This window comes from Zalophus californianus, chromosome 1 (assembly GCF_009762305.2).
Source record: "Zalophus californianus isolate mZalCal1 chromosome 1, mZalCal1.pri.v2, whole genome shotgun sequence".
In the NCBI taxonomy this organism is placed as follows: Eukaryota; Metazoa; Chordata; class Mammalia; order Carnivora; family Otariidae; genus Zalophus; species Zalophus californianus.
The window spans coordinates 181,378,311-181,522,489 of NC_045595.1; the positions used below are offsets into that span (position 1 = coordinate 181,378,311).

At 36.2% G+C, this 144,179-nt stretch overlaps 1 pseudogene; it reads left to right on the plus strand.

The window, feature by feature from the left end:
* The first annotated feature begins 25,771 nt into the window (after positions 1-25,771).
* Positions 25,772-78,110, plus strand: LOC113915872 (annotated as a pseudogene).
* Positions 78,111-144,179: the final 66,069 nt, after the last annotated feature.

Below are 144,179 nucleotides of genomic sequence, written 5' to 3' on the forward strand. Positions count from 1 at the left end.
AAGTCATAATAAGATATCATTATATACTCATAAGAATGACTAAAATTAAAAAGACCAACATTATCAAGTGCTAGAGAGGATGAGAAGCAACTGGACTCTCAGACATTGTAGTCAAATTCAAAACAGTACGACCACTCTTGAAACATTTGCCAGCATCTTATAATTTAAACATACTTATGATACACCCTAGAAATCATACTTCTAAGTATCTGCCTAAGAGAGAGAATATTAGTTCTCATGGACTTGTATACAAATGTTTATAACAGAATTATTCATATAAACAAAACATGAGAAGCACTCAAAGCATCAACTGATGAACAGATAAACAAATTGTGATATATCCACACTGTGGAATACCATTCAGTAATACAACTATTGTTACATGCAACAATATGGATGAATCTAAATTGCATTATACTAAGTGAAAAAGTCAAACACAATAGCCTACATGCTGTAGGATTCTCCTTGTGTCTAATTCTGGTAAGGCAAAACTAAAGTGAAAAAATGTAGATTAGTAATTCCCTGGGACCAGAGGTCAGGGGGAAGCTGTTACCGCAACGAGGATGAAGGAACATTTGAGGATGAAAAAAATGCTATCTTGAACTTAAAATGGAGAAATTTTCTTTTTTTTTTTTTAAGATTTATTTTTTTTTTTTTTGAGAGAGAGAGTATATAAGAGCGGGGAGGGTCAGAGGGAGAAGCAGACTCCTTGCTGAGCAAGGAGCCCGATGCAGGACTCGATTCCGGGACTCCAGGATCATGACCCGAGCCAAAGGCAGCCGCTTAACCAACTGAGCCACCCAGGAGCCCGGAGAAATTTTCTTGTACTTATATTTTACCTCAATAAATGTGAGGAAAAATTATTCCTGAGCTTCCCCTTTTTCTTTCCACTCTCCTCCTTCTCCAAAAGTTTAGTCCTAAAAAACTAAAATGTGGTACTGAGATTGAAATGATAGGTCAGTGTCAACACATAATTTTTGATAGAGGTGTGTGTGTGTGTGTGTGTGTGTGTGTTCCCTATCTCTGCTCACTGAGAGATTCTAAAAGTAATGTTATCCTAAGAGCAACAAACTCACTTAACATTCAGATATTGGTTTCTAATTATCATTTCTAATAAAATAAACTAGTACTTGTTGGAGAAATGATGGATATGACAGCACAGCTAGAAAACACAAGGTGCTCGAAGCACAATGGGGTCGTGAAAACACTGCACCTAGTTTAAAGGCATTTCCACTGGCTTACTCAGAGACAAGGTGAGCTTCAAAATAAATAGAGTAACAGACTGTAACCCATTAAATTAAATAGTAATTAACTCTACCATTATATCCTTACTGATATAAAGACACTAATAAATTGAAAGTCTGATGAGGAATGGAGGATTTATATAGTCCCAAAATGCCTCCACATAGAATGCTTATTAATACCAAAAGGAAAAGGAGTAACTCTAAAATATAGAATTCTAGCAGACATCACTTTAATCAAGTGATCAAAGTGAATATTATCAGCAATGTGACTAATTAAAATAAATTGTTACCTGATAGGATGCAAAATGAAAATATCCTCATAAAGATTTATAGGCAAAGCCAACTGAGGAACACATTTCAAAGTAACTAGACTCAGTCTTCAAAATTGTCAAGGACATGAAAATTAAGGAAAGACTGAGGAACTCTCCCAGATGAAAAAACTAAAGAAATGTGACAACTAAATGCAATGCATGATTCAAGATTTATTATTTTGCTCTAAAGGGTGTTATTGGGTAGGACAACTGATAAAAATTAAGAAGGATCCAGAGATTAGAAACTGGTCCCTTAAAGATGTACACATCTAATCCCCAGAACCCATGACTATGCTACTTTGCATGGCAAAAGGAATTTTGCTGATGTGATTAAGTTAAGGATATTACCCCAGATTATTCAAGTAGGCCCAATGTAATACTTGAAATTGAAAAAGGGACACAGGAGAATCAGAGTCAAAGAAAGATTAAAAGATGCTATGTTCCTGTCTTCAAGGATGGAGGAAGGGAACCATGAGTCAAGGAATGTAGGCCAACTCTACAGCCAGAAAATCAAGGAATAAGATTGTTCTCTAGAGCCTCCAGAAGAAATGCAGCCTTACCATTACCTTCATTTTGGCCCAGTGAGATCCATTTGGCTTTCCAATCTCCAGAACTCTTACATAATGAATGTGTGAAATTCATTTAGTAACTATAGCAAACTAATATGAGTGGTGTTAATGCACTGATGTTGATTTCTTGATCTTGATAGTTGTATTGATTCTATGAAGGAGAATGTTGTTTTTATGAATTATATGCTATAGATTTAGAGCATAATTGTGCATTGTCAACAACTTGATCTCATATGGTTCAGAAGAAAAAAATATTTGAACTGTACTTCAAACTCTGTAAGTTTGAGATAAATTTGGTCCAAATTCTCAAATATCCCTAACTAAATTAGTTATTATGGACAAAGGGATGGCCTCTCAGATTAATCCCCAAATTAATCATAACATTAATACCCATGAATAGAAAAGTGTTGCCTTATTTCTACAAAAAGTACTGAGTATCTTGAAGTATGTTTGGAATAGAAAAAAAAGGAAGGTAGGCAGAGAAACTATAAACAAAAATTTAACAAGGAGTTAAAATGAAGAAAAATGATTAGAATAGCATTTCACCAGAAGATTCAACTGACTTATGAAGAAAGAGAAAGGAGCATTGAAGCATAATTTCCTGGTTTTCAAGCTGGGATAATTTATTTTTATGCCATTCATTGAAATAGGAGAAAAATCAAATAAATAAAAGTAGATGATAAACTCATTTTTGCATGGTGAGTTTGAGATGCTAGAGATCCACTTGGAATTATCAATCAGGTAATTAGAAATATTAGCCCAAATATAAGAAGAATGGGGAAAAGCTGAAATTCAGGTTAGATATTAGTTGATATAGAATAAATGAGAGAGCCAGGAACAGATAAATGTAAATGTAAATTTTAAAAATTGATAATTGGAAACAATGACCATTAGATAGACATATAAGAGGAGCTACTGAATAGGAGACAGATGAACATGAGCATAAGAAACAAACTGTCACCAATTACAGTAAAGCAGAAAACTTAAACAGGATAAAAAATGAAGAAAGATCATTAATTTTTATATATGAGGAAACATCCATGGCTTTTATGAGAAAGATTTTAGTGATGTCCTTGAATGTGAAAGGGTAGAATTAAAGGGTTAGTATATATGGAGGAAATAAAGCCATCAAATAAAAAAAAAATTATCTTGGGTATGAAAGAAAGAAAAAAGATGGAGGAATATCAAAAGGTACAAGAAGTGTCAACTATAGCATTTTTGTTTTATTTTGTGTTTAAGATAAAAGAATCTTATTTTAAAGGACATAGCCAATATAGAGAAAATCATAGAAGAGAAAGATTGGTAAAATCAAGTCCTAGAAAAATAAGGAGGAAACAGATGAGGACAAAGCCTGTAAAGGAAAAGAGGTCTAAACAGATAGCAGAAGAAGAAAATACTGTGAAAAAATGAGGCAAGTTTTAAGTTGAATAAGTATGAATTATTAGTGGTGTCTACCAATATTCAAAGTTCTTTTTCAGAGCACTTTCCTGCCCCTACCGTTAGACATGACCATAATTTCCTTTAGCAAATTAAATAAAAGCAAAGCATTAAGAGCCATTTTGTCGTTAACCTGCCTTGCTTTTTCTGTCCATGACATCTGCCATAACCATGGTTGGGCAGATGATGGCTAGTGTAACAGATAGCTCCTGGAATGAGGAATTTTCTGTTACTGCAGCATAATTTAGCTATCCTGACTGATAAGAATTGTGAATGCAACTAAGAACAGTCAAGAGATGCAGAAGAACATCCAGTGAAACTATTATTTGGAGGCCTTTGATTCTCTTAGTTGAAGAAAGGGATAGTTGACAGGTGTAATGGAGATTTCCAAAATCATCTTGTTACAGAAGTATAGGCCTCAGTTAAGTAGAAAATCCTTGACTATTAATAGAATTGAATATTTTTATATATTTATTGGCTATGTACTCACTTTTTCAAAGTGTCTACACAAATATTTTCCACATTTTTATTGTTTCATATTATATTTTAATTCTTTTTGATCCATTTCACCTGGGCTTAACTTTATTAGACTTGTAAAATGAACCACATTTTTCACTTGTTTATATTCCTTTTTGTATGTTTGCTATTTTATTTATATTTCATTTCTTGTGCTCTAATTTAATTCCTTCTATTTTGCATTCTTTAATACGGAATGGATTATTATATTATCAATTTTTAGCTTTTGCTATTTTCTAATATATGCATTTAAAGCTATATATTTTATTTTCAATGAAGCTTTAGTTAATGTCACATGTTTTAATTTGTATCATCATTGAGTTCAAATATTTCTGTAATTTTATTGTTATTTCTTGATCCATACCTTATTTAAAAGTACATTGTTTAATTTCTAATCATATGAAAATTTTCTAGTTATATTTCATTGTACATTTCCAGCTTAATTAAACTACAGTCAGAAAGTATACGCTGCAGGATTGCAATCCTTTAAAGATAATTTTTCTTTTTATTTTAGCTATCTTAATATTTTTGTATGTCTTTGGTTTTCATTTGTTTGCTCTTATATGACTAGATATAGTTTTGTGTTCATCCTTATTTGATGTGCATGATTATCTATCAGTCTTGGAAATTTTTCAGTGGTTATTTCTTCAAATATTGCTTCAGCACAAATGATAATATCCCCTATGGGGGGGTCGTTAAAAAAATATGTCACAGCTTCTCAATTTATCCCCTATATATCTCATCTCTTCCTCTGTAGTTCTCAAATATTTCTTTTCTCCTTTTCATTCTTCATTGTTGATATTTTCTAATTGTTTCTCAAAATGTTCAACCTTGACATTTATCTCTCTGAACACATTAAACGAGGTTTCTTTAAGTCCTTGGATTTTATCTGAATCCCTTCTACTGTCAATTTTTCTCTTGGTTTTCTCTTTGTTTGTTTTTGATCAAGTGTGTTTGTTGTCTGTTTTGCTTGTTTGGTTGGTTATTTTAAACTAAATGCTGGCTATTATATGTAAAAAAAGTTATAAAAATTATTTGAGTCCTGGCATGATGGTGTACTCTCCAAAGAGAATTTAAATTTAAGCTGAATTTCATTTTCTACCAGGAAAATTGCTATAGTGTAGCCTGTCAAAGTCCCATCCCACGGCATGGGGCAATTATGGAGGTTTTTTTTTCCCCTGGGGGGCCCTGGATATTCATTTTTGTCTATCCCCACAAAGCTGTCAAAAATACATCTCAGAATATTGGATTCTCCATATCCTTCCTGGAATTATAAGATAACAAGGAAAGGGCAAATCCAAATGTCAATTTAATCATTTTGTATTTCCTTCTTTCCCCGAAACTTAGCCCTATAATTCTCTATTGTTCTGTGGTATATTTCTATGCCAGGTGAATAATGGTCACAATACTTTACAGCTCCTCTAATCAAGAGATAGAATCTCAAAATCTATGTCTTTACCTCTTAAATCTTGTCTGGCTTTTTGGCTTAGGCTAATCAAATAGCATTGGAGAAATGGTGCTGTATGAGCTCAATGCCCAAGACTCAGTTGTTCTTTGCAATAACCCTTGCTGCTCATGGGGGCCTTATAATGAATATAGGAGCAAGCTCAGACTATCCTGCTGAAGAATGAAAAACTATGGAAAGTGACTCATCACCCCACCCATTCCAGATCAGGTAAATAAGCCAAGAAGCTTCAAGTAACACATTACTTGAAAGACATGAGTTTCACCATGATCAGCTAAAACTGGCTCATACCAGAATGACACTCTAAATTCCAAACCCACAGAATCATGAGTTAAATAATTTGTAGCCGCTTTAAGATATTAGATTTGGGGTTAGTTTGCTATACAACAAAATGTAAATAGTATGTCTGCAAATAAATTATTTTAATAAACATTTTGTCCAATTTTTATTGGTCCCCATGGGGAATTGGTTCTAGTTACCTCATTCTCTATCACCAGAAGAAGAAATCACTGAAAAACATTACTATTTTAAAATTTTAAACTTTCAACTTTAAAATATCTTCAAGTGGGAAGTTTTTTAAGGTTACAAAATAAAGTTAGAATAACTATGTGCAGCATATTACAACAACTCACAACAAATTTTACCAATCTCCATAAATTCTTAAACATGAATGACTGTTCATTTCAAATCCTCCCAATCATTAAATAAAAATATCTTGCATACATATTATACATAAGTACAATTACAAAGTACTAATTATGTGATTTCTTTTTGAGTTTTAAGGTTGCCAAAGTACTGAAAAGTATTTTTTTTACTTTTAAAAAGTTTAGAAAGTGGGAAAAAAATCATACAATAAAATAGGCATTAACAAAACCCACAATGGTCATATTATACAACAAATAACCTAAGGAGCCATAGATCACTCGGCATAAGGAAAAATAAATGATAAAAACACAAAAAGAATTTATAAAAACTAGATAATTTTGATAGTATATTGTCAGAAGTAGGTTAGATGGAAAATAATTGTTGTTGAGTTTGAGGACAGACAAAAATAGGTACAATAGCACAAAATCAATCATAATAAACTGAAAAAAATAGTTTTTAAATAAAAGAACTGGTGAGAAATTTTCTTCACTTTTTCACAGGAGAATGATAAATGTCCAGAAAAGCAATAACGTGGCTTTCTTATTTTGAACTAAGAAATAACCTCATAAAAAAGGATACAGAGAAGAATCTACTGGAAAAGAAAATTAAAATAAGCCGTTGTAGGAATGCAAAAATAATTATGCCAAATGACCTATGCCTTTTATTTTATGATGTCGCCTGTGAAATACTCTAATACTGCCTGTTCGGTCTGACACTAACAATCCCAGACTTTAAATAAAATAATTAGGGACAAAGAACACTAAGAATTAACAATATAGCTAGCTTGCCCACAGGAAGTAAAATAAACTCTGACTTATTTCAACTCTAATTTTTAAAAATGGCTAGTGTATTTATAGACTAATGTATTTTACAAATTTGAATCTCATCACCACTGGATAACCTGTTATTGGTGTAAGATACATCTAAAGCCCATTTTGAACACCATATCAAATACAGTAATTCACTGACTACCCATATCATTTACAAGCTCTAATTTAGGTTGTAAGAACAACTGCTCTTGTTGTAATTAATTCTGGCCAGGGAATTAATCAGGCATTCATCTTTATTGGTTCACTACATGATTAATATGATCTTGTTTGTTAGGGTGGAAAAAAACAAGATTCCTGATTTGGACAGGTCAGATCCTGTGGCTCTTTCAAGCTTTAAAGCAAACGAATAAAAAGGTTTGCTTTATTTTATGTGAAAATCTATGGGGAAAATACTTCTGAAAAGTGTATGAAAGGAAGGGAGACAAATCGGAAAAAGCCATTTCAGATTTCAAGTGTAGATTGAGAAGAAAGAACTTAAGTTAGATATCTTCCACAAATTATATGATGAAAGGAAAGTGACATTGGTGTGTAGATAAGAATGAATCTATTGAATTGCAATATCTGAAAACATATTCCTGTTTGTAGAAATAATTAGGGCTAAAATTTGGAAGTTAGGTGGGAGGGGGTAAAAGCACTATAATGGATCCTAATAGTTTTTAATGTTTGAAGGATGCCAACAGAGTAATGTTGAAAGGTGAATTATTCCATTTATCCTGCTAGCTAACTCACATGTGGGCTTCACTAAGGAATATTGCTGAATATATCTAGAAGTTTTCAAATGAAATCAAAGCAAATTAATTCTCACAGGGTGGTAATTTTTCTTTGCATTCATTTTCTCCAGCATAACACTCTTCCCATCAAACACTTTGGAGGAATGTCTTTTGAGGGCTGTGATGTATTCTCACATCACAAGACAGTTAGTGCATGTAGATAGATATGAGTTCATAGAGATCATATATTTATTTCACTAATGATCTGTCAACTACTCTTCCTATTGTAATAAATGGCTAACTGGTTACCTAAGCAACAGACTAAAGATTTTTCTGGAAAGGCGTGACTACTTTTGTCTATTTTAAAGAAATCTGGAAGGAAATATATTATTCCAGGTTTAATATAATCCTAATAACAGATCAATTAACAAGTGATTACCTGCTTTACATAGCTCTCATTGCCTCATTAATTTTTTGAAAAATGCTTGGGGATATATTATCTTTTTCCATTTGTAACTGTTGTAAAAGTAGTCAATTAACTTTTAAATCACTCATTAGAAATAATTTAATGTTATCATCTGGGGTTGTATTAAAGTTGTTAGTATTTTCAATGTATTAATCAAGGTTTATATATAATCTCAGGAATATTTATATTTATTTGGATTTATGCTGCATCCAACAAATGTCAACAATGTACAAGTGAATCATAATTGTCTTAAAATATTCTTTACCAGATCAATTACTAGGAATATGTGTCTGGTTAATATGCAATATAGGATCAAAAGAATTTTGTCATCATTTCAACTCCAGCTGATTTGATAAACATCAACTATGAATGACAGTTTAATAACTCTTGAGGAAATGAAAGTAGTCATGTCCAGAGAAACTTCAAAAGGGCCATATGACTAAGGGGCACTTATAGGTAATCTTAAGTAACAGAATTAATATATATCAGAATTTCAGATTTATAAATACAACTGATAGTTGAAAGGTAATAAGGAATTGGACAAAATCAAACAAACAAATTATTTTACCAGCCTAGCTAATCCAAGACTATATTAGATTCTCACTATTTTTCTACCATTTTAAATTGCTCTTAATCCTGGAGGACCTTTTATATTTTATCCCAGTTTAGTTACGTCTACTGCCTACCAAGAACTTAATTTACACTATGCTACTCCTTGATCTAGTTAATATTCCATGCAAAATTCAAATGGTGACACATTGTCCTCATGAAATAAATTCACATCATGTCAAGCTATGGATAATATGTTAAAAAATAACTTCATCCTGTGAGGAAATTATATCTCTATCCCCTATATTAGAATATTTGCTATTTAGTATGGTAAATGAGCTGCAGTAGTGAATCATTACCAACAAATCAAGTTGCTTCCCAACTAGCCCTAGCTCAAATTAATACCATAAGTCCTCCAGGCTACAGCAGCCAAGAACACATATCAATTATACTGTAAGACAGTTTTATTTTTTTAGTCTGTTTTCAGATATATTGAACTATTGGACAAGAAAAACAAAATAGAGTTTGTCTGTTAAACCAGTAGGAATAGAGTATACTTTTTGTATAATTGTCTTTTATAAAAATAGAAACATAATATGTAAATCTCAAATAAAAATTACTTTTAGTTACAGATGTCAGGCCTCAATTGAACTATTTCCCTGGTGGCAGAACATTTTCCAGGGATTTAAGTGTAAAATCAAGCTTAGAAATGGCTGTAAGATGTTCTTTTGCTTGATATTATGGTATATTGAGACTATTAAAATAATAAAGTAAAATCTTTTTAAAAAGAATAAGAAAATTAATGTAATTAGCAATACTCTTGAATAATATACAAAGTAAAATTATTTTATACTTGGAATTGGGAGAAATGTAAGGGGGTCGTTATTTAAAAAAACATTTTTTCATTATATTCACAGTCAGATTGTACAAATTGACAGAAACCACGATTAAACTGCCACTTAAAATAATTTTAAAAAGTGGGTTTTGTTCCATTCTTCACAGTGTATATTAAATGTTATATTTGAGAATAGTCAAAAATATTTTATGAATTGACATGTGAAGAATCTCTTCCTTTGCAATAAATAACTAGATTATAAAAATGTATTTAATAAGCACTTTAATAATGCTATTATATCATTCTAGAGTTAAGGACCATTGATACAAATTGTTCTGCTGTTATTTGCTAAAACGTAAAAAGCATGTTATAGGACAAATCATTTCCTATTTAATCTATTTTCTTTTGTTATACAGAAGGTCACCTTGTATATGTGAGGCTCAGAAGTTGCATCTATCTTGATGGAGACATTAAATGACAGAGAAATAATCATCACAAAGAGAATTGATAATGGATTTGTAAATACATGGAAGAACAAAAAAGTAACCTAGTTCCATGTTCAAACTCAAAGAAAAGGATGGACCTATAATAGCAAAATTTCATGGATTCTTTCAATCATGAAATATCCTGTTCTCATAAAAGAGGGCACAAAGAATTCCATTATATCGTATGCACATCTTTAACTTTTCCATTTTCAAAGTAGGCTTAGAAAGAACAAAGGACTTGGAACTGTTCAATGACATTATGCTAGGGGAAGTACTGTACTTGGGGTTCCATTCTGCCATCTCAAAGGGATTTTTTTTTTTTTTTTTTTTTTTAGCTGTCAGAGTGCTTTTTAGCCTGTAGGTAGTATATGAGCAGGGAGAATTCTGTTTGTTCTTTTAAAAATAGTCCAAAACATTTCAGTCTTTGTGAAAATTTCTTGAAGCTTAAATAGGAAATAAATTCAAAGTCAAATTCCCTATTAAGCCATCCATGTTACTTGTTTCTTATTCCACTGAGAACAGTATATCATAGTTCTACTGAGAATAAAATAAACTCAATATAAAAATGGGAATAAACTATAGAAAAGTCTTTGATTTTACCTGAAAGTCAAACAGATCTTGAAGTTATACAAGGACACTTCTAGTTTGTTCTTTTATTTTTAAGGTTAAAAAAAGTTACAGTTGCCTATTTTAGTGGTCATGTCTTATTTAAAATCACCTGGCAGGGAAAAAATTAACAAGTACATATACATATTTGTCTGTGTATGTATGTGTGTGTGCATGAATAAATTTGAAGACCTATGGAAAATATAGACAAATAAAAAATCCCTGCTATTCATTTTTAAAGCATTTCATTGAAATATCATTTTTAATTGTAAAAATGGGTGGAAAAATAGAGTTGCTGAATCAATGGAGTTGACTTCAAGTAACAAAAATGCTATTTTGACCATTCTGACATATCAAAGACTCAATTTTAATATTTAGTGTGGTCCAATATCTAAGGTACTGTGTGTGATACTGAATTTTTAGAATTTTGAGGGATCTCATTATCTTATACTACATATAGAAAATAAAACTAAAATAAAGAGATTAATTTGATACAGATTTCATATATCATTTCTGGTCATGCCAGAGTTCACTCTAGTAATTTCATTCTAGTAACTACTCAACAGCAATAACATCAAGGTTTATGGCATCTACTTCTGAACAGCATTGAACATTCTTATGTAAAAGGGAAGCAAATTAATGTATTTTCCATAAACTATCTGACACAATAAAGAAATTTGGGGATATAATACTTTTTCAGGTCCTGGATGAAGATCATTATATTTATCTCCAAGGAAGGAGTATTAGTATTTAATGCTGAGCTGGAAAGGGCCCAATGAATCGTCAAGTTTTAGGTATAGGAAAGTGAACATTATCTCTTTATTATTATTAACATTAATTTATTATTTTATTGTATAAATATTTTCTCTTAGAAAGGTGGTATTGGAATATTTTAACGGTATTATTTATGCCTCATTATATTTTGTTGATTTCTTGTACTTTTTCATTTTTTTGCTCTCCCCTTCTCCTCCTCCTCCCCCCACCACCCCAACATATATGCACATGCACACACTGATAGCTGGAGTCAGTATTTTGATATTTTCCCAAAAACAAAGTTTGTCTCTTTTTCTATTTAAATATTTAAAACAATTTAAACTTGGGCGCCTGTGTGGCTCAGTTGGTTAAGCGACTGCCTTCAGCTCAGGTCATGCTCCTTGAGTTCCGGGATCGAGTCCTACGTCGGGCTCCCTGCTCACTGGGGAGTCTGCTTCTCCCTCTGACCCTCCCCCCTCTCATGGTCTCTCTCTCTCTCAAATAAATAAATAAATAAAATCGTTAAAAAAAACAATTTAAACTTTTTTATTATTTCCCTTCATTACTTTTTAATCACATAACATTTAAAACATTCGTAAAACATTCAAAAGAGTATAAGTAATATATGAAGTACAATAACAAAATGAACATTTGTCAATCATCACCCAACACAAGAATGAGAACATTACCATGAACTTCCATTACTTATGTATTCTTTCCCTATTCCAGACCCCTGATCCTCCACCTAGGAGGAAATCCACTGCACATCTTTCCAAGATAATTTCAAGCTGATTTGCAAAGCTGTTGAACTAGTTTGCACTTACAAAGAAAATGAAATGAGTTCTTCTTTATCCACCACTATGTTAGCACTTGCTATTTACAGATATTTATATTTTTCCAGTATATTAGATAGGCAAAAAACATCTAAGTGTGGTATTGATTTGCATTTTTCTAATGATTAATGAGATCAAGTATATTTCTCTTGTCCATATGTCTTTCAAGTTCCTTGAAGTACATGTTGTATTAGCAATCTATTGCTGTGTAACAACTTACCACAAACTCATTAGTTTAAAAAATAAAAAACAAAAACAAAAACAAAAAACACTATGTCAGAATTTCCATGAATCAGGACTCCAAGCATAGCTTAGCTGGGTCCTTTGCTTTGAGTCTCACAAGACTACAATCAAGGCTATGAATAGACTTCATTTTCACCTGGGACATTCAAAATTGGGGAAGAATCAATTTTTAAGCTCATGCACGTTGTTGGCTGACTTGATTTGTTTGACTGTAGGACTAAGGATTTGGGCTTCTTGATAACTCACAGCTGGAAGCTACCCTCAATTCCTACAAGGTACCCCCAGTTCCTAAATGCTGCCAATAGTCCGTTGCCATAAGGACTTGCTGATAATGGTAGCTTACTGTATTAAACATGTAAGAGGAGTCTTTATCACAAGTCTGCTAGCAAAACAGTCTCATGTAATAGAACATAATCCTGGGAGTGACAGTCCATCACCTTTGCCAAATTCTATTGGTTAAAATTACTGGTCCCACCTACCAGGGACACAAATGCTTAAATATCAGGAGGTGGGAATTCTGGTGGGGCACTACATCTGTCTACCACACCTATTTATATCATTAGCCTATTATTCTATTAGTTATTTTTCTTCTTAGAAATTGGCATGTTTTTATGTTGTCAGTTATTCATGTTGCATACATTTTCTATTTCACAACTTGTCTTTTCATTTCTTTATAATGAGGAAACATTATTAATTTTAATGGAATCAAATTCATAATTTATGTTTCTATGGTTATTGCTCTTTATAACTTATTTAAAAAGAAAGTTTCCTAATTCTAAAATTTTTAGGTTTTGCACTTCAATTTCCATTGAGTTGGTATGTTCTGGGCCCTATAATCTGTTTTATTGGTCAATATATCTGTCCTTTGTACCTAATGTTACTCTCTATTAGTTCTATAAGAAGTCTTGCTATCAGATAAGGCAAGCTCTCCCTTCTTATTCTTAACAATCCAAGAGTACTCTTTTAACATTTTAATTGAGTTTCATCAACTCTAGAGGTCAAAACAGGAAGATATAAAAATTTTGTTATTGAGTCTTCTTTCCACGAACATGAGATAGCATTTGTTATTAAAGTCTCCTTTAACATCTTTTAGTGTAATTATATATATTTTTTGGTCTTACACATGTTTTTTTTAGTTTATTTTTAAGATAAAATTTTTGTCACCATTATAAATTGTGGTTTTCGTTTAATTATGTTCCCTAATTTTTGTTTGTTTCTTTTGGTTGTTGCTAGAGGGTAGAAATGTAATAATGTATTTGTATGCACTGATGTACTGATATTATAGCCAACAATTTGTCTAAATTCCCTTATTATGTCTAACAACTTGTTTATAAATTACTGCATTTTGTAAATTATTTGGTCATCTCTATGGAGAGTCATATCATTCCTAAATAATAACAGATTTGTTCTCTCCAATCCTTAAGCTATTGATTTAATTTTTCATCTTATTGTAACATCTAGTATAGTGTTAGGTAATAATGCAGATATTTGGAACCTTGTTTGCCTGATTGTTCAGGGAATGCTGTTGGTAATTCTTCCATTTCTTTCCTTTTCCTCCTTGGTAAGACAGAACAAAGTACATGTCCTCTCAAGTGGGTGAAGGGTGGGGAAGTTGGCCCAGCAGGCCAAAATGACTGCCAGAGTTCTACCCTAGTGAGAAGGGGATCCACACTAGGTAATCCTGGCATTGGGTTTCAGAGCCCAATAAGGGTGAGTAGAGCACCTTCACAAAGGGGTAAACCCCTGCAGGGTGTTGAAACCCATGTGGAGGTGAGGAAGCTATCCATATAGAACAGCCAGGTGTGGGATATCACAACCAAGTAAGGTGAGAGTAGCATACATGTGTGAGGGGGTCAAGATGCTGACTTTTGGTATCCTTTTAGAGCCCTCCTCTGCAATGAATAGGGACACTTTATGTTACCAATATGATATTGTAGAAGTGATGGAGTGTGATATCTGAAGCTGGATCATAAAAGGCATTGAAGCTTCTGTCTTGTTATTTTGGATTACTTGCTCTAGGGCAAACCAACATCAATACTGTGAAGACACGGGGTGCCTGGGTGGCTCAGTCGTTAACCATCTGCCTTCAGCTCAGGTCATGATCCCAGGGTCCTGGGATCCAGCCCCACAATGGGCTCTCTGTTCAACGGGAAGCCTGCTTCTCCCTCTCCCACTCCCCCTGCTCGTGTTCCCTCTCTCGCTGTCTCTCTCTCTCTGTCAAATAAATAAATGAAATCTTAAAAAAAAAAAAAAATACTGTGAGGACACTTAAACCAGCCGATGGAGAAACCCACATTGAGAGAAACTAAGGCTTCCCACAAAGAGCCAGCATAGAACACTACCTGCCAACAGTCATGTGAATGAGCCATCTTGAGACTGAATCCTTTAGAAAACTATAAACCCAGGAAACATCTTGACTATAACTTCTTGATCCAGAACAACCCAGCTAAGCTACCTCTGAATTCCCTACCCAAAGAAACACTGAGCTCATAAATGTGTGTTGCTTTAAGCTGCTAAATTTGGGGGTAATTTGTTATATGCTTTTCAAGTAGGTTAATAGAAAAAGAAAAAGATAATTTAAAAAGTATATAAAATATTAATCACCCTCATTCTAGAAAATCCAAATTTACACAATTGACAAAATTTTTGTCTATGACATTGCACACTGGAATATGTGAAAGTGTAGATACATAGGCAGCTTCATACATTGTTGATGGGAATATAAACCATAAAATCCTCTGAAGGCCAAACCTTAATACGTGTATCCTGACTTCTGGCTCAACTGGGAGTTTGAATCCATGTGTTAAACTCTCTTCCCTTTGTCACCAAAATGCTACTTAGAAAGGAAGGCACACAGTATTCTAACTAACTTCAGTCTGCTGCAACAAAAATGGAAAAGAAAATTTTCAGAACAGCAATGAATATCCCTTCCAGGGAGACACATAAAACTAAAGCTCCTTCCTTGCTTCCCTCAGGCAAATAGACCTATAGTGCAGCAAATTAAGATCCAGCAAATCTTAACTTTCCCTTCTCTTTTCCTCATAGACACATTGGAATGAGAACTCACAGTCTTGGAGCCAACTTGTTTTGGCTCCACTTCTGAAGAGAGGCCTCCCCTATCCCATTAAATACAAGCAAACAGAGATAGACTCAGACACATGAGCAGGGCCAATCTGAGAATCAAAACAAATGTTTCCCTGTGAAATATTTCCGTATTACTTCAAGAAACAGAAGGAAACTTCAGAAAGTCTATAACATGTTCTCAGTGATTTCAGAGACTTTGGCATCTTTTAGCAATCAAGAAATGAAATTAAAACTGCCATGTCATAGCCATTCACATTGTTAAATAATTATAACTGCTATTGTCCTGTGTGAAGACAAGAGAAATAGAAACTCTTAGGCAATGTTAATTGGAGAATAAATTGGTATGTCCATTCTGAAAGAAAATTTAAAATATGTGGTAAAACCTTTCTATAGAGAGCAAACTGATAGTTACCAGAGGAGAGGTGGGTGGATGGGTTAAATAGGAGATAGCATTAAGAAGTATACTTGTGATATATGGAAATTGTTGTATGGGAGTGTTGAATCACTATTATTATACACCTGAAACTAATATTATAATGTTTGTTAACTGGAATTAAAATAAAAACTTCAAAATAATTTTTTTAATTTATAAAAGAACTTTCAAATAATCAGATTTTTTGATCCTGTAATTGTACTTCTAGAAATTTATCATTATAAATAGGTGAGACACACTAAAATGCATACGTATAAGGTATTTATTGTAGACTAATTAAAATAGAAAAATAATCTAAAATGTCTAACATTAGAAAATAAATGATAGTATTAGGATGCCATACAATTTTTATTTGACTAAAACTGAAAGTAACTCAGCTCATAAGTGTGCATTTCAGTTGGAAGCAAAGAAAAAGATAATTCAAATTAAGATGGACAATAACTTATTTCAGTATATTTCTGTTCAATTTATTATTTCAACTGAGTTAAATCAAGATTCTCTTTCTCTTCATTCTCTATTTTTCTCTTCCAGAATGGTCTAAATTCCCAGCTGGCATTCTTGATGTCCCTGATTCAATAGATAATCCTATGTTTTACACACAGTCCTCTGTCTTACTTACTTGCCTGGCCTGATCTTTGGTGTGCCTAGTATTCACTCTATTCATTGCATCTACTACTTATATCCATGGTTCCATCATGACTTCTTTCCTTAAAACCCTTGTTCTCTGAGACTGCCTCGTCACAACGCCAGTTCTCTACTGGTTGGCTGACCTTCTTGCCATTTTCTAATCCCTTCCTAACCTGAGAGTCAGGGAGCCTCAGTCACCTGTACCATGTTGAATATTCAAGATTTTCTACATAGACCCCTCTCTTGCCATGGCTCATACTGCACTTAAGTACTGGGTCCTATGTGAAAACTCCCATAGCCCTGCAGTTTCCACCATTCAACCCTGGAAAGCCTGTTCAGAGCCCCATCCCTTTCACATCCAGAGTTCTAAGATCAGAAGGGGGCCGCAACAATTGTTTGCTCTATTGTCATGCTCTTTGATATCCCCTCCCCTGTCAGTTAGTTGCATTTACATGATTTTGGATGGGAAAGAGCTCTTCAGGAAATTACTCTGGAGTCAATGTTATAAATTTTCACTTTAATTCTTCCAAGTTTTGGCTTCTTGGAAACTAGGAATCTGGTCCTGTCTCATGAAAGCCTGATACTTGCAAATAAAAGCTTTGTTCTCAAGATTTTAATACACTTCAAAATCCCCTTTTTCATTTAAGTTAACATAGTATTTTTGGACTGTGATATAACCTCATATTTAGTGCAGCATGCATTTAAAGTAACTGCTGTCTGAATGGTGGTATGGGGTAACGTGATAAGGAAGGATAGGGAGAAGCAATTTTTTTTTTATTATCCCATTCATGAGCACACGCACAGAAATGAGAATGAAAGAAAAAATGCTAAAACATTTAAGTGGTTATCTGTGTGTCTATATTCTATTTTTCTTTTTTGGTTTTCTATAGTGATATTTCTGTAATGAATATGTTGCTTATATAATCTATTAAGTTATTATCAAAGATACTAGCTGGTTTGGGGATATTTTTTGTTTTGGGGGGGTTTGTTTGTTGTATAACAGTTTTGAGAAATCTCTTAGCCTCCCTCTTTTTGATATTATTGTTAATACATTAGAATCTCTGGATCCTTTTTTAAGATTATTTCTCCCTCTTTCCCTCATCATTTGAATCTATGTTCTTTTGGATCAGGAATAAAGTTTTCTAATTTTCCTCTGCAGCATATACTCAATAATTCCTTGTCAAGCAAAATAAATTATAAAACTTCTAGTATCTGATTGACTTTGGACCTGGATCCCACCTGATGTACTCTTACTGAGAACTCTGTTTCCAGTCAAGATTTTCCCCCATAAACCCTCTGAAATTGTCCTATTTTTCAAGAATCAAATAGAATGTCCAATGTTCCTGTGATTTTATCATTTGAAGGCTTTGCAGCCAAGATCCACCATGAAAAGATACAGGCTGTTAAAATCCCTACTCCCTAGTTCAACAGAGGAAAGACATAAAAACATTCAGGAAGAAATTCAATACCTCTTTCTTTGAAGTATGTTTTTGTTTCTCTTAAAATACTCTATTTCCCTGGGTCCCTCGAGTCTCTTGGACAATACCCAAGAGAGAATTTTTAAGTACCCAGTGTGTTTCTTATTTGTTGACTGCTGTTGGAGTTTTCCTCTTTAAATTCAATGTGGCTAAGAACAACTTTCTTCAAGACAACAGGGAATTTGCTTTATTTGAAAGGAGCTACCGAATTTTAGTATATGATTTCAATGGAAAAACTAAAGTAAGGAAACTAATACATACTGAAAATAGGATGTTTAGGATCTGCTACATTGCAAAAGAATGATATCTCTTCCCACGGAGGCTGACGTTGGCTACCTTATTTCTATCCCTCTGAAATAATGTAGTTTGAGTAAATCATTTAAATAAATTAAAATGTTTTCAAATTATTGCGTGAAACTTGTACTGTAAATTTTTAAGTGAGACATAATAAGTAGGGTATCATGGAAACATTTGTCCCTCTGCCACACTGCAAATATATCTTATTTACCAAAGAATCTTTTAGAAGATATTTTATTTCTATTTCTTTAAAAAAAATGTTATTGTTAAGGAAGCCTTGGTAAATAAATGGAAGAGGATTTTTAGAGATGTCAGTGCTGTTTTTCCCATAAAATTATCTCAATCTCCTCATTAAAATTTAGTGAAAGATAGAACCAGAGAAGCATCCTGATATTTGGGTTCGTTGTACAGAAGTGGATCTCTGGAAACTGCCAAGACCATTTATGTTACACAGACTCTTCTTCTTCTTCCTTTTTTTTTTTTTTTTTAATGGGCAGTGAAGCTTTTTATTCCCCCCATTCCATGTTTTATAGCTGAGTCACATTTTTTATTTACAAGACACCTGCCTCCCCTGTCACACATCTCTGGAGCAAAAATCAGGGAATAAGAAAGTCCAATTTTAAATTCAATCAGCACACAAGCCATTTCATGCAATGGATTCCATTCTGGCCACTGTCTCAGCCTATGTGTCTCACGTGGTTAAAAAATAAATAAAAATAAATTTATTTTCTTCTCGAGAACTGATCATGTACACAAGATGGCTAACCTCCAATTTCAGTCTGCCCAGGTGCAGGATTATTGGCAGTAGTCCTAGTCCTAGTCTCAGTGATTGACTTTAACCCCTCAGAGCCTCTTCTGTGTTCCCAAGAAATGCTGAGGTGTAGTATTTTAACTTCCCTGAGCTCCAAATTTTAGACACCAAAGTGCTTTACAGAAGAAAATTTTACACAATTGCAAATACATAACATGTCAGCATGGCTCTTGGAAATTAGAGTATCCTGTGAGTTTTACATGAAAATATAATTGTATAGCAATCTCTGGAGTGAAGAGGGTAAGAAAAGAGGACAAATGAAACAGCCATGTTCCAAAGGGCAGAATAAAGTTGATTAATGTTTAGGTATAGGATTGCTTCTAAAATCAGTTAGAGTTGATTTCTTGAGTTTGTCATTCTTCTAACTCTGAGCCTAACTGGAATGTGTTACATCATAGTCACAATCTAAAAAGGCTTCTTTTTTTTTTTCCCTTCTAAATTGACTTTTTAAAGGAGATACAGGTCTGGAGACCTATTGTTGGCACATAAACTGACATTCTATGTTCTATTCAAAAATCAGAAGGCCAGATTTTCTCACTAAGAAAGTACCTGATTAGAGAAATTCCACAAAGTGAATAGAAATGACAACTCATTATGCTCCCTTTCCACAGGTGGAAGACTGTAATTACTATGGAAATGCCATTCCCCATTGCTCACCGAGGAGCCTGAGCAGAACTTCATCCTATCCTCCAACTCAATCCCTAACCGATGTCTGCACCTGTCCTTCTGTTTCCAAATACTTCTGAAGTCAGTTCCAAGAGCAGCTCAATAGAATGCAACTTGGGATGAAATAAAACCAAGGCTCTTTCAGTGATCCAGCTGGGTTATGACTTAAATTTAAAGGAACATCAAATCAAACACTGTGACCCTTGATTTTCTAATGCTCAGTGTCAATCTAGAAACTTATTTGAATAACAACAAAGGGAAAAAAATTCACCTGGTTATATTCAGAGAGGCAGAGTGTTGGGGTAAATGTCTTACCAAGTAGTTTGGTACAATGAATAAGAGGTACCGTTTTCCCTACATATACATATTAGCAAGATAATTTTATAAAATAGATTAATAATTATAGAGATCTGAAATTTTTCATTTGTCATAATTTTATAAAAGTTAATAAAATTCGCCTTTTAATAACTATGATCCAGTAATGAATTAGTTTATATTAGAGTAATAGTTGAGACCTCAAATCATAAAAACATCTACAATAAAAGGTTGACTTTTAATCAAGAAGCTAAGAGAGGGAGTCAGTATCCTCCAGTGTAGAATTAGCATTTAGCCACCCACAATAGAATTATTCCCAATAGTCCTTTTTATTTTTTTCTTCTCATATTTTTCAACATGGTACTAGAATGGCAAATTTGGGAAGAAGAGAGGAAAGACTTTATTGAAGCATGTGAGAAAGAACAACTAATTTTACCCGAACTTGACATGGTACACAGTAGAAGCAAACAAATCATCATATCCCCCCTTTCTTGCCTCATAAATTTATAGTTTAAATAACTAATGAAAAAGGAGGATGAGGTGGAACAGAGTTGTATGTACTTAACCTTCAACCAACCACGGTTTAAATAATAGCTGTCTTATACTTGTATGCTAGAGATTTTAAACACTTGATTCTTTTTTAGTTATTTGGGGTTCAATACAAGCCTTTTAAATACAAAAACATGACAGCAATCGGTGATGCATACTGGTCCTAGAGAAAAGAGATCAATTTTTTGTCAGCCAATAGATTAGAGAGAGGGAGGGAGGGAGGCAGAAAGAAAGAGATAATGACTGACTAGACTTTGGGGAAAGAATGCCAGGAATTTTCATTTTAAGAGGCATTATTCAAGCAGTTTCCTTCTTGTGAAAACTAAACTAGGGAGAATATAAGTGCTAAAGATATTCAATTTCAACCTGTATATGCCCAGTTCAAAAACTTTAAAAAGAGATAGAGAAGGATTTTTAAATTTGATTCTTAACTCTTTATCTTCGCCAAGACACTGACATTTTGAATTGTGGTTTTGCCAACCAGAGAACTTGTCAGGGATGAAAGCAACCCCCCCGGTTTAGCAAGGGTGAACTGTATGGGTCCTGACCCTTACTGGCAGTTACACACATTTTTTTTCTGACATATCATATGTGTACCTATCCAACTTCCTGTTATCATACTCTGAACACCAAACACTTTCAACTTTAAGCCATCTCTTCGCTATGGTAAATTGATCCCCTTGTTTTATCTAGTGCTTATAAACCCATTTCCCAAAATTTTCACTTTGTAGGGAAGTAATGAAATTTTACAGGAATGGTAAAATTAGTACTCAATATACTGGAGTATTAGAATAAGCAATGCTGCTTATCAACACTTGATCATCTTGTTTTATACAAAATAATATTAAAAATATTTTGACGTCTATTAGGATAATTACATCAGAGCAGACACCAGTTCCATCACCCATGAACAACAGGCTCCTGCACCAGGGCCTGGCTACTAAATATGAATCTGATGTTAAATACTAAATTATATATACATACACACATGTAATTATATGTACATACACGCAAAGATTCACACATATCTTCATAAATTGTACAATGATTCTTGCAGCATCATGTAACCACGACCCTCCTCTTTTTCATGTGTTATTACAAACGAGAAGCCAATCAAGAAGGATCATTAAATTATGAAAGTATCCATTAACATCCTTCTAAGAAATTGACAAATACCTTTATTTGAAAAACAATGTGTTGTGCACACATAGAGGATTATTGTTTCATTCTTAAGAAGACTTTTTAGATATTTTGCAAATGCTTAATTGAATGATGTAGTTAATAATATGTTATGCAGATCTTTAAACACTTGGAAGATATTTACAGCCACATATTTTTTGTAAGTTTAAGAAATTACTTTAGATTTATGTGAGCAGACCAACATTATCACCTGTATGTTTTCCTTTTAAAATTAATTCAAAGCCATAATTCATTCTTTGAGATTTCATGAGATATTGATGCTACACCAGTTATAAAACAATAATCTTACTGATCAGAAACATATAAAACAGAATATTTCTATACAATAATTTGTCAGAGTCTACTGACTTACTAGGAAGCCCCTTCTAATCAGTCCACTGGTAACATATCGTAGGCTACCCAAGTTTTTTCTTCACAGTTATATGCTGTACAAGGCAGGCTTGCCCCCAGATATCTTTGCAGAGCATCATTCATGGTTTAGAATTATAACTTCATCCCATGCATATGATCCTTGCAAGTCCCATAATTGCTTGAAGGAAGGTTTTGCTTCTTAAAAAGTGGCATTGCCTTGGCCAGTTTGCAATTGATTAAAACTGGGCTCTAATTAAGTGAATTTGTTAAAGTTTTCTATTTAAAATAATTGAGATATGGCCCTGTAAGCAGTGGGCCATATCATCTATGTCATATTATAAATGGAATGGAGCTCATGTCACGGTTGCTTTTGGATAATTTGTGCAATTGTCTGTGAAGTGCTGCTAGACAATTTCTGTGAGTGACTGTTTTGTCTTTTCATTCAAAAAAGCTTCATAATGGGCTACTAAGCTTGTTTTCTGCAGATATACATCGATAATTTAAACAGCAGTTTAGTCAAAACTGGCCCATCACTTGTTCTTAGCAATACATATTTCTAGAAATTTATTTTTTTAAATAAATTCACAGGATGAGATCAGCAAAACATAGAAATGTCCATCCATCCATAATCTCTGTCCCAGAAAAACTGAAGCACCGTTAGTGATACGGGAAGGGGGGAGACTGAAAATGAAAGGGTAGCTAACAAAAGATAGAGCACAAGTTATAGCACACAGAAGGGGGGAAAATACTTTTGGACAAAAAAGTTTTTAAAGGTCCTTCAAATTTGATATAATTGGGCTTTCACCATGCTCTGATCTTCACTGCTGATATTTGAAATTCTCACATTTTTCTTATCCCCCACTGAGAACTGCACTGTCCTGTTTTTAGTCAGAGGTAATTTTATGTTGAGGCTATGAAACCTCTTAAAATAGCTTTTCATTATTTATGATCCACAGATGCGTATCAGAGGCATTGTTCTGTTCAGTGCAGCACACTGACACCTCACATACGGATGCCTCGGAGTACCCTGAGATTATCAATGCTCTCCCAAGAGCTGGCTTCAAATCATTCTGGAAGTATCCTCAGTAAATATTTCACTATCGACCTAACTGTGTTTGAAGAGATTGCTATTATTGAACAGGGTAAAGTTGAAGTTTGAATTGCCCCCCAAATAATGAGGTACCCTTGATCGCCTTTGCCCAGCTCCATTTTTTTTTTTTTTTTTTTTTGGCATGATCTTCAGCCATAAGTGAACAAATCAGGTTTTTAAAACAGGGATGTGGACAAGTTGTCTTCTTTTTCATGAAGACAATTTCTGTTTCGACAGAATGAGCACTCTCAGAAGTGAATTGATAGCCTCAGCAAACTCTGGGTTTTAACCTGGAGTTGTGCCTACCACGGTGTTATGTCAGACAGATTTTCTGAGTTACGTCAGACAGACTTTGCTGAGTTACATCCAGAGACACAGAAGCCACCAAGCGGAAGCGTTGGAGGCAGACAGCTGGAGACACAACACCACAGAGGCTGTCACAGGACATAGCTATCATTTTACTACAAGCGTTACTGTGCAAAACTTTAAAGCTCTCTAAGATGGGGTTGGTTTCAGTTCACAGAGGTTTAAGACAAGCTGTGTTTGTACCACACATGAACCTTTTAATGTGAATTTGGGGTTCTAATACATTTAAACCCTCAAAATAAAATTTGGCAGCCACATGTATGATTGGAAAAATCTCTCCACTGGCTTTAATACAATCTAGCCTCGAACATGTACATCAGATAAATGATGTGGCTATTATTTTCAAGACCATCAATGCATTTTAATTATGTCAGTGATACTCCCTAAAATGGTTCTTTTGGAAGTCTCATATACTCAATAATTAGAGTCCACACAGCCTAAGTTGATTATCAAAAGATGACTTCCTTTTTTAATGAGTAAAAGTATTTCTCTCTCTCTCCCTTTAATGTAAAGCAAAGGTCATTTTTGAGGGAGGAGGGGATAAAACTAAAATTTTTGCTACTTTTAAAATGTTATTTTGTTTTAGGTGATAACTCAGTAAACAGACATTGGGGTCTCTTAACATAACTGTCTACATGATCATTTGAAGAAATTACACTAGTTAAATGTCATGCCAGGAAATGTGGAACAAATTCAGATGAAAATTAGTCTGTAAATAACCTCGTATGCTCTCAAAGGAAGCAATTACCACCCAGAACACACTTTCAGTGACTACTGGGGTGAACACAGTCTTGATCAGTGTGTTGACAGACCCTGATTCATTACACACTCGCCTTCCTGAGAAAGTGATCACAAGATTCTGTGGTGAATTGCTAGTATTACAAAAGGATTTGGGTTTCTTATGCAGATAGTTGCCCAGCATGTGGCCCTAAAGCAAATTGCCCCTTCCAGAAGGGAAACTGCCCTGAAATACATTGCCCATTTATTCACCCAGTCTCTAAACTGCTGTGCACGAATTGAAAATTCCGGGGCATGACTTTTCCTGGAGCTGTCCTCTATCTTAATTTTAGCCGTCCAGAAAAAGACAGGGCATCCAAGGTTTCCCACCCCCTCCTCTGCAGTCCCAGAGAAACTGCTGTCATTTTGTTACTTTCTGCTGGCCAGGCAGGTATGAGGCTTCCACTGAGGTGGATGTTAAAACAGCCACATGGGTCAGCAGGCAGATGGAGAAAAGGACTGGGGATAGCGAAACAGAGCACGCTTCTTAAAAGACAGCATACCATGGGGTCACACATGTGGTGCTGGGTGATCTGACACTGCAGTACTGACAGTCGTGGGCTAGAATTTTAAAGCTGGATGTTTTTCTAAAATTATTTTGTCTGGCTCAATGCTTCTAGATTATTTTATAGGGTATTCTGGCATATTGTTTGAACATCTTAACTAAAACTTTCTTTGGAGATCTGACAAAGATATAGAGATTTTATAATAAGCCAATCAATCCCATTTTTATCAGAATAATTTATCAGAATTGTGAGATCCATGCTGAATCATTTAAATGAGATGAACAAGAATCAGGAGGTCAGGAAGAAAAATAGGAAGAGAAAGAGTTGAAAATACAAGGAAATTATAGGGTAAATAGTTTCCTATTCCATTCAGTAATGTGATCTTTCAACTCTAAGGAAATAGAGCCTCAGAGGCTCTGCAAAGTACAACTCTCCTTGGCAATGGCTAGATTTGTGATTAGACCAGCAACCCTTCAGTAGAGCCTCATTTATGCTATTTTCCAACACCAGAACTAGAAATCCAATTTCCAGTACCCAGCACTTTTCCATACCCCAGGGCTTCTATCCGAAAGATAACATGCTTTTAGGAACACAGCTATATAACACCAATGGAAGTAATTATTCATGAGGAAGACCTGCCCTTCATCCTCCACAGTTTTTCCAATAAGTGGGTTCAATTGTATTCTCTCAGTCGGGGTGACTCTGGGGTTGCTTTTATGCGTAGATGGAGGAGCAATCAACCAACATCAAGGATCTAAAGCCCAAGAGAGCTGACATCGATAGTGACTCAGATTCCCACATTTTCAGCACTTCAGAGGAAAGCATTGAAACCAAGGCTACCACAGTGAAAATCCCCAGGAGGTGGCATTTACAGCATAATATATATGAATGGTGCCACTGAGAATTATACAGAGCATAACCTGCAAGGCCAACGTTTGAATCCACTTGAAGGCATTTAAGAAGCAAATTTTCCCCCCACAAGAAAACAATGTATTACTTCAGTTTTACCCATCAACTCCTTTTTCCCTGTATCAGTCTGGTTTCAACCAGAGAAACAGAAACCAGCAGGAGCTATATATTGAGATATTTGTTGCAAGAAATTGGTTTACCTGACTGTGGCAGCTGGTTAGGCGACTCTGAAATCCAGAGGGCAGGCCATCAGGAAGGACAGGCTGGAAACTCTCAGGCATGGGCAGAAGCTGTCACCTGGTGGAATTTCTTCTTCTTCAGGGAAGCCTCAGCTCTTCTCTTAAAACCTTTCCCCTGATTGACTCAGGCCTCAGTTCTGCGTTTAAGACCTTTCATCTGATTAAATCAGGCTGATCCAGACTACCTGTGAGACTCTCCCTTATTTAAAGTCAACTAATTATGGGCATTAATCACAAAATCTACAAAATACTTTTACAGCGATATCTTCGTTAGTATTTGATTAAATAACTACCGACTAGATTGTAGCCTAGTCAAGGTGACATGTAAAACTAACCCTCAAAGTCTTCTCCAAAAGAAGAAAAAAATTACTGGTCTAGATTTCCCACATTAATAGTAAAGAACAAAGCTACCTGCCAGGAGAAAAGATTCAGTCACCTTGTGATGGATACTTCTGTGTCAACTTGACTGGGCCACAGGGATGTCCAGATAGTTGGTAAAACATTATTTCTAGGTATGTCTGTGAGAGTGTTTCTGGAAGATATCAGCATTTGAATTAGGTAAAGCACATGGAGTGTGGGCAGGCATCATCCAATCCATTGAGGTCCTGAAAAGAACAAAAAGTCAAAGGAAAATTTGAATTCATTCTGTGCCTTACTATTGAGCTGAGACTTCAGTCTTCCCTACTCTCAGTGTTCGTAGTTCTTAGTGCTGGAATTACAGAACCACACCACCAAATTTCCTGGTCTCCACCTTCAGACTGTGGGACTTCTCAGCTCTCATGATCATGTGGGTCAATATCTTATAATAAATCTCTTCCTAGATCAGTAAGTAAATAGATAAGGGAGTATGTTTATCTATCAGTCCATCTATCTCTCTCTCTCTTTCTGGTTCTGTTTCTCTGGAGAACTCTGACTAATACACACTAACTTCGTCTGAGTGAGCTAGGTCGCTGTCTAGAAAGAGTGGATAGACATAAAAATAAGTGAGGATGTAGCCAAAAGAAGAAAAGACTCAAAATTTAAAGTGGACTTACCACTGTATTTGAGGAGTAAAACAGTATTTTAATATATTGGTATGTTTTTGTAACCCGTGATTTTCATTTATTTTAACTCCCTTATATCCCATAGCCCTTCCCTCAACCAGACTCAACCCAGACATCCACTGCCTCCAGGAAAGGTTGTGAAATCACAGGCATGTGAATATCAGAAGCCAAGACATAAACAAGGAATTTAGAAGAAAAACGATCTGTCTGATTCAGTTTCCTCCCATCCACGGTCCAAATTCCCAAATTAGTTAAAATTTGCTTTAAGGATAAAAAGGAAAGGGCAGAAGAGGGAGAGAAAAAGGAGTGAAATAGGCAGGACCTTGGTAGGACAATGGCCAATACTCTGAACCCATGCCACTGAGTTCTAAGACAAAGAGGGGAGGAATGATAAATAGTTCAGAGGATCTAAAAGTAGAAAGACTTGCATTTCCCACCTCATCAGATCTATCCACAGATCTGTGAAAGAGGAAATAGAATTTTTCTGCATTTTATATAGGAAGGATCAGAAGAAACACCTGAATTACAGGACTGAGATCACCTCATCGTATGATGTAAAGGAGCAGAGCATTGTCAATGATGAGGAGATTACAACTGGTTAAATTAATGATGCTTATGAGAAATAGCTTTGCCTTGTGAGTGCTTTGACACTTGTTGCCCTGGAACCAATTTAACCTCAAAATTTGTTAGACTGGTGTCTCTGCTACCAACCATTCCCATTTATGGCTGATGTCTTCACCACTTCATTCCATAACTTAACAAATATGTGCGTTGTACAATACCCAGATCATATGAACATTTGGTCCTGAGACTTCTAATTAGATGCCGTAATCACTCCATTCTGTATTTCCATGGTTTAAGCATCACAGAATGGCTTTATTATGGGATGGTATTCATGCCACAGTTTTATTCCAACATCTGCAAGAAGTATTAGATTCCATGTGCTGTCAGTAAGATGCCCGTCTCAGAGTCATAAAGGCCTGACAACACATAGGACTTGGGAGTTTGAACTATAATTTGATGACATGTTTCTGCCATACCTTACCTGTTCATTTCCTAGCTGATGCACTGACTTTTAACAAGAACTGTTATATCCTGGTCCAAGTTTGCATCACTAGGAACTCACTACCAATGAAACCCAACCTTGTTGAAACTCTCAGTTGCTCACCATTAATGGCAGATTTGGATTGCCTGTGGGGTTGCAGCTGATGTGTAACTTCTGCCTCACTCAAGCATATTGTTAGTCCATAGCCCTGAGTGCAGAAATAATTGACAACCTGCTCCATCTCCTTCTGTATAAGCCTGCAGGGCATAGTCATCCGCGTTAAACAACTGCTAGGTGACTGCTTCAAATATTGCAGGCTTCTACTGAATCCTGCTCAAGGGCAAGAACTTTCTGGAAGAGGAAAAGGAAATCTTTATACCAGTGTTCAAGTTTCTGATTACATCACTAATCAGGACTACAGAAAAGATGCGATACTCTATAATCTGGAGGCAAACCCATCTGAATCCACTGGACGTGGACAAGAGATAAAGTGGGGCTATGCACATTGCATAGTCACACGTGTTTGGCAGCTTTTCACCCTGGCAGCAGTAGATAAATGGTATATTTTTCCTTTGAATGAATTTGCATATAAAAAGAACTAGATTATTGACAGAAAATTGACCTTTCCAATTTGAATAAGTTAATTTTTTTTCCTTTTCAAATTTTTTCAAAGTTGTGGAAACATTTTCCGCTGATATAACACTATCTTATTCATTATTGGTCACTATTCTGGTTATCTATTAGTACATAACAAACCATTTCAATACTTAGCTGATAAAAAAGATTAATCAGTGAGGACAAACCTTCCCAGAAGCCTCTAGGGAACATATTCTTATACTTCAGAGGCCAAAACTAGGACACGTGCCACCCAAAACCAGGGCTAGATTCCATTTTTATTCAATTCAAGAAGGCTCTACTTGATATACTTTCTTCAATGAAATTTTGTTAGCAATGAAAAATGAGAGACTGACTTTTATAGAGCGTAAACAGTATCTACACAATGAGTTTTCTGCATATTTGTATTAGAGAATAACGCTTTTTATTGTTGCTTATGGTGAAGGCAGTGGTCTTCCATGCAAGCCCCTACATGACCTAGTCCCACCTACGTTTGTCTTGTGTCTGATTCCTCTTGATTTTACTGAGTGAGAAGTTGCCAATTTTCTTTTACAGGGGGAATTTATTTGGCAAACTTTCATAACCTACTTATGTATAATTTTTTAGAGGGCTTTAGTTTATTTTTTCTCCCATGGCAGGTGTAAGGCAGAAAATAGAGGTACTCTACCAATACAATACCCACAGTACTCCAGAATGACAAACCCTTGGCCTGTATGTCCTTAGAAATTCTATTGTTGCTGTCCCCTCCCCCTAAAATATGAAAAGGGGATCCAAATTCCCTGGTTTGTGAGGAACCTGTGAGAAAAGCTCTAATATGTCATAATTACCGCTGGCCTGAACAATTACACATTTAATTTACAAAATCATGTGATGTCCATCCAATATCAATCCTCACATCTGTGAGTTAGTTCTGATGAGACAACAAGGCAGGAAGCTAAAAAAAGATCTGGGCTACTTTTGAAATATGATTTATTTAGGAAAGTCTAAGTATAGCTTTGGTAAATGTACCTAAATCTCATCTCCTAGGCCACTGATTCAGTAGGACGGTCAAAGTTGGTTGAAAACCTAAGATTTTTATAACGGGCTTCAATGCTCAACTAGAATTTTCAAACTCTCTACTATTTTAGGTTTCCTGGAAAATAATTGTTATTCTTTCTCTTTGGTGAGTTCTATATTAAGAGACCTGATATCTCTACCCTCTTCTCTTGACTTGAATTATGGAGAAGATTTGAGTGTCCTGTTCATTCATCTCCCATTTTTCACCTGGAAAGCATGTGCTAACCATCAACTATGTACAGAGAACTTGCTTAGCATCTGGACGGATAGGGTTTCTCATCTCACAGACTAGATAATCAAATCCAGTTTGAATAATGTAAAACAAAAACAGAAACAAAACCCTTTGAGGGGAAAAAGAGTTAGTTAAAAAAATTAAAATATTATCAAGCTATATAGTCAATGCAAAAAGTTTGAGAATGTTAAGTAAATGCTTATATGGGGATTGAATGGCTATGAAACATCAAGGTCTTTAGACGAAGAGCCATTTGTTTTAAAAAATGCTGCTATAATTATTGGAGGTCAAAACGGTAGTGAGATGATTAGATAAAAAAAGAAAAACTCAAAAGATCAACACCTGCATTTAAGGAGTTAGTGGAATAGATGTGACTCATTTTAAAATAATTAATAGATTAAGAGCAAGAGGAAAAAGTATATAGGTATGAGTATTTTAACAGAAATACTAAAATGAATTTGAACAAAGTAAATTGCACTTTGCATTTTAGGAAACATGTTTAAATTGGTAAAAGCCAGCTTACAGACAGTTCTGAAAATCCATAAACTATTTCGCAGAAAATTGATCAGATGGGGGAGAGGGGACCTTCGTTGTCAAAGTATTAAACTCTTTAAATTGATCTGAGTTTCCCTCCTTTCTCTCTCCTTACTTCTGATCCTAAGAGCCATGGCCTTATTCACATAAAACTTCAAGCAGTACAAAGGTTTAAGAAAGTAGACGTTTGACAAGTAGTTAATGAAGCCAAACCCTACCTTAGAGATATTCTCAGATTTTTTATTGCCAAGCCCTGAGCATCTGCCTCTTTGCTTTACTTGGAGGTTTGAAGAGGCCTTGCACAGGATCTGTTGACCAGGAGGCTGACAGAATGCTAAACATGCAGAGAGAACACAATTCATTTTTCTTCTTCAATTTCTACCTGGCTTGCTTAATCCCCAATTCTCCTCCCTGCCGCCATGTGCCGAAGAGGCTGATAATTCATGCCTGCAATCCGCTAGACACAGTGCTGCCCTAGATACCCCAAGGCAACACCACGTGCACTTTGCAAAGCTTAGCAACCGTCTTGGGCAGCCTAAGAAGGAAATGCAGAATGAGGGGATGGCTTCAAACACTACAGGGACCATCTAGCCTCAAGACCTCCACAGATGACATTTGAACAGTTGTGACTGATTATGTTCCAGGGAAATTGCAGCCATCCTGAATGGAGCACAGGTGTTTCTTCTTGGGTGAAAGGAAGGGAATGAAATGGGGAACACACAGCACACTGATAATGCATTATCATTGCTAAATTGGCATCTTTAATGATAAGTATGTAATCTCCAATGTTAAAAAGCCTGCATAATAAATATAACTGTCTATGCCTTATCTTTAAGCGAATTACATAAATCAATTACTTGGTTTAGGCTAAATCTTATCATAGAAGAAATTATTTTGGTCCACAAATGAAAGGAAATTTTACAAAGACATGAATGACAAGTAGCTAAGCATATTTAAAAAAAAAAGAAATTGATTCAGTGAATTCTGTTACCAATCTATCCAAAAAATTTGTAAGTAATTTAGCCATTTGGTATATAAATATATGTAGAGTTTTAAACTTCCTTTAAAGCAACATTTGTGGGTTTTATAGCTTATAAAAGAACCTGATAAATGTTATATATAAGTATTAGCAGCTGTTCCTGTAGAAAACAGCTGCTGGAAGGCAAGACAAAAGTTTTCAATGACCAAAAAATTCAGAAAATTGTTCATTTATAATAAAGTATCATACTTGGATTTGCTGATTTATGTGTGTGGCCAAACTGTAAGAAAATCTGTTTCCTTTGGGTATAAGAATTGTTAATATGTTAACATATTAACATATGTTAAAATGTTATGGAGTAACTGCATGATCATTTGGTGATTTTAAACACACATACACACACACACAAATGACAATAAGAGCAAAATTTAAATGTGTGAAAATATCATTTACCATAAAACGTTCACAAATATTAGAACTGACCAGAAAAAAAGTATAATTTAGGTATTCTTTAAAAATAATTTTTGATATAGTTTAAAGCAGATAATTTAAGTGTGCAGCTACTGAACACTCTTGAAAACTAATTTACCAATGCTGTATCTCCTGTGGACAAAAATGTGACTATTAGTAGCAAATTATTACCTGAAAATTTAGAGGCAAATGTTCTTTCCTAGCAAATAAACATCAGAAGTGTCTAATTAAATGAACTCTGACCTGGTATCCATGATACAACAGTTCTACTTCTGGCATTTCTAGCTATTTGGTGATCCAGGAAAAATCAATTAACCTTTGTGAACTTAGTTTCTTCATTGGTTTTTTAAAAGAAGGAAAATAGATTAAATAGTCTCTTATATCCAGTCACTGTGGCAAGAACTTTCCATTTAATAGTCACAACAAATCTATCCGGTACTATTCCTACCCCCCAGTGTACAGGTGAAAAAACTAAAGCTTAGAAAAGTTTAATAAATTTTTCATGATGACAAAATTCAAAATCACACAGTTCAAATGACCTTTCAGTTCTCTTTTAACTCTACTATTAAAATTGTAGAATATCATTTAAATATAAATTGAATTAAAATACTGAGTTTAAATGCTTATTTTAAATTTTGAACTTCCAATTTGAATTAAAATAGGGTTATTTAATCCCCATGCATACAGACACTGTTTCCATAACAAAGCGTGCTTTTCAGAATCCATGCTGTGAAACTCATGGTTTCCATAATGTTCAAGATAGACCCATATTATCCCAAAGGCCACACCGAATAGGTGCCTATTAGAGCTATGTCAACCATGAACCGATTTTCTGTTTTGGGTTTCTCAGTTGAAGTAACTTGAAGTATCATTTATTTTCTAGTTAAAATTTAGCCCTAACTACAAAGTCCTCAAAGATCACCAAGACACGGTGTTCCCAAAATACATATCACTTTGATGCCCCAAGAACACGAGGAAAATAAAACAATAAAATTCATTTGAAGAGTCAAAGAGGCATATTTTAGAGGCAGCACAAAGTGTGTGGAATGAGAAGGTGGAGGCCAGGGTGACAGAGCAAACATTTATACATTGGTGGTTATGTTCTGCCAAAGATTCTCAAGTGCTTGAAGGAAACTGAGGTTCACAGCAGCTTTATCAAATTGCTGATGAATGGACAGGATGGGAACTCTTCCCAGCGTTCTAACAATCACAACAAAAAATAATGGCAGACCTGAACTTTCAGGTTCTTGTCCAGTATTAGATGCAGTTCTTTTTATATAATGTTCTTACCAAAGACAATTCCATCTATTTAGCTTTGGCTTTAATTCCATTTCTAGGTGACAGGAATGCTAGAAAACACTACCAATACAAATGATATTTTTAATATAAAAAAAACAAGAAAATCTAGTTTTCTGAACATTTGGTATGCAATATTCTATACATTATTGTTTAACTGTCATTTTTTTTCTCATAAAAGATTAAAATATGTTTTGGGAATGGTAATGATACATAATACATATTTAAGTGTTTAATAATTTACATTTTGTTAATTATTTTGACTGATTTGGGGTAAAGATTGTTTCAACACATAAGCAGACCATCTGTTGCTGTTAGAATTATTAATAAATGCTCCCTGAACTAAGTATTTTAATTAAAAATAAAATGCTGCATTCATTAAGGCCCATCTTAAGTGGCATGCTCCAAAAGGAATTAATAGAGTATCCAGATGCCAATCTCTAAATAGTTTGAAAATATTACAAACTTTTATTCATGAGAAACTGCATGGATTTGGATGATTAGGGAACAATCTGTTGAGTCCTCCAATGCCTTCCGCTGTGTGGGATCCAAGAGTACATGAATCAATGAAAATGACAATCCCCGTTCTATATACCGTTCCACAAAATTACCAGGGAGTCAGACTAGTGCACATGCTTTCTTAATTATGTCTTTTTGGTTCTTAATCTCAGGAAAGCACTAATCATCAGACAAATCAATTACCTTGGAGATGATGAATTTACTTCATGGTAGTATACTGTGAAAGCAGTCTCTACAGTCAGATGGCCTCTGTTTAAATCTGACCTCTGTATGTTTTAGCTGCGTGACCCTGAGAAATTTACTCCACATTTCTGTGCTTAAATGTCCTCATCAATAAAATGAGGATAATAGTTGGGGCGCCTGGGTGGCTCAGTCGTCAGGCGTCTGCCTTCGGCTCAGGTCATGATCCCAGGGTCCTGGGATCGAGCCCCGCATCGGGCTCCCTGCTCTGCGGGAAGCCTGCTTCTTCCTCTCCCACCCCTTCTGCTTGTGTTCCCTCTCTCGCTGTGTCTCTCTCTGTCAAATAATGTCAAAACAATGGGCTTTTAAAAATCTTTTAAAAAATGAGGATAATAGGGTATTTCCTTTATTAGGTGATTATAAGATTTAAGAGTTAATAGATATCGAGAAGCCAGAAGAATGCTTACTACAGAGGAAGTGCTTAGTTAATGATGACTCTTAGAATTATTACTTAAGTATTGTTGTCATTAGTCAGTGCACCTTTGCAACTTTTCTTGGAAGATTGCCCTCAAAAGATAAGTCACATTCTTTCACATTTTCTTAAGGATGTTACATCTTCAATTTTTGAAACTTGAGCTGATTTTCCTTTGAAACCTAATGTTGATTAAAACAAAGGGCTGTGAATGAGGGAAGTAAGAAAACTTGGTAATTCCATTTTTAATCAAAAAGGACACATGACAAGTAAGGAAATATGTATGTACAGTTTCTAAATTTCAAAGTAAAAAGTGCTACACACATGCATGAGGAACAATCCCCCCTCAAACACAAGTTCAAGTGGAGGGAGGGAGAAAATGATAAGGAAAAGCAAGAAGCGAAAAGCAGAGAAATCAAGAAAAGAATAAACATACAGGATACTTAAAAAGATTGTTCAGAAGTCTAGAATTCTGAATAAAATCTCTGAAAGGATAAAGCCTCTTACCTCCATTTATGTCAGTCCCTTTGCCATGAAAATCAGGGACTGAAAGTTGAAGGTATACCTTTGATAGTGTTGTTAACATATATGGGCTCTGACCCTTCACATACTTTAGCAAGTCCCTGCTCATAGTGACAAGACTTCACTAGAACATTGTGCTCATTTTTCATTCTTTTCATTCATTTTCCTAGAAATAACCAGGGCTCGGGAGCGATTGAACTTGAGAGTTTCAAGCACCAACTTGAGGCCACATAGTTTCTGCTGCCAGAGCTCCCTGAAGCACGTAGGGTGACAGTGAGAATTGGAGAGGTCCTCTCTGAATGAAATGTTAACCTACTCTCTTACATTAGTCAAATCCTTAAACTGTACAAGGCACATCCACTTAAACCTACTGATTAGGTAATCAGAACCACTCTTTAAAATTGCTATTGCATCCCAGTGTTATAGGATTAGAAAACTGAGCCTCGAGAAGCTTAAATGGCTTTCTTCAGGTCACAGGACCAGAAAGTGCAAGAATCAAGAGTCAACATGAAATTCAAAGCTAATTGCTTTTTATGGTCAACCCCAGTGGTTTTCAGACTGAAATATAGAATACTGTGGTTCTATTTTGGACTCTTTAAGGAGTAGCACAAAGGTAAAGAGGTACCCGAGCAGATCACCCCAGCCCCTCTGCACTCACCCCTTCCTCTGCTTCCACGGACAGCCCTAATGATAAGTTTTGAACATCAAAGTTCCAATTGAAACTTTTTTAAAAAACAAAATCATTTTACTGTTAAGAATTTTGTTTTTCAAAATTAATCAAGAAATGTCTTCATTACGAAGAGTCCCTAAGTCCAAATCTTTAGATAATACATATCTGTAGATATCTAGTTAATTCCCTATTATCAATTATTTATGTTTTAAATTCTCTAAAGTAATTCAAATCAAAATCTATCTGTGTTTCCTATGATGTGCACCATGCACTGATCTGATTATATTACAGAATAATCACCAGCAGAGAGGTGTTTAAGGGACATCAGTGGTGTTTAAACTGCTTAAACAATGCTCATTAAAATGAGTCTGATAAGGAGCCTGTGCCAGAATGCAAACCAACACATTGCTTCCTTTACATGGAGAAAGTCTTGTTATGAGACGAAAAACAAAAGTTAGCTGAACTAAACAATGGGCTTAGTTGGTTTACATTTTGTAACAGCTGTTTATGTTGTCACTATCCAGAAACAATTTCTTTAGGGGCACTTTGAGTAGCACTGTCCTAGATTCCAGAAGTTCTTTGACTTTGGAAACTTGCTTCCCACCTCTACAGTTACATCCAAAATTTTCTCAGTGGTCTACCACTGTGACTATCCCTTGTCTGTCTCATTTGTCTGTTGTGTGCTCTGGACTCTAAATACTGGAGTTTTCTGAGACCCTGTTCTTCAGCTGTATCAATTCTTGTTTTCTCTGCTCATCTTGAATGAATTTTCTGTATCCATGACCTCAAAGACCTTATATTTTTTTCTCTTTTGTCTCTGACCCTGAATTTTCTTCTGAACCCAGGCTCTTTACTTGTAATTGCCCACTAAGCATCTCTATCAGATTTTAGTGCAGGTAACTTGAAGTTACATTTCTAATGAAAACAAAAAAATATCTGCCCCTATACTCCCTCCTCAGCTATATAGTCAAGAATTTTATATTGTTAGAATAAGACAAAAAGAAAACAAAATTATAATTTCGAGAAGAGGAAGGGAGGGGAGGGGAGAAGAGGGGAGGGAAAGGGATGGGAAGGGAAATGTTTTGGCTGTGTTTCAGAAAATTCCAAGGATTCATCAGCTTTGGGAATGATTGCATTAAAGAACTCAGAAAAAAAATGTCATTCTAATATGCTTTTTCCATCTCAGAGTTCAGCTGTCCTCAGTTCTGGCTCCATTCTTTAGGGTGATCATCAGCTTTAGATTTACATCATGTCTTCTCAGCAGCTTCCAACCCAAAGAGAGAGTCTCTCTTACAATATTTCCATTAGTATGAGAAAGAATATCCCATACTATGATTGGTCATCTCTAGTACTGGCAGTGGAGTCAGCTATATTTAAAACATGGACTATAAGAAGGAGGGAGGATCCTTCTCCAAAAAATGCATGGAATTGTTTCAGATAAAAAATAATGGATGTTGGGGAGGCAAAAAAAGAGAGCCCAAAATACCCAGCCTAAATATGTGCTGCCTCCTGTATTTGACTAATCATCTTAACATTAAGACATTCACTCGGACTTCTAATCTGGAAAATATAAACCTCAACTACTTCTTTCTAACTGTCCATATTCAAGTGCATATCCATATCCAAGAACAAATCTTATTGATTCTACCTCTGAATTGTCTATAAAACCTCACTTCTCTTTTCCATCCCAATTACCATTATCTTTCTCTTCTCTTATTTAAATTATTGCTATGGATTATTCCAGCACATTTTCCTGCCATTTTTCTCCTTCCATTCTATTTTTCTGATTAAAATCCTATGTTTTTTCATACAGAATAAAATCCAAACACCTGAGATTAGCTTATGCATTTTTCTATCAAGGATTCTGATCACTACACTTGGAATGCCTATAGAAGAGATAGCCAATCCCCATGAAATCTACCAGAATCAATTTTCCAAGGGATTTCTGGGTGCAACTACTCTGAAATCCTTGAAATCAACTAATTCCATATTGGCTCACAAACACTCCTCTCCTTTTCCATCTGCCCCCAACCTTGCACTCCCCTCCATACTGTACTTTAGATCCTTTCCTGCAGCCAACTGCTCTTTTCTTCTAAATATTTTTATACCAAGAGGAATACCACTCACCTTCAATATCTTCTCATTTTATTCCTGATTAACAGAAACTTTTCCCGAGAATACCATTTCCCATGTAGCCCTCTCAACTGGAAGACACTCATTTTCACAGATTTCACTCATTCCATAGTTGTTCAATGAGAAGATCTTCAGTCTTGCTTTTCAACAGCGTTTCCAAGCCAATACTCAGTTACAATCATGTCAAAATCACTGATACATGAAGACTGATCACATCTGGCAATAAAGCTGTTTTTTTGTCTCCTCGCCTAACAATCCCTGTTCCCCTTTTCAATCACTAGGAACCCTTAGGACCAGGAACACTCATTTTCCTTCCCCTCCATGTTGTGCCATGGTCCTGAATTACTTCAATGTCTATAAGACCCAACGGTATCCCAATTTTTCAATTACTTTTCCTTATTTCTAGTGACCTCCATCTCAACTCCTCTGAAATCCCCCACTCCTGTGGCAATGCCTTAGACTAGTGACCCAACCATAATTTGCATTCAAATAACCCTACCCTCCAGCACATCTTCCTGTCTCTTCTGCTTTCTCTGTAACTCCCACTGTAACTTTTTTTGTTCTTACAGGGATTTCCAGTTCCCTGGCTCCTCTGTTTTATTCCTATCAGCACTTTCTTCTGTTCACTTCCTTGACTAAGTAGTTTAGATTCCATCAAAATTACACTTTTCTCAATATCTTCACCTGTTTTTTCCCTATTGTGCTATAATTTTATTGTTCTAGAAAATTGTAAACTGAATGAATCCATCTCAATCTTTTCCAGGCCTCCATCCAGTTTTCTGAGAATTGTCATTAGGCTTTCCTCCAAATTTCAGTCTAGCTCACATGTCACCATTAACACCAAACACTAGACTATTAGATGTTTATTGCACAGAAATAGCATATCACCAATATTGTGTTTGGTCTGTTTAAATACCTTTCTCCCTTTCTAGAAATGTTGAGAGCAGAAAACATGTCTTAGCTACCTTTTTTATTCCTGTATTTAACACATTGTAGTTATTGAATAAAAGTTAAATAAATATGTATGATGACATCTTCATCCTTCATGCAGTGGATTAGGTTTCATATTTAAATGAAAGTTGTTAAATTTGAACTTACAGTAATTTCACTAGGTTATATTATTTTTACTAAGGAAAAACCATAATGTTTTTGCTCCTTGTTAAATGACCTCAGTTACTCAAATTATTTTAATGAAAAATGCGTTGGTTTATTAAGACACTAATTTTGGTACAAAAATAAATAAACCTAATAGAAGGCTCAGAAACAGACAGTCACCAGGTTCAAGGCAAAGTTGACACTGTGTTTCAAGGAGACATAACTCTCTCCTTAATAATGATGCATGGTAAACTGGATATCCCTCCCATAAAACACAAAAATTAATTCCAGATAGTTTATAGTTCTAAATTCGGAAAGTACAAAATAAAGCGTTTAAGGAAAATAGAACATATTCAAAGTTTTCTTAAACAGGATACATAATAAAGCTAATTGTAAGAGAAAAAAGTGTTAATTGGACTATATTAAATTGAAGAACTTCTAGTCATTAAAAAGATACTATTAAGAGCATAAAAAGAACCGAAAGAGTAGGAAAAGATATTCACAATACATACATCCAACAAAACATTGATATTTAGGATAAATTTTTTAAAACTCTACAAATTAAGGATTCCTACAAATTAATTTTTAAAATACTGATAACCCTCCTTAATAATTACATTTCTTATATTCATATGGGCAAGTTACTTGAACACACGAACACACTTCACAAAAGAGGTTAACCAAATGGCCAATAAACGTATGGAATGGTGCTTAGTCATCAGAGCTACATATGGACAAAATGACCAAAATTAAAGAGGCAAAAATAACAAGCTTACAAGGATGTAGAGAGCCACTAGAATTCTAATACATCACTGGTGGAAGTCTTAATTGGCACAGCCACTTGGAAAACTGCTAGTCAGTACCCATTAAGTTAAACATACCTATATCCTACGACTCAGCAGTTGCGCTGCTAGAATCATATCCTAATGTTTACCAAAAGACATATATGAGAATGTTTACAGTTCTGCTATTTATAAAATCCCCAAGCTAGAAACAACCTACCTGCCTAATAAAAATAGAATTGATAAATAAGTTGTGGAATGGTTGCACAGTGGAATGACCAATGAGAATAAGTGATAGAGCAATGAGAATAAGTGATATCACAACATACAACAATGTGGATGGATCTCAAAAACATAAATTTCAGCAAAAGAAGCCACACACAAAAAGCCTATACTGTCTGACTCCATTTATATAAAATATACAAATTAGGAACTTTAATATATATTGCTAAAAGTCAGGAGAATGGTTATCCTTGGAGGATAGAGGAATGGATTAGTCACTAGATGGCATGAGGATGATTTCCAAGGTGTTATACACAAAAATGTGTTCAGAAATTCACCAAGATATGTACTTATGCAATTTATATTTATTATGCCTCAACCAAAAAAAAATCTTTAAGATGAGATATCATAAGAAAAAATAATAAAAGTAAATAGGAGTCCAGGAAAAAATAAGGAAAGGACCAAAGTTTAGAAAGATTGTACTCTTATAAACTGAAAATGAAGGTCTGTAAGCTTAGCAATTCATATAAGCAATATATACTATTCAAAATTGAGTCACAGATTTACTTACATCCAGCTGCATGGCCTCCTTCCACATGGGTTGACATTATTTGTGTACTAACTGACTTTTTAAAATACATATTTTCTCAGTGAATTCCAAGAGCCTTACACAATAGAATAAACATATTTTGTAATTGACTATATTCTATTGTCTTTATCACAACTGAATAAACTGTTCTGTGGTGTCCTGGATGATCATTTAACAGTTCTTTTCACTTATAATTATCTTTATACACAAGCTTTTCTAGAATACTGTTGGTGCCTATAAACAAAATTTGGATGTCAGAAACAGCATCTCATTTTAAAAAGCATGTTTGCTTCCTAATTGAAAAATTATATTGCTTTTGGCACAAACTGAAATTAAAGCCATCAAATGAGATGTAGGTAGTGTTAAATGACTAAAGATTATAAAAAGCTTTTATAACCTGGAATCCCAAGTTACACACTAGCTAAGACACAATCAAGGAATGTGGCACTTTATGGCAAAGTATGAGAAAAGGGTATTATATTAAAACAATTTATTTTCATTTTTTTTGTTCTGCACTCATCTGTGATAAATGCAGCAAGACAATAGACTACAGACGGCAGATGGTTATTTAATAAGCAGAAAAGTCAAAGCTAAACTATCCACTTCTGCAAAAATACCTTTAGGTAAAAGAGAAGGGCTTATTATCATTGAGAGCAGCATTAAACTCATTAATAATTACCTTAAGAATGTTCTTTAGCCATTACAGAATCTAACTACAATAACTGTTAGTTTTTCTAATATTTTACAAGACAGATTGCATAAAATAGCAAAGATAAAATCTGATATCACATCCATTTTTAACTCAGATAACAGATATACAAAGCCAAGTCACTTTAGTTTCTTCTCCAAGTTTATAATCTAGGATAATAATAAGTTGTTATATAAGCATTTTTCCAAGCTAGGTATCCTGCTAACTAATATGAATTATCTCCCTTAGTAATTATTTTAAAACTTCAAGGTCAGGTGGTAGAGAATCTCCAAAGATGGCTGCTATCAGTTGTTTGTCTCCCTGGACAGGCATGCCAATCTTCACATCAAGAGACGGAGTCTAATTTTTCTTCCCTTGAACCTGGGTTGATTTTATGATGACCCTTTGACAAATAGAAATGTGATCAATGAAGTTATAGGAAGCCTTCCAAGTTCTATCTGGGTCTTTCATGATGCATGCTCTTGGGATCTTCTTCTTAGAACTCACCCATTATATGCTGAGAAGCCCAAGTCCAGGGCTAGATTTATGAGCATGAAGCTTCTGCTGTCACTGTCTTGAAACTCTTAATAATTTTTTACTAGGAAGACCCATGCTTTCATTTTGCACTGGGTCCTGAAAATTATGTAGCTTATCTTGTCCAAACCACATAGACAGGCTGAGCTCCCACACCACAGCCAGCATTACCTCTCAGCCATGTGGGTGAGTCACCTTGGATAGTCAGCCCAGCTGGGCATTTGAATGGTGGCAGTCCCTGAATAGAACTGCATGAGAGACCCCACATGAGAACTGCCCAGCTAAGCCCAGTCAACCCCTGGAACAATGAGAAATAATAAATAGTTTTTTAAGCCATTAAGTTTTGGTGTGCCTTGTTAACCAGTAATAGAGAAGTGACACCAGTAGGTACTATTATTAACTCATTTATTTCTTATATTAGGCCTATGAAATAATTACTAATATTATAATCACCTTTGAGGCAAGGATAAGCAATTTCACTAACATCACTGAGTTAAGACATGGAGAGCAATAAATCAAACTCCAGTGTTCTCAAAACACAGAGCCCAAGCTCTAGATTGCTGTTCTTTATAATAAGTGTTTAACACACAAAAATATTAGTTTGATTTTTCTATTTTTTTTATCTTTAAGATTTTATTTATTTATTTGACAGAGAGAGACACAGCAAGAGAGGGAACACAAGCAGGGGGAGCGGGAGAGGGAGAAGCAGGCTTCCTGCTGAGCAGGGAGCCCGATGTGTGACTCGATCCCAGGACCCCGGGATCATGACCTGAGCCAAAGGCAGACGCCTAACGACTGAGCCACCCAGGCGCCCCTGATTTTTCTATTTTTAACGTCATTTTTTTTCTTTGTTTCGCTAAAGTATTTTTCCAGGTTCCAATTCTAACAATTTAATTTATATATGCTTCCAAATTATCACCGATGAGATTTCAAGAGTAATGTCTGAGTTGTACCTTCCAGTACCTCCTCGTTTTCTCAAGAAGCTTCCAAACCATATAAATTGTAGATACCTCCATTTTAATGCTAGCCAATTATGCTAATAGGAGTGCATTACTCATTCTTACTGATGTATATTCAACTTTTATGATTATGTCCTCTACTATCCCCTGAAAGGTCATCATTAATTCCTAATTGCTCAAAATTATTTTCCCACACACACACACACCCATGAGGCTTTTGTGATGGGAATTCATTTCTCAAAAGGGAATTTAAGACTAAATCTCAGATGTTCAAAACCTGATGAACCGGGTAGTTGACCTGAATCAGCTAATTAAGCCATAGGAAGTCACCAGGGAAGAAAAGGCACATCATTAGGTTCACTTTGCTAAAAAGTAACGATTTCAGGGTTCCTGAAAAGCAGAGATACCTTAAACATAATTTCTTGAAATTTTGTTCTGTTTTGGCTATGATTCAACTTTTCTGTCTCTGGTATTAACCTAAAGCACTTGAGTGAGACATTCAATGAACCACTTCTTTACTGAAATTGTTAATTAACTATTAGCCTAAAAGGGAACTCTGAATTATTCTTTTGTTTGGGTTTAAATTGTTTTAAATTAATTTGGTTGAGTGTTAAGAAAAAAAAAGAAAAGAAAATTTTTAGGAAATAATTTCACTTCTAACCAAGACTCTTTTCAGCTAATATACTTCATGCTTGAAATGTATCTGTATTAAAATACACAGCACAATCCCCAAGACAAATGTATATATAGCTTTCTAAAGAACAGCCAGAAATCCATATTAGTAATTTATATAATGATTTTAATTAAGAGGTAAATATTGACTACCTATTTGTAAGACCAAATTAATTATTATAAAATTTATTACTGACTGACCACCGTATTCTAGCTTCTTTAATATTCTTTATCCAATTATCCTTTTCCATGAAGTAAAATATCGACCCCCAAAATACTTCTAATCTATCTTATTTTCCCTCAAATAAACATACATTTTAAAATAAAAAGACATAATATCTCATTTCTGATATAGTTTGATTCTGTGATCTCATTAAATGCTAAAACTTTTTAAATTACTTTGTATGTTTGTAACTGAAATTTAATTATTTTCTCTCCTACCTTTAGAAAATAGAGTATAATAAACATATTTGAAACTTCTTTTGATGAAAAGAAACTAAGTAGAATCATTCTTACACCCTATAATATATTTAAGGATATGGAAATATGTTGATAACATTTGATAAATGCTTCTGGAATGAATGAATATGAATAAATGAATGAATTGACACCTAATTATAACTACACAATTTCTCTGAAAAACAAAGGAATTTTGTAATCACTATTCACTTTCTTTCTCTTAGTACCACTGAGAAAGCAGTGATGGTTCCACTCATCAGAACCAGTGGAATTGAGAGGCAACTGTACACTAACATAAAACTAAAGAAAAAATATTTTGTGTGTGTTATAAAAAAGATAAAAATATAAATAAATGACCTCGTTTAATTTTAATTGAACATTGAAATCTGTTGTTGTATGGATGTGAACTTCATGCAAGAAGCTGTAGCATTTGCTACTTTATCTCTAATACCTGACATAGGGGCTAGAACATAGTATGTGCTCAACTAATATTTCCTCATTAGATAAAGAAATGATGACTTGCATTTTATTGTTGTATGCCTTTTTTTGTAATAGTCTAAAATACTATTTCAACTACCAAATTCTGGGAAGGAGTTTTCAGAATGTCATTGTATCTCTATTCCATTCTCAGTTCACCACTGGTAACTGTTAGCCACGGTATAGAGTAACTAACCATTCTTAATTATCATCTTAGAGGAAATCATTATAGATTATTTAAAACATGACTTTTGGAATAATAGGCAGCCATCAAAAAATGAAATCTTGCCTTTTGCAATGACGTGTGTGGAACTAGAGGGTATTATGCTAAATGAAATAAGTCAATCAGAGAAAAACAATTATCATATGATCTCACCGATATGTGAAATTTGAGAAACAAGGCAGAAGATCATAGGGGAAGGGAAAGAAAAATGAAACAAGATGAAACCAGAGAAGGAGACAAACCAGAAGAGACTCTTAATCTCAGGAAAAACTGAGGGTTGCTGGAGTGGAGGGGGGTGGGAGGGATGGGGTGGCTGGGTGATGGACATTGGGGAGGGTATGTATTATGGTGAGCGCTGTGAATTGTGTAAGACTGATGAATCACAGACCTGTACCTCTGAAACAAATAATACATTATATGTTAATTTTTAAAAAGTTGAGAATAAAGGGGAAAAAAACAGGACTTTTGGGAAAAGCAGCAACTGGAAATGTTGATCTCTTTTTTGTCTATTTGATATATATCACTTTATCCAATTGTATTAATTATCTATTGCTAGATAACCCAAATGTAGTGACTTAAAATTATAATAACTATGTGTTATCTTTAACAGTTTATGTGGGTCAGAAATTCAGAAAGGTATCAGAGTCCCTGAGGTTGCAGTCTGCAGAAGTCCAGTTGGGACTATAGTCATCTGATGGCTTGTCTGGGACTGGCTGATCCATTTCCAAGGTTTTTTAACCTCAATACTGCCAAGTTAGTTTCTTGCCGCATGGGCTGCTCTGGTGTTCTCAGGGTAGCCGGCTGGTCCCAGAGGGAGCAATGCAAGAGAACAAGAAAGAAACAATGCCTCTAAACCCAGCCTTAAAAGTCATATGTGGTCACTTCTGCAGTGTTCTATTGGTAATTCAAATCAGCCCTGATTCCACGGGTATAAATAGATAGGCAAAGATCTTGAGGGCATATCTTGGAGACAGGCCACCATACCAATCATATATGTAAAAAATATGATATTATAAAACCACATAAGTGTTTAAATTGTTTGGCTTAGAACCAGAAAGCATTTGCCATTAATTCTAGTGAAAGCTTTTTTTAATCTCTATTCTCACCTACTTGACACTTTTGGCTCTAAGTTAAATAGTCTTAAAAGATTTGCCATGAACTTTCAGTTTCATAGGATTGGAATAACAATTTAATCATAGTTAATGCGTTATTTGCCGTTTCTTTATTTTCATTTCTTCTCTCATTGATTTGATTCCAGTAAATCTACATTTGACATATACAAAATAATAAAAACAGAGACTTTTTCATCAAAATTATTTGAGTATGAATAAGGTCATTTCTCTTTAAAGTGCATTACTCAAATTGTTTCCACTTAACCTTTGGAATGGAGCAGGGACAGGCTAAGCTCATGAACTGATTTCACAGAAAGAAAAGGCAAATCCAACAGAAGGAGAAGGAAGGAATACAGAAATGAGACCTGAGGAAAAGTCTACATTATGGGAGGCTAGAGTTCATGAAGCAGCAACGGAAGGGAAACTGGGATGTATGGGAAGATTAGTGTGGCTTTAGTACTTGGATGCAGGAGCTTCTCTGAAAGGTTTCTGACCTATCACCTGCCTCCACAGGCCCAGAGGCAGCATTGCAGCCCAGTCTCTGAGAGTCATGGCTACCTTTGGGAACTTGCCATTTCAATAATACATTGCAATGAAGATACTACAGTTACCTACTGTTCCTTTCTGGTCAACATCACTAAATAAAGTATATTATTCTATGTCATTTGAGATGCTAATGTACTCCACCTTATTCCAAAGACATGGACCAGTATTTTCTAAAACAATTACATTTTGCTTTGGGGAATAGTTGTCAAAAGGCTTTAGGGCTTCAAAAACTTAATTGAATGAAGAATGTGACATTACCTATGTTTTAGGAAAAATTTGTTTTTTCTTGGAGAGTTTTTGTATTATAGTAGGAACGACTCAGACTTTGAGAAGGCATTTGGATGTCATTTCCCTACTCATCTATACTGCCAAGGGCTGGCTACTTATGCTTTCTTTGCCTCATACACCAAATGGGAATAATACCTACCTCACAGAATTCTTATAAAGATTCAGTATGATAACAGTTATAAAGTGCCTCTTATAGTAAATACCTATTAAATGTTTGTTCCCCTCTCTCTTTTGCCTTTTATGTGTTCCCAATATAAACACTATTTTCTGATAATATCAAATCAATTTGCTGGCAGCCAATATTTAATCCTTCAGTGAAATCTTTTCCAAGTCTACATCCTGAGGACTGCATATTTTGCTCATAACCTTTCTTTGTATGAAGGAACAAGGCCAATAGCACTTGCTCATCTATCTTATGTCTAATTCTTTCAATGAAATATTTTTTATTTTTTCATTATCAACATTCTTCAAGTAATCCTTAATATAAATTTTAACAACTTTTCAAAAAATGTTTGTCCTGTTAATTATTTATTGATCATCTTTGGGGGGATGTTTGTTTATTTTGCATGAAGCAACACTGGAATCATCTGGTAAAATTGCCATTAATACTTTCATTTTCAACTTCTCTAGTTTTCTCCCTTATGTAAAAAAAAAAAAAAAAATCAATATAGTGTGAGTGCAATGTAGTACAGTAAAAAAAAAATCTATTCATTTAGATTCTTTAATCTCTTTGCACTTGCTACTCCCATTTCTGAAATTATTTCTCAATGATTCCATTATTCATTGTTTGCATGTCCTAATAAATATCTAAAACATAATTACTCCCTCCTTGTTCTATAAACTTTCCAAATTCAAAAGTGAGACTTTTTTTCCCCCTGATTTACCATTAGACCCCTAGGTGTTAAATATCTTTATAAATTTATTTTTCCAATTTCCGGTTACTGTTTTCCTCCTCCAGTTTTCATCGATGGAATTTTAATGTGAAAAATGTGGATATTAATGAACAATGCCACTACATTATTTTCTATGTATGTAAGAAGGTGATGAAGTATTGTCCACCCATTCTTTCCTAATGTGTCATATTAGATATAAATGTGTTTCTCATGGTAAAGCAACTCACAAGATTAATTCTCTGAAAGTGCAAGTTGTTATTGAAAATTCCCATACTCATTTCAGATCTAATATTTTCCTCTATCATAGTGTTTTTTTCTTTTTCATTTCTACCAAATAACATTTAAAAATCCTATAGAAATATTCCAGTTTACTGATATGTAAATAATGGATCACAAATTAAATTTATGTTGTTTCTTGATAGGAGAAAATAAAATGAGTTTATTAATTTTCTTCACTACTTCTCTATTTAAAAATATCTTGCACTGGTTATTAATTCTAGGTGGACGATCTAATATAGAAAATAAAGCCCATGTTAATAAAACCATGCACTAATTTTGGTTAGTGACAATGCTGTTTATTTACTAAAATTCAGCCTTCCCAGTGAAACTTTAGAAATATTAGTATTTTACAATAATTGCAGAAGTAATTTTGAAGGGTTGAATTCTGTTCCCCCCAAAAAAGATATGTTGAAGTCCCAACGTCTAGTACCACAGAATGTGAACTTATTTGGAGATAGAGCCTTTGTAGATGTAATCAAGTTAAAATGACTTGCTTAGAATGGGCCCTAATAAGTTATGACAGGTGTCCTTATTAAAAAAGAAGGGGGTGGATTTGGACACTTATATGTACAGAGGGAAGACAGTGCAAGGAGACATAGGGAGAATGTCAAATGAAGATTGGACTTGTGCTTCCACAAGCCAAGGAAAGTCTGGGGCAAAAGCTGAAAGAGGCAAAGAAGTTTCCTTCCCCTACAGGTTTCAGAGGGAACGTGGCCCTGACAACGCTGATTTAAAAATTTCAGCTTCCAGAACAGTGAGAGAATTCATTTTTTTGTTGTTCTAAGCCACCTACTTTTGTGGTACTTTGTTATGGCAGCCCTAGGAAAACAATACAAATGTAAAGCTAATAGCTACCTTAATTCACAGGATATATATTACATGGACTGTGACTACATAAACACAGCTTTGAATAATTTATTTTAAAAATGAATCATTACTGAGGTGTCTGGGCGGCTCAGCTGGTTAAGCATCCCACTCTTGATTTTGGCTCAGGGCATGATCTCAGGATTGTGAGCTCGAGCCCCACACTGGGCTCCATGCTGGGCGTGGAGCTTGCTTAAGATTCTCTCTCCCTCTCCCTCTGCCCCTCCCCCTTCCCTCTCTCTCCCTCTCTTAAAAAAAAATTATTAATTTAACACCATGGATCTTTATCACCATGGGCTATTTTGATAACATAATAAAGGATACTTCTATGTGTCTAGTACCATAATAAGTGCTTTACCTGTATCAATTAATTTAATCCTCACAACTATACTTCAAGATGGTTATTACCATTATAATGCCTTTTAGGGCACAAAGAAGTGAAGCAATTTTCCCTGATCCTATCCCTAGTATGTGAGGCCACCAATGCAAACCCACGAAGTCTGCCCACGGAGCCCATGTTCTCGGTCACTATATGAGATAGCCTTCATCCAGTCTATCCCCCCGATTTCACCTGCACCAATCGATGCCTCACCTGGTCGACCTTCTAAAACATAGTTATTATAGCTATATTCAAATACCCCAAATACATTTTGTTTCATCATTATCTATAAGAAGACTGACAGATCTTCGGTGTGGCATATAGCATTCATAGGGCCCCGTAACCTGGCAGAAATCTGCATTCCAAAACACATCTCTAGTCACATTATGTATAGAGACATCAAAGGAGAGGAAATTGCATAAGTGGTGTTGGAGAATAATAAAGGAATGTAGAAATGTCAGGATTTAGATCCAGTGCAGGAAATACCACTGACAATGAGTCCTTTTTATAAGACATCAGGTCAGGATAAGACACACAAGCACACAAATTTTGACTTTGCCCCTACTTACCTGTCTAATCTTTTCTCCTCCTACACTCGCTTTTTCATGGCACACTCACTCGGCATATACTTCTGAAATTTTAGAGTGATCATGTTCTCTCTTACCTTCTGACATTCATATTTGCTGCTCTCCTTTCTTGTGCTCTTTTTATCCCTAACGTAAGTCTGCTCCACCTTCCCATTGCACCACTTTTGTGGGTAGCTTCTACTAGAATTCTATGAAGCAGCTTGTTTATCTCTTGTCCTGAGAAGCTTTCTCTGATTTGTTTCCCATCCACTGGCCAGCCCAGAATCCGTGCTTCACCTGTGTGCTCCTTAGTCTTTAGCATTCATCGCACACCTTTGCAATAGTCCGTTGGCTTGTCTGCATCTCCATTCTAAACTCCTTCACATTAGTCTTTGGCTGCCCATACAACACACAATGACTAGAATGAAGTAGTAACTCAATAAACGTTTGACAAATGAATAAGTGAATGTTGAAACCTAGAAAAACCTGGGAGTGTATGCTGAAAAACAGAGAAAAAGTGCCAGGCCTATGGAAAGACCCTAAAGCCATAGATGTATGTGGTGCTGAAGCTCTGGCATCAATAAACACTGGTACACACTGAGATGTGCCTGATTGGCAGGCACAAGATCACGTGGTGAGGAGAAAGAACTGGACACATTGCATAGGCCAAAGCAGATTTTTATCCAAACTGACCAGTTTGGAGGGAAGATCAGAAAGACAGTTGAGAAGAGTTGATCATAGTAGGGTCAGAATCTATGTAGACAGAAAGAAAGAAGGGAAATGCAGGCAGTAAAGATCAGGTGGTACAAATGGTAATTTCATAGGCAGATGAATTAGAAATAGAAAATTGCCACATTAAAAGATTATCTGATCTTTGCTCCATGAAGTGTTCAGGCCAGAGAATCAACAGATAGGAAAGCAGATGCAGCCACACTTTCATAAAACATTGATGACTACAGTAGATGTGTGATTTAGACCCTAAAATTTTATGGAATTCCTACTAAAGAAGAAATCAGTTTCTACGTGAGTAGCAAAGGCCATAAGTTCCATGAGAGCAGGCCTATATCTGCATGACTCACTGCTGTATCTTCAGTCTAACACCTCATATTCACAGAACAGGTATTTAGATATGATGGATCTTTCAGTTACATGATATACCAATCACTCTTCACTCCCCCTCCTTTGTCACCAGTCATCCATTTGCCCAAGGAAGAAACCATGCATCATCACAGACTTCTCCTTCACTTACTCTCCCAACATACTTATCAATAAGCAACTTGTTAACTCTAATACCAGAATTGAATTTAGTGACTCTATGTCCCTATTTTCCCATTAACACAATGCTTGTTTAGGCCACCATTCTTGTTAATTTGCGCTCCTGCTAAATTCTGTAAGGATCCCTTCTGCTTCTAACTATTCCCCTAGAATCAACTCCCAAAATTGCTACCATACTAACGAATATTGTGGATTGAATTATGTTCCCAAAAAAGATATGTTTAAATGCTAACATCCAATACCAGTGACCGTGACCTTATACGAAAATAAGTTAATATGAGGGCATACGAGATTAGGACGGGCCCTAATTCAATGACCAGTGTCCTCATAAGAAGTGGGAAATTTAGACACAGGAAAAAAAAAACAAAAACAAAACAAAACAAAAAACAAGAAGAATACTATCAGTTAATAGAGAGATGACAGAGGCAGAGATTGGATGCATCTACAAGCCAAGGGACACCAAGAATTTCCAGGAACCACCAGAAGATAGAAGGAGGGGCACGTGGGATGCTCAATTGGTTGAGCATCAGGACTTTTGGTTTCTGCTCAGGTTGTGATCTCCACTGGTGATCTCAAGCCCCGTGTAAGGCTCTATGCACATTGTGGGGTCTCTTTCAGATTCTTTCTCCCTCTCCCTCCCCTTCTGCTCCTCCCCGCTCATATGCTCATGCACACTCATGCTCTCTCTTTCTCTCAAATTAAGAAATAATAATAATAATAATAATAAAATGATCCTTCTCTAGAGCCTTCAGAGAGACCATGGCCCTGCCTGCTGACATCTTAATTTCAGACCTTTAGCCTCCAGAACTGTAAGAATACATTTCTGTTGTCTTAAGTCAACCAGTTGGTAGTTATCTGTTACAGCAACCCTAGGAAACTAATAAAATCGGCAAAAACAAAAATCTAATCAAACCACTCTATTGCTCAATATCTTTCTTTAACAATCCTTTTGGATAGAATACAAATTTTTTTATAAGTCCTAAGAACCCCGTGTGATCTGAATCATATCGAACTCTCTGGATTAATATCCGGACACTTTTACTTTCTGGGTTTGCCACACATCACAGATGCAGGACTTGTTTATTTTCCTCCAATATGCCTTAATTTCCAGGACTTCATACATGTGCTCCTTCTGCCTGAGCAACCTATTTCACTGCACTCCCCTCCTGTAATTAACATAACTAACTCTGATATTTTCCTATCTCACAGCCTCATTCCATCAGGGAAGCTTCTCAAGATGGCGAAACTAGTTTAGGCTCACCTGCTATGTAACAGTATGGTACAGACTTTATTCTAAGTATTGGATTATTTTTTTTTTCCTGTAGATTCCCTAAAAGGAAGAGCAATATCTTTCCTGTGTTTTCTTCTGTATTTCCCGCATCTAGCAAAATGTTTTGTGCATTACTACGAATACCTTGCTATTACTGTTGGTCACAATTACCACTACTACTAATAGTAATAAGCTAACAATTATTGAACACTCATTTGTACCAGGAATTTTGCAAATGATAAAAAATGTCACACTTGATATTCTTCTCTAATAGTGACTTACATAATAATCACCATTATTTCTAAGCTATAACTATAGCTGAGAAAAGTGAATTTTAGAGTGGTTAAATTACTAATGCAAGGTCACACTTCTCTGAAGTGATAGAATGAGAGCTCACTCTAGTTGTTTCTGACTTCAAAAGACCATATTCTTAAAGATTTTGCTCAATAAATATTTGTTGACATTCCAACAGGGAGAGTAACACAAATAAAGGCGAGGTGTTGAAATTAACACAACTGTGTTTGAGGAAAATGAGACAGAGATTTAACTTTTAGTGATAAAATGAAAATGATGGCTTATTGCATGTAAAGACCAGATAAAGAAGCAAATTTGAAGAAGATAATTGAGACCCTATGATTCAATGCAAAACGGTTTTGAGGAAGGTAGTATAGGGAGAAGCAAAATGTATTAATTGTTAGGTCAAATAGAATAGTGTCCTCTCTGAAGATACCAGGCAACAAAAAGATCACTGGATCAACAAAATGTAAATTGATTCAGGCTCCTCAAATATACAGCATCCTATGGAAATTAAAAGAAAAATACTCCCAATTTTGGGGGGAAAGCACAAGGATGGGGTAGAGTGTTGTGACATATATGTTTTGAAATGTTATGATGCAGCTGCTTAAATTTGTTGATCACCATTGACTAAATTTCTGAAAACAAATAATGTAGGATGTACCAGGAGTGAAGAATTCATTTTATTATCTAGATTTTAAATCCTTTAGTAAGATTTCACAGGAGAAAATTGGAGTAATATTGTCCTCTTTTTCCACAATATTAATGCTGCTTCGGGCAATGACAGATCATTAATAGATAAATCTCATTCTGCATATACTTTTTTAATAATAGAAAATGAGTTGTGGGGTACCTGGGTGGCTCAGCTGGTTAAGCATCTGACTTGGGCTCAGGTCATGGTCTCAGGGTTCTAGGATGGAACCCTGTGTTGGGCTCCCCACTCAGTGAGGAGGCTGCTTGTCCCTCTGTCCCTCTCCCTACTCATGCTCCCCCCTCAAATGAATAAATAAAATCTTAAAAAAGTGAAAATGAGTTTCAACCCAATAGACATTGACAATATGTTTAAAGAGTATTTATTTTTTAAAAGATTTTATTTATTTATTTGACAGAGAGAGAGACAACGAGAGAGGGAACACAAGCAGGGAGAGTGGGAGAGGGAGAAGCAGGCTTCCCTCAGAGCAGGGAGCCCGATGCAGCGTTCGATCCCACTGGGATCATGCCCTGAGCCAAAGAAAGACGCTTAATGACTGAGCCACCCAGGTGCCCCATTTAAAGAATATTTATTGGAAGAAACTGAGGGAATGCATATGACCCAGTTAAGCTTTGGAGGAAGGAATCTTTAACTTCTGATAATGCTTGAGGTGAGGACACAAAGTCACAATGACTTCAGATTTGAATCTGAGATGTGGTGATTGAGAGTTGATTTTATAGTTTAAAAAAATCACTTTGTACTCATATTATTAAAAAGACATCCTGGAAAGAGATGAAATATTTTCAGAAGGAAAGATGATAAAAAATTGGTGAAAGCTGGAAGGGTTTTAAATAGATTAGAGGGGTCCATATTCATCATTTGATTAAGAAATTTACTAAAAGTCATATATCTTTGATGCCTTGCAGAAAAAGGCATCTGGGTGCTTTAACTGAAGAAAAATTAGAATATTGGTGTTTAAACATCAATGTGCATGAGACTCTCCCAGGATTCATGTTAAAAATGTGGATTCTGGGCCCAACCAAAGATCTTTTGATTGAGTAGATAGGGGTACCCAAGAATATTCATTTTTAAAGGCACCCAAAGTAATTTATCTCCCAGGTGTTAGAGGTAGTCTCCTTCCCACATTTTGAAAATATTAGTGGTAGTGGATAGTCCAGGAAACATTTTAAAATAATAATAAAATATTTATTTTAAAAGATGGAAATTGATTCTAGTGAGAAAGAATAAAGAAGTTAACTTCAGTTTGTAGCAAAGAAAGCAGAAGGATGATTTAATAACCATCTCCAAGTATATTAAGTGTATATATGAGGATGGCTGGGCAATTTTTCTCCATTTCCATTGTTATCTATACAAGAGGAAATTAACTTGGATTAAAGTAAGAACTCATTTACAAGAAAAGATTTCTTGACTTAAATAATGATTATAGGCTAGAACTGTCATGAAGGACGTTTTGGAGAATCCATATTCCTGTTTTGTTTTGTTTTGTTTTGCTTAAATATTTTAATCACCATCATCATCATCTATCAGTCCTGGCTATTTCAGGGGGTGTCCCTTCACCAATATTGGAGATAGGGTCATTGACCATAGGATATTTTAAGGTCTTTCCCCGTTCTATGCTAGGGACATTTAATAAGGATATATTGCTCTTTGAGTAGGCTATGCAGGAGTCATTAACTGTGACTAATATGCTATCCTCAAGATGTGCCAGAGCAGCCTCATTAATCACATCAAATTGCTGCTGAACACATTTTGTATATGAATTTGCATATGAGCGTGTGCATGAGTGTGTGTTTTTGTGTGTGGTCATTTATTAAACTCTTTTGTTGGAGTTACAAAATAAAGATAATGACTTAATTGAAAGGCATACCCTTTTTTTTTTAACCTTTTCTCTCTTTTCCCCTAACTCTTAAGGACTAGACCTGCCACAGGCTGCTGTTCTCCTCAGCCAGCGTTTGTAAATGCTAAGTGGTACAGAGTTGCTCAAGCAAACAGAGGGTGGAATTCCACCTGGTTCTCTCTCCCTGCTACTGCTTGGTTTCTGCAGCCCTCTCATGCTGTGATAAGCCATAAAAAAGACTGGCTAAAGTGACTACAGATGTTGTGTGAAATAGCCAGTATGTTTTCCACCTGTCTATATTTGCCTAAGGGGTCAGGGACAATCAAATTAAAGCAGTATGCAAGATGTGACAGATGTTTGTCCTATTGAGATAAATCTGAGCAAATTACAGAAAGGTAGAATAAATGTAATACACAAAACAAAACACAGAAATCACTTTAGAAGGTGTCCTGAGAATAACAACATTTCTAAATAAAGACCCATTACTTTATGCCCTTCCCTTCTAATTAGACCCATAATTGGACACTTTATAGTACCTAGCGGAAGCATAATTAGTTATTCCTTTTATAGCACTGTAATTTGTTGGGAGTTAGATTGTTAAGTGGAAGAAGGGTCATTTTGGAGACTTTTTTATCTCTTTTTCAGGCAACAGGTAATAACATGGTGTATTGCCCATTTTGTTGGAAGAACTTGGATGAATGTTTCTCCATCAAATTAATGTCCTCCGATCTATCTCATGTTCCTCCTAAAATATAGGATGCTGCTCTGTATCTCTGAGGCTACAACAGGTAATGAAATAGCCTTTTGATAACTTATTGACTGGAACATTGCTAACATGTCAGGATCAGGCAAAAGGGAGTTAGATGTGACATTATGATTATATATGTCTTGAAACAATACACTAATATGGAGCATTTTTCTTTCATGTCACACTGGCTAGATGTCTCTGGTCAAATAGACAATATATGTTCCTTGGCAAAGTTCTTTTCTGGTCTTTATCTTTCTTTTCCTATCTCAAATATTTTATGCTATGAAATTTCAGCAACTTCTCCTGAAAATTATTAGACTTAAAAATATGAGTTGGCCAGCAAAAGCATAAAACCAACCAACCATTGGACATTAACTCTTCTGAAGGTTGTAAAACCATACAAGACATGATGAAATAGTATTCATTGCATTTTGTAGAAGGAATAATCTGTTCCAATTCAAGTCATTTGTAAATACTTTCAGGGACATAATAGAGGGTTGTGTGTTCTTTAAGGCAAAAGACTGTTATGATTACAGGTATATATTGTTCCCTAATTTCATTGTCCTAATGTGATACATGGATCTGAATACAGGCCATCCACTTCTGATCCCAGCTGCTGCCAACTGCAGGTTGATTTAGATGACAACCTATGTGGCTGTAGTGAAGGCCAGTGGAAATTACATAAACCATTTTTCTTTCTGTATGGAGCTTTCCAAATTCTCAATCACAAGGCAAGTCAAGCACAGAAGCCTAATTGAGATTCGGATGCCTACTGCTTATTGCAGCATCACTCCTTACTAATACAGAAGGAGTATTTACTGTGGACTTTGGCCTTTTTGTTAAAAAGTCATCCAATGTCAGGTAGTGTTTAAGCATTTAGGTTTTGAAAAGGTCTTCTTCAAGAGAACACCAGTATTTTCAAATTGACCTAATTGATCTGTGATTTAGCAACGTCTTTGTTGAGTACTTATTTGTCAGACACTGTGCTACACCTAAGCTTTCTCCTCCCCAAATTCTGTCTGTTGCAGAGACTGTAATACTGGAATCACTTGATCAATGGTGATTTAGAACACACATCATTCCATACCCTCTCTCATCCAACCCTTCCAGGAACAGGGTGTGTAAATCATCACTACTCTCATGAGAAAAGGGAATGTACTCAGAGGGTTCCAAGCTTCTCCTGGCATTATTAGTGAACATCATGAGAATGTTGGGAAGCCAGGGTAGGTAGCCAAAAAAAAGGGAAAAAAGCACCAGGATGGGAAATGAGGATGCCTGAGGTTAAAGAGATGCTAAGAGAAGTGATTGCTCATTGTTCCATAAACCAACTCTGTCAATCACATGGCACATAGGAAAATGTGCCTGCCAACATGAAGGAAATGGATGGACTAATTTAACTAGCACTAATCAACTAACTCAGGTGGAAACTTCAGTTTGATTGCACTGATGTGTATATGTTGACAATAGGTTAATTTCTAGGGCAGTTCAGGCATTAGGAAATTCCTTGGCTAATAAAATTGACTGATTTGTGTGTTTGTGTGTTCTTCACATTTGAAAGAACACCATAGCCTCAAAACCCATTTTAAAAGAATTGAAAAATGATAATTAGTCCTCAAAAAAAAAAAAAAGACTATTGAGATTTCTGGTATCGTTTAATTTATAGTAAATGGACCATTCACCAAAGTTTTTTTTTTTAATGTATGTAATTTTGAGTATTTTTAGTGTACCTGTGGCCACTTATTTACATTACTTTACTTACATATATGCCATTTATTTGCACTATTAATAGGAAGAATTGTTATAATTAAATTCTTTTTTTTTTTGAGAAAGAGAGAGAGAACAGAGAGAGAGAAAGTGCACGCACAAGTGGGGGGAGGGGCGCCCAACGTGGGACCTAATCTCACAATTCTGAGATCATGACCTGAGCTAAAATCAAGAGTCCTACACTTAACCAACTGGGCCATCCAGGAACCCTGTTATGATTAAATTTTTATGATTATATAGTAGACTTTGGAAAATCTGTGTGAAAACGTTTATAGCCTACTAGAAGTCAATTTGCATACTATAAAATGTAAACAGTTTATACATATCATGAAATTATAGAATTTTATACCTCAAAGAGATCTTAAAGATTATTTGCAAAAATGTAATATATGCTCAATAAAAATTGTGAAATAAAGAGATTCAAAGTTATGAAACTGAAGATGTTAGAAATCTATATGACCATATGGAATACAGAATTAAATTTAAATACAATTGTTCTTGAATGCAAAGGTAATAGCATATTTTCCTATACATAATTAGTTTTACTTGTATTACCAACACTTGTTTGCCTATCAGAACTTACCATACATATGCTTTCAAAGAAAATGTAGAAGCACATAAAAATATTCTTGAATGGGAAGTTTAGGATTTTTTTAAACTTAACAGTGTTTTTTTTTTAATCATGGAAGAAATTATCTTTTTATTTATTCATGGGAAAGAGAAGAAAGATAATAGATTTAGAACAAAGTCCAAGCAAAATACATGAAAAATTAATACATTTTTGTAGGTTATAAATGAAGGTGACTGCAAGGTGTTCCCCATAAACATGGAAATTATATTGAAAAGTTGCACCCTGATAGTTTTACTTTACAAATCAGAGATATGTATTATCAATTTAAATAAATTCTGAAAGGCTGTGAGTTCCTAGCCATGACTATAACCTGATAAATACTATTTTAATATCTAGAGAAATAATGTGTTTACTTTTATTCTCTTTTGGTTGGCTTCCAAAGACCAAAGAGAAAGGAAACAAGAAAGAAAGAAGAGAGAAAGAAAGAAGAAAGAAGGAAAGAAAGAAAGAAAGAAAGAAAGAAAGAAAGAAAGAAAGAAAGAAAGAAAGAAAGAAAGAAAGAAAAAAGAAAGTGTTGTCAAGGCCCTATATGTAGTGTTCATGAGAGAAAAATACCCTAACAGGTTGATCCTTACATCTACTGTGCTAGATCAGTACTTCACAAATGAATGAATAAGTTCTGGAGATAAATGTACAGCATGGTAACTACAGTTAATTAAGGAGGAGACCTTAAACATTCTAACCATGTATACAAAATTACAGTAATTATGTCAGATGATGGATTTGTTAAGTGGATTGTGGTAATCATTTCATAATTTATATGTATATCAAATCTAATCACATTGTACACTTTATATGTATTTATATTTTATATAGATTTATTCATATTTATATCTTATAAATGTATACATATATACACATTTTTATTTGTCATATGTTTTTAAAAAAGCAATTAAGAAGCAGAATGCTTAAGACCAATGGCTCTAACATTACCAGACCAAGCAATTGCTTTTTGTTACTGTATTTTGTCCTATAACATAACTTAAAATGAAAGTTTTAGATAATATAATTATGTTCTGCATAAAAATTTATATGCATATATGTATGTAATACTCTAACTACAAAATAAAGGGAGAAATTAATGATAAACAATGGTCAGGCATGTTTATATGAGAAGATTTCATGAAACTGACTAGCGCTGGTATCTAAGAAGCCATTTCATACATTAAGGACAAGAAAATGAAAGATCTCAGTATAGTTGAGAATTTACTCTGATGGTTAGAAGCCAAAGTATTAAAAATAACTATAATAATTTGTTAATGGATACACAAAGTGAAAAAATGTAAATTGTGATATTAAAAACAAATGTTGCAAGAAGGGAGAGTAAAAATGTAGAGGATTGGAATGTGTTCAGAGTTAAGTTGTTAACAGCTTAAATCAGATTATTTTAAATGGAAGATATTTTATGTGGTTTCATGTTAACCACAAAGTAAAAATATATAGTAGTTACACAGAAGATAAGATAAAGAATCTAAGCATATCACTGCAGAAAATCATCATATTACAAAAAAAGAGAGCAAGAGATGAAGAAAAAACAGACACTATAAAACATCTAGAAAATAATTAACAAAATGGCAGTAGTAAATCCATACCTATCAACAATCCCTTCAAATGTAAATGGAATAAATTTACCAATCAAAAAACATAGAGTGGCTGAATGGATGAAAGAAAAGAAAAAAGAGAAGAAAAGAAAGGAAGGAAGGAAGGAAGGGAAAGGATGCAAATATGTGCTGCCTATAAGAGACCCACTTTAAACACAGACTGAAAGTGAAGACATGGAAAAGATATTCCAGGCAAACAAACATCAAAAGAAAGCAAGATTGATTAAACTTATATCAGACAAAATAGGCATTAAGGCAAAAACTATCATCAGAGATAAAGAAAGTCTTTATATAATGATAAAGAGGTTAATCCAATAAGAAGATATAACATCTGTATATATTTATGCACATAATATAGGAGCATCTAAATATATAAAGGAAATATTAACAGAACTGAAGGGAGAAATAGACAGCAATACAATAACAGTAAAGGAATTCAGTATTCCACTTTCAACAATAGATAGATCATACAAACAGAAAGTTATTAAGGAAACATGAAACATAAACTACAGATTAGACCAGATGAAATTAACAGCTCTTTATAGAACATCCTCTCCAACAGCAGCAGATACATTCTTCATCAGCACAAATGAAACATTCTCTAGGATAGATCATATGTTAGGCCACAAAACACACCTTAATAAATTTAAGAAGATGAAATCATGTCAAGTGTGATTTTCAGACCACAATAGCATGAAACTAGATATCAATCACAAGAAGAAAACTGAAAAATTCACAAATATGTGGAGATTAAACAACATGCTATTGAACAACTGATGGGTCAAGGAAGAAACCAAAAGAGAAATCAAACAATATCTTCAGACAAATGAAAATGAAATTACAACACACTAAAACCTATGGAATAAAGGAAAAGCAGTTCTAAGAGGGAAGTTTATAGTGATACAAGAAAAGAGAAAGATTTCAAATAAACAATCTAACTTTACACCACAAGGATCTAGAAAAATAATGATAAATTAAACCCAAATTAGAAGAAAAGAAATAAAGAAGATCAGAATGGAAATAAAAGAAATTGAGATTAGAAAGAAAATAGAAAAGATCAATGATACTAAGAGTTGGTCTTTGAAAAGATAAACAAAATAAACAAATCTTTAGCTAGCCTTGCCTAGAAAAAAAGAGAGCTAAAACAGAATAGAAATGAAAGAGGAGAGGGGCACCTGGGTGGCTTAGTTGGTTAAGCATCTGCCTTCAGCTCAGGTCATGATCCCAGGGTCATGGGCTAGAGCCCCATGTAGGGCTCTCTGCTCAGCAGGGAGCCTGCTTCTCCTTCTCCTTCAGCCTGCTGCTCTCCCTGCTTGTGCTCTCTCTCTCTGTCAAATAAATAAATAAAATCTTTAAAAAAAGAAAGGAAAAGAATTGGAAGAGGAGACTTTACAACCAATACCACAGAAATTCAAAGGATGTTGAGACTACTATGAACAGTTATATGCCAACAAATTGGACAATCTAGAAATGGATAAATTCCTACACACATAGAACCTACCAAGACTGAATCATGTAGAAATAGAAAATCTGAACAGATCAATATTGACTAAGGAGATAGAAGCAGTAATCAAAAACCTCCCAACAAAGAGAAGTCCAGTACTGTATGGTTTCACTGGTGAATTCCAACATTTAAAGAACTAATACTAACCCTTCTAAAATTATTCCAAAACATAGGGAAAAAAAAGTCCAAAACTCATTTTATGAGGCCAGCATTAATTACCCTGATAAAGCCAGACAGGGATGCGAGAAATAAAGAAATTGGCCAATTTCCTTGGTAAACATATATGCAAAAAATCATCAGCAAAATATTAGCAAACCAAAGTCAACCATACATTAAAAGGATCAGAAAAAATAATCATATGGAATTTATTCCAGGGATGCAAGGATGGCTTAACATTTTGAATCAATTAATGTAGTATAGCACATTAACAAAATGAAGGATAAGAACCATATGACCATCTCAATCGATACAGAAAAAAACATTTGGCAATTTCCAATATCCATTCATGATAAAAAACACTCTCAACAAACTGAGTATAAATGGAATGTAACTCAGAATAATAAAGAACATATATAACAAGCCCACAGCTAACATTGCACTCAATGATGAAAAGCCGAAAGCTTTTTCTGTAGGATCAGGAAAAAGGATTCCCCATTCACACCATTTTTATAGTACTAGAAGTCCTAGTAAGAGAAATTAGACAAGAAAAAATATCATCCAAATTAGAAAGCAACAAGTAGAATTGTCTGCAGAAGATACGACCTTATATAGAGAAGATCCTAAAGACTCCACCCAAAATCTGTTAGAATAAACGAATTCAGTAAAGTTGTACAATGCAAAATAGATATACAAAAATCAGTGTGTTTCTATTCCAATAACAAACTATCAGAAAAGAAATTAAGAAAATAGTCCCAATTATTACAATTGCATCAAAAATAGTAAAATACCTACAAATAAATTTAACCATGTAGGTGAAAGATCTATACAGTGAAAAGTATAAGGCATTAATCAAAGAAATTGAAGAAAATATAAATAAATGGAGAGATATTCCTTGTTCATGGATTAGAAGAACTGATATTATTAAAATGTCCACACTAAGCAAGGCAATCTACAGATTCAGTGTAATCCCTATCATAATTCAGTGGTATTGATCACAGAAATAGAAAAAAAAATTTTTTTTTAATTTGTATGAAGGGGCCCTTGGTGGCTCAGTCTGTTAAATGTCTGCCTTCAGCTTAGGTCATGATCACAGGGTTCTGGGATCGAGCCCACACTTTGGGCTCCCTGCTCAGTAGGAAGTCAGCTTCTCCTTCACCCTCTGTCCTTCCCCCCTGCTTGTGCTCTCTCTCATTTTCTACCTCTCTCTCTCAAATAAATAAATAAAATCTTAAATAAAATAAAATAAAATATAAAATAAAATTTGTATGGAACCATAAAAGACCCCAAATAGCCAAAGCAATCTTGGGAAAGAACAAAGCTGGAGACATTATACTCCCTGATTTCAAACTTTATTACAAAACTATAGTAATCAAAACCATATGGCATTAGCATAAAAACAGACATATAGAACAATGAAACAGAGTAGAGAGCCCAGAAATAAACCCATGCATATCTGGTCAATTAATTTACAACACAGAAGTGTACATAATAGGGAAAGAATAGTGTCTTCAGTAAATGGTGGTGAGAAAATTGGACAGCCACGTGCAAGAGAATAAAACTGGATCCCTATCTTACAACATACATAAAAATCAATTCAAAATTTATTAAAGATGTAAATTTAAGATCTGAAACCATAAAATTCCTAGAAGAAAATACAGAGGTTAAGCTCCTTGATATCAGTCTTGGCAATGACTTTTGGTTATAACATCAAAAGCAGAGGCAACAAAAGCAAAAATAAGCAAGTGAGACCAAATCAAACTAAAAAACTTCTACACAGCAAAAGAAACCACCAACAAAATAGAAGACCAACTTACTAAATGGGAGAAAATATTTGCAAATCATATAACTGATAAGAAATTAATATCCAAAATATATATTAAAGAAAAACTCATACAACCTAAATAACAAAAAATAAAATTCAATTAAAAAGTGACAGAGGTGGGATGCCTGGGTGGCTCAGTCGGTTAGGCAACTGCCTTCAGCTCAGATCATGATCCCAAGGTCCTGGGATTGAGTCCTGCATCTGGCTCCCTGCTGAGCAGGGAGTCTGCTTCTCCCGCTCCCTCTGCTGCTCCCCCTGCTTGTGCTCTCTCTCTCTCTCTCTGACAAATAAATAAAATCTTAAAAAAAAAAAAGGTGGCAGAGGATCTGAACAGACATTTTTCCAAAGAAGACATACAAACGGTTGATAGTTGAATGAAAAGGTGTTCAACATCACTAATCATCAGGGAAATGTAAATCAAAACCTTCATGAGATATCACTTCACACCCATTGGAAAGGCCATTATGAAAAAGACAAGAGACAACAAGTGTTGGCAAGGATGTGGAGAAAAGGGAAACTTGTACACTGATGATGGGATTGTAAATTGGTTCAGCCACTCTGGAAAACAATATGGAACTTCCTCAAAAAGTTAAAAAGAGAATTACCATGTGATCAAGCAATTCCACTTCTGGGTATATATCCAAAGGAAATGAAAACAAGATATTGAAGAGATATTTGTACTGTCATGTTTGTTGCAGCATTATTCATAATAGCCAAGACATGGAAATAATCTAAGTGTCCACTGATGCATGAATGGATTAAGAAAATTTGATATATCTATGCATACAAACAAGGGAATATTAACCAGCTATGAGAAAGGAGGAAATCCTGCCATTTACTGCAACATGCATCGACCCTGAGGGCATCATGCTAAGTGAAATAACCCGACAGAGAATGACTAATCCTGTATATCACTTATGTCTAGAATCTTAAAAAAAAAAAAAAAATCAAACTCATTGAAATAGTAGAAAAGTGGTTGGTTCCCAGGGACTGGGAGGAGGGGGAGTGAATAGAAAGAGTTTGGTGAAAAGATACAAATTTTCAGCTATAAGATAAATAAAGTGCAAAGACTAATGTAAAACATGGTGGCTATAGTTGGTAACTGCATTATATAATTGAAATTTGCTGAGACTAGAACTTAAATGTTCTCAACTATAGCAACAAAGAAAGATAAATATGCCAGGCGTTAGACATGTTAATGAACTAGATAAGGGAATCTTTTTACAATGTCTATGTATATCAAATCACCACCATATACACTTTAATTATGTTACAACTTTATATATCAATTTTACCTAAATAAAACTGAAATTTAAAAAGCTAAACTTCCAGAAATATTTATAAATAATTATGTATTTTATTTTATTTATTATAATATATATTTTAAATAAACTATTCTATTGATACAATTAGATAAAAGACTGTCCTTGCTAAAATAAAGATAACCGTAAAATTTATATATTATTCATAATTTTATACTTATTTTGGTTTTAAAATTTTAAGCATTTAAAAATGAAAGATTTCTTTAGGGATTTTTTTTTTAACTACAGAAACAGTTTTCAGAGAAGCTGTGAGTAAAATGAGTGAGCACATAGAAATGGCTTTGTTACAGCTTGGGAAATATTTCCCTAAATGGTCAATAGGATGACCCAGATGTCCACCAGTTGTGATGATAAAAATCTTGCTGTTACATTACTTCTAGGAGGTGTGAAAATATATGAGTGCAGATAGAAATAGCAATTAAAAATATGTAAGACCATTAGCCTAACAGACAAAATTGGCAGAGAAAAATCATTTACTGCCACAAAAAAAAATAATTAAATGCTCCAGATTTTAGTGTCAGCCCTCATCTAAGCTATTCAATAGAAAGCACAAGTCTACAAAGCAAAGATGAAAGTGATAGCAAACAGTTGCATATATTGTCAATAACTCAAGGTTATGAACAAAAATAGGTATATCCTGTTTTAATTTCTTTATATTTTGTGCTTTTTTAAACTTCAGCAATTTACAGTTTTTGAGGCTAAAGATTCTGGATGTCTTTATATGAGAAAAATAAGTATCAGAAATTATTTGGAAATTCTTGACAAAGCTTAAGAATCAGAAAAGTTAAATTTAATATTTTTCTAATTATTAAGGGGACAAAAATATTCTTGTAGTTAGAATTTTTTAATTCTTGCAAATTTTTATGAATTTTTATGGTCTCAAAAATAAATAATTCTTACCAGTTACTCTGTTCCAACCAGGCAGTTTGAATGAGTTTGTACATAGAACAGAAACTCAAGAAGAGCAGAAATTTTATCTGCTGTGCTCATGGAAGGCCATTAGTAGGAACTTGCAATATATTTTTTTTAAATTAATAAATAGGGCATGTGAAAACTTGGCAACTAAAAGTCGAGATTTTTTTTTTTTATTTGAGAGAAAGAGAGAGCGTGAAGGGGGTGGAGGGGGTAGGCAGAAGGAATCAGGGACAAGCAGACTCTGCTGAGGGAGGAGCCTGGCACAGAGCTTGATCCCAGGACCCTGAGATTGTGACCTGAGCTGAAGTCAGTAGCTTAACCACTGAGCCACCCAGGTGCCCCAATGTAGTGAATTATTTTAAGGGCTTTCATATTTAAAACAGTCTAGGGAGTCATTATAGTTTAACATTGCAAGCTATTATTTATTTATTCAGGAAAATGGGGAAAAATTCGGTCAGAACTTAGGTCAATTTTTTTTATTAAATTCTGAGTTTGCCTATTCCTATAGTAACACTATGCGTTGATTGATTGAACTTCCCTTTTCATCCGTTTTCCCCCACGCCTTTATTATAAAGGCTGCAAAAGTTTATAAACTCAACTACTCAAACTCCAACTTCCCAAACTTTCTTGCTGTTAGGGGTACCCATCTTCTCACTGTTCCCACTGAAAAATGTAAGTAGATGTCGCTGATTCTGTCTTTTTTTCTAAATGTTTCCTCCTTTTTGCCTATAAATGATGTAAGGCGTAGGTCACATCACATGATGTCACAGCCTCCTTGTGACATAAGGCAATAGGATGTGTATGTAAAGACCTAAGAAAGATCCTGGATCCTGTTGTCATAAGTGAGAAACTGGACCAGCCCTGTATTGAAGATCTCCATTTTTTTTTTTTTTTTTCTGATGTGATCCCAGAAAATATCAGTGGGGAGTGAAGAAGTGAGACAGAGAAGGGAAAGAAATAAGTAAAGGAACATTATCCATAATCAAAGATATGGATAGAACTTTGGAATAGCCTCTTAAAGACCCAGTTAAAGTTCTGTCTAGCTGGCAGCTTCTGAAGGGTGCAATCTATGATGGGATGAGTAAATCCTGTGGTCAAGTTCTTGTTGTCAAAACTCCTGCACCATAAAGTGAAGGCAATGTTATGTGCAATCTCAAATCCTTGGACATTAGTGCTGGTTGAGGCATTGAAGGCAGAAAAGTAAACCCATATCGGAGATACTTTACAATAACAACAAGGATGAATTGCCCTTCCCCCAGTACAAAGAGAGTGTAATACAATCAACTTGCCAACAAGTGACTGATTGGTCTCTAATGAATTGTATCCAAATCTCTGATAGTTAAGTGCAGCTACATGGCCTCAGCAAGTACAAATTAGTGTCATTCGCAATTCCTATCATTAACTTATCTACAGAAGATAGCTCTACTTCTCAACAATAGTGATGTGCCCTTTATTATCACATTCTCTATCAATTTAGAGGAGTACCCTCTGAGCCCTACCAGAGAACACAGTCAACTTGTTGATTCTCTAGTATCACATACTAAAGCCATTCTAACATACCCACATTACTAAGACTTTAATCCCTCCTTTAATATTTGCCATGAAAGTTCTTCCAAGAAAATGCTAGGACCTTAATCTTGAATCTCAGGATTCACCATATCAATAAACTGTCTTTCCTGCCTTAGATTCCACTCCCCACCCTCTACCACAGTCTAGCACTTTTAGCATTCATTGTCAAGCATGCTCTCCCGATTTCTACTGCATATAATATACAGATTCTGTAACTCATTTAGTAAATAATCCCTTTCTTCATAAAGTATCTACCAGGAAACCAGGAAATCCTTATTCCAGTCTCAGTATCCATTCTTGCTCCAGCAGGGTCCTACCATCAGTGTAGGAGCCTTGCCAGGACTATAAATTCAGCTCACTTTGTACTTCTGTCAACAGTGCCCTCCCCACTGTTGGAAGAAAGGGTCTTTGTATCATACCAAACTAAACTATTAGTTGGCTGCTCAAACCTGTCTTTCTTATTTATTTATTTACTTACTTACTTACTTACTTATTTATTTTTATTATGTTCAGTTAGCCAGCATATAGTACATCATTAGTTTCAGATGTAGTGTTCAATGATTCATCAGTGTATAACACCCAATGCTCATCCCAAAACATGCTCTCCTTAATATGCATCACCCGGTTACCCTATCTCCCCACCTCCCTCCCTTCTGTAACCCCCAGTTTTTTCCCAGAATCAACAGTCTCTCATGGTTTGTCTCCCTCTTTATTTCTTCCCATTCAGTTTCCCCTCGGTTCCCCTATGATCCTCTGCACTATTTCTTATATTCCACATATGAGTGAAACCATATGATAATTGTCTTTCTCTGATTGACTAATTTCACTTAGCAAAATACCTCCAGTTCCATCCATTTCAATGCAAATGGTAGATTTTCATCCTTTCTAATGGCTGAGCAATATTCCATTGTATATATGTACCACACCTTCTTTATCCATTCATCTATTGAAGGGCATCTCAGCTCCTTCCACAGTTTGGCTGTTGTGGACATTGCTGCTATGAACATTGGGGTGCATGTGCCCCTTCTTTTTACTACATCTGTATTTTTGGGGTAAACACCTAATAGTGCAATCACTGGGTCATAGGGTAGCTCTATTTTTAATGTCTTGAGGAACCTCCATACTGTTTTTCAGAGTGGTTGTACCCGCTTGCATTCCCACCAACAGTATAAGAGGGTTCCCCTTTCTCCACAACCTTGCCAACACTTGTTTCCTGTTATGTTAATTTTGGCCATTCTAACTGGTATAGGGTGGTATCTCAGGCTTCTATTGCAGTTGTCATATGCCAACCAACACCATATCCTTATAAATTCCATTACCCCATATTTCCCAAGAGCTAAAGTTCTTGCCTGAACTAAGGCATCTCATTTCCCTGTAACCCATTCCAATTCACCACAGGTAAGACTCTTAACATAAGAGATATTTATAATCCTATGGCTTACCACCAGTTATAGGGGCCTTGTTGCCATATGGCTGGTAACTAATCCAGTTCCAGAATCATGTCTTAAGAGGCTTCTCTTATTACCTATTTGGCACCAAATGTCTATTTGGATTCCAGAGCAGCTACTGAGACAAGGGTAAGGAGCTTATTTGAGAGGTGATCCCAGGAAACACCACTAGAGGAGTGGGACAGTATGACAGGCAGGAGAAGGAAACCAGTAAAAGGTGGATTATTGGGCTAGTTATCAATTTGGGCAAGTGGGCTCAATCCTATTAGGGCTGTCGGGAGAGATGATATCATCACAATCAAGGGGTGGAAAAGCTGAGGTATTACACACTGTCTCCCTGTATCATTGCTGGAGCATTTACCTGACCTTTCAGCGGGCCTGTGTGTAAAGCATGCATGCCCCCACAGCTACACTGAAGCAGAGAGTCACGGGTATTTACAGTAAGCAGACTTCAGGGTGTAGATATGTATACAGAAGAGACATAGGAAGGATAGGGGCTATAGATCTTCCCACAGGGAACATCTTCCTTTTCTCAGAAAACTAGGGAGGGTATGATTGTGCCAGGTAGAGAAATCTACTTCTGGTGACATGCCAAAGCAAAAAAGGGAATTATATGTATACAATGTGATGAAAAGTGCCCAAGGACTACTTTCTCTAAATATATTTTATCAACTATCCCCTTGTTCTGGTGCCTGAAATCCCCCCATTTGTTTTTTTTTTTTTTTTTTTAAGATTTTATTTATTTATTTGAGAGAGAGAATGAGATAGAGCACGAGAGGGGAGAGGGTCAGAGGGAGAAGCAGACTCCCCGCTGAGCGGGGAGCCCGATGCGGGACTCGATCCCGGGACTCCAGGATCATGACCTGAGCTGAAGGCAGTCGCTTAACCAACTGAGCCACCCAGGCGCCCTCCCCCCATTTGTTTTTATCCCTTTAGCCTAAGCTCTTGATATCCTTTGTACAAGAGTAAGTTATACCTGGAAGGAATCATGCATTAAACCATTATAATAATAAAATATAATGCAATAAATAGGAAAATGATAGTGTCATTTAACTACCAAACTGAAGGTAGATTCTGGCACTGAGGCACAAAAAATCATAAATGTCTTTTAAAGCTAAACATCTGGAGATGTTGTTAAGTCCATAAATTTAAAAATATGTTGATTTTGTATATAGTTGCCAATCAGTTTGTTAAACTAACTGGCTACATGACTCATCCCAACATAATAGCCTGCACATAAGTAGTTTACAATGTGCTATTTCATTTAATGCTAAATAGTACATGATGGCCATTATTCTGTTCTCTAAGTGCCTTTTCCCTCATCCTACCTTCTAAATACCCATATCTGTACTCAAGTATAAGGTGTTATGAGTGAAAACTTATAATGTAATACTTTGGTATGATCAATTTGTGTCTTCCTTGGGAGTTCAAGGGTAAAAACACTCCTCTCTTCCAAGTGGTAGTTTTTTGTTATTGTTTTTTTTTCCAACTTTTCTCTATTTTACATCACTTTGCTTTGGGATTTCTCGCCTAAGTCCTTTCATGCAACTATTATAGTAAAATAGTCCTGAAATTACCTCTTTTTCTTAAAGGGTTGTCTTTCAGAAAGCAGCAAAGAACCACAGTGGGGAAAACAGAGAGCAGGTATGTGGTGTTCCTTACAGGACAGCTCTGCTCTAGGTCATAGGGAGAAATATCTTGATAGAGGACACTTGCCATTTTTGAGGATACCTATATAATTTGGGGCCCCAGGCAGAAACAGATGGCACATCCAAATGATAATAATTTGAAAAGGATTTAATTAAGGGGCAATTTACAAAAATCAAGGTAGTTCCTAAGGAAGCCACAAGGGATAATGCAGTATCTCATGCCATCAGCACCCATAGGTTTAAAGGATCAAAGACGGCAGTTGTAGAATCCCAGTGACTCAGAAAGCTAGAAAAAGCTGGAAAAGACTCCTACAGAAGCTAATGGTTCTGTCAAATGATATAGCCAGTCCACGAAGACCCTGCTAGAAGAAAGTCAAAGAAATAAATACCTTTATCTCTCTCTCTCTCTCTCTCCCTCTCTCTCTCTGTCTCCTCTCCCATTGGTCTCCTGCCTGGGCTTTCTGCTGGTTACCCCAGCTGAAGCCAAACAGTAAGGGGATGAGTTGATGGAGTCTGCACAAGTCAGCATTTTAAGGCATAGAGCAGGATGCAAAAGGATGGAGAGTAAATCTGAAAAAGCCCTGGAATATTTCCAGCCCATTGCCCTTATTTATATTTGGGGAAATCCACCAGTGTATTAACTTGGTAAAATTTAAGGACCACCTTCTAATAAAGAAGCTTTACAATTATACATTTGTTCTCTATGATTCCTGGAAGCTATGCTTCATCAGTCATGTGCTCATGCCATGGAAATAGAGCAAATTTAGGATTAATTCTGACTGTCTAGGGGAAGTAGTCAGGTGCTGCCAGTAGCAGCCTCCACAGTTGAGGGGCAGCAGAACAAGTGGCAGAATCCAGAATCCAGTGGTGGCAGCCTTGGCCCTATACTCACAGATATTTCCTTAGATGACCTTGCTTAGGCTTCTAGCCATTTAGGTTTTCTTAGTTTTTCTGAGCCTCTCTAGCTTTCCTATTATATTTGTTTAATTTTTTTTTTTTTTCTAAATGAGTTGTTTGGCAGTTCAAATTCACCAGAGACCATTTGTGGTTTCTGGAATAAAGAATTCTGATTAGTGGGGAAAAGAAAAAATGATACCATGAGTAGGTTGCAGAGGTGACATTGGAGGGACTACCATGATACACAGGGGTTCAGGGTTGTACCCCAGTGATCTAACCTTAAACAATCTTGGTAAATAAAGAAGGAATTTAGAATTATTCATCTTGCTTAATTAGGGCTGAAAACAAACAAACCAAAAGTCCATCTAGTATTCTAGGAGAAGAATCTCAACACCCAGCATGACATAGCACACCTATGATTCACATTTTACCTATAGTAATCTGGAGCTCAATGAAGGCTTTGAGAAACTGAGCTACTGCCATAAGAACAGTGCCAGGAAGGAGGCATTCAAGGACTGCAGGGTGAGCAGATGCTTCTAATGGCACTGGATAGTTTAAGAAAAACAATGAGTAACAGCCTAAATCCCCAAAATCTTGGCTCAAGTAAGAGACTGATACCTGGGAAATTTCTACAATTAAGCTAAAGACTATTTTATCTTTTGCAATGGCAGAGCTAAGACTGGGGGTGCCCATTTGAGATTACAGCTACTATGTCAATCTGAAATAACTTCATCAGTGTCTATCCCACATTTCCTAAACTCTTACCCACCTTCTTCCCAGCCCGTACTCTCTCTATGGTAGAAGTCAGACAATGAGGTACATTACTGAAAAACAGTAATGGGGAAAAGCTTTAGTGTGCAGGGTGAGAAGTGCAAGGGAGGGAGGTCTTAGGAAGTGGAAAATGATAGTAGTAGTGACCAGGGTGGGACCAAAAGACAGGTGGAAACTTCTACTGTCAAGGATGATGGGGAGCGCCACTTGTATGCATTCAGAAAACTTATATATGAGTAAGGCATTCCTAAAAGGGAATGAGAAAAGAAATTGGACAAGGGAAAGATAATTTTTTTCTTGCCATTAAGTCTTTTTCCAAATTTATTTAAATAATAGCATAGTATTTCTATAAGCTTCTTGTAATCTTTTAAAATAGCTACTATAGGGGCACCTGGGTGGCTCAGATGGTTAAGCATCTGCCTTTGGCTCAGGTCATGATCCCAGGGTCCTGGGATTGAGCCCCACATCGGGCTCCTGGCTCAGCAAGGAGTCTGCTTCTCCCTCTCCCTCTGCTTCTCTCCCTGATCATGCTCTCTCTCTCTCTCTCTCTCTCTCTCTCTCTGTATCTCTGTGTCTCAAATGAACAAAATCTTTAAAAAAAAAGCTACTATAGACATAAATATTTATTTATGGAGATTTTAGGCAAAAATTATTTCCATTTATTTACCAATTCTCCATAAAATCAAGCTATGTTTTGTTCTTTTTTTAAATTTTTTTATTAACATATAATGTATCATTTATTTCAGGGGTACAGGTCTGTAATTCATCAGTCTTACACAATTCACAGCGCTCACTATAGTACATACTCTCCCCAGTGTCCATCACCCAGCCACCCCATCCCTCCCACCCTGCTTCACTCCAGCAACCCTCAGTTTGTTTCCTGAGATTAAGGCTATGTTTTGTTCTTTAATATAACTCTATCCCAATGATATTCTTCTAAAATTTAGGCAGCCCAGTGATACTGTCCTTCATGGATCCCTCATTTTCTGATGCTTATCTTTACGGATCCCTCATTTTCTGATGCTTTTCTTTTTTTTTTTTTAACATTTTATTTATTTATTTGAGAGAGAGAGAGCACAGGGAGGGGCTGAGGGGCCAAGGGGGAGAGGGAGAGCAATAAGGAAAAGGAGAGAATCTCAAGCAGACTCTATGCTGATCACCCAGCCCCATGTGGGGCTCCATCCCAGGACCCTGAGATCATAACCTGAGCCAAAACCAAGAGTCAGTTGCTTAACTGACTGAGCCACCCACCCAGGTGCCCATCTGATGCTTTTCTTTAAATAAAATACTGGTTTTATAGTATTATAAAAACATTCATGGATTCTATCATAGCCAATTGTCAATAAATAATCATAAAATAGTTGAATCACTAAATTTATTGTGATAAGAAATTATGATATTTATAAAAAAAAGTATCTCTAAAATCAGCATAAGCACAATTTAAATGTAAAATACTTTCATATACAATCTTGATTCCTGTCAAAAAGACATGCGGCAGAGGAGTCAATTCTTAAATAAGAGAAATGTAACAGTTGAATAACCAATATTAATTTTTAAATGTATAATGGTTCTGAAATATCAGCAGTATTTAAGTCAATATAATTAAGATGTTCTAAAACTGAACTTTTTTCAACACAACCCAAGTTTCTGATCTCCCCACTTCATGCAGAAATCTTTATGGAGTCCACTTGAGATTTTCACTCTCTGCCTCTGGTTTGTTTAAAGCAGTTACCATCCTGTTTGACTTCCATCTCAAGGTGTTCACAAGGCTGTCTTAATTGCCTCTTTGGGGCCCTGAACTGCTTGCTCCCAGAAGCTCACTCAGCTCCCTAGGGACCTATAGCTAGGACAGGGCATGAACTATTTATTGCAGAAGAGTCTTTGGTGGCAAGCAGCTGTCAGATCTGGGATGATCATTTCCAGCAGAGAAGAACCCCCCCCCCCCGGGTCTGTTGCTCCCTATGAGAGCACAGTCCCCTCTGCTTCCCACACGTTCAGCTGATGGATTTGCACCACTTACCTTATGGAGACTTCGATGAAATTCTCTGTCTATATTGTATTTTATTACTGGCAAGCACATGACCCTTACTCTCATCCTCCCTGGGTCTACAGGAATTTCTGGATCACTTCCATTCTCCTCTAGTGGAGTGGGAAATCCAGGGGATGATCTGAAACCCTTCCTGTGTCCAGACCTCCTCATCATGTGGCCATATTTCTTGCTCCCCCATCCAAGTTTCATTGTGGTAGGACATATTTGTGGGTTAATACTCTCAAATTCAGTTATAAGATAGAACCCCAGTTTCTTCTAGTTCTAAACGCTGAAACTTCATGAGGAACTCTGGCATATCTACACCTTCCTTTTGAGGAATCACTGGGTGGGGGCAGGATACATATCTCTTGTACTTTCCTCTCCTTCCTCAGAACTCAACACCAAGATTTTTCAACAGCCCCCCTATTAACATTTTGGGCTGCCTAAACCTTCGTTCTATGTGTGGGTGTCCCTAAGCATTATAGGATGCTTAGCAGCATTCTTGACTTTTGCCCACTAGATAATAGTACTTCCCCAGTTGTGACCAAGTGTCTCCAGACATTGCCAAATATCACCCTGAGGGAGGCAAAGCCACCACCACCCTCCACTGAGAACCACTGCTCAACACTGACTATATCCCCTGGTATAAAGGTATTTTGCATATACATAGTATGAGTTGAAGAAGGAAGATAGAAACCTGCTCTATTAAAATCTCTACAATCTGTACTCTCTCATCACTCAATGGTATCATTTGTAACCTAGTGCTTAAAAAGATCTGGGGATTCTCTTTTCTCTGAAGTAGACTCTATCTACATAAATATACCTCCATTTAACCTCACACATTGTAGTTATTTATTTCCTGTTGAGGATTATAATGGCTTTGTTTAATATGTATGTTGTTGCCTTCCTAAAGTATAATCCTTATATTCCTGAGTCTAAAATTACAGCATTAAAATATTAGGTACATCTTACATCCTTTGAACATTTCTTCAAGGAACTCACATCTGACTGCCCTTCTAGCCATCCCTCTTTCTTAATTCACACACCTTTAAAAAGGAGTCTACATTACTGCTTTAACCTCCTTACTTCCTTCCACTCCTTAATCCGTTGCAATATCACTCTTTTCATATCACCCCACTAAAACTGCTGCTATTAAGATCACCACCTACAATATCCAACATATTCTCTCCTGGCCTCATTTTATTTTTTTGTTTCTTCACCTCTCCATATTTTATATTATGATCAGTTTGGCTTTCCATGAGTCGCCTAATATCAGGCAATTCTAGGACAACCCCTATGTCAATTCCCTCTCATTTTCTTGTCACTGCTGATGTTTCCCACTCTTGTTTTATTTGTTTTCCCCTCAGAGACTTTCTTGTCTTGTTTGGCACATTCTGCCTGAGGCCGACAACCCTTGGTGCTTCTGTGATGGATATCTTCTACTGCTTCTTCCAGATTAACTCCTAGCCTTCTCACTTTGCTCTGTGCCCTAGGAAGAAGACCTTTAAGTCCTGTATCAATAAGCTCCAATGCACTATGGTTTCCTTTGACCAGGTTTGGTCAATGGGGATCAACAGTAGAAGTGTAGAGAGAAGGAAGACATTCAGGTCAGCTTATTTATCCCCCTCCTATGATGACTCCTCTCAACCTGGCTATGTCCCTCAACAGATGGGCACTGTTTCTTTCATGGCCACCTGCATTCTTGTGTATCTTTACATCTAGCTTTAGGTGACTTTTACCTTCTCTCATCTGTTCAGGTTTAGAAAATGTAATAGTTTTATTGTTGTTAGTAACATTTTCCTTCAATAATCTTTTGGTTTCCTTTTATCCTGCCCATACTTTTATAATCCATCTCTTTGTAAATATACCCTCCTGGAATTATTCTAATTATTGTTGAGTGTGTCATAAGTTTCCTCTTGGGACCTTGAATGAGATACCCACCAGTATACTATTATGGCCCTGTCCTTTTCTCCAAGGTCACAGCATGTATATGTGATTTTCTACTGAATTTATATAACCTGTGTACTACATGGGAACTCCAAATTCAACATGCCCAAATTGAATCTATTATCCTTTTTCTCCCCAAAGCCACATTCCTAAAAGTTAATTTGAATCTCCCATTTTCACTATATGTATGTATTAATTTAATCATTAAATTGTACTGAAATGGCTTTCAGTCTGTCCTACTTCATCTTTACTACCTCTCTCTTAGGTTAGGGATTATTGAATTTACCATTTAAACTATGAAAATAAAATTTTAAATTTTCTCTCTGTCACCTAGATTACTACTAGTGAATTTTCTTTTACACTAGTAGTGTGAACTAGCCTATCTTGAATAGCTGACCCAGAAACTTTTCTAAGCTATTTTCTCTAAGCAAAAAAAAAAAAAAAAAAAAACTCCAAGTATCTTACAACTTACTACTCATATCCTGATATGGTTGCTCTGAATTTTCATACCCATCCACAAAGTCCTTCCCTCCTTAATTTCTGGAAATGCCAAATTCACATCCTCTGAACACATTACTTTGTTTCTCCACGCTCTTGTACATGTTGTTTTGTATTCATAGTGAAGAGCTCATCATATTTCATTTATTTATATATAAGCGCTGTCTCTGTGGAGGCTTACTGATCTCAAATAAACCTCACTACTCATTCCTCTGTACTATATATGTAGAAGGTAATAAATATGATAATATACTTTAATTACTTACACTTTTATATGTTGCTAAACTTGAACTCCTCAAGGGCAGAGACCATTTTTAAAAACCACCTCATGCTTCACAGAACTGAAAGTACCTTATCAAAAATTATTGATCCATCAGATTGTTTACTCTTCTCACAGAGAACATATTTTTTAAAAATAAAAATTTTACATTGTGTTTTTAAATAAATCATATTTTGTCAGGTTCTCTTACCTCAACTGCCTAAGAGTCTCACTATAAGAAGCAACAACCTCACCTCTTCCTCTCCACTCAGCAGCCACAAAGCAGCAAACATTCTTGACTGCATCTCCATTCATGTTGGCCAGGCTGGTGCCCAGACTGGCAATGCCTTCTGGGAGCTCTATCGCCTGGAACACGGCATCCAACCCAATGATCAAGTGCCAAGTGACAAGACCATTGAGGGAGGAGATGACTCCTTCAACACCTTCTTCAGTGAGATGGGTCCTGGCAAGCATGTGCCAGGGCAGTGTTTGTAGACCTGGAACCCATGGTCATTGATGGAGGTCACATTGGCACCTATTTTTTTCCTGAAAAAGCCTAACACAGGCAAGGAAGATGCTGCCATAACTGTGGCCAAGGGCACTACACCATTGGCAAGAGGATTTTTGACCTCATCTTGGACTGAATTTGGAAACTGTCTGACCAGTGCACAGGTGTTCAGGGTTCTTGGTTTTCCACAGCTTTGGAGGGAGAACTGGTTCCAGGTTCACCTCCTTGCTGATAGAATGACCCTCTGTGGATTATGGCAAGAAGTCCAAGCTGGATTCTCCATTTACTTAGCCCCTGAGGCTTCCACAGCTGTATTTGAGCCCTACAATTCCATCCTCACTGCCCATACCACCCTGGAGCACTCTGATTGTGCCTTCATTGTAGACAACGAGGCCATTTGTAGTAGAAACATCAATATTGAACCTTCAACCTACAGTAACCTTAACCAATTATTAGCCAGATTGTGTCTTCCATCACTGCTTCCCTCAGATTTAATGGATCCCTGAATGTTGATCTGAAAGGTTTCCAGACTAATCTGGTGCCCTATCCCCACATCCACTCCCCTCTGGCCACATATGCTCCTGTCATCTCTGCTGAGAAAGCCTACCATCTGTACCTTCTGTAACAGTGATCAGCAATGCATGCTTTGAGCCAGCCAACCAGATTGTGAAACATGCTCCTCGCCATGGTAAATACATGGCTTGCTGCCTGTTGTTCCATGGTGACATGGATCCCAAAGATGTCAATGCTGCCATTGCCACCATCAAGACCAAGTGTATAATCCAGTTTGTGGACTGGTGCCTCACTGGCATCAAAGTTGGCATTAATCACCAGCCTCCCACTGTGGTACCTGGTGGATAACTGGACAAAGTACAGTGAGCTGTGTGCATGTTGAGCAACACCACAAACAGCGCTGAGGCCTGGGCTCACCTGCACCACAAATATGACCTGATATATGCCAAGTGTGCTTTTGTTTACTGGTATGTAGATGAGGGCTTGGAGGAAGGAGAGTTTTCTGAGGCCCATGAGAATATGGCTGCCCTTAAGAAGGATTATGAGGAGGCTGGTGTGGATTCTGTTGAAGGAGGGTAAAGAAGAAAGAGAGGGTAAAACAGAAGGAGAGGAAGACAAAAGTCAAAAATGTCACAAAGGTGCTGCTTTTACTGGGAAGCTTATTCTGTCTTAAACATTGAAAATTTGTGATCTGATCAGTTCCTTTGTATGTAGCAGTGTATACTCTCAGATACAATTACTGACCTGTGCTTGAAAATAAATATTTTATTTCATACCCAAGCTGTCCATTTAGCTTATGGGTTTGAATAAAGTATTCTCTGTCTTAAATGAAAAATCAAAAGACAAAAAACAAAAAAACTAAAAATTAAAAAAAAATCAGTCAGTCGTATTTTGGGATACTGTCTTTAAGCAAATCTCCAGTCTAAGTAATTGTAATCAAAATAACAATTTTATTTTCCTATTGGAAAAGACAAATTTTGGGCCACACGTCAGAGGAAAAAAGTCTGTATTAAGCATGATGATTTCTTAAATTATTTTTGTCTCTCTTTTCTGACTGGTTTCCTACACCTTTACTATAAAATGTTACATGTAAATGTAATCCTAATTCACTTTCCTAGGGACATCCAGTTCCATAATTTAAGAATTAAAGTTCTATATATTCAAGTTCTTACTTAAAATTAGAACAAAAATTAGTGCTATTTAGATATATGCTTTGTTTGCTTTTAGTTACTAGGTTAAGCTTAATTTCCATTCATCTTTGGCTATCAAGAAATGAAAGCTTTTTGTGGTTTTCAGGTATGCCTGAATTTCATAAATCTTGCAAACTTTGTTATTTCTTTCCCAGAGATATGCTGCTAATCAAGATATTAAGTATAATTGATTCAAACTAGTATTTGGTTTTCATCATTAAAGTATAAACAAGATAATTGTGAGTAGAAAGACACATTACACAGATTAATGTAATTATTTGCAACTAAAATACAATACTTTTCTCTAATGTGGTGAATAGCATTAATTAGAATGTAATTCTGTGTGATATAGATATTTACAGCTTCTTTAAAATTATCCTTTATTGGGGTGCCTGGGTGGCTCAGTTGGTTAAGCAACTGCCTTCAGCTCAGGTCATGATCCTGGAGTCCCAGGATTGAATCCCGCATCGGGCTCTCTGCTCAGCAGGGAGTCTGCTTCTCCCTCTGACCTTCCCTCTCATGCTCTCTCTCTACCATATTCTCTGTCTCAATAAATAAAAATCTTTAATAAATAAAAAAAGGATTTAAAATTATCCTTTATTAATTTTATAGAAGGTATATTTCAATGACTCTACACTTGATTCAAAATTTGAAGTTTTGGAGTCCATTTATAAGTTTTCTTCAGAGGAGATTCATGATTCCTCATGACAAGTATTTAATTATAAATCATCAACTGAAAAAAACTATAAAACCTTAAGAAAGCCTTATACAAAGCTATTCTGTTATCATAAAACCTTAATTAATAACTGCATAAAATTGTTAATATCATAGCAAATTTTAAAATTAATCATGCAAATGTTGAAGAAAGAGCATTAGATTTTTTATTTAATTTTGCAAACAAAGCAGCAAAAGTCTTGGCTAGGAATTATATAGTGAAAAGCACCATCAAACAAGCAAATTAAAAATTGCTCAAAGCTCTTTCAAAGTTATTTCCTAATATCCTTGAAAGGAGACACTTGAAAATTGTCATATCTTCAGAAATTGACCATCTGTGTTATACTATTAACCTACTAAATAGGTGAAAACATTTGCACAGAAAGTATTTTAAAATATTATATCAAAATAAATGTATATATTATGGAGCTGGATTCAACATTTTCTTGGTTTAAAAAATAACAATAGTAAAACAAGAGACTTCCAAAAAATTGAACACCCAGGATTAAGTCTCTAAAGGCAGGATACACAGTGGTTTAGAAAGAGGGCCTGCAGTCATACTCCTGAGTCCCAGTTCCACCACCTACTAACTCATTAATTGTGAGCCTCACTTCCTTTTCTCATGCAATGAGACTCATGGACTCTCCAAGAGTTATTTTGGCAATAAACTGAGGCAGTGAATGTAAAGCATAGAGCCAAGTCAATTCCAAACATTGATACATGTTTGTTACTATGTGGCATTGGAAGATGTGTTGGTGGTGGTGGTGGCGGCGGTGGCGGTGGTGGTGGTAGTGGTGGTGGTGGTGATGGTGTTCCATTCCCTAGGGGCAGATGTTTCCCTGTGCCCTGAGGAGTCTTTTGTTTGGAAAAGTTTAAGACTCACTGAAACACATAGGACTTAGATATCTCTCAGACTAGTTTATGTACTTTTCAGTGGCCATATGACACACTTTCATCTCTGATATCCACCACTTAAGGTATATCCACCACCTTAGCCTTTGAAACCCTACACACCTTACAGTTATGTTCTCTCTTTTTCTTGGTTTCTTCTCTGAATAGACTAGATAAAAGCAATTTCTCCTTCCTGTACTGCAGGCATTACATTTCATTTATATTTTTTGAGTGCTTATGATTATCTAGAAATATGTACTGTCTCATTTTCTTCTACAAACAGCCTAATAGTGAATATTATTATTAGTCTCGCTACTTTCAGATGAAGAAACTGAAGGTTATATACATAGTAATTATTGCCCAAATCACCAGTGAGGAAGTAGCTAAAAAATGGCTGAGACAGGTCTACCAGGCTCCCATACCACTTTCCAAAATGACTTTTTCCTACTGCTTTAGTCTCAGTTATGCCACTGATAGACTACCTCAAGTTGCCAGTATATGTATCCATGGCTTATTTCCCTTACTAAATTATGAGCTCCTAGAATTTCACAATTCTTCCACTGGTTGTTATCTAAAACAAAAAGGCCAACCAGACACCAGAGAAAGGAGGGGCGGGGAATTGCTTTTCATGTGACCTTGCTGAACTCAAGAAATACTAACATTCTCATGGGAAACGTACATGGAAAGATTTCAAGACTATAAAGATTCAGAGAATTGTCTTAACCTGCAGAAGCTATGCCAAAGAAATCTGAATCTCTGGCATATCACTATTAATGACACATGTCAACTTTCATAGGGTCATGAGATAAATAGTAACCTGGACCACTTGCTTCCAAAGCTTTTGTTTCCTCTGAAGGCTGACATGGTGTTGTATGAAGTCACAGTCCCATTACACCTGCTGCAATCAATACTGCAATTAAAGGAGACTAGCACCTGAAGGAATTGATCAAACAGATCCAAACCTATTTTCTCCACTTTATATGAATTCAAAACAATAAAATAACAAATTAAATATATTGCACATACACGCAAAAACTGACACTTCTGGAGAGCAGTAGGTTGTAAAGATACAAATCAAAAAATAAACAAGGTTTTATACAAATTTCAAATGTTTAAGTAGCCATGTGCAGGAAAAAAAAAATAAACATTACTCCTAGTCAACAGTGTCTACTTCTTTTATATTTTACACATTCAGTAGTTCAACACAGAACTGACATAATGCTTTGAGCTTTTACAGTTTTGTCAGTAAGATTAAGATATCAATGGCAAGCTAACGTAAGGGTTAAGATCAGCATTTCTAACTGCATAAAAGGAGGTCTTTGATTTGCCTGTACAAATTCAATAACAACACATTAGATGTAACTATGACTTATTACTTTGTTTCTTCAAAGGTAATGCCTCAATATTTTGCCCTATGAAACAAAGCAAATGATTTCATATAATCTTAGATTTGAAGTGCATCCTAAATATCATCATAGAAAGTGCTTGAGTGGCTAGAGTAAAAAATTCCCAAAATATGAAGACAAAGTCAAATAAAGGTTACCCTCTGAAACTGAAAATTATAAAGATCATAACATTTTAGATCAGATTTAATAAAATATGTTGGACACATATTTAAGTGTGTAAGTTACATGGACCATGTTACTTACATGTGTCTTCATATTATTTGTCCTCATTAATGAATTCTATTATTATTTAGTGAGATATCTTAGTTGTAAGTGACAGAAACAACTCAAGCTTCCTTAAGCAAAAAAAAAGAGAAATATACTATGATGAAATAGAGGAGAGGAACCTAAACAGGATTGCAGATGGACCTCAGATAGTGACTAAAACTGAGAAATGGAAACTGTCAGAACTTTTTATTTCTATACATGATGCCTCTCTTCGCATAGCTACATTCTTCTTTTTCATTCTTTTTCCATATAGAATATTATGGCCTGATCACAGCTCCTGATGTTACCTGTTAAATGGTATCTGTAAGCAAAAGTCACTTGCCATCGCATTCCCAATTCCAAAATCCCCCAAACAAAATCTGGTTGGCATCCATTGTGCCATGTCCAATTCAATCTAATCATCAATGCCTGGGAGGCAATGTCACATGCCATTATATGGCTACCTTGAGTTACTTGTGGCAAATAGGGGTAATAGCATTATAAACTTGAAAGATAACACAAACCATATTATTGCATGTGGCCATCCACAATAGTAACCTATCCAAATATCCAAAGCATTCTAGGCAATCCAGTCGAAGAGACCAAACCCACCTGAGTTTCCTGGAAAACTATAAACCACTCAGCTCTTTTACAATGTGTCTGAGGTCATCTCCCTATTTCAAAACAGAAAATTGTGGCTTGTATGGAGCATAGGAAATAGGTTATATATTAAAAATGAGTCTGGTTAACTAGCTTTGTCTGAGAAAGAATGGCTGTCATGAATGATCAACTAACTAAACAGGTTTTTCTGTAGTATAATGTGGGTAATTCTCCTGAATCTAAACCATCCGATGAAATATTCCTTAAGACCCCTAGCCTGTCTTCCTTCTTTTATGAATGCGCATAGTCATATAACTTACAAGTTCAATTTCTTTGGTAACTTTATGTAAGAAAATATTGACCTGGATCATTAGACACAAGGTTTCTCATTACTAACAAAAACATAACCCCCAATCTAAACAAATGTCCATCTAATTTACAAATGAGTTATAACTAGTGTATCATGAGCCAGTGTTTTAAAATTGATCATCCTTAAATGAACCAGGTCCTAAACCATTATTTTTTTTTATGTAAAAGAATATGTCCAATCACAGAAAAAGGAAAACACATTCTCAAGATCAAAGAACTGCCTCTTATCTAGCTAATCCAGATAGATCATGATGACTTAACATTTACTGAAGTTGGAAAAATTATTATTATAGTGACAAACTCTCCCCCAAAAAACCTAGATTTTAATAGCTTCTTTAATATCAGTTAAGATAACATATTCCAACAGGTGACTGAGTCTAATATTTATTGACATGATATCTAAGTGATAATTCTTATAGCAAGAAGCTCATACAAATAAGGTACCAAGTGTGTGTTATAATGAAAGCTCTATGGGATTAAAAATGACTAACTCAAAATTGCACCACACCTATTTGAAACATTAATAAATTGCTTTTGAAAAAACAATTACTTTCCAGCTATACAAGTACATGTACATTATATGGAATCTACTTTTGAGCACCTGAAGAAGAAAGATGTAAGTTGTGATTGAAATGGTAGTTCTAATTTATTCTCTTCAGTTATGTTGAGATATGATTTTAGGATGATTAATGATGATTATAAGCAATGAATTTAAAAGGTCATCAGGTGAAAAAGTCCAATTGAGGAACTTCAGAATTCTTTAAATTAGTGGTTTCCAATTGTCTTTCAGTTGCAGAACATCTTTTTAAAGTATACGCAAAACTTATATAATCAGAGTATATTCTGGTTAATAGGAATGGATGAGAAGCATAGGACGACTCTATTGAACTCCTCTTTTCCCCCACACACTGACTTTCAGTTACCTCCTTAAAACTCTAAAGTCCTGTGGAATTGTTTACAAACTACTGTTTAAATTCATATTTCTTACTATGGCCTCCATTATTTTTCACAACAAATTCCAAATGCATCAATACCAAAGTAATACAAGTACAGTGGTTGCATTTACTCTCTGGAGCACTTTGTTCCTAAACTGCATTTTGATTCGTGATAATTTAGTTTCCACAACTGGGATGATTTATAACTATCCAATATATGCATGTTTTGTGTACTTTCTACCATTATGAGCAGTCAGGTCTAGGCCAAAACTTATTTTTCTTCATTTGGAAATGAGAAGAGTGTCCACATAGGTTGAAGAAGATAATAGTGAGTTACCAGAATGCCTGTTTATTGTTTCTTCTCCTGAAATACATTTTCGCCTTTTCAGGGTGTCCCAGAAAACATCTCTGTTTGATTTCTTCTGTTTTTTACAACCAAATGATAACATGTGAGGCCACAACATTATGAAATTTTCTTCAGCACTATACCTGTGTTGAGCTCTTTCTTGTTCTCTTCTGGAAAATTAACATCAGCAAACAGGATGGTAATGACACATTCTATTATAGTTACTGACTTAGGTAAATTCCTATTAATAATACTCATAAATATTCCCACAACATTCAGTTATGATTATCAGGTTTATTTACTGATTATCATAGATAATGTGTGGAATTTGACTGCATTATCCTCCAGATGAACTGTGCAGGTAAAGATGTATATGCTAGAAGAGGAAAGAAAAAGAAGGAAGAGAAACAGAAAGTGTTATTCCGAGTGTGTTTTGTTTCTTTTAAAAAATATATTATTATAGAACAAGAAGACAAGCCTGGGGGGGGGAATATTTGCAAAAGACACATCTGATAAAGGACTATTATCCAAAACATGCATAAAACCTAATAATAAAATAAACAAACTGATTAAGAAATAGGCCAAAGAACTTCACAAACATTTCACTGAAGAAGTTATACAGATGGCAAATAAACATATCAATATATGCTTCACATGATATGGCATCAGGGAAATGCAAATTAAAATAATAAGATACCATTTTACATCTATTAGAATGGCCAAAATCCAGAATACTGACAAGATTAAAGGTTGACAAAGATGTGGAGCAACAGGAACCCTCGTTCATTGCTAGTGGGAATGTAAAACTATACAGCCATACTGGAAGGCATTTTGGGAGTTTCTTACAAAATTAAAAATATTCTTACTATGATCCAGCAATCACAGTCCTTGGTATTTACCCAAATGAGTTGAAAAGTTGTGTTCACATGAAAACCTGCACACAGATGTTTATAGCAGCTCTATTCATAATTGCCAAATCTTGGAAGCAACCAAGATGATGTCCTTCAGTAGGCAAATGGATAAACTATATCAAACAACAGAATATTATTCAGCACTTTAAAAAAGCAGCTATCAAGCCATTAAACATAAAAGAAACTTAAATACATGTTACGAAATGAAAGAAGACAATCTAAAAAGGCTATATCCTATGTGACTCCAGGTATATGACCTTTTGGGAAAGGTAAAACTATGGCTACATTAAAAATATAAATGATTGCCAGAGGCCAGGGGGAGGGAGGGATGAGCAAGCAGAATACAGGGATTTCAGAATAGTGAAACTATTCTGTATGATACTACAATGGTGGATAGATGTCATTATACGTTCGTCAAAAATCATGGAACATACACCGTCTGGAGTGAACCCCCATATAAACTATGGACTTTGGGTGAGAACAATGTGTCACTGTAGTTTCATCAATTATAACAAATGTACCACTGTGGTGAGGGGTATCAATAGTGGGGGAAGTGGTACACGTGTGGGGACAGGAGTAGATAGGAACACTTTGTACTTCTCAACTTTGCTGTGAACTGAAAACTGCTCTAAAAAATAAAGTTGATTATTATGTAAACTTAATTGTCCTATATACTTCACAGATCTGTTGTGTGAGGCAAACAGTCTGATGAATTTGAAGATACTTCAAATAAATAACTCCATTCTGGTCTTCAAGTGTAAGCTTTGTGTCCTAGATTTCCTTGGTACTCCAAACTATACACATTCAAAACCTGTCTTCTCATGTTTCCTTCAAACTTTTTCATTCACCTGCTTTATCTAACAGGGTTTATAGTGCTTTCATCAGCTTAGAAGCCAAGAAGGAAAGTAGAGAACCATTCTTAATGCTAGTATTATTCTTGTCCCACATATACAAATATTGACTACATTTTATCTTTTAAATTTGGCATGAACTCATCTTCTCTTCATCCTAATCCCCAAATTGTTGCCTGGAGTGCATATTAGCAGACCTGGGAAAATTTTAAAGCTTTTTTTTTTTTTTTTGAGCAGACATCCCCTTTATTTTGTTTTTTTATTAATTTTATTTTATTATGTTATATTAGTGACCGTATTACATCATTAGCTTTTGATGTAGTGTTCCATGATTGATTGTGTATAACACCCAGTACTCCATGCAGTACGTGCCCTCCTTAATACCCATCACCAGGCTAACCCATCCCCCCACACCCCTCCCCTCCAAAACCTCAGTTTGTTTCTCAGAGTCCATAGTCCCTCACGATTCGTCTCTCCCTCCCATTCCCCCCTTCATTTTTCCCTTCTTATTGCCTTCTTCTTCTTTTTTTTTTTTAACATATAATGTATTATTTGTTTCAGAGGTACAGGTCTATGATTCATCAGTCTTACACAATTCACAGAGCTCACCATAGCACATACCCTCCCGAATGTCTATCACCCAGCCCCTGATACCTCCCACCCCCCACCATTCCAGCCACCCTCAATTTGTTTCCTTAGATTAAGAAGTCTCTTATGGTTTGCCTCCTTCTCTGGTTTCATCTTGTTTCATTTTTTCCTCCTTTCCGCTATGATCCTCTATCTTGTTTCTCAAATTCCTCAAATCAGTGAGATCATATGATACTTGTCTTTCTCTGATTGACTTATTTCGCTGAGCACATTACCCTCTAGATCCAACCACGTCGTTGCAAATGGCAAGATTTCAGAATTTTTTTCTGATGGTTGCATAATATTCCATTGTATATATATACACCACATCTTCTTTATCCATTCATCTGTTGATGGACATCTTGGCTCTTTCCATAGCTTGGCTATTGTGGACATTGCTGCTATAAACATTGGGGTGCATGTACCTCTTCAGATCACTACATTTGTATCTTTGGTGCAATTGTTGGGTCATAGGGCAGCTCTATTTTCAACTTTTTGAGGAACCTCCATACTGTTTTCCAGAGTGACTGCACCAGCTTGCATTCCCACCAACAGCGTGGGAGGGTTCCCCTTTCTCCTCATCCCTGCCAATAACTGTCATTTCCTGACTTGTTAATTTTAGCCATTCTGACTGGTGTGAGGTGGTATCTCACTGAGGTTTTGATTTGGATTTCCCTGATGCCAAGTGATGTTGAACACTTTTCATATGTCTGCTGGCCATTTGGATGTCTTCTTTGCAGAAATGTCTGCTTATGTCTTCTGCCTATTTCTTGACTGAATTATTTGTTCTTTAGGTGTTGAGTTTGATAAGTTCTTTATAGATTTTGGCTACTAGCCCTTTATCTGATATTTCATTTGCAAATATCTTCTCCCATTCTGTCGGTTGTCTTTTGGTTTTGTTGACTGTTTCCTTTGCTGTGCAAAAGCTTTTTATCTCGATGAAGTCCCAATAGTGCATTTTTGCCCTGGCTTCCCTTGCCTTTGGCAGTGTGTCTAGGAAGAAGTTGCTGCGGCTGAGGTCGAAGAGGTTGCTGCCTGTGTTCTCCTTTAGGATTTTGATGGACTCCTGTCTCACATTTAGGTCTTTCAACCATTTGGAGTCTATTTTTGTGTGTGGTGTAAGAAAATGGTCCAGTTTCATTCTTATGCATGTGGCTGTCCAATTTTCCCAACACCATTTGTTGAAGAGACTGTCTTTTTTCCACTGGACATTCTTTCCTGCTTTGTCAAAGATTAGTTGACCCTAGAGTTGAGGGTCCATTTCTGGGCTCTCGATTCTGTTCCATTGATCTATGTGTCTGTTTTTGTGCGAGTACCATACTGTCTTAATGATTATAGCTTTGTAATAGAGCTTGAAGTCAGGAATTGTGATGCCACCAGCTTTGTCTTTCTTTTTCAACATTCCGCTGGCTATTCACAGTCTTTTCGGGTTCCATACAAATTTTAGGATGATTTGTCCCATTTCTTTGAAGAAAGTTGATGGTATTTTGATAGGGATTGTATTAAATGTTTAGATTGCTCTAGATAGCATAGACATTTTCACAGTATTTGTTCTTCCAATCCATGAGCATGGAACGTTTTTCCATTTCTTTGTGTCTTCCTCCATTTCTTTCATGAGTGTTCTATAGTTTTCTGAGTACAGATTCTTTGCCTCTTTGGTTAGATTTATTCCTAGGTATCTTATGGTTTTGGGTGCAGTTGTAAATGGGAAAGACACCTTAATTTCTCTTTCTTCTGTCTTGTTATCGGTGTATAGAAATGCCACTGATTTCTGTGGATTGATTTTATATCCTGCCACATTACTGAATTCCTGTATGAGTTCTAGCAGTTTTGGGGTGGAGTCTTTTGGGTTTTCCACAAAAAGTATCATGTCATCTGCAAGAGCGAGAGTTTGACTTCTTCTTTGCTGATTCGGATGCATTTTATTTTTTTTGTTGTTTTTTGTTTTCTGATTGCTGAGGCTAGGACTTCTAGTACTATCCTGAATAGCAGTGGTGATAGTGGAAACCTTGCCGTGTTCCTGACCTTAGGGGAAAAGCTCTCAGTTTTTCCCCATTGAGAATGATATTTGCTGTGGGTTTTTCATAGATGGCTTTTATGATATTGAGGTATGTACCTTCTAACCCTATACTGTGAAGAGTTTAAATCAAGAAAGGATGCTGTACTTTGTCAAATGCTTTTTCTGCATCTATTGAGAGGATCATATGGTTCCTGTTCTTTTATTCATATAGTGTATCACATTGATTGATTTGTGGATGTTGAACCAAACTTCATCCCAGGAGTAAATCCCACTTTGTCATGGTGGATAATCCTTTTAATGTACTGTTGAATCCTATAGGCTAATATTTTGGTGAGAACTTTTGCATCCATGTTCATCAAGGATATTGGTCTGTAATTCTCCTTTTTGATGGGGTCTATGTCTGGTTTGGGGATCACGGTAATGCTGGCCTCATAAAATGAGTTTGTAAGTTCTCCTTCCATTTCTATTTTTTGGAACAGTTTCAGAAGAATAGGTATTAATTCTTCTTTAAATGTTTGGTAGAATTCCTCTGGGAAGCCATCTGGCCCTGGGCTCTTGTTTGTTGGGAGATTTTTGATGTCTGCTTCAATTTTCTTACTGGTTATGAATCTGTTCAGGTTTTCTATTTCTTCCTGGTTCAATTTTGGTAGTTTATAGGTCTCTAAGAATGCATCCATTTCTTCCAGATTGTCTATTTTGCTGGCATATAGTTGCTCATAATATGTTCTTAGAATTGTTGGCATTTCTTTGGTGTTGGTTGTGATCTCTCCCCTTTCATTCATGATTTTATTTATTTGGGTCATTTCTCTTTTCTTTTTGATAAATCTGGCCAGGGGCTTATCAATGTTATTAATTCTTTCAAAGAACCAGCTGCTGGTTTTGTTGATCTGTTCTACTGTTCTTTTGGTTTCTATTTCATTGATTTCTGCTCTGATCTTTATTATTTCTCTTCTCCTGCTGGGTTTAGGCTTTATTTGCTGTTCTTTCTCCAGCTCCATTAGGTGTAGGGTTAGGCTGTGTATTTGAGACCTTTCTTGTTTCTTGAGATAGGCTTCTATTGCTATATATTTTCCTCTTAGGACCGCCTTTGCTGCATCCCAGAGATTTTGAACAGTTCTGTTTTCATTTTCATTTGTTTCCATGAATTTTTTTAATTCTTCTTTAATTTCCTGGTTGACCCATTCAATCTTTAATAGGATGCTCTTTAGCCTTCATTTATTTGAGTTCTTTCTGACTTTCCTCTTGTGACTGAGTTCTAGTTTCAAAGCATTGCGGTCCAAAAATATGCAGGAAATGATCTCAATCTTTTAGTACTGGTTGAGACCTGATTTGTGACCTAGGATGTGATCTATTCTGGAGAATGTTCCATACGCACTAGAGAAGAATGTGTATTCTCTTGCTTTGGGATGGAATGTTCTGAATATATCCGTGAAGTCTATTTGGTACAGTGTGTCATTTAAAGCCTTTATCTCCTTGTTGATCTTTTACTTAGATGATCTGTTCATTTCAGTGAGGGGGATGTTAAAGTACCCTACCAGCATTGTTGTTGATGTGTTTCTTTGATTTTGTTATTAATTGGCTTATATAATTGGCTGCTCCCCTGTCAGGGGCATAGATATTTACAATTGTTAGATCTTCTTGTTGGATAGACCCTTTAAGTAGGATATATTGTCCTTCCTCACCTCTTATTATAGTCTTTGGTTTAAAATCTAATTTGTCTGATATAAGGATTGCCACCCCAGCTTTCTTTTGCTGTCCATTAGCATGGTAGATAGTTTTCCACCTTTTCACTTTAAATCTGGAGGTGTCTTTGGGTCCAAAATGAGTCTCTTGCAGGCAGCATATCGATGCATCTTGTTTTTTTTATCCAATCTGGTACCCTCTGTCTTTTGATTGGGGCATTTAGCCCATTTACATTCAGGGTAACTATTGAAAGATATAAATTTAGTGCCACTGTATTGCCTGTAAGGTGACTGTTACTGTATATTGTCTCTATTCCTTTCTGGTCTATGTTACTTTTAGGATCTCTCTTTGCTTAGAGGACCCCTTTCAATATTTCTTGTAAGGCTGGTTTGGTGTTTGCAAATTCTTTTAATTTTATTTGTCCTGGAAGCTTTTTATCTCTCCTTCTATTTTCAATGACAGTCTAGCTGGATATAGTATTCTTGGCTGCATATTTTCTCATTTAGTGCTCTGAATATATCATGCCAGTCCTTTCTGGCCTGCCAGGTCTCTGTGGCTAGGTTTGCTGCCAATCTAATGTTTCTACCATTGTAGGTTACAGACCTCTTGTCCCAAGCTGCTTTCAGGACTTGTTCTTGTCTCTGAGACTTGTAAATTTTACTATTAGATGCCGGCATGTTGACCTATTTTTATTTATTTTGGGGGGGGTTCTCTGTGCCTCCTGGATTTTGATGCTTGTTTCCTCCCCCATATTAGGGAAATTCTCCACTATAATTTGCTCCAATATACCTTCTGCCCCTCTCTCTCTTTCTTCTTCTTCTGGGATCCCAATTACTCCAATATTGTTTCTTTTTATGTTATCACTTATCTGTTGAATTCTGCCCTCGTGACCAGTAGTGGTTTATCTCTCTTTTTCTCAGCTTCTTTATTTTCCATCATTTGGTCTTCTATATCACTAATTCTCTCTTCTGCCTCATTTGTCCTAGTGGTTAGAGCCTCCACTTTTTATTTTACCTCATTAATAGCCTTTTTGATTTTGACTTGGTTAGATTTTAGTTCTTTTATTTCTCCAGAAAGGGATTCTCTAGTATCTTCCATGCTTTTTTCAAGCCCTGCTAGTATCTTTATAATTGTCATTCTGAACTCTAGTTCTGACATCTTACTAATGTCTGTCTTGATTAGGTCCCTGGCAGTCGGTACTGCCTCTTGTTCTTTTTTGTGAGGTAAGTTTTTCCGTCTTGTCATTTTGTCCAGAGGACAATAGATGAATGAGAGAACAAAATGCTAACAGGGTACCAATGACCCCAGAAAAATATACACTAAACAAATCAGAAGAGACCCAAAGCCAGGGGAAAAGAAAGGGGAAGAAAAAAAATAAAGAATATGATCAGGTTGGTGAATAGATTAGAGCCACACACTAGATTTTGGGCATATTTTGGTCTGTTAGAAGAAACTGCCTCCCAAAATTTTAAATAAAGATAAACTTATATATGTACAAAAATAAGGATAAGTACGATGAAGGGATGGAATATGATTGTAAAGATGAAAATTATAAAATATTTTATTTTTTATTTATTTTTTTAAAGATTTTATTTATTCATTTGACAGAGGAGACAGAGCAAGAGAGGGAACACAAGCAGAAGGAGTGGGAGAGGGAGAAGCAGGCTTCCCACTGAGCAGAGAGCCTGATGCAGGGCTCGATCCCAGGACCCGATCATGACCCCAGCTGAAAGCAGACACTTAATCAACTGAGCCACCAAGGTGCCCCTATAAAAGATTTTATAAAAGGAATTGATAAGAAGTTGGTTGAAAAAAGAAAGAAGAAAAATTTAAAAAAAGAAAAAGGGAGAGAATGTGATCAGACAGGAGCCTAGAACAAAGCCATACACTAGAGATTTAGGGTATATTTTGGCCTGTTAGAAGAAACTGTATCCCAAAATTTTAAAGAGAGAAAAAGTTATATATATACAAAATAAAGTTAACTACAATGAAGGGCTAGAATATGACTAAAAATGAAAATTAAAGATTTTAAAAAAGAATTGATAAGATGTTCATTGAAAAAGGGAAAAAGAAAAATTCAAAAAAAGTAGAAAAAGAAAAAATAAAGAAAATTTTAAAAATTAACTTTGAAAGACTAAAGAATCGTGGGGGGAAAAGCCATGAATTCTATGTGCTGTATTCCCCTAGGACTGGGGTTTTGCCGTTCTCATTGATTGGTAAACTTGATCTTGGCTGGATGTTCTTGCTGATCTTCTGGGGGAGGGCCCTGTTGCAGTGGTTCTCAAGTGTCTTTGCCTGTGGTGGAATTGCACCACCCTTGCCGGGGTCTGGCTAAGTAATCTGCTTGGGTTTGCTCTTGGGAGCTTCTGTTCCCTGCAAGCTTTCTGTATAGCTTTGGAGGAAGAGTCAAAATGGCAGCCTCCCAATCTCCACCCTGGAGGAGACAAGAACTCGGTGCCCCGCTCCTCAGTGAGCCCCCAGAGAAAAGCAGTCAATCACTCCCATCTCCCCAGTCTCCGGCCACACTCCGTGCTCACCTGGCCTGTGACCGAGCATTTCTATCTCTGGCACCCGACCCCGTGTGGAGTCTCCAAACCCAGCAGATTCCTGTGGTGTGCTCCTGTGCCACTCTGCCCCAGGGGAAGAAGGGGTCTCCCTAGATCTGCCACTTGTTGGGTCCCTGCTCAAAGGGTGGTGGCCCGACTGAGCCGTGGATCATGGTTTATGGCAAGCCCGAGCTGATGGCCCACTCCTCAGCTCCATCTTTGTACACATCTTCCCCACTCCGATACCTGGGAGTTCTGCTGCACTCAGGCACCCCTGGTCTTTCTGTCACCACGAGGGTCCTGAGACCACACTGTCCCAGCGAGGGTTCCACCCCCCACTTAGCCACTGGAGCGATGTCCCTCAGCAGAGCAGACTTCTAAAAGTTCCCATTTTGTGCTCCGCGGCTCTATCACATGCCAGTAGCTGGATCCCACACCCACTCCCATGGTCTATCTTCCCAAATATCGCCTCGGATTCACTTCTCCGCACATCCTACCTTCCAGAAAGTGGTCGCTTTTCTGTTCATAGAGTTGTTGCTATTCTTTTCTTTGATCTGCTGTTGAGTCTGTAGGTGTTCAGAATGGTTTGATCCCTATCTAGCTGAATTGCCAGGACCAGACGAAATTTAGGTCTCCTCCTCCTCCGCCATCTTGCTCTCCCCCCTAAAGCTTCTGATACCTAGGCATCACCCCAATTCAATTACAGCAGAATTGCTTGGGATGGTATCAATAGATTTTAAGGTTCCCAAGTGATTCTAATGTGCAGCCAGGGTTTTAATCCACTGATTTGGACCTTTTATTTTTATCCACATCAGGATAGAGCCCAGATCCTTGACAGGGGATATATGGATCTTCATGATCAGGCTTCCAAATTCTGCTCAGTCTCACAGCCTCATTTTCCACATTAAATGTTTTGTATTTGATAGTCTAGCAATGCCAAGCTGCTTACACTGCTCTGCACACATCGTGGCAGCTTAGCTCACTGTCTTACTCATGCTATTGTCATTCCCTCATTTCATCTAATTATTGGCCCCTCATTATTTAAGAGTCATCTCAGAAGTACTCCTCATCCCTAGGATGGATTTGTACCTTTCATCTAGGCTGTGATAGAACATGCATGCCTTTTTTCACTTGTCCATACACTCCATGGATTGTAATTATTTCTTTTTGCATGACTTTCTCACTAGTCTGTGAGCAACCTGAGGAAAGGAACATATCCTATCAATGTTTGTATCTACGCCTGAGGAGACAACTCATTGTTTGTTATATGAATGGATAAATTATGACATCATCAGTGCAAATAAAGTGTCTGTTTATCTTTCTCTTCATGTTGGGAAAGTAATTATCAAAAAACAAAATTTTAGTTTTAACAGGATGGAGAATGAGGGTTAACCGGACCACTCACAATTATTACATGAGGAAAAGTTATAGTTTTCGTTATTACTCCTAATCTACTTTATTGTACAAGTCCTGAAAGATGGATTTAATGGAAGATTCCAGATGATTGCTTATGAATTTATTTCCATTAGCATAAGCTTCTTAGAGAGCAAGGAAGATTTTGCAGCACTATCCTGTAACTGAAGGTGTCTGCCTACCTAGATAATCTCAACCCCAGTCATGTTATTGAAATGAAAATTGTGATTATTGACAGATCTTCAATGTGAATCAAAAGTAGAGGAAGTAATGCCCCAGGAGTCCCCTGACCATAAGTCTGGAAATAAAAATAGTTATGTTGTGATCCTCATGTTGACTCAGATCTTTATCAAAATTATGCTTCTTTCTTTCATTTCTAGTAATTAGTAATTAAACTAGTCGGCGCCACTCCCTTACCTGCTACATTTCCCACCTCTTCTTAATATCCTCCTTGTGCTCTTCTCATTCTTAACTTTTGGGCCTAGTCACTCCCCTAAGCCAAATGTTTTGCTCACTTTAATATTTCTTTTTTAACTCAATCATTTCCCAGTAGTCGTGTTTCTGCCACTGTACACCTAAGATGTGCTCCCAGTCCCCTTAGATTCCTGAGTTTATGCCCCTGTTCCTGATTTTTGGTCCTTGAAACTAAACCAGTTGCTTGACCTAAATGACTGAGTATCTACACTCTTAGTTTCAACCTCTTTTCATCTGATTTTCTCACTATCTTTGATCCAACTCCCAAACTCACATCCTTGTCTGTCTTTCCTTAGATTAGAAACCTCTAATATGGACACTTGTTCAGAGTTCCAGCTTCCTGTTTAAACCCTAAGTCAAAGTGCAAGGCAGTGTAATCCATCCTATCACTTCGTAAGCCTGATATTACTTTAGAAAATGTGACTTAGAATCAGTTTTGTTATTATACTTAGAGTTTGGGACCTTTGGTCTCAGATCTCAAAGACACATCTCACCCAAACTCTAGACAGATAACACCTGAAATTCAAACCTGATACATATTAATGAATATTAATATGCACTGCCATAGTGTCAAAATATCACGTGGTAATTCAGTCAGGCTGCCAACAAGGGGGAAAATAATGAACGAAAGAAAATGGGAATAAGTACCATAGCATACATCTATAACATTTCAATGGGTATCATTCTGGCAAAGGTTTGCTTAGATCCTAAGGCACCTGAACTTTCACTGTCAGATCTCGAAAACTTAGCTCTCACTTCATTTTGTAACTAATAATAGTGGTAATCGTAGTAGTAGTAGTAGTAGTACTAGATTATCATAGTGATGTGTCCCCCAGGCTTCTAACTCTTCCAAACCTGCTTCTAGTCTCCAACTATATCTAGACACCAAACACGGCAATGACACTTGCTGTCTTTGAGGATTTCATAAGGTAGAAAACAAATTACACACATACACACACACACACACACACACACACACACAAACAAAACACAGAGTAAATAAAAAGTTTAGAGTGATTATTATCTCAGATAAGTACAACCAAAAAAAGGAAGAAATTGAATCTTAAAAAATGATGCAGGCAAAGGGGAATACAAAAGCTTCCCAAGAAGAGAGGAAAACAAGATCAAAAACATATAATGGGAAACTGCTTTCTTTCATAAAATACAAATTTTATTTTGTCAAGAAAAATACTAATTGGGGATGTGTGGCATGGAAGGAGGAGGAGGTAAAAGCAGGAGTGAAAGGTAGAAAAGCAAATATGACATCCATTTGTTCATTGCCCTTATTCCATAAAAATTATGTTCTTAAATGCATTAAGTCATGTGACCCTATAGCAACTGTAAATTCCATTTGATTCATCTTTGATACTTTCAAAATTTGATCCTGTTTAGCAAGTTCAGTTTGTCCTGTTTATGTTATAGACTGAAATAATAATTTGGCCCACATTTATGGTCTTGTCAATTATTCATTTGAATTCTCCCTTTTGCATTCCAGGGGGGCAAGGGGGAGAAAATTCAGGGTGATAATGAACCACTTTCTTCCCCTCAGCAATAAAGTTAAACTACCTGAGGTGAGGTGTCATTTCAACAATATTTACTGATTTTGTTTACATATCAAGTAGAGCAAAAGCCAAGCCTACCAGTAATTACTGCTTTAATGAATTATTTTGATTGCTTATTTCAGAAAGGCTCTCTGTTTTACATTAAATCCTTCTCAATTATTGAAATGCTGTTTTAAATTCCCTAACACAGACCTGCGGACTTTCCTTAAATCATCCTTACTGTTTTCTAATAGTGTGTGTTTACCTAGTGGAGGAATGAATACCTGCCTTGTTTCCATGTAACTATTTAAACCTCTGAAGTAAATGTAAAATTACTCTCTTCTGGTTAAATTACATATTCTAAAACTTTAGCTGAAAACCATCTGTGAGAACACCCATTCTCTGTTACTAGTAACATTTTAATTTTTTAATTGTTTAAAAGTTACCATTGCTAGTGAGAAATATAAAGTCTGGCTTCTCAAGAACTATGCAACACCCAATTACAAATATTAAAAAAATCATCAGTTCAGCAAGCGTTTCTTAAATACAGCACCTTATAACCAGAAATGTACTTATTTTAAATAACAGCTTTTTCTGATATAAAAGGCTTTCTTATGATTATGGGGGCTTACTTTAGGAAATATAAGAGAGAGTAAATAAAAGTGTAAACTTCACCTGTAATCTCACAGCAGCAATATAATTTTTAATATTTTGATGTCTATGTTCCCATTCAATTTTTCAATGAACATGCATTCAAATGCATATATCTTCAGTCTTAGAAATAAAACTGGAGTCAAGTTTAAAATACGGTTTTACATTCTGCTTTTTTTCACTTAGTTTTGTATCCTGAGCTTATAGAGTCAAGAGCAAGCCTCTCATGCTTGAAGATCATTATAAAGCACTAACAGGTGTTAAGAGTGAGCCCTTAACATTTAATTACTCAAAAAATCTACCACACTCCTTAGATCTACCAGCCTCCATCTGCCAGGTCAGTAAAGAGTTCTAAGCCTTCAGAATAAGACCACCTCTAGCCTGGCTTCCATACCATCTTCTACAGAAGTAAAAAAAGGGTTCTTGGTCACCCTCCTCTACTGCCTCTCCCTCCCTCATGGCCTCCTTATTTGCCTTAAGACCACCAGTATGAGTCTCACTATGCCCTTTTCTCCCTTTTCTATTTGCCACAAAAGGAGATTCCCAGGTCACCACTTCCCCCCACCCTGTATCTCCTTCCTTCTATTTTCCAGATGGCTCCATACATCCTCTATGCTCTTCCTAGTTCCTATCACTCCCCCATTTATAAAACCTCCCACTGCCCCTTCAGGAACTCATCATCCATCAACAGCAAAATCCTCTACAATCTCAGTATGTTTTCTGATTCCTTCTTCCAGGATCAGGGATTACATCTTCTCTCTCTCTCTCTAAAATAAATAAATAAATAAAAATTCTTTTAAAAAAATTATTTGCTAAGGCATTTTAGATCACACCAGCTTTGTGAACTTAGTCCTCCCACTAGCATAAGGGTAAGCTCGTGTTTATAAACCTTTAAGGGTGGTTTTAATTTTACTTCCATACAGCACCAAGGTTTAGAGAACCAAGTCTCCTTGAGCCTTTCTGCATATCAGGTTTACTACTCATTCACTCTTATTCTAGGGTCTTCTGTATGATTTCCTGCTTTGGATACAAAGCCACCAAAACAGAAGCTCAAATTCCACCAGAATTTGAAGGATATACTGAAAGCAAAAGCTGGTAATGGTGCAATTTATATAAATTATGCCAAACCTTGCCATGGCATCCCTTTTTTTTATTTGGTTTACAAAGCTGACACCAGCTTTTGTTTTACTGTGAGTCTTTATGAGTATTTTAATGAGAAGGTGGTAGAAAGCATATTTGTTACAGCCCATCTGCAGAAATGTAGATTTACTCTGCAGATATTTATTCCCATATATTTAAACCATGTCATGGCTCAGTTTGGCTTTCTTTTAACCTCCAACAATGACGAACTCAGCCAGAGTACTAATCTGTTTCTGGGGTCCCCAAAGATCACTCACATATTTAATGATAGGCCAGAAAGACTCACAGGATTCAGTCATATAGTTGTGTTAGGTAGAAGCTAGAAGCTAGATATGACCAGTGGAAGGAATGCCCTGAGGCAGAGCCCCAAGTCCTTGAAGGGGAATGATAGAGACAGTAGCTTGAGGCAAGGACAGTGATAAATAAGCTACACGTTATACGCTGGGGAGCTCAGCGTCCTAACCTCGTGGCTTCCAAGCCTTTGAAACTGACAGACCAAAGAACCATGGGTGCAGAACATGCGCTCTCCTCTTCCACCTCTGTCCTAGGGTAACCCCTAGACTCATGACAACGCATTTGCCTTAGACACAGCGCCTGCATTCAGAAAGGCTGCCATGATAGTTCGGTACAAACCTTGAAGAGTCAAAAACTCCCCCTCTCAATCTGCAACTCCTACAAGTTTTCCAAATGATTGGAAGCAGCCTCCACTAGAGACGACCCCACTGTATCTCACATCTCCTCCCAGCCCAGAGACAACCAATAATATCCAATCCCAAAACGACCTACCACGGGTTCCACCTCGCGGAAACTGCCTGCTCTCCCAACTTGAGAGTGTGCTTTGGCTTTAATAAACTTTGTGCTTGCTACTGTCCCCTTCTGGCTGTCTTTATTCGGAGTGTGGATTCCCAGATAAATCTGGTGGGGAATCCAAGGACGGAGACCTCCAATCACACAACGCAGACACTCCTTCATTCCTGACAGTTGTACTAATGGAAAATATTTATCATGAAAACATAGTAAAGATCACAGTCAGATCAGAGAAAGCCATTGGGTAAAGACAGGAGAAATCTGTGGGAATCCCTGTATCATCCCCTTCCTCCTTAGTGTCAGAGGTCACACACAGCACCTTGTTCTTTTAGGGAAAAAAAAAAAGTAACAACATGTATAAGTAATGTTTCCATAACAGCCCATTTTAAACTCAGAGTTTAGAGGTTCCATTGTGTACTAATCACATAAGCATTTTCTGCCTAACAAATATGGAAATACCAGACTCACAGAAGGAAAGCAGATGTCACTACAAATCACATTGTTTGTACAAAGTCTAGGCCCAGCAAAATTACCATATCAGTTAGGGAATGTTTCAGAAGCCAAGTTCTCAGAACCCAGCCAATGGCCAAGCTTGCAAACAAGTCTTCTAAAGAACACAGCCTCAGGGGATACCTAGGTGGCTCAGTCGGTTAAGCGTCTGCCTTTAGCTCAGGTCATGATCTCAGGGTCCTGGGATCGAGTCTCGCTTCGGGCTCCCTGCTCAGCGGGGAGCCTGCTTTTCCCTCTACCTCTGCCTCTCTATCTCTCATGAATAAATAAATAAAATCTTTAAAAAAATAAAACAAAGAACACAGCCTTGGGTCTTAGTTTTAACTCTTTTTTGTACATAACACACACACACACACACACACACACACAAATCTTATGACACTCTAATCCTTTGATCTGGATTTATTTTTGTTGATGCTACCAACAGAGATTATATGAGAATCGGTTATGACTGGTTAGGGATTACAAAAACTGATTTCTGACTAAAATGTATATTTTAAAATAAGCCTATTTTGATTTAGCCAACAAAACCAAATTGTATGAATTATTTATCTACTCCAATAATTGCTATTTTCATTTCTGCAGGAAAATATTAAGAAATCTGACTTGCTGTTTCCAGGGTCTATATTCTATGTATTATTCCAAATAAACATTTAACTTGATTAACATTTTTAATCAAGTTACTACATTAGATGACCCAAAATGTTTTAAATTAAACAATATTATTATTGGTTACCTGAAGAAAAAATTACATCATGAATGGATTTGAAAAGGAAAAACAAAGTCAATGATCCATGACATAATTCATTTTGTAGAAGTTCCAAACCCTGATATTCACAAATGTGAATATGGGCTAATAATTGCTCCTTATTCATCAATTTTTTTTCTCCATGCATGTTTTGTTACATAAATAATTAACACTCAGAGTTTTAACAGAGCTCTGGAAACTACTTGTCTGGAAGATCAAAAATTGGTCTCACATGACTTTGGGGTATATTATATTATATTATATTATATTATATTATATTATATTATAATTACATAATAGCATTGGCATGAACACTCTACACAAGACTAGTCACATAAAGATTCCTCATAGAAACAGAACAAATGGAGATAATCACCATCTATTTTACTCACACAATTGATTTTATTATAATTAAATTTGTTGTAAAATTAAAAGAAGAAAATTCCTTCTTTAGTGCAAAAAGAACCAAGGTCATCTGAGGTGATGTGCTCTTGCAGACGATCAGGAAGCCAATCTGTTTTAGCTTTCCTCTCACACACACTATGTTTTGGCTGTGTGATAATTCATGAAAAGCGAAGACAAGTACAGAATTTTAGAGCCAAATAAGATTTTCTCTTTGAATTGTGAAATTATAATTGGCCAATCTCTAGCAGCTGCCTCTTAGAATTTGTATTTTCCAAATGTTAATAGGCCCCAAGTTAGCAATAAATGTGAACATTAAGTGGAAATCTTTTGTTTTGTTTTGTTTTATCGGGGCACACATAGAATTTTTGCTTTTACAGTATATTCTCATCATTCTCCAAATGAATAGTCTATGCCATATGTTATATGGTAAGCATTCTTCTGCTAACTAGACTTTAAAGCAGTTAGTGATTATTTCAAATATCAAAAGCCAGTTCTTATAAAATAGAGACTTTCATCAAAATGGTGACATTATTTAAAATATGTATTTCCTGTGTGGGTTTATTTTATTCAAGGTTTATTTCTCCCACCCTCCCTCTGTGTGTGTGTGTGTGTGTGTGTGTGTGTGTGTGTCCAAACCATTCAAAAAGATGGACAGAAAGAATGCTCCTATGTTGATTTCTTTTTTTTAATGTGGTGATTATTCTCTCAATTGGAGCCCACATGTAATTATTTTTTCCTAAGCTTTTCTGTAGTATTGGCTAAACTACCATCATAAAATATTACTTCAACCATAACAAGGCACTCCAGAAAATCCCTATTGTTACAATAAAAATCTTCATTTATAAAACACAAAAATAAAATCAATTTTGTTCCAAGTATATGTTTACTTAAGAATTAAAAAAAAAAAACTTCATAAGGGACATTCCGCATGTGTGAAAGGTTCATGACATTACATTTATGAACAGAATGAAAGCATAATGTAAAAATTAAATTAGGTTTCCTTTTTGAATTAACATCTTAATTTCTGCCTTGAATGGCCAACTAAATTTGGCACCATGGACACTTTCCTCACTTTTTGAAAATTTTACCTCTATTTAAAACAGATCACATCCACCTCCTCTGCATCAACATGCTAACTAGTCAATAAAATCGAAACACAACCGAAACAGACACTTTATACTGCTGCCAAGAGGAGAAGGTTCAGGGCAAAAGGCATAATTAAAAGTATGACTAAGCAGTCACATTGAAGAAACTTCTCACAAAAAAAGAGGGGAAAATGAAAAAGGAAGCAAGTGCCCCCCAAATATAATATTGCCATCTCTGACTGAATCATTTGAGCTCTAGAATCTCAGCTTTCTAGTATAGGACCCAGTTGCTATAGAAACTTACAACTGGGAGCTAAATAAAGTAATTTCTATGCTAGTGTTGGTGTCTATAACTTCAGCACCTGATGCTAACCAAATTGTGCTCAATAAACAAATTTAAACTTTAAAAGCCTGCAATGCGATCACAATGCTTTCTATACAACTGATTAATCTCAATTGATCTTAGCTCAGAGCAAAAGAACATAAGAAATCTCAGAAAGAGAAAAAGACTACTTAAGGCCAATATGCCTGCATCCTTTGTTTTTCTTATCTGATTTCCTACCTTATCCCCATACCTCTTCCCTGACTTAGTTTTAAAATAAAAAGTCAGCAAGCTCACTCTTCAACTCATCGATAATCCTGCTCTCCCTGATCCTTTTAGACAATTTATTCTATATTAAACCACTCCCTCTTGGCCTCCCCCTTTCCATTTATCCTACTCTAAACTTAAAGAACAAAGAGATCAGGCAGCCCAATAGATACTTAGTCCTTAATCCTCCCGATTGGGCCTGTTATTGCTGCACATTTGATTATAAGATTATTCACTACTTGGCAAGAAATCAAAAATCCGAAGTAGCCCCTTGATGCCCCTGTTTGTGTGGGCATGTCAGACCCTTACCCATTATGTCACAAAGAGTGGGTAAGGCTTTGGTAATGCTCTGTTAGGAAAAGAAATGAGACTGCAGGGCCTAAATATATATGTTTGCATCTTTTTCCAGCACCACTTTAGAAAGGAACAATGTTGGCATATACTGTATGGACCCTTTCTTTTTCCCCAGGGGGCGCACACATTCTAGGCCAATGTCACTGTGATGATTTAAAGTATGGGAAAATCATCTGAATGTATTACCTCATTAAAGCACATGAATGTTTTGCTACAAGGATCAAATATATATATTTGCAAATTTGTTTATCCTCATCAGAGATGTATAGTGATAAGCATTTGAGGGTGCAGTTTTATCTGTTATAATATCATGTTTGTTTCACATTTTACAAAGATCTTGGCTTCAGTTCCAATGTACACTATGGAGACTTACATGAGGTTATGATCTGGGATCTCAAAGCCAAGATCAGCCCAGGGCAGTGTATTTGACATAAATAGGAAAGGTGCATTGCCTAATTATGGAAAAAATAGGTCAGATGGCACATTTTTTCCAGAACTAATTATTTATATTTCTACCTATCGGGGTATTACCTACAGAAAAAAATGAGTAAAAGAAAGAAAGAGAGAAAGAGAAACAGAAAGGGCAAAGTTTATCCAACTTCCACAAAATTGAGTATTTTTTAAATCTTTACTTTGAAATGAAGATGCAATTTTGGGGAGGTAATATTTTCTTCTAATTATCGAGATACAAACACCAGGGGAGAATTTGAAACACCAAAATAGGAACTGATAATATGAGCTCACCAAGCATTCATAAACCTCTCCCCCTGGGTTCCTCTGGATTCTCACTGCTACCTTGGCTTTTGTCCAATGAGCTCTTAAAAGCAAAGGGGAAAGGCTGGAGGGTTAAACCTAAGGACTGACCTGCTACTACCATTCAGTGTTTGACCAAAATTCTCATTAGGAAACAACATGGAATAGTTTTTAGCTGCAAAAAGGCACCCAAGAGAATAACAGAAATATATTAGGTTAACTGTCGGTGCTGCCTGTATACCAAAACAAAATATCCTGGGAGAAATATGAGCTGTATCAGAAACAGAGTCAGCTAACAACTGTCAACTAGGATTGTTGAATAGCATTTAAATGCATCGAGCAGCATTTGGGAGCAGCTGACTTCCAAGAAGGATAGGGAAATGAAATTTTGTTAGCTATGGGAATAGAGAAAGAATAGAACTTGGGAACTCTTTTTTTAATGTTTGAGAGAATTTATTTCATTTTTTCCTGCATGTAAAACCTCAACTCTCACAAATTTGCATGGCTATAAATAATAGGCTCTATCCTCACACAGTGCACAGCATTTAATAGGCAATTTATGAATATTTGTTTTATACAGGAAGGAAAGGAAGAAGGAAGCAAATGAGGGAAGAAGAAAGGAGGGAGAATCAAGCCTGAATTAACTCTCACTGAGAAAAAGAACTGGGAGCAGAAGTGAGTTGGGACAAGGCTAAGTATGGGCATCAAGATCCTTACATGTTAGCCTGAAGCCCTAAGTACCAGCTGGCTGCATGGCCTTGGCCAGGTGGTCAGCACTCAGTAGTAGAATTTGGCATTCAAGTCAAGCAGCTGAAAAGCGGAAACAGCCCAGCAGCTTTGTAGAAACAGGGGTATGGGCCATTTTATGGTTCCAGGCTCCCAGCCAACCATGATAGGAGAGGGCTGAGGACACCTGCCTGTGCCCACAATGGAAAGAGCAGAGCTGGTCTACAATACAGAGCACCAGGCAGGAAAGACCACATTCTGGAAAGAACACACTGCCCGCCCCCATCCAATCTCCACACCCACAAGTGAAAGAGGGGAATCATCTGGTAAGTGTGGCTTACTATGGAGAAGAGATCGACAAAAATGGATGAGACTTTGTAGGCAATCTGCCCCCCAAAATTTTCATAGTGATGATTCACACAGTGAGTCTGTGGTATAGCAGGGATGAAAGAATAGGTTTGCTTATTCTTAGCTCAAAGCTCTTCTATAGCCACTGGTTCCAGACAAATCATTCCCATTTTATCACAATTGCTTTGCTCAGCAGAAACATGCAAAGCTTGTTCATAGGTGTACCAAAACTATTAAAATAATCTTTAATTTTCTCTTCCATTAAAATAATCCCCAAAATGCTTTTCCTAAATCAACACAGAAAAGTAGAAATTTCCATAAAGACAATTTCCTCATTTTAGCATTCAAAATGTTATAACTATGTACCAGGCATAACTTAAAAATAATTATACAGACTTTGTCTCTACCTTCTGGATTATTTTCTAAAACAAGAGATTACAATTATGGTTATGACACTGTACTGTGCTCCAGAAATTTAACCCTTTAATTTTATTGGCCACCAATTTATTTCCAGCCATTAAATCTGTATTATAATATTATACTTACCTAACCTAGGGATTTGGGACAAGGGTTATTCAATATATCTTGGTAAAGCTTTATATTCTCTTTGGATTGCAAGTATTTGAAGGACACTAATATACAGTATCTATAGACTCTGGATTAACAAAGGGTCTAAATGAGAAGTCAAGTGAATGAAAAAGCCAGGACTAGGGTTAATAATAAAGTCTAAAATTTCTTTGTTTTATGGTGACTCAGTCGGTTAAGTGTCTGCCTTCAGACTGAAAAAAAGATGGCGGAGGAGTAGGGGACCCTATTCCAGTCCCCAGAATTGAGCTGGATATCTACCAAACCACTCTGAACACCCACGAAATCGGCCTGAAAGGTAAGAAGATAGATCTGGATCTCTACAAACAGAATATTGCAGGCAATTGGTTTTGAGGTACTAAGTGGGGAGCCGTGATTCTGCGGGAAGATATTGGAGGATAAATGGAAGGGGGGGGAGGGAGCCTGGTAGTCGGGATCCTACACAACTGGTGAGCGATAGCCTCCCACACTGGGGACGGGGCACAGATTCACAGACTGGTAGCGATGGGGAAAGGACTTTAGGGCAGCCCCCCAGACTGAAACCGAGAGTGGCGGGGCTGCATGTGCGAACTGGGAGCAGCTGATGGTTTTAGAAGCACAAAGGGCAGAGACATGCCCCGACCAGGAGGCAAAGACTGGGAGCGCTGCTGAGGGGTGCACAACCCAGAATGTTGCAGTTTATAGCCGCACAGACAGAAACAGAGATTGTGAGACCTGGAGAGCTCACTGAAGGCTGCAGATCTCTCCGCTCTGAGGCAGAGGGGGTTGGAAATGATCTCTTCCGCTCTAATTCTCGGAAGAGACTCAGAAAGTCACCAGGGAAAGTGCCAGAGAACAAAACTCCCCCCAAAACAGTTTTCACTGAGCCCATCTCCTGCCACAGGGGGCAGGGCAACTCCGCCCAGACAGGGTTGCCTGAGTAATAGCACAGCAGATCCCTCCCCCAGAAGACAGGCTGGGAGAAAAAGAGGCCAGCAACCCTAAGGTCCCTGTAAAACAGGTGCATCTTGCTTGGGTTCTGGTCAATAATTTAGACTCTATGCATTCCCTCAACCACCCCTCAACAGAATGACTAGGTGGAGGAACCCCCAAAATAGGAAAGACTCAGAGACTATGACTTATGCCACAGATTTATGAATGGATGCAGAGATAACCCAGATGTCAGAGATGGAATTCAGGGTAGCAATTGTGAAGACAATGGCTAGAATGGAGAAATCGATTAATGGCAACATAGAGTCTCTAAGGGCAGAAATGAAAGCTGAATTGGCAGAACTTAAAAATGCTATCAATGAGATCCAATATAATCTAGATGGTCTAACAGCTAGGGTAAGCAAGGCAGAACAATGAATAAGTGATCTAGAAGATCAATTAATAGACAAAAAGGAAAAACAGGAGGCCAGGGAAAAACAATTCAAAATCCATGAAAATAGAATCAGAGAAGTAAGTGACACCATGAAACATTCCAAAGTCAGAATTATTGAGATCCCTGAGGGGGTGGAGAGAGAGAGAGGATTAGAAGATATATTTGAGCAAATCATAGCTGAGAACTTCCTTAATCTGGGGAATGAAACAAACATTCGTGTCCTAGAGGCAGAGAGGACCCCTCCCAAGATCAAGGAAAACAGGCCAATGCCCCAGCATGTAACAGTAAAACTTGCAAATCTTAGAACCAAGGAAACCATCTTAAGGGCAGTTAGGGGGAAGAGATTCCTTACATACAGAGGGAGGAACATCAGAATAACATCAGACCTATCCACAGAGACCTGGCAAGCCAGAAAGGACTGGCAAGACATATTCAGGGTACTAAATGAGACGAACATGCAGCCAAGAACACTTTATCCGGCAACGCTGTCATTTAGAATGAATGGAGAGATGTAGAGCTTCCAAGACTGGCAGAAACTGAAAGAATATGTGACCACTAAGCCGGGCCTGCAAGAAATATTAAGGGGGGTTCTATAAAAGGGGAAAGACCCCAAGAGTGATATAGGACAGAAATTTACAGGGACAGTCTATAAAAACAAGGTCTTCACAGGCAACATGATGACAATAAATTCATATCTTTCAATAATCATGCTCAATGTGAATGGCCTAAATGCTCCCATAAAATGGCACAGGGTTGCAGATTGGATAAAAAGACAGGACCCATCCATATGCTGTTTACAAGAGAATCGTTTTGAACCAAAAGATAAATCCAGACTGAAAGTGAAGGAATGGAGATCCATCTTCCATGCCAGCAGACCTCAAAAGAAAGCTGGGGTAGCAATTCTTATATCAGACAAATTGAATTTTAAGCTAAAGACTGTAGTTAGAGACACAGAAGGACACTATATCATTCTTAAAGGGTCTATCCAACAAGAAGATCTATCAGTTGTAAATATCTATGCCCCCAACATGGGAGCAGCCATCTACATAAGCCAACTGTTAACCAAAATAAAGAGTCATGTTGATAACAATACATTAATTGTAGGTGACCTCAATACTCCACTCTCAGCAATAGACAGATCATCTAAGCAGAAAATCAACAAAGAAACAAGAGCTTTGAATGACACACTGGACCCGATGGACCTCATAGATATATACAGAACATTCCACCCTAAAACAACAGAATACTCATTCTTCTTGAGCACACATGGAACTTTCTCCAGAATAGACCGCATTCTGGGTCATAAATCTGGTCTCAACCCATACCTAAAGATTGAGGTTATTCCCTGCATATTCTCAGACCATAATGCTTTAAAACTGGAACTCAATCACAAGAAAAAATTTGGCAAAAATTCAAACACTTGGAAGCTAAAGACCACTCTGCTCAAGAATGTTTGGGTCAACCAGGAAATCAAAGAAGAACCTAAACAATTCATGGAAACCAATGAGAATGGAAACACATCTGTCCAAAACCTACCGGATACTGCAAAGGCAGTCCTAAAGGGGAAATACATAGCCATCCAAGCCTCACTCAAAAAAATAGAAAAATCGCGAATTCACCATCTAACTTTACACCTAAAGAACTTGAGAAAAAGCAACAAACAATGCCTAAGCCACATATCAGAAGGGATATAATTAAGATTAGAGCAGAGATCAATGAATTAGAAACCAGAAACGCAGTAGATCAGATCAATGAAACTAGAAACTTGTTCTTTGAAAGAATTAATAAGATCAATAAACTACTGGCCAGACTTATCCAAAAGAAAAGAGAAAGGATCAAAATTAAGAAAATTATGAATGAAAGGGGAGAGATCACGACTAACACCAAGAAAATAGAAACAATTATTAGAAGTTATTATCAACAACTATATGCCAATAAATTGAGCAACCTGGATGAGATGGATGCATTCCTGGAAACCTATAAACTGCCAAGACTGAAACAGGAAGAAATTGACAACCTGAATAGGCCAATAACCTATAACGAGATTGAAGCAGTGATCAAAAACCTCCCAAAAAACAAGAGTCCAGGGCCTGATGGGTTCCCTTGGGAATTCTACCAAACATTCAAAGAAGAAATAATACCTATTCTCCTGAAGCTGTTTCAAAAAGTAGAAACAGAAGGAAAGCTTCCAGACTCATTCTATGAGGTCAGCATTACCTTAATCCCCAAACCAGGCAAAGACCCCTTCAAAAAGGAGAATTTCAGACAGATATCCCTGATGAATATGGATTCCAAAATTCTCAGCAAAATCCTAGCTAATAGGATCCAACAATACATTAAAAGGATCATCCACCACTACCAAGTGGGATTTATCCCCGGGATGAAAGGGTGGTTCAACATTCACAAATCAATCAATGCGATAGAACACATTAATAAGAGAAGAGAGAAGAACTATATGGTCCTCTCAATTGATGCATAAAAAGCATTTGACAAAATACAGCATCCTTTCCTGATTAAAACTCTTCAGAGTATAGGGATAGAGGGAACATTCCTCAAGTTCATAAAATCTATCTGTGAAAAACCCACAGCAAATATCATCCTCAATGAGGAAAAGCTGAGAGCCCTTCCCTTAAGATCAGGAACATGACAAGGATGCCCACTCTCACCACTATTGTTCAACATAGTACTAGAAGTCCTAGCAATAGCAATCAGACAACAAAAAGAAATAAAAAGTATTCAAACTGGCAAAGAAGAAGTCAAACTCTCTCTCTTCGTAGATGATATGATACTTTATGTGGAAAATCCAAAAGACTCCCCTCCCCCAATTACTAAAACTCATACAGCAATTCAGTAATGTGGCAGGATACAAAATCAATGCACAGAAATCAGTTGTTTTCTTATACACTAACAATGCAACTGTAGAAAGAAAAATTAGAGAAACGATTCCATTTACAATAGCACCAAAAAACCACAAGATACCTTGGCATAAACCTAACCAAAGAGGTAAAGGATCTGTACTCTAGGAACTACAGAACACTCATGAAAGGAATTGAAGAAGACATAAAAAGATGGAAAAACATTCCATGATCATGGATCAGAAGAATAAACATTGTTAAAATGTCTATGCTACCCAGAGCAATCTATACCGTCAATGCCATCCCGATCAAAATTCCAATGACATTTTTCAAAGTGCTGGAACAAACAATCCTAAGATTTGTATGGAATCAGAAAAGACCCCGAATTGCCAAGGAAATTTTGAAGGAAAACAAAGCTGGGGGCATCACATTGCCTGATTTCAAGCTATATTACAAAGCAGTGATCACCAAGACAGCATGGTACTGGCACAGAAACAGACATATAGACCAATGGAACAGAATAGAGAGACCAGATATGGACCCTCAACAATATGGTCAAATAATCTTCAACAAAGCAGGAAAAAATATGCAATGGAAAAAAGACAGTCTCTTCAATAAATGGTGCTGGGAAAATTGGACAGCTATATACAGAAGAATGAAACTCAGCCATTCTGTAACACCATACACAAAGATAAACTCAAAATGGATGAAAAACCTCAATGTGAGACAGGAATCCATCAAAATCCTAAAGGAGAACATAGGCCGTAACCTCTTTGACATCAGCCACAGCAACTTCTTTCAAGATACATCTCCAAAGGCTAATGAAACAAAAGCAGAAATGAACTTCTGGGACTTCATTAAGATAAAAAGCTTCTGCACAGCAAAGGAAACAAGCTAGTGCTCTCTCTCTCTCTCGATCTGTGTCAAAAAAATAAACAAACAACAAATAATTAAGACTTTGTCTATAAAAATAAATAATTCTTTTTGTTTTACTGACACATAATTGCCATATATTACATTAGTTTCAGGTGTACAATATATGTATATACTGTGAAATGATCACTAAAATAAGTCCAGTTAACAGCCAACACCACATAGTTACAGGTTTTTTTCTTGTGATGAGAATTTTTAAGATCTATCTTGACAACTCTCAGGTATACAATAGAGTATTATTAATTGCAGTCACCATGCCGTACACTACATCCCATGATATTTTATAATTGGAAGTTTATACCTTTTGACCCCTTCACCCATTTTGCCCACCCCCTAGCCCCTGCCTCTGGCAACCACCCATCTATAATCTGTATATGTAAGCTTGTGTTTTGTTTTCTAGATTCCACATATAAGTGAGATCATATAGTATTTGTCTTTCTTTGTTTCACTTATTTCACTAAGCATAATGCCCTCAAAGTCCATCCATGTTGCAAATGGCAAGATTTCCTTCTTTCTATGGCTGAATAATATTACATCGTATATATGTATCACATTTTCTTTATCCATTCATCCATCAGTGGACACTTAGGTTGTTTCCATATCTTGGCTATTGTGAATGATGCTACAATGAACATGACAGTGTTTTCATTTCCTCTGGATATATATCCAGAAGTGAAATAGCTGGATGATATGATAGTTCTGCTTTTAATTTTTTGAGGAAATTCCATACTGTTTTTCATAGTGGCTGCACCAATTTACATTCCCAAAAATAATGCAGTTTCCCTTTTCTTTACATCCTCATCACCACTTGTTATTTCTAGACTTTTGAATAATAGCCATTCTAACGGGTGCGAGATGACATCTCATTGTGGTTTTGATTTGCATTTCCCTAACGATGAGCGATGTTAAGTATCTTTTCATATAACTGTTGGTAATTTCAATGTCTTTTCAGAAAAATGTCTATTCAGTTCCTCTGCCCATTTTTAACTGGATTTGGGTTTTGTTGTTGTTGTTTGTTTCTTCTACTGAGTTGTATAAGTTCTTTATATATTTCAGATAAACTTTCTTATATACATTTATATATAATATATTGCATTTTATATTCAGTCCTCCTTATCTCTTTGGTATCTTAACAAAGATTTTTGCTTATATGTGGAAGTAAACAGAACTGCAGGCATCATTCATTATTACTGTAACATGGTGGACGGGGCACTGAGTTTAGGGTATTAGGAGTTGATTAGGCTGTCTTTACCTATTTTCTTGTCCTTCTTTGTGTCATGCATAAAGAAGAGTATATATGATAAATATGCACAGTTTGAAAAAGTAATAAAATTTAACACCTGGATATCCACCACACAACTTAAGAAACAGAACTTTGTCAAGGCTCCTTGATGATTTTTCTTAAATCCTTCTCTCCTTACTCCAGAGGAATTTTTAAATCTATTATTTTTGTGTTGTTTTTTATTTTCTTTTTGGGGAGAGGGGCAGAGGGAGAGGGAGAATCTTAAGCAGGCCCCATGCCCAGCACAGAGCCCAATGGGGGCTCGATCTCATGACACTAAGATCATGATCCAAGCTGAAATCAAGAGTCAGACACTTAACCAACTGAGCCATCCAGGTGCCCCTCTTTGTTTGTTTTTTCTTTACCCTCGCTACATATCTTTGTATTCCTAAATAATATATTGTTTCATCTTACATATTTTGAAGTCCACATTAATAGAATCATATTCTTGTTACAAATTTTCATTCAACATCATTTTTTGAGGGACACCCATGTTGATATGTGTAGTTATATTTTATGTATATTCATTGCTTCATAGTATTCTTTTGGATATATCCACCAAAATTTATTTATTTATTCTCCCTGCACTTGAGTATCTTCCAGTACTCTATTTTTTCCTATTAAAAATAATTCTATTATCTATAATCACATTCATATCTTCTAGCACACAAGTTAAGTTCATTTTCTTTACCTCTCAACTGAGGATAACAATAGCTATATTCCATGGATATTCTTAATGATGCCAATATTCAGTTTCTTTGATCTACAAAATAGAAATTTTTATTCTCAGCATTAAATGACCATGTGTATAAATACATAGAACAAGACTGATTCATAGTAGGTGTTCCATAAATATTTACTCTCCATTTAAGAATTCAGAAATGATTTTAACCCTTTATAGAAAGATTTGCTTTATGAAGTATGCTAGGTGACCTCTAGGCACAGAAACGTCTGAGTCAATATTCAAAGTTACAATTTGGCCCCTAAGAAATGCAAATCTGTATGGTTTAATGATTATTACATGTCAAATGGTCAACGAGGCTTTTAGGAGAAATGGTGATACCACATGACATGCAGTGTGAGAGGAGCTACTGCTGCTTGCTCCCCCAGGATTTGTCAGCATTATCTTCCTGGATGGAATCCAGCCAGCTCAAGTTGTTGGAGGTAAAGGCAAAGTGCATTATTTTGGCCCAGATAAAACCTCCAGATATGGAAAAGAGCACCACTGTCTTTTGTGGGTCACCTCAAATTCATGCACTGGCTGTGTGACCCAGTTTTCTTCCTTCCAGAAATGCTGGTACTCTTCGAGCCAATGGAAAATACTATACGTTCCCATCATTATTACATCGATGTTATACATCTTAAGATCCTTCTTCTGAGTAGGAGACAAGAAAGACATGATGAGAAAATTATAATAGCACACCTTCTTAGGAGTCTGAAAAAAAAAAAAAAAAAAAGCCATGGCAAATAGACATTTCTTTTTAGCCAGTCTTCATTACCATTTTTCCTGAGGTGAAACTTCTGGTCTTCTGAATCTCTCCTTCTACACATTTTCTTCCCTTACTGCCTGCCTAAACTTTTCCCTAAAACAGTATCAAGCATTTTATAAATTTAAGTCTGATTACCAACAATTAGCCATTAAATTACCTCGGGGAAAGGGGAAGGAAAAAGATCTTCTGTAGGCGAAATGACTAAAATAAATATTTCAAAGTTCAGGATTTACATTTTGTTACTAAAATAAGACTCCCCGCCTTTTTCAGTGTTATCTTCCATTTGGTTCACAGTCAGTCCACACATGACAGCAGGTATGAACATCAGATTCCATTAAATGTAGCTGATAAAAAGCAAAAATAAAAAAAGGAAGAAGGGGAAAGAAAGAAAAGGAAGAAAGAAAACTCTGGGTATATATATATATATATATATATATATATATTTAGAAATCCACTTTGAATATTTCCTGAGTGTCCCATTTAATTCAATTCTAATTTATTTTGTTGTTTGCTTTCTTGGCACTTCCAAAAAGCTCATGAGTAAGCATGAAAACTATCATGAAACAACAGATCCTTCTCTTCAGAGGCTGCTACCAAGTGTTTTATACATGAAAAATAAATGGCAAAAGTCCATAGACATTTGACATAGATAAAATCTGAAGCTTATGCTTGGAGAGAAAATTTCTTGAGATACAGAAGTCATGATTCATCTAGTTGGTTTCAGGCGTGGGAGGGACTTCATTTTTGAGCCTTGTGGCCAATACCAGATTCCAGTATAGTGTGTCACTGCTTCAGTGACAATATACAGAACCAACAATATAAGTGTGAAGAAATGATGAAACAGAAAAGCCAACTGGCCTCAGGGCTGGCTTGACTCAGGAAAAGAAACATGAGATTCTGGAAAGCAACACAGTGATTGCTGAATAAAGGCTCAGACATTGCTTCTGAGCCATTTTTCTCAGCACTAATTACAGACTTTATTATACAATATCATGTCATAATGACCAGTGGGATGCTTTGAGGAAAGAAGGCACAATGGAAATAGACTAGAATTGGCCACGGCCACCCCTTACTTAAAACTAATAGGCCTAATGTGAAAGCCCCACATCGACCCTTGTGGGAGGAAATTTTGCCAACTTGGGGGCAAATAATGAAAACTCAAGTGAGAGTCAGGCTGACACCAACACTGTTTAGTCTCATCAAGTGGTCGATGAGGATGAGGGTGCTACATTGTTCCCTGAGGATAGAAAGGCACCAAATAATGACAACATGTGGAAGAGAGACTATTTAAAAGATTCAGAGAGCATGACAATTAGATCTCAGTGTCTGATGAGGGGAATAGTGTAAATGAACTACTTTACATGAGTAAGCCAATATGTCTTAGATACAAACAATGTAAAATAGATGCTTAGACAAACAATGTAAAATAGATGCTTAGTGATCAGAGCATGAGGCCAGGGAAATCTCCTGTATTATATATGGAGCGAGCATTTTTATAGTGAGCTATGAGCTAAGGAGATAAGGCAAAAAAGCAAGCCAAAAGATTTAGTCTTTATGGTGTTTAACATCTAAATTTAGCACTATATCATCAAGACACAGCCAGCAAATGAGAAATACACTGGTTAGTTCAACAGAGAAAATCTAATATAGGAATTGTTTAAAGAATCATTGAAAAACTGAACAAGCCAAACTGGACTAACACGGAGTTAGTAACTGAAGGAAGCATCTATCATCCTTAGAATGCAAGGAACAAGGGAAGAGGTTGATTTTCGGGACACTAGCGAATAGACTTTGAGAAGTTGTGACTCAGCTCTCTTAGAAATAAGAATCCCTGCGGACAGCTAGTACCTCAAGAGCCCAAAAGATATGCCCTGCTAACCTGGATAAGAGGGCCTTAACAACTGCTACAACTTTCTCCAAAGAAATGCCATGAAGTTGATTCTAAGAACATGGAAGAAAGCAAGAAGCTAGAACCAAGAGCTACTACTAAGATTAGAAGCTATGGCTGACATGAGGCTAACAGGAGCATTACACCCCTAGAAGAAGCAAGTGCCTTCTCTCTCCAACTACCTTTCAGCTCCTTTAGTGCCCTCCATTGACAGAACAAACAGGAGGATAGCTGGCAAAGAAGAAATGTAGTTTGCAGAGCCCCCCACCCCCTGTTACAGAACTGGAATATAATAGTTAATAACTGTCATCATGAACTTACAACCTCAAAGTTGAAGGCCAGGGCATATCAAAAGGATTTAATAGAAGAGGCTAACACTGCTATAATTTCAGCTTAAAGTTATGAAAAGAGGATATTTTGATGCCCTTCTTACATATTTATGAATCTGAAAAACCATCATAATAAGGCTTTTTCAGTCTAGGTTTACCTATAAATGCAATAAACTCAGGTATTTGTCTTTATAAGGTAGAGAGTAAGATAAGAGTATCCAGAGTTCAGTTAATTCAAAAGTTTTATCATTTCCCAAAGTCTCAATTATCTCTTTCACCATGCTTTCTGCCAGAGATGTTAATGAGAAGCAAAATGGATTGTTAATGGACTGAGAAATATTCAAAGGTAGGGAGAAGAGAGGAAATAAAAACCATGTGAATAGTCTAGAACAGGATAATTGGTCTCTGAATAATTAAGTCAATTCTGTGAAAGCATCTTCCCTAGGAATCCCTATTTTTATGGTAATACATCGAGATGACAATTAATTCACAGAAGGGATGAAGTACAAAACAGATATAATTGCTGCAGTGGTTGTAAAAAAGTCCAAATGAAAAGGTGAGCGCTATTTTCAAGAAGAACAAAAAGACATATGATGGATGTCCCTTATTCCAATTTGTACATCTTGATGTTCATGTAAAAGGTGGAAAAAGAGTTGTGAAATATTTTGCTAGCACATCATAAGTTTGAACATAAATGCATACACATAAATCATATTAAGAAAAATGGTGCAGAGACCTCTGGATAAAATTAAGTAGAGTATTGTAAAGCACATTAAAATTTCTTGCCTTGTTGTTGGGTGCCACACACAGCATATGGCTCCTGAATTGTATGTAACTGTTCATTTCAGGTATTCACAAAAAAGTATAGTTAGCTTTTGTGTCAGTCAGCCACTGTCCAAAAATACTGCATAACAAAACAATGCAGAATTCAGGGGCTTGAAGCAAAATTGATGATTCTTATGAATCTGCAGGTTGGCCATTTTGGTTAATTGAGGGTAGGCTCAGCTGGTGGTTCTTATTCCTGCAACTCCTGGAGCTCATGTGCTACAGGCAGCCACTCTGGAGGGCAGCTGGAAAACTCTCTTCCACATGTCTTCCATCCTCTTTTTGCCACCAGGTTGCCTGAGCCATGATTTATTGGTGGCAATGGCAGAGGTACAAAACAGCAAGTGGAAATGCATGAGACCTTCTTAAAACATAGTATCACTCCTATCAATGTGCCAGTGACCAAAGCATATCAGAACTCTGAACTCAGAGTGCCTGGGTGGCTCAGTCAGTTAAGCATCCACCTTCGGCTCAGGTCATGATCCCAGGGTCCTGGGATTTAGACCTGAATCAGGCTCCCTGCTCAGCGGAGAGCCTGCTTTTCCCTCTCCCTTTGCTGCTCCCCCTGCTTGTGCTCTCTCTCTATCAAATAAACAAACTAACAAACAAATAAATAAATAAATAAAATAAAGAACTCTGAACCCAAGCCAAAGGACAGGGAAATACTCCTGACCATGATAAAGCCGTAGTGAAAAGGTGAATTCCACGAGGGATGAAAAATTGGGACCAATTATTCAATCCACAAGTTTGACCTCTATTTCAGAAAGGAAAAGATAAAATAAAACAAAACAAAATAAAAGGCCCTGTGTTTTATATGTAAGGGAAGTTCTTATTCATTGAGTATTTACTCTAGCAGAATTCTACAATGAGGATTAACAGTGGAATGTGTTTCTCTTGAAAACAGAAATAAGACTTTAAATTAAAAAAAGAATCAGGGGGCGCCTGGGTGGCTCAGTCGTTAAGCGTCTGCCTTTGGCTCAGGTCATGATTCCAGGTCCTGGGATCGAGCCCCGCATCAGGCTCCCTGCTCCGCGGGAAGCCTGCTTCTCCCTCTCCCTCTCCCACTGCTTGTGTTCCCTCTCTCACTGTGTCTCTCTCTGTCAAATAAATAAATAAAATCTTTAAAAAAAAAAAGAATCAGAAAATTTCTTTAATAGAAAAAAACATGCTAAATTTAGGATAAATCATCAGAATAAACAAGGAAAACCTTTGTTGCATTGACAGAACATCAGGTCAAGAATGAAGATTATAGCAAATGATGAGTAAATGCAGACTATTGCTGGCCCACACTGGGCCTCTGTGTTAGTTAGAAAAAGACTCTCCCTCTGGGGGAGACAAGTAACATCTGGGTTCAGGATTTGGTAAGTGGAGCTTGGACAGGATTTCAGCTACCACCTGCTCTCAGCCAGGTCTCATTGTTTAGGGGAAAAGGTAATCCTGCTGAAAGAGAAGAAAGCAGGATTTTACTAATTTTGTTGATGTGCCTCACTGCCTTGCTATATCTTATAATCCTTATTGATTCACCTTAACAGTTCTCTCAAATGGTAGCCATTCTTTCCTTCCTTGCTTTCCCCCTTCTTGCCTTTCTTCCACAAATATGTACTGAATTTCTCCTGTGTGCCAAGTATGTTCCAGGCAGGTAAAAAGCAAGAGGAACAAAACCGACAAAATCCCTGCCCTCCCAAGCTTTATACTGTAGCAGAAGGGTCAGACAATGAACAGTAGCATACAAATGAGTGAATTTTGTAGAGTAATAGGGGATGATAAGAACTGTACAGGAAAAAAAGAAGAAGAGGGAGGAAAAGGATAAGATTGTCTCAACAGGTAATAACCGGAGCAAATATCCTTTGAAATAACAGGTTTTTGTTATTTAAAAAAAATGTATGGAAGAAAACTATTATTGCCATATTGTCATGTTCCTACTCTATATCCATGGTTGGCATTATGTGGGAAGAGATGAACCCTTCCTAATTTACTCACACCTCAATTCTAATTGATGGCATAAGGCTATTTTTCCTAGTATGGCAAGACTAAACTCAAGAGAAAATCCAGTCAAAAGACAAATCTTGATAAAACATAAAATAAATTCATGCCCTTATTTTGGTAATCTAGGTTCATCATTTTCTATATATATAATAACTGTGGCTAAAGCAAGTGAAAGGTTGGTGAAATTTTACAGATTTTTAAAATAAATGTATGTGTAATATAATTTATGTCATAGCTTATGTGGTTCATATAACATTTTTGCCATTTTTAAAATTTAGTATGTTATGCTCATTGAGTTGAACTTAAGATAAATTTATTTATAACATTTTCTATTTGCTATAGTACTTAATAAATAGTTTTAAAGTCTAGAAAACCTTTCCCTTGGCTATGAATTAATCTATAGAACATTCAAAATGGTTGAATGTGCAAGTTGGGAAAATGAACACATTTGTTACAGTAACAACCCTCTAATGAATTATGGTCTTAAGCTGTTCTTGCAAGTTGTTTATTTAAAAATGGTCCTCATCCCTGGTCCAGTTTTCTGGTTAAAGAGGATTATTAAAATAAAAACAAAACAAAACTAAAGTATCCGTGTTTCTTCCAAATCAGGACAAATACATTGCAAAGTTTGGGTCATAATCATGCTACAGTAATAGTTAATTCTTGGCTTTTTGAACTCTGAACCCTCTAAATTTTCTTTAGCAATTTAGAGGCCCTCTTCATGTGCTACTTGTAAAACACACAGCATTATGTCATCACAATTATTTTAAAACCTTCAGGATCTACAGCATTTTAGAATCATAGAATTATAACATTGCTCTCCTTTTCCGTGATTCGGTACATTGCATAATATTGCACACAGTAAGAGTTTTCCTCCTTTAATCCTCTTTGATTGCTGTAACTTGTTTGATAAATGAATTCTGAGAAGAGTAGTACATGTCTCACTTTAAATACCTTGGGTTGGCTTATGTGCAAATGCAATGACCAGCTTCCTATGTGGATCTGAAATGGAATGAAATGGATTGAATCCATCTCTAGTGAGTTAATACTTCTTTACTTCCTATGTTGGATTGTTGGCAACTTTCTAAGTTGCTGAAAACGTACCAATAAAAAGTTTGGAGATGAGAAACTTTTGGTAGAATATTTTCTTAATCTTGAATTTTAATCTCTGTATTTGCAGACATTTTAAACACTGCCTGGCACCTAATATAAGTTCAATAAATGTTGGTTGCATGACTTCGCATATATGTAAGTACGTAAACCCTTATATATTTTTACTATAATAAATGAGGACTAGGTTCCCTGCTTGTATCAAAGATGATAGGGATCAGCAAAACTTTTTATTTTAAGTCCAGATAGTAAATATTCTAGTCTTGCAGGCCATACTCTCTGTCACAAATAACACAAAATCAATACATAAATACAAGTAATACATAAATGAATGTGAATGGTTCTATTCTACTAAAACATTTACAAAATGGTGATAGGATATATCCTATACAAGCTATAATTTACCCTTGATACAGACCATTTCAAATTGCACATGCAAGTTGAACTACAAGAACGGTCCACATAAATACAGGTAAACCCAAGGGAATTTTGTTGAACATATTAAAAATGCACTTCTATAGAGTTTCTGAAAATTTATGAGTTATTTCTGACTCGTTTAAAGAAACTAATTGTCCAAATTTTTATATTTTATATTTAAATAAGGTATGTTTAAAATATAAGGAATTTTATTTTTCATTGTCCATGTGATCCAAAACACATGCATACAACTGAGTATGACAATTTACTACTAACAACTAGAAAGCAAAGGAGCTAATTTAAAGCTAAGTCTTTGTCTTGGTTTATGACTGGTTTATTCACTTTTATAATAACTAAGTTATTAGTTTTATTAGTCTGTAAAATGAGAAAGATGTGAGCTTCATTTCCTTAATGAAGCTCCATTTCATTGTCTCCAAAATGGGAAGAATATTAGCACAAAACCCTTCAGTGAATGAAGGGAAGAACTTAAAAAAAAAAAAATGATTTGGGTCTCTCAAGCTGAGAGGTCATGTCTGATTTTTTTAGTGTGACCTTTCGGAGTATTTTGATGCTTCAGTCTTAAAGGCGGGTTGATGTTAGCAAGATCTTCCAATATATAAACCCAAACTATTCAGCCTAAATGTCTGAGAGAACAATACCATAGAACTGACATTGGTGCTGAAAGCCTACAAGAATCAAAAAAAAAAAAAAAAATTATAAAGCATTTTATAAGCAAAGTACTCTCTAAATGCTTAAAAATATTTCTGCTAACGGCTTTCCTCTCCTAAATTCTGCCTCGTCATTCGATTTCTTTCCTATATCATCTCCAGTGTATTTTAGTTCTTCCTAGTCTCCCTCAGATGTCATTCAGTGGGTTAGAACCATTTGGCAGGCAACCATACACTACCTGTAACAAAGAGTAGTAATTTTATTTAAGTTCTGTATCTTAAAGATAGAATTGTCATCTCTGTGCTAGACAAGGTGGATTTCCAAAGCTTACCAGGGCAACTCTCGTAAAGGATAAGTTTATTTTTCATAACATAAACTGTGGAGACAACTAAATCTATGAACACAACCACTGACCACTTCTAGTAACACCATGCCCTAAATAGGTATCCTATCTAGCTTATACTTAATGAAATTTTGAATAGCTAATTTATGACTCATCGATTCTACTTCCATGTTTTATTGCCTCTAGTTAAAGCAGAAAGCTTCTTTTTTTCAGATGGTGAAAATGAAAAATAGATTTGCAAGAGCAAGGTACACTTGGGAGTGCAAACCAAAGTCAGATCATGGAAGAATCTCTTTGATCCTAATTCCCTGATTCACATACAGGTGTCGGACCTTCTTAAACTCTGCTGATATTAATTAGGCAAGACAAGTAGTGACTTGTATGTCTAGCCTCTGCTGTTCCAGACTCTTACCTTCCAGTTCTTCAACCTGTCACAGTGTTTAAAAAGCCCTCTGAGAGCTATGGCATAAGCACTCCTTGTGCTTTATGCACAACAGAGACAACTAGAAATGATGAGTTTATTTTGCAAATTTAATTTAGGAGGTTTTTACCCCGTGTGCACACATCCTTTTCTGAAAGTCACAGGCAAAGTATTAGATTTCTTTCAGGGCCAACTAAATACAGTTTTTGCTGAAACCCAGTTGAGAAATACGTAAGAATTAAACCATGTTAGAGAGAATGCCAGCACTGAGTTCACCGTTTAGGTAGTAGTTTAGACTTGCATAGAGTTGTATATGTGAATAAAAACTCATCCAGCCGCTGGGGATCTATCCTTAACTATATTTTCCCCCACACCTAATAATATTACCAACATGTAAACAATAAAAATATGCCTACTTTAATATGACATAATAGTTAAGACCGTTGAACTTGAAATTTTAGAAATTAAAAAAAAAATTAATTCCCTGTTCCACCACTTGTTAACTTTGTGTCCTTGAAAAACTACTTAATTATAAGCCTCAGTTTCTATATTTGTAAAATGGGGTAATAAATGTACTTACCTCATAGTCTTATTATGGGAATTAGATAAAACATTTATATAAGACTAGTAGTCCAGAGCCTCATGCACATTATGCACGGATTCCTAAAAGCTTCTTGGGTTAGGTGAGGTAGAAACGAGTTTATTAAAAATCATCCCCTGGCCACCTATCTGGCTCAATCAAATTTATCTCTAAGCAAAACCAAGTATTTTATTAGATAATGAAAGAAGAGATGTCTGTCCATTTAGAGCAGAGCAAGCTACCAGTCCACATCTCCCAAGGCTATTCAACAGAAGTTCTTTCTGATTTCTCATTATATATTTCCACGTAGGGCCCAATTATATAAGGAAAGAGATGAGGGCAAGGTTGGGGAAGGGTAGTCACTGCTGGAGCAACTCTTTAATATTATTTTTTATGACAATGTGTGGAATCAAAACATGGCCAGTTCTACTCAAGCAGGAAAGACAAATACCTCAGTATTCCAAACCAATGCATGGAAGACACATTTTACTTCTCTTTCTTATAAAAACAAGAGAAGAGTTTTAAAAAAAAAATCTGTAATATATTTCTTATAGTCAGACTGATGCTTGATCTCCCTTTAAGAAACAACTTTTGTAATGTTCAATAGACATGAGATATTATTTACTACTAAAAACATTTTCCTATCCCTGTAAATTTTACCAGGTAATGTGATATTAAGAAATTCAACTGGCCTCTTACATAGAAGTATTATATTTGGGTTTGAAGGATTTATTTCATACAAACAATAGTATGGTTTGAATATTTGCTTCTACTACCTTCCACTGAGTTTATATAAATTAATTAAAAAACTACTTTCTACTACCATTGAAATCTCTAAAATATGTCTTATAAAGCATTAGTAATTTTTTAAAAGTACTTATGTCTTTAGTATTACTTCTATCTTATTTGCCCCTATTCCTTAGCTCTGTAATTGTCCTCACTCGTTGATATAAGAGAACCACACTGTTGTTCTTCCTGAAGAGTGATGAAAAAGGGAAAAAATACCAGCAATAGCAACAAAAAGTTGCTAAAGAAAAAATTAATGACACTTGTTAAAGCACAGTGATGAAGACTTTATTCAAGGGGACCATGGATCTAGGTGTAGGGTACCATTATAGTGGAATCCTACAGTTGAACTTAATTTGAAATATAGCACGGGTAAATGGGAATTTATAGCCAAGGAGCAGGATGAGGGTCTGTGGGTAGAAAATTACTAAGAGAAAACACCAGGGGTAAGGGGGATTCTGGCTAAATCAACCTAACAGAATTCTTGCTGAAAGCAGGCCAGGATGATCAGAATCACCTGGGAGATGGTAGAGAATGAGGAACCCAATTCGATATGGAGAGTAATCAGATATGGAAGATGGGGTGTTCCAGTTAAACTGACTTAGCAGGGTTCTCACTAAAATTGCACAATGCAGAGATGAACACAGAAGGCCAAAAGTCAAGCCTAGTTTAAAAAAAGCTCAGAGAAGCCTGAATAGAGTTTAGTCAATGGGGGGATCTTTGCCACAATAAGGGTAGCAATAATTTAATATACCACCTAAGAAGTTACTGCCTCAGCCCTGTAAGAATAATCCTATTGATGTGGGAAACAAAGGCAAGGAAAAACTTAAATCTCCTTACTACTTATAGTCCATTGACAAGTCCTTGAAATAGGCACAGTGACATTCCTCTAGGAATTCTGCTGCCTCGATGTTAATACTTAAATAAGAGCAAAAGATAATCTTAGTTTAACATTATTCAGACCCCCCGGGACCCTGTAAGTCTACTTTAACATATAAAAATTTCTTTGGAAACTTCCTTTATCTCTAACCCCCCCAAGATATATGTTGGCAATCATCCCCGCAGCATATGACCCACATCTGAAAGGTCCCATGACTGAGTTTTTACTAGAAAGTAATAAATGACCTTTTCCTAACAATAGCTAGCCCCTCAAAGTCCTGGAAACCTTGTTTCCAAAATACTTTGGAGGTTTGTGCTGTCCCTAACCCACACCCAACTTGGAAGTATATGATCAGGAGTGGCTACCCCTCATGACCCTGGTGCATGGCTCCTGTCCCCATGCTTTCATAAAACCACCTTTTTGTGCTGAAGATGTCTCAAGAATTCTCTATTGGCTGTCAGCTCTGAACCCCACCACTTCAAACCACAGCACTACATTACCCAAATACTTTGGAGATATCTTTGTAACTTTACCAATCCATGTATGCAGATTTCCTCTTCCAGTTACTATATACCAAAGGCCTACTGTGCAGAACACTGAGGCGGGCTTACCAATAGTGAACTACTATGACTCACTCACATCCACTGTTTGGTTGGCTCAGAACAACCTCCTCTGCCAAACTAATGCCAATTTGAACACAAGACTCAAGTTAGATGTGATCTTTTCCTTAAAGATGTACCTCACTCTTCTCTGTTCCCCTGTAATATTCTATGCAAGCCTGTAGCATAACATTTATGACAATTTCATCCAGCTGGTCCTTGACTAGGGTCCCCAGAGAATAAATACTCCTTGAGAACTGAATGACGTATTCTTCATCTTTTTACCCCTGGTCGCATGCACAGTGTCTGGCACATAGTAAACACTCGATTCAAGTTTAAGAATAGATGAATTAGTGAATGAGTTAAAAAGTTTCAGTGACAAATTAGACATACCAATGTGGTATAAATATAACAAAAACATACATTTATAGGCATCACTACTTTCTTTTCGTAGTTTTTCATCTTTCCTACAATTTTATTTTAAAAGGTTGTCCTAGGGCAGAAACTTTGAGCATTTATCAACTTCATGATAACTGTAAAATCAATAACCAATATTTTCAGAGCACCCATAAAAATGAGGTTTACAAAAAAGAGAAAAAAAAATTAAGGATGGCCAGTCAGAAAAGAGAAATTGGAAGAAAATGAGTTCTGCTCTACCTGAGTTGATGGTAATATATGTCTCCCATCAATTTCTCTTTCCTCCACGCTGAGGCTCTCCTTTTGTCATCGTGATTACTAAAAGCATGAGAGCCTGCTGGTTAACTGATGATCCTGACAAAGCATGCACACAATTATTGTTAATCCTTTACACCTATGCCTTTTCCTGTGTACACAATAAACAGTTAGATCTGGTCTCCTGGGAATTCTTTTTAATCCTTCTATTTCATATGCATATTCAAAATTTGAAGAAGTCTTTACTCCTGTTGGGCATACCCAACATGGTTTGGGCTGTCACTAAGTCTCCATTAGAACTAATGTTAAATATAAGAAACACTAATCTTGAGAATTTATAGTCTTACAATTTTTGATATGATGAATTTTCAAAAATCAATCAAATAATTCATTCCTAAAATGTTCACCAAGGCCCCCACATAAATATAACTCTATGTATGTTCCAAAGAAAGTGGAAAGCCCTTTCCCTTTCTACCTCAGGGAGTTTCCATTCTTACTTTATAGTATTCCTGTGAGTTGTAACATTGTAAATTGACTGCTTTTCTGAAGTCAACCCAGATTTGCTTTTAGCTACCATTATATTCTAGATAAGACCGAATGAAAGGTAGATTTTATTTTTATGGACTGGCCACTTGTTTTTGTTTTTCTTTTGTTTTGTTTACTATCTTGTCTAATGACTCTCAACCCACATTGCAATTTATGTGACCATGTTGGTTGCTTGACCTGAGCATTTGCTCTCCAAGGGCCTCACCACATGCCCTGATTCTGTGTGAGACATTGATAAATTCTGTCTGAGATACAAGGCACGATAGGCAATTTAAAAATATATATTTTCCTCTGTTCTCACTTTCTTCTGAGAAGTCTTTCATTCTATTTCTGAGTTGAGTTGATTGATTCTGAACTAGTTTAAACTCAAGGTCTAGAGCAACAAGCTGAGGGGGAAAAAAATGATAGAGATATATTTAAAAAGTGCCTTGGTTTTGTCTTCTGATTCATTCAATAGAAAAGCTCTTTTATGGATAAAAGTTCCTTTTTGTATGGTGTAGTACTCTCAGTTACTACTGGAGTGAAGCAGCACAAAAGAGAAGAAAATGATGAAATGCTGACAATTTAATACACGCTAAATGTAAAAGAAGTGAATATTGAAAAGACTCGGGCTTTATTTGTGATATTTTTGTGGTATTTCTCTTTCCCTCCCTCTCTCTGTCTAATTAGTTAAATAAGTATATAAGTATAAAGCTTAACTGTGAGTAGTGAGTGCACAGTAGATAAATGTAGGGACGTTTAAAAAAAATTTGAGCTTGGATAAAGTTAGCAAAAATGTGAAATTTTCTGCCTGTTCATGTAATCAGAGTACCTCAGCACTACTCTGAAGTGAAATGACTAGCTGGTAAAATGTTAAGAAACTTCGCAAAAGATCTTGCTTATCTGCCTGATGCCTTGAACCCCATCAAGAGGCTTCCTGCCATTCCTATGAGGCTTTAATCCTCACATAAATAAAAATATCAACTGGGAGGGGTAAAATATTAAGTTATGGGACATTTCCAATTCAATAGTCACTCTTCTGAAGAGGAGCTCAGGCCTTGGAATGCCTTTGAGAAAATTTCATATAATAATGGGGACTCTTGTTGGAAGACACAGATTTTAAATCCATCAAATACTTTTGATGTAGTAGCCTATTATGTTTTTTTTAAAAGATTTTATTTATTTATTTGAGAGAGAGAGAATGAGAGAGAGAGAGCACATGAGAGGGGGCAGGGTCAGAGGAAGAAGCAGACTCCCTGCCAAGCAGGGAGCCCGATGTGGGACTCGATCCTGGGACTCCAGGTTCATGACCTGAGCTGAAGGCAGTCTGCTTAACCAACTGAGCCACCCAGGCACCCTAGCCTATTATGTTTGTAGAAAGCATGTGGTGGGAATTTAGAATAGTCTTCAGGCTCTTTATATACTCCTAGTTTTATATATACTGAAGTGATTTAGGATATGTTTTTTTCTAAAGTACATTTTTCATCAGTAAAGGACTCTTCGAGACCTATTCATTCCTTATCTAATTGACTACTACCCAACACAATGGGAAATGCCTTGATTTGTGTATTTGAATAATATTCTATTTATCTATATTTCTTTGATCCTTATGATCACCCACACTGATGTCAGATGTCATGGAACTCAAGTGCTTGTGGTACAAAAGACTGTCACTACTGCTTAAGTCAATTATGGTCCTAATATATGGATATAGAAGCTTAATTAACACTTTTGATGTCAATGACTTCTTGTGCTTGAGAGAGCTCTCTGCTTAAGCGCTTTGTTCTGTACAACACTCACCACCTTCTACAAATACTCCTGTCTCCTGAGGTTAAAATCTCTTACCACTTTTTTTTTAAGATTTTATTTATTTATTTGACAGAGAGAGAGAACACAAGCAGGGGGAACAGTAGAGAGAGAGAGAGAGAAGCAGACTCCCTGCTGAGCAGGGAGCCTGATTCGGATTCGGGGCTTGATCCCAGGACTCTGGGATCATGACCCGAGCTGAAGGCAGATGCTTAACCAACTGAGCCACCCAGGTGCCCTGAAATCTCTTACCTCTTAATCAAAATCCACAGCAAACCTTTTAGAACAATGATTCTTGGATATTGTAGAGGAAATAGTGTTTCAATCATTCATTCAAAAAAAATTTTGTGTCTACTATCCCTATTGGAATTACCAAGGTTCTTTTAAGAGATATCAGTTATCACAGATTCTAATACTATATTTTCTTTCCATCTAAACTGGATCTTCTCCCCAATCAATCTCGATTCCATTACCCTGCTTTATTTTTTTCTTCATAGTACTTACTGATGTGGTTTGAAGTGGTGGGGTCAGAGCTGACAGCCAAGAAGGAATTCTTGAGATGTCTTTAGTGCAAAAAGGTGGTTTTATTAAAGCACAGGAACAGAACCCGTGGGCAGAAAGAGCTGCACTGGGGTCATGAGGAGGGGCCGACTATATGCTTTCAAGCACAAGCCTCCAATGTATTTTGGAAATAAGGTTTCCAGGACCTTGAAGGGGGCTAGCTATTGTTAGGAAAAGGTCATTTATTACTCTCTAGTAAAAACTCAGTCATGAGACCCTTCAGATTTCGGTCATATGCTCGGGGGATGATTGCCAACATATATCTTGGGGGATAGAGATAAAGGAAGTTTCCAAAGGAATTTTTTTAAAGATTTTATTTATTTATTTGACAGAGAGAGATACAGCGAGAGAGGGAACACAAGGAGGGGGAGTGGATGTGGGGCCCCGATGTGGGGCTTCATCCCAGGACCCTGGGATCATGACCTGAACCGAAGGCAGATGCTTAACAACTGAGACACCCAGGCACCCCTCCAAAGGAATTTTTATATGTTAAAGTAGACTTAGAGGATCCTGGGGGTTCAGAATAATGTTAAGCTAAGATTACCTTTTGCTCTTATTAAAATATTAACATCGAGGCAGCAGAGTTCCTAGAGGAATGCCACTGTGCCTATTTCAAGGATTTGTCAATGGACTGTAAGTAGTAAGGAGATTTAAGCTTTTCTTTTGCCTTTGTTGCCCACATCACTTATCACTACTTGAAATTATATAGCGATTTATTTTTGTATTGTCCATCTCCCTGCAATAGAATACAAGCTCCAAGGGGGTGGTGAATTTGTTTCATTCACTGCTTTATCTCTATTATCTAGAACCATGCTTATGCCGTTGTAGGCACTCAGTCTTGTTAAATGACAGGATCAGGTAATTAATTAGTCTCCATTTCAGATACCACCCAGTTCTTTACTGCACCATAGAGGGAGCCTGTGTTACACATGGGATTGTGTCATAGGCTTCAGGTATGCTAGGGTTAGATGAAGGTTCAAGACCAGCGACAGAGAGCTGCAGTCCCTGAAGACAAAGGAACATCTATTTAGACTCTTCTTGTAGTCATTAAACTCTTTTGCTTCATAGAGATACAATTATTTTACTGATGCCCAATAAATAAATAATAAATAATGCTCTTAATTGAAATTAACTTGTAGCTAATTATTTAAAGGTGAAATTTTTGTTGCCTATTATCAAGCATCTTAGCATATTTACATCTCCCTCTGTTGATACCTCCAAAGGGATGGGGGGTGCAGGTCTCATTATAAATGACATTTCATAAGACTGCAGGATTTTGAAGTAAGGACCATTAAAAATGTTCTCTGGAACAGTCCGTAGTGTACAAGAAAACGGGGACCAAAGCAGCCAGAGGGAAGGGGATGTTTTCAAGGAAAATGAGACATTTTATGGATAAAGGGTAATATCTGCATAATTAGGTAGAATGCAGCAGGTGTTTTAAACAGTTCATTTGATCATTCTTATCAGTTTTATTTTGCTCTTTCAGAAAAAAATAAAAAACATGAACTGAGGATTTAAAGCAAAAAATGCTATTGTTTAAAACTGGCTCTAGGAGCACCTGCTGGTTCAGTCAGTAGAGCGTGCGACTCTTTAAGTTTTTATTTAAATTCCATTTAGTTAACATACAGTGTAATATTAGCTTCAGGTGTACAATATAGTAACTCAACACTTCCATACAACACCCAGTGTTCATCACAAGTGCACTCCTTAATCCCCATCACCTAGTTCACCCACGCCTGCTCCCCTCCCATCTGGTAACCAGTTTTTTAAGTATCTGTTAAGAATCTGTTTCTTGGGTGCCTGGGTGGCTCAGTCGGTTAAACCACTGCCTTCAGCTCAGGTCATGATCCTGGAGTCCCTGGATCAAGTCCCACACCAGACTCCCTGTTCGGCAGGGAGTCTGCTTCTCCCTCTGACCTTCCCCCCTCTCATGCTCTCTCTCTCAAATAAATAAATAAAATCTCAAAAAAAAAAAAAAGAATCTGTTTCTTGATTTGCCTCTCTCTTTCCTTTTTTTTTTCCCTTGAGCATGTGACCTGATCTCAGGACCTTGAGTTCAAGCCCCAAGTAGGGCATAGAGCTTAAAAAAAAAAAAAAGGCTCTAAATTCTAGAATGTGCTTGGAAAGCTGTTTTGACAACCATGAAAGCACAGAAAGATTATCAGAACACATAAACTAGTCCAAGGAGGGTAAGTATGATCACAGAGTTTGTGTGAGCATCTAGAAACCTCCTTCTCATTTCTTGCCAAAACCTAACAACCAAGGGATGAGGGGAGAAGTGTTAAATACAGTGATTAAAAAAGGGACATAGTTTTAAATTAGGGGTTGCTTCAAATGGTCTTCTTAAACCATATGAGTAGGTGATTTCTAAGACGTGAAAACTTTCCTACAGGGTTATAATAACAAAACTTTTAGTGTGGTTAATACAAACACACAGGAATATTTCAGTTCTATTGTTTGTAATTCAATGAAGCAGCAACACCTAATAGATAGAAAGCACTGAAGTGGGTGTTGAAAAGCTGAATTCTAACAACAGATGACTTTTTCTTCTAACCATTTCACATGTTTGTGCTTTAGCATCTCTTCCTTAAAGGTAGAAAAGATAAACCTTTTCTAATGGTAATCTGAGGTTATACCAAAAGACAAAGTTTACAGCACTGCTATTTTAAATATTATTGATTTTGATAACAAGGGAGAGCCAATTATAAATTATTCTTGATATCTGGTTTAAAAGAATAAAGTAAAATCTGATAATTAAAGAAATCAGTCGGTGCACCTGGGTGGCTCAGTCGTTAAGCGTCTGCTTTCGGCTCAGGTCATGATCCCAGGGTCCTGGGATCGAGCCCTGCATCGGGGTCCCTGCTCTGTGGGAAACCTGCTTCTCCCTCTCCCACTCCCCCTGCTTGTGTTCCCTATCTCGCTGTGTCTCTCTCTCTGTCAAATAAATAAATAAAATCTTTAAAAAAAGAAACCAATCTTGTACCTTTCAATTTAATCAAGTATAAAAGACACAACAATAACATAAGCAAATTTAGTGAATAGTCCAATTGTAAGTCTATTCTATATAGTTTATAATGAGAGAGAAATGTACTTATTTATTTTTTTACTAACAACTTTCCACTAAAGGGGAAAGTGTAGCATTAATTTGTAGCATGAATCAGAAATGCTGGAGAAAGAAGAAAACAAACTTTTAGTGAGTACCAGTCATTGCTTGTGTATGATTTATACCTGTTAAATTGCTTTATCTTCATATTAATCTTATGAGTCAAGTGATTGAGAAAATACAGGTCAAATTATACTTTTACGCCATGGCATACAGCTAGTAAGTAGCAAAACCAGAATTTTGAACCCATATCTGTCTGCCTTTAAGCCATGTTTTTTTTTTCTACCACATTCTGCACCATTTTCAAAGGAGTCCATAAACTCCACATTTTCCCACCATGTTTGTTGTTGAGCAAAGGAACGACCTTATCTCTTTTCAGTGACCCCCTCCCACTGTTGGGTCCCCTTTTTGCACCCAAGCTTGAATTAGATTCATGTTTCCATTCCTGGGTCCTACAATGCAGTACTACCCCCAAGACTATCCTCAAGCATTGCCACTTGACTTATTCCCAACCCTTCCTCATAATCCACATCAGAGAACCCTGCCACATATCCCTCTAGGGCCTTGTAGGTGGTTAATTTGTTAATTCCAAATAATTGAATTCATACTGAATTATTTGTAAGATGACAGCTTAGTTAAATATCACTCCTAGGGCCTTTCCCATTTTAAAAGGGGATTCTAGAGATTCATTCATTCATTCATACTTGGAACATAATACATGTATTGAATACTTACTAGCTACTTGCAAACACAAGCTGTGGAAAACTGACAAATACAACACACACACCTTCAGCTCTCAAAAAGACAACAGTCTGGTCCAATAGAAGAGATTATGATTCTAAGTAAATTAAATATGGTAGAATGGCATACAGGTTCTCAAAGAGTACAGCCCTAAAGAGTAGCATAAGCATTACCTGAGAACTAATTAAAATACAAATTTTCTGGCCCTAATCCATTCCTACTGAATCAAGAAGTTTGGGACTGGGGTCTAGAAATCTGCCTTTTAACAAACTTTCAATGATTCCAATATAAACAAGTTTGAGAATGACGGGTGTTGTTGTTTACAATATACGGGTTGGATCCAGACTAAACTGGGTTCAATTCTCGCTCTACCACTTCCTGACTGAATGGCTCTGGGTGAGTTACTTGAATTCTGTGTGCCTATTGTCTTCTTTATTAAACAAGGACGATAATAATGCTAATAGCTTCCTGATACAATTGTTGTAAGGATTAAGCTAGTTAATATATGTTAAACACTAAGACAGTTCTTATAAATGTGTTTTGATTTCATTATAAGGCATAAATAGTTGTTGAAAATTCCATGTTTTAAGACCTAAATAACTCTTCAAATTATTTATAATACTCCTGAAATTTTTTAAACTTATTTAATTATAAGACTTTCATTTGAAAAGCTGTTCTATTTTTTAAAGAACAGTGATGGGGGAGATGCAATGTCAACTAAAAACATGGATGTTTAAGGTGGAAATATTCAATAAATGAAGATTTTTGTTTGTTTTCAGTAAAGACCTGCTAACAGTTCTTTAGTACAAAATGAAGATAGATACTTATGTTTCTTGTTTCTTAGGACTCATAGTGACTCATAATTAACTCTGCCTCTCAGTGTGATATTATTTGTTTAATATTTGAATAATGATATATTTGAGGATATTTTTTCCTTGAAAGAATGCTAACTTCTTGGGAGAGACATCTAGTCCTTTAAGCACAATTACTGTGTTTGAGATTCTCTATAACTTGAAGAATTGTCTTAGTGTGTCTTGAATTTTACCTGAAGTCTTGCCAGAAAAAAATAAATATACTTGTTTAAAGCAACAAGAAAGTAGTATCCCATGCAGAAAATACATTTCCTAGATTGTTTGGTGTCACTTTCTGCTTTCCATGAATTGGGGTAACAAGAGCGTCCCTCTGTGCTCCCTGCTCATCTAAGTCTGCCAAGCAATTAGCATCTCTTAACATTTCCAGGCAGCTGCCTAATGAAATGCTTGTTTCTCTAGAAAGACATTTTGCACATAAAACTCTGTCTGATCCTCTGAAACTAACAAAGGTATTTCCAGTCCAAAAGACACTCTGACATTGCCAAAACAAATGTTCAGATATTTTAAAATCCCTTCCAAAATTTACATTAAGCCTATCTATAGAATATCAATTAAGTCAGGGTGACCATTCAAAAACAAAGTGGCATCTACAAAGATTTTTCTTCACTTTCAAAATATCTTCATTCTGTATTTCTTTCAGCATATTACGAATTCCCAGGTACATTTCTTCATTTGCTTTCTGAAATGGTTCCTTAGAGGGAAATCAGAACCATGAAGAGGATGTAAATGAGAAAAAAAAAAAAAAGTGCTATTTAAGCTTTTTCCAACTGTTCTTATCTCCATATTTTTATAGTTAGTAGACCTTTGCCTTGTTCTTTAGGCTTGTGGAAGATGAACAGATTTCTGCCTGCTCTTAAAGAAGGTTCTTTTCTAAGTATTTAGAGTTCCATTTTCAGGACACAAGTTCAATTCCCTTATCTTTTTATTTATGCATGCCAGCCTAGAAAGGCTTGAGGCTTAACTATAACAAAATACAAGTCACTGCAGTTGGAAGATGCAGTATTCTGACTCTTTTACCTTGACTGCATGCACAATTAAGCTAAAAGCTTTGGGCTTAACCTCTTTTCATTAGTTGCATATGAACTTGCAAATTTTTGCAATATTTGGCAAGGATGGGGAATTTCTTAGAGGTTAGGGAAGAGAGTCGTTCAGTATAGTGATTGTCAGGATGTATTAAGGTTGTAGAGAGCATGCCTTGACAACTGATAACACACTAGAGTTATCGTCAAGGCCCAGAACCCAGAATAATCTGATCTTTGGAAAAGGTTAAAAAGACAGAACTATTCCTGGTGTCAGTACAAGAGCAATAGGATGTTCCTAGGATCAGAGCAAAGAAATCTGCCTCGTAGTCTTGCTGTAATCAGACTATGCCACATTCAGAGTGAGATGGAACATTTTTCCAATTCCCTACCTGCTCACAGATACCAATCATGTCATAAACAGAGAGCCAAGCAAAGTGAATTGCGTTGTAACTTCTAACACAGACTTTTATAGCTGTTATACCCCAAAGGCAGAGACCTCAAGAGAAACCAAGAACCTTAAAAGAAATAGAGCAAGAGAGAGAGAGAGAAAGAGAAAGAGAAACTAATCAGGAAATGGATCAAGACTGGATACCAACCCCAGTATCTTCAATTCTGAGACCAATGATGCTTATGCTTAAATTACATGGGTTATGTTTTAGTGACAGAAAATGAATAGGAATCCTGGGTTTTAATATAAAAAAAATCAGACTGACCACTGTTCTCTTGATTCATGACTTTTTAATTTTTTATTTATATCCTGCTATAGAGAGAAATCTAAAAACAAAGTTTCTCCATATAGCAATAATAAGCACATCATACCACACACACACACACACACACACACACACACACACACACACACACACACACACACACACACACACACACAAACTGGTTATCTTCATTTTGTCCTTTCTAAATGAACTGAAAGCTTCAGAACTTCTCAAAAGGTCTTAGGACCTACTACACACAAATCCTGACATACAATTTGCTCCAAAGATCTCAGCTAGAAATTTCCTTGGACTTTATTGGTTTGTATTGAATGGAATATTCCCATGTGGTTGTAGTCTTTGCAGTAGCTCAATCTGAAGTCTTAGGAAGCAAATTCTAAGGGCAGAGAAAGTTTTGTAGTATAATAGAGTAGAGAAAAAAAGGTACTGTCTGCTTTAGCTAAAAGTAATTATTAACTAAGAGTTTGTCATGTCAATCCTTCTGGTCCAGTTTCACTATTTTATATTTGTCTTAAAACTTAAGAAAATGTAAGAGAAAGGTAACAATTGGCATATTTAAATCACTATCTTACATAAAATACCACACATAAACAAATCCATTCCCCAACTCCAAAACAACACATTATAGGAAAGCTTCAAACCAGCTGATATAAACCTCACACATGTTTTGATTTTATTGCTGTGCAGGGCTTCTCAGTAAATATTTTATACAGCAATAGAAAAATTGACAATTACTAGCATTTTTTGAAAGGTGTCAAAACCAGAAGGTTTTTTTCTATGTATTTAATTTCATTTATCCCACCTAATTTATTTTGTCTTACCAAAGCCCTAAACAACATCCTATATATCAGACACTCAGCTAATGAAGTACACCCACAGGTGCCAAAGCTACCAGTGAATTTGGCCAAACCATTAACTAAGCAGTCCCTGAAGTCAAATAATTCGTCACACAGGTTGACATTGATCAGTCAATTTAGTCAAAATGCCCATCTGGAGCATTAAAACACAGCTCAAAAATAAAGAAGGAAGAAGAGGAGAAGGTGATTATCTAGCATGGATCTAAGCATTTTGTACTTTAAAATATTTTATTATTGATCAGAATTTTTAATACAGTTTTAGAGAAAATTTACATATGACAAGCTAAGAATTATTATTAAGAAAGATATTCATGTAAAAATACATAAAGATGAGATGATAGGAGGCCTGGGTTTTGCTTCAAAATAACCCAGTGGGAGGGAGTTGGGGAGGGAGAGCAATTAATAAGGTATATAGATAGGATGACCATATAATTCATAATGCGAATTGGAACACCTTTGAGGGAGTAATGGCGAGTTAAGATAATTAGTAGTCATTTATTGATTTAAACTAGGGAACATGATTAGCCTAAGTTTAGTAGAAATGAGATAAGGCAAGAATTGAAAATTGTGGAACCTATGTTATAGATACATAGGCAGTTCATTATACTATTCTCTTATATTTGCATATGTTTTGAGTTTTTCCATAATCTAAATTCTGTAGCATATAGAACTTTAAATATCTGGTATTGATGGCATATGACTTTGGTCAACTCTTTTTCTGTAGAGTCTATTGATCCCCATGTGATGGCAAAGATCTCTTCCCTTTCTAAAATTCTGAAATTCAACAGCAAGAGGAGTTGAGCCTGACTTTGATTAGAATGAAAATAAATAGGGAATATGAAGAGAAGGGTAGGAGGGCTTATTCAATCATGTCATACCTAGCAGATATTAATGGTATCCTGAAAAATAGAAATAAGTAGTAGCTCAATTAGTATCCTGTGAAAAGGAACCACTAATATGAGTCCTAAGAAGAGGAAAATAAATAAAAGGCAAGTTTGTCATTCTAAGGACTTCTCTCTCCCTGAGTAAACAATAGTGCTACAAATCCAGTAAGCATGGTGCAAGCAGCATGGATGGGCTAAGACTTACACCTGATGTAGATGCATGATGCTTATAAACCAGTTAAGCTGCATCTATATACAAACAATAAAAACCAACCAAAGCAGTGCAGGCACAAACCCTATGAGTCACCTCTGCCACATGTCATCAATATGGATCACTACTGCTCTTTCCATCCTAGGGTAATCTGTATTGACTATAGAAGCCAATATTATCCAAATCTATTGGCTGAATCTATTGTGCTATGATCTGTTTTTCTCTAGCTGTGACCATGAGTATCATTAATTGAACTTGGCAGTCTTATCATTTCTTGTACTGTAGCTCATCCTTGTGTCTATTACTCATTCATATATGTAATGATATGAATTAATTCATTAGTCCTGAAGGGAATGTTAAACTGTGGTAGTCTAAGATTGGATACTGTTGGGAAAAGCAAATTTGCATAAAGTTCTTACCTCAAGTTCTTGTTCCTCCACAATGTAGAAACAGACCACATACTCAAAATACAACCACTAGCAATGGCTGAAGTAAATGGTCATTCCTAGTTTATTATTTTAATCCACACAACAACCCTTTAAGGTATGTATGTACTATTATTATCATCACCATTTTACTGATGAGAATTTGAGGCAGAAGGCTTAGTAACTTATAAAGATTATGCATATGGCTAGTTGCAAAGCAAGGATTTGAAACTATATGCCCCACAAAGCCTAAAACATTTCCTATCTAATTCTTTACAAGAAAAAGTTTGCCAATCGCTAGTTTAAGCCAATTGAAGTAATTCCCTTTCCCTCACAATGATTGGTTTAAACAAAAGCAGGTGACACTTTCCTTCATCACTCTTCTTGTGATGCTTGGGGAAGTCTATTGTGTGTGTCATGGGAACACAAGAGGAAGTATATACTTCAGAAACAGGGAAGAAACACTAGTACTTTCAGCCTTGGAATATTGTTGTACAAGAATATGATACAAGGGCTTTGTCATGAACTGTGTTTCCCCCAAAATATATGTTGAAGTTCTAACTATCATATCTCAGAATAGAACCTTATTTGGAAGTAGAGTCATTGCAGATATAATTATGTAAGATGGGTCATAGTGGAGGGGGTGGGCCCCCAATCCAATGACTGTTGTTCTTATAAGAAGACAGCCATGTGAAAACAGAGTCACAGGGAGAATGCCAGGTAGTGATGAAGGCAGACATTGACGTAATGAATCTACAAGCTAAGAAACACCGAAGATTGCCAGGAAATCTCCAGAAGCTTAGACAGAAGCATGGACCAGACTCTCTCTCACATCCCTCAGAAGGAACCAACCTTGTAAAGATCTTGATTTCAGACTTCTAGCCTCCAGAACTATGAGAAAACACATTTCTGTTGTTTAACCCACTCAGTCCTGGGAAACTAATACAGGGTTGTTGCAGCAACTTATATTCATGAGGGGAATAGGCTGAGGACAAGAGTCAACACACTGAGGATGACAAGACATAGATGGAGAGATGGCACCCTGGGGATATATCGACCCACTGAGTTTATCAAATCTAAAATTGTACCTTTAGATTTCTTACCTGGGATAATAAATCCTCTTATTGCATAAGCAACTTTGAACACTATCCTCTGTTACTTGCAACCAAAAGCATCATAAGTGATATACCACACAGCCTGTATTTTTTAAAGCAATCCTGATTTCAAATATTCTATTTCACTGTCCACATAAGTACAGTCAAAATTATTAACAATTGCTTTCTTCTCCTTGGCTCAGAGAATGAGATGATTATGAGCAATCCTCATGAAGTGAAGTAGGTAGAAATGAAGGAGGGAAGGTTTTACAGACAGAGGGCAAGTCAGTAATGCACAGAACCGAGATCAAGGCAGCCAAGATGCCGAGTGATTAGGACAGGTATCAGCTACTACAATCCAGTCTTCAATTATGAGATGTGATGAAGAAGCACAGTAGTAAATTTTGAAAAGACTGGGTTTGTTATCAAAACTGATTAAGATTTCTCTAGTGAATGACAACTTGATTTCTTGATATGTATATAAAAGTCAAAGGATTTTTAAATTAACAAATTAAAAAAAAACAGACACTCTCACTAAACAACATAAACTAGCACGATTTTAAATGCAAACATTAAGAGAAAGCCATCTAGCTATCTGTGCACATTTCGCTATACAATTTTGCATATATACTAAGGGATAGGAATCAACAAGCATTATACAGTGACAGGATAGATCTCTAGGCAGAAAATGTCAGTAACAACTGAAATATTGAATATACAAATGGACCACATATAAAAATAGAACTCTGACCCACAACCTGCAGTAACATGCCCAGGAAACCAACTCCCTTATCTACAACAAACAGTCCACGAAGCCAGCCTGCTGTAGGTCAGACTTGCAGGAAGCCAGATTACTATCAAGTGATCATCCAGAAAGCTAAACAATAACTTCTGTAACAGCCCAATATGTCCAGGACTTGATTAATAACTGATGGCTTCCCTAGTTTTTGTTCCCACTTCCAACGTACCACCAGCCAGAGAAAACTAAATATGTACCCCTAACCAATCATATAGGACAATCTACTTCTAGGTAGCCTGTCTACAGCTTCCTCATGCCAACAGCCTCTAAATCGAGGCACACCTGAAGCCTTCCCTTTTTCTACTATAAAGCTTTCCCAGTCCCCTTCCTGCCTTTGAGTCTATGCCAAAACACAAGTGATAATGGTTAACTTCCTTGTTATGAGCAAGCTCAGAATAAATAGCCTTTGTTTTTTTCTCATTTAGTTGGCCTTCTTGTATTTGCATACAATTAAGTTTATATGAAGAAATGCCCTCTCACCACCTCCCCTCAAGAACTCCATAGTCAATGACTGTCATGATTGTGGTTTTAGGGGGCAAGTCAGGATTCCAAATTAGTACTTGCAAAACTTTCTGAAATGATACAGCCCTCACTACCACTCACTGTCCACCCCCAGACTCATAGAGTCACATCTATATCCAGCCCAGTATTGATGGTTTATCATTCTCCTCAGTTATATGAAGCAGAGAATGTCTGAGTACCATCAAGCACTATCTGGCTGAAAGATGAGGTGTCTCTCAAACTCAGTTCAAACTAGTCTCCAGAAAAAAAAAGTTACTTAATGCCCAAGGTGTGGACAATAATCTGATTTATAAGTTAACATCATTTGATTGTTATTCAGAGTTCATTGTACATGGAAAAGAATAAAAGAGAGAAAGACTTCTTTTTATTTTAATTGAGATGCTTCCTAAAAGTTGGCATTTCTTCTAACTCCACACAAGTCAGCAAGCATTTCTACATCCCATAGTCGTGCTTAAATAGGTAGTGATATCTCTTATTGACTTGACTTCCTAAAGCACTCCCCTGAAAAGGTACTAAAATACTGAATTTATTTGTAAAAAGTTAATTCATACAGAGAATTAAGATTTGATGGAGAAGTTACCAGTTCCCAAATATTTCTACAGATAGGGCTCTTATCGCTTTAATGCTTGAATTACTCTGATGATCATGTGATATACTGACCACATGATCAATATGGTATATGACCATATTTCTGTAGTTACTAAACTAGCCTTTCCACAGCATTTTCATGCTTCCTATCATCTCGTGTCTCCCTATTGTCTTTCTGTGTCAATTCGAAACACCTAATCTTCAATCCATTTCTCTAATGTCATATCTCATTTCTTTATATATCATTTTTATACTACAACCAAATCAATTATGTAACTGCTCTAGATAATATTTCCATTTTTTCTGTTAACCTCTTTGCATACTATAAATAAAGGTTTTCCTATTGAAATTTAGATATATAATCTCCTTCAAGACTCAGTTAAAACTCATCTGCTTCTGGAGGCCTTCTGACTCTCTAACTCTCTCCAACTTTCTCTTTCTTTCTCTCTCTCTCTCTCTCTTTCTCTCTTTCTTCTGCACTTGGATATGCATGATACTCTTTCCAGGATACTTTCTGCCTTCAAATGCTTGTCAAGTATATATGTTTTCTTTTCATCTCCATGCTAGATTGGAAGCCTCTCAAGGGCAGGAATCTTGCCCTTTTGAGTTGTCCTCTATCCCCATCAGCACCACACAATAAAGAACTTAAATGTGTGCTGACTATCTGATTTACCCATGCTTTCTTTCATCTGAGTGTATTAAGTTCACCAGCAGTTGGTTGAGCATGCTGATTTGAAAATGTATACAATAAGTGATACATTTCATGTTTGGTGAATAACTGCTCTCACTTTAAAATTCTAAAGTGTAGCATAAAAATAGCATATGACAAGGCTGTCCATCTGGAAGTAGCGTTCTGTTCATTACAAAGTGAGAAGACACTAAATCCTGAAGAGGCCTCAAATTGGAGAGATCAGTGAAGTGTTTTGCCAACAGGAAAGGAAGATGATTGCTTTTCTCAAACTGCACCATGTTGCCAAGTATAGGAATCCAGCTGTTATGTGAGATTTATACTCATTTCACTTAACTATAAATGCATCATGCATCATTTTTCTTTAATTACTCAGATTAGCTGGGTAGGTGTAGGTGATGCACTGAGGTCTGAGCATCATTAAGATGAGCTACTGTGTGATAAAGTGAAAGAAAATATTTTTGTAGTAAATGGAGGAAAAAGTATGTTTATGTGAAAAAATAAGATCTTGTCAATGCAACAATCTAATTAGTGTTAAAATCTCTTTAGTTATCCAGAACTGAGAATCTTCCAATTATAAATGAAGTCATTTTGTAGAAGAAATCTATACCACTTTTTTTTTTTAATTCTTAATTACTTTTCTATTTTGTGCCCTCATATTCAGGGCATTCCGATGGACAGCTTTAGCCTCTATAAACATGTTTGCATTCCTTTTTCCTCAAATCTCTGAAAAACTTTTAATTTCCTGAATTTTGACATCAGAATTCCTGGCCAGATCTTCAAAACATCTATCCAATCCTTCTACTCTTCCTAAAACAACTCAGTTCTTATATGAATTTCCAGCTGTTGTGTGAGTTTTATGCTTGTCCAATTTTCTCTGTTGAATACTTTTAAGATTTTTCTCAAAATGTTCCATATCCTCAAAGTAGCCCCTATTCTGTCCATCATATTTGGAAACAATTTTTATCTCTTACTGGAAACCTTCACCAACTTTTTTAACTTGGTTCCACATCCTAATGGCACCTGCTTCAGTAGCATATCTGCTTATGGGCACCCACATATTTTCATTATCCATGTTTAACATCTGTACACGTATGTATGTGTTTTGTTCATCAATAAATGGTTGATAAATTGAATACAACTTTGTTACTGTTTGATGTTCATCGCATTATAATTTTGTTGAAAATCAAGGCTGTGTTGTCTTATATTGTGTCAAACCTCTTGACACCTAGAATAATGCCATATACAAAGAAGGTATTAATGATTAAAGTGATTAATCTAAGGTAATGAACTTCCATTGTTCTCTCCCTCCCGCCCCCCCCCCCCGCCATTTTCCACACAACCATTCAAGTGCACGGCTCCTGTCGAAATCCCAGTTTTGACTCTCTTCAGATGACTCACTGATAGAACAATTATTGTTCTATCAGTTATTATTATGTAGCATATCTATATAAGTACAGTATTGTACAACCATTTATAATTTTTATTAATCATTATAATTGCCACACTGCACTGAAATGGTTCAGTTGCTTCCTGTGGATAGATAGCCTAATAGCACTACAGTAAACTCTGTACATTCTCCATCACACTTTGATTTGTGTGAACTCTCAAGTTTCACACGATTTATAAATGTATAGCCTTTGCATAACAACATACCCTGTCTTGTTTTGCAAATGTAATCATTTACACTGTCTTAAGCCAACTTAAATTTCTTAGACATTTGCCTCGAGTCTCACTTTAGTGCTTCTCTAGGCCAAGTCAGAACATTAATCAAGGATTTGTGAATAACATGGCTTTAAAAAAAGAAAAAAAAGAATCAGACAGCAGGGTAAATACATGTAATAAGATCTGCAGAATTATGGTTACTTTTTAAGTGACTATTTTATCTTTCCAATGACCGATCTACAAGAGAGAGATAAAGTTTTAAAATTTTTAAAAATTGGCCTGGTTTCAGTAATTCTCTGAGGAGACAATGACCTGCATGACATCAAATATGAAAGGATAATTTAGTTCCTTAGGCACTCAGTGAGGATTCAATTGTGTCAGAAACAATACCTTCCCTTATGAAGAGAAGTACTTCAAATTTTACAAGCAGGCATAGGACTATGATCCAGGAAATATATAATTTGTTTATCTACTATGCCTCTAAGCTAAAGAATACACAAAGCTCTTAAATTATCTGAGCTTTCTAAAGGTATGAAGCTCCTACTTTGTCTTTATCTGTCTGTCTCTCTCTCTTCATATATAATATATAGACATATAGATATACATGTACATATACATGAACATTACATTTTTCTAACTCAGGAAGCAGCAGTAATGAGGGGCATTTTGGAATGTCTCTACATTGAACACAACTTTTTGTAGTGGGAAAAAATGTGCCACAAGCATGTGACATATTACACCTCCTCTTATTCTATAGGGTTATGTTTTGTGTGTGTGCGCTCTCTCTTATTTAATGCTATTTCTTTGAGTTATCCAAAAATATTAGAGAGAGTGCTAAAGAGTTTCAAGCCCCTTTCATTTAATATACGAATTGTGCAACAAAAATGATACCATAAATAAGAATGAATTTCTTTAAACACTAATGTTTGGAGCTTTTAAAATAGAATTCTAGAGTGTAATGTTTCATAAGGGTCATACAAAATCCTATAGAGAGCAATATGACTTTGAGTGGGGAAAGAGGGATGTACCACATCTGGCTTACAAATTGCTTCAGATTCTTCACGTTTGCAAAACTCAAGAACAGCAATTCCGATTGGCTGAACAAGTTTAGGGAATTACCTTACAGATGCAGTAACAGTGAAGAAAGTTCAGTTCAATTTCTGCAAGCACTAGTCCAAATGAGAACCGCAAGCAAAGCAATGAGTAGTGATTTTTTTCCCCCAGTTCTTAATGCTCTAGGCAAGGGATTCAATCCTAGGGGCTGTGCTATTAAGAACAGGGAAGAATACTGAGCAATGGGGAGTGATTTCAGGGTGTGCTGTTGTTGGCACTGGTGGAGAAGAAATAACAAATCAGAAGGAAAAATAAAGAAGCAACTGGGAATAATAAAAGATAAGTAAGACTATCAGTGAAAAATAATATTTTTATAAAATGATAAATGGGGAGAAAATATTTGTTCTCTTGAGACACAAAAACTTTTAAAAGAAGTCGTCTGATCTTTAGAGGGCTGGAAGTGTTAATAATGTACTTGGGGATATTTAAGTTATTGTTACTGGTTTGCTGACATACCCAAATGCCTTTTGGGTAAGTAACAATCTTCCATTTAAAATCTGTCTGCCCTGCTGACACTCTCTGATCACATTGCTTACTCAGAGCAGGTGTTTCATGAAACCAGCTTTCAGTGCCAATAATGAAGCACCTTAGAGGGTCCATATCTCAGCACAGATGTATTTAGTTTTGAAGTCTGAAATCTCTGGTGTGCTCAAATTTGGAAATTTAAAGCAAAGAGCAAATAGTTTTCTTGTGTAATGTTAATGTCTTTCTCTTCTTCTTTAGAAAATATGTGGGCTTCATGTGTTAGAAATTGATGTTATTTTCCCTGCATTATGGCACCATAGGAAAGATCTGTGAGGCAGAGAAGCTTTTATTCTCATTATACAGTATACGTGGTAGCACTAAGAAATATGAAATCCTTCACTGGTGCAGACTAAAAGATTTCCATTTCGTCTGGAGGGGAAATGTGCCAAAGTGGCTGAAAATAATTCAAGTAATTGGCAAAGAGCTGTACTCTTAAGGAGCCTTTTGGTGTAATTTGATTTTGTGCCTTTTAGGGGAGCAAGTGAGATGTGATTCTACCTGCCCCAGAGGGCCAAGAGATTTTAAACATTATAGAATCCTTAAGGTAGATGATGATGAACTACAATGTCAAAAGACACATGGAATTGTGATATTCTTAAGAAATAATAATAATAAAGCTAATGCTCAACTGAGTTAAAGAACGTCCCTTACCATGCATAGTCTGTATTTTGCCTTAACACTGAGAAAACAGTCTCATTTAAGAGCTACATGCTCCTCTGCCTACAAATTTATAGGCTTATTGCTAAATTCCATAAGTGTTGTTAGTAATAATGGATGGCAATAACCAATTTGATCAGGATCAGCCATTTATTATTTATAGATGGGCACCCATGGCATTACAGTACAATGATCCTGCTTACCACAAGTCCTAAACTTGCAGGGCAGCCAAGTTTGTGTTGGCACAGTCCTACGTTAAGTCCCCACCAGCATCCCCTCTCCTTACGGTCTCTTCATGTATCTTGGATCTTCTTCACACAGAGGCTTAGAGTCTATTAGTTTTGAATTTATTCCTCCTCTATTACTA